At 39.5% G+C, this 137,686-nt stretch overlaps 9 protein-coding genes across 17 annotated transcripts in view; 4 read left to right on the top strand and 5 right to left on the bottom strand.

Annotated features, from left to right (window-relative positions):
* Positions 1-285: 285 nt before the first annotated feature.
* LOC103132556 (vasoactive intestinal polypeptide receptor-like) lies at positions 286-4,311 on the top strand. The gene is made up of 3 exons (XM_007544369.2): positions 286-695; positions 974-1,015; positions 1,957-4,311. Exons 1-3 carry the CDS (start codon positions 465-467, stop codon positions 2,143-2,145), a joined length of 462 nt encoding a protein of 153 aa, XP_007544431.2. The 5' UTR covers positions 286-464; the 3' UTR covers positions 2,146-4,311.
* Positions 4,312-13,160: 8,849 nt separating this feature from the next.
* LOC103132548 (vesicle-trafficking protein SEC22c-like) lies at positions 13,161-17,717 on the bottom strand. Its single transcript, XM_007544357.2, has 7 exons — positions 17,625-17,717; positions 17,034-17,245; positions 16,595-16,758; positions 16,289-16,456; positions 16,036-16,157; positions 15,498-15,563; positions 13,161-15,397 (listed from the first exon to the last, which is right to left on the bottom strand). Exons 2-7 carry the CDS (start codon positions 17,213-17,215, stop codon positions 15,197-15,199), a joined length of 903 nt encoding a protein of 300 aa, XP_007544419.1. The 5' UTR covers positions 17,216-17,245; positions 17,625-17,717; the 3' UTR covers positions 13,161-15,196.
* A 196-nt stretch (positions 17,718-17,913) lies between these two features.
* nktr (natural killer cell triggering receptor) lies at positions 17,914-30,120 on the top strand. 5 transcript variants are annotated; one of them, XM_007544354.1, is made up of 17 exons: positions 17,914-17,999; positions 18,945-19,023; positions 19,460-19,534; positions 20,444-20,551; positions 20,904-20,948; positions 22,617-22,704; positions 23,471-23,500; positions 23,678-23,823; positions 23,965-24,151; positions 24,253-24,420; positions 25,288-25,375; positions 25,467-25,615; positions 25,698-28,379; positions 28,463-28,543; positions 28,703-28,762; positions 29,261-29,362; positions 29,588-30,120. In XM_007544354.1, the coding sequence occupies exons 2-17, from the start codon at positions 18,966-18,968 to the stop codon at positions 29,655-29,657; spliced, it is 4,137 nt and encodes a 1,378-aa protein (XP_007544416.1). In that variant the 5' UTR covers positions 17,914-17,999; positions 18,945-18,965; the 3' UTR covers positions 29,658-30,120. The 5 variants fall into 5 exon arrangements, with proteins under 5 accessions (XP_007544416.1, XP_007544415.1, XP_007544417.1 ...); XM_007544353.2 differs by having other exon boundaries at positions 17,920-18,007; XM_007544355.1 differs by lacking the exons at positions 17,914-17,999; positions 18,945-19,023; positions 19,460-19,534; positions 20,444-20,551 and adding an exon at positions 21,183-21,206.
* Positions 30,121-31,167: 1,047 nt separating this feature from the next.
* LOC103132549 (zinc finger and BTB domain-containing protein 47) lies at positions 31,168-58,951 on the top strand. The gene is made up of 6 exons (XM_007544358.2): positions 31,168-31,974; positions 51,526-52,890; positions 53,230-53,377; positions 53,937-54,052; positions 54,336-54,480; positions 54,766-58,951. Exons 1-6 carry the CDS (start codon positions 31,972-31,974, stop codon positions 55,203-55,205), a joined length of 2,217 nt encoding a protein of 738 aa, XP_007544420.1. The 5' UTR covers positions 31,168-31,971; the 3' UTR covers positions 55,206-58,951.
* A 4,357-nt stretch (positions 58,952-63,308) lies between these two features.
* On the bottom strand, positions 63,309-71,573 carry klhl40b (kelch-like family member 40b). The gene is made up of 6 exons (XM_007544360.2): positions 68,346-71,573; positions 67,464-67,624; positions 67,273-67,380; positions 67,001-67,186; positions 66,016-66,165; positions 63,309-65,837 (listed from the first exon to the last, which is right to left on the bottom strand). The coding sequence occupies exons 1-6, from the start codon at positions 69,465-69,467 to the stop codon at positions 65,726-65,728; spliced, it is 1,839 nt and encodes a 612-aa protein (XP_007544422.1). The 5' UTR covers positions 69,468-71,573; the 3' UTR covers positions 63,309-65,725.
* An 88-nt stretch (positions 71,574-71,661) lies between these two features.
* hhatlb (hedgehog acyltransferase like, b) lies at positions 71,662-80,260 on the bottom strand. 4 transcript variants are annotated; one of them, XM_016667453.1, is made up of 13 exons: positions 80,081-80,260; positions 78,832-78,912; positions 77,482-77,608; positions 76,321-76,382; positions 76,142-76,255; positions 75,704-75,898; positions 75,420-75,629; positions 74,185-74,356; positions 73,923-74,067; positions 73,810-73,845; positions 73,535-73,736; positions 73,313-73,454; positions 71,662-72,230 (listed from the first exon to the last, which is right to left on the bottom strand). In XM_016667453.1, the coding sequence occupies exons 3-13, from the start codon at positions 77,585-77,587 to the stop codon at positions 72,028-72,030; spliced, it is 1,587 nt and encodes a 528-aa protein (XP_016522939.1). In that variant the 5' UTR covers positions 77,588-77,608; positions 78,832-78,912; positions 80,081-80,260; the 3' UTR covers positions 71,662-72,027. The 4 variants fall into 4 exon arrangements, with proteins under 4 accessions (XP_016522939.1, XP_007544423.1, XP_007544424.1 ...); XM_007544361.2 differs by having other exon boundaries at positions 78,832-79,050; XM_007544362.2 differs by lacking the exon at positions 80,081-80,260 and adding an exon at positions 79,169-79,345 and having other exon boundaries at positions 78,832-79,050.
* Positions 80,261-81,147: 887 nt separating this feature from the next.
* On the bottom strand, positions 81,148-87,239 carry gars1 (glycyl-tRNA synthetase 1). The gene is made up of 17 exons (XM_007544364.2): positions 86,930-87,239; positions 86,474-86,575; positions 85,941-86,043; positions 85,390-85,531; positions 84,847-84,935; positions 84,581-84,657; positions 84,349-84,494; positions 84,111-84,260; positions 83,645-83,807; positions 83,384-83,548; positions 83,193-83,300; positions 82,956-83,101; positions 82,798-82,883; positions 82,607-82,716; positions 82,155-82,248; positions 81,871-82,061; positions 81,148-81,613 (listed from the first exon to the last, which is right to left on the bottom strand). Exons 1-17 carry the CDS (start codon positions 87,185-87,187, stop codon positions 81,488-81,490), a joined length of 2,256 nt encoding a protein of 751 aa, XP_007544426.1. The 5' UTR covers positions 87,188-87,239; the 3' UTR covers positions 81,148-81,487.
* Positions 87,240-102,601: 15,362 nt separating this feature from the next.
* Positions 102,602-108,685, bottom strand: LOC103132553 (glycine--tRNA ligase). Its single transcript, XM_007544365.2, has 17 exons — positions 108,378-108,685; positions 107,922-108,023; positions 107,389-107,491; positions 106,838-106,979; positions 106,295-106,383; positions 106,029-106,105; positions 105,797-105,942; positions 105,559-105,708; positions 105,093-105,255; positions 104,832-104,996; positions 104,641-104,748; positions 104,404-104,549; positions 104,246-104,331; positions 104,055-104,164; positions 103,603-103,696; positions 103,319-103,509; positions 102,602-103,061 (listed from the first exon to the last, which is right to left on the bottom strand). Exons 1-17 carry the CDS (start codon positions 108,633-108,635, stop codon positions 102,936-102,938), a joined length of 2,256 nt encoding a protein of 751 aa, XP_007544427.1. The 5' UTR covers positions 108,636-108,685; the 3' UTR covers positions 102,602-102,935.
* A 4,051-nt stretch (positions 108,686-112,736) lies between these two features.
* The window catches only part of ctdspla (CTD (carboxy-terminal domain, RNA polymerase II, polypeptide A) small phosphatase-like a), a 32,396-nt gene continuing 7,446 nt past the window's right edge, over positions 112,737-137,686 (top strand). The window contains exons 1-3 of one of the 2 annotated variants that reach the window (XM_007544366.2): positions 112,737-113,355; positions 132,105-132,271; positions 137,487-137,588. In XM_007544366.2, coding sequence (XP_007544428.1) covers positions 113,280-113,355; positions 132,105-132,271; positions 137,487-137,588 — 345 coding nt within the window. In that variant the 5' untranslated portion in view covers positions 112,737-113,279. Of the gene's footprint in view, positions 113,356-132,104; positions 132,272-133,040; positions 133,551-137,486; positions 137,589-137,686 lie in introns of those variants that run through there. The other variant, XM_016667452.1, reaches the window with a different exon arrangement.

Consider the following 137,686-nt stretch of genomic DNA (forward strand, 5'->3'; position numbering starts at 1 on the left):
TGTTTTATTCAGTTTATCTATGTCAATGTGTGTCTGTCCCTATCAGATAAACTTGAAAAAAAAAATAATTAAAGGTTAAAATATGGATGCATTTAAATACTTATTTTTAAGAGCTTGTTGGAAAATACACAGATTTGTCCCCCCAACTGTTGCTGCATATTTTCAGCGCTCACTGAAAGCCGATAATTCGTTTGGGTTTCAGTAAAAAATAAATAAATAAATAAATAAATAAATAAATAAATAAATAAATAAATAAAAACTCCTTGAAATTCCATAAAATTGCCCTTTTTATGTGCTGCCAAGCAAACTGTAGGCTTCCACTGATAGCTGCACATACGCAGCGCTCACAGTGTTCAAGTGAATTTTCTGTGATGGAGAGCATCTCGTATACCAGCGATAATGCATGAGCTATTTCCCACTGACAATTTTAATGGTGTTTTTCCCTCCGTCTCTGGTCTACTGAGATGAAATATTGTCATTGCTGTATATATAAAGACAGATTAATCATTGGTTTCGATGGAAAAAGTCGGTGGGGGGATTTCAATCTTTTGCTTTGTCATTTCAGGCGACTTGCAAAATCAACACTGCTTCTGATTCCTCTGTTTGGAATCAATTTTATAGTGTTTGCATTCATCCCAGAGCAAGTGAAGACTGAATTACGTCTCATCTTTGACCTGATTTTGGGCTCGTTTCAGGTACGGAATGTCTTTAAGGTTGAAATTATAGGAAAGAAAATGTTACATGCAGATTATATTTTTGCCATTTAGTTTTTTTCCTCATTGTAAAGATCTAAACAAACCATTTCAAATGCTATAACTGTTAGACAACTTATATAAACATGCATGAGGACCATATATATATATATAAAGCTCTTTGAAGAACCAAAATTAGGTCCTTGAAACTGGACAACCAAATTCAAGGTTCCAGTACCGTCGCTGTTATGACTCTTACACCTCTGTTTTTCTTTCCTTAGGGCTTTGTGGTCGCAGTCCTTTACTGCTTCCTCAATGCTGAGGTAGGTCCATGAAACATTTACATAAACTCTCATTTTAAAGCCTACAATTCCCAGGCGGACAGGACCTTCAGTTGTTTCCCCATTTACATTCACACACAGTCCTGTAAGGTGGATGGAGATTTCAGACTGCTCATTCCAGGCATCTTCTCCTCACCGAGTCTTCCTCCACTGCCGGGAGAAAGAGAGAGAGAGAAAAAAAAAAAAACGGGCACTCTAGGTAGTGACGTGTGCAGAGGCTCTCAGTGGAGAGATGAATTATGTCCTCAGTGCTGAGCCAGATTAAATCACTTGATTCTACACTGAATGATAATAACTGGAGGACATTTTCACAAGTCCTTTATAAAGTTTCACTCCTTAAGGTGGTTTGTAGTTATTAGGTCTTTAAATGACAAAACGCAGGAACAAAATTTAAGTATTTATGTGTTGTTTTGAGCAAAAAAAAAAAAACTGTTAAAAATTGAATTCAAGTAGCGTAACATTAGGCACACCCACTGTAAAGCTTAAAAGAAATGCAGTTTAGTTGAGCAATGAATCACGAATGGTAAAAAAAAAACGACAACAAAAATATTGTCCAAATTGGAAACAAGTACTGTTTCCTTGGTAAAGCAAGAATAATTGAAATAACTAAGTGTCTTTTTTTTACACTTCAACTGGTGGTGGTGGTGCATAATTCTTTTATTTTCAATTATCTGAAAAAAAAATCCAAGTCCTCTTGTAATATTATAAAACAAAGTATAATAGTATAAGAAAGCTTGTATTTAATGCATGTTTGTTTAGATATATATTAAAAACCTTTGCTGTATTTAATATTCTATAATTCTTTGAAAAATGTTACATTTTCCTCTTTTAATTATTCTGTGTCTTTGTGCTCCCACCTTCAAGTACAAAGTTGAGATCGGTAGCTGTGAAAATTTGACTACGGTTCCTTGTCCCGGCTGCAGGTCCAAGGGGAGATTAAGAGGAAGTGGCGGAGGTGGCACCTGCAGAGATACATGGGCTCAGACACCAAATACCAGCACCCGTCCAACAGCAGCAACAACTTCAGCACCCAGATCACCATGTTGACGCGTTGCAGTCCCAAAACGCGGCGCGGTTCGTCCTCCTGTCACGACGACTTGTCCTCCATATGAGTCACAAAACCGGAGCTGCAGACAAGCCAGCCGTATTCTTTCATGACAAGAACCTGTCATGGAAACTCGCGCACAAAAACTACACACTCACTCAACGGCACTTGTAATAAATTGTGCAAATCTATTGCTGATCATGTTTCGTTGAAAAAAAAAGAAAAAAAGAAGCAAAGTTTCTCATTTTAGCAATTTTGAATGTGTTTTTACTTATTTAACTTTTAGGAAAACGCTGATAGGTAAATGTTTGAGTTGAACATTTTTGATCATTTATTTAACTCTTGTTGTTTTATGTGCTGAGACACAAGACATAGTTACAAAACATATAATAATGTGATTAAAAGTATCTCTAGATGTGAACTGCACTGTAAGATACATTTTAGGTGTTATTTTAAACTGATTAAAAAATACTTATTGGAATTTAGGAACTCCTCGGAACGTTGATAAGCCATCAATGACGATCTGAGGTTCCTGTATTTTTGCTGGAAACATTTTAATGGGTGGATTCTCGCAAATGCCAAAAGTTTAAGCAGGAAGACCAGTGTGTGACTACATGAGGGGTTTGGATCGCAAATGCTTTTTGTTTTTATACACTATCTCTCTTACACACTGACTGATAGCCTTACTGATAGCTTTCTTTTTTCCATCTATGTTGCGTTCTCTCTTTGTTTCCTGATCCCTTGACTGAGAGAATATATATATATATTTTTTTATCATTTCAGACACTGACAAGCGCCTGGTTTCAGTGCTATCAAGCAACACTTTTCACCCCAATCTCTGTTTTCTGCAGGCTGCACAATAACCTCGGAGAGAAAATACCTTGACACGACTCAGTGATTGAGTGTTTACATTTACTCGGGAAGATAATTTAATGCTGTACAGACAAGTGAATAGTGTACATAAAGCGTGTGGCTACACTCCTTGTGTAGTATGGATTAATTTATGGCTGCAAATGCTTCAATTAGCTACTAGTATTGCATTATAGATGATCAAAAGCCTCCAGATTTACACTGCTGTACAGGCTTGTTAATGTAACAGTTTCCGGTTCATTGTCTGGCAGAGTAAATGCTCGGATTTATAACGCGGAAGAGTAACGCTTACACAAAGATGCCTCCTTGATCACACTCCAGTGGACTGACAAAAGCTTGAACTCCTAAACCTCCATTTTGTATAATATTTATGGGAAGGTCCACTGACTTGTTATATTCGAAACTTACTGTCACCGGAGTCTGAAACTGACGAGGCAGCAGAGAACGCTGTAAAGCAAAGCAAAGTGACAGGGATGACTAGTCCTGTCACATTAAGGCTTTTGTCATGCTTCTCGGCTCACGCCGGGTGGACTTCAAGTCGTTCCCACGTTCATGATGCAACATGGAGCATCCAGGAGAGTTTACCCAGAAAGAAGAAGAAAAAAAATCTGTCCTAAAGGTTTAACTGTTTTTTTTTATCTTCCATTGTAAACACTTTTTTCTGAATATCACAGTTCTACTTTCATTGTTGACAAAGGCAACATGACATTTTCATAGCTGGATAATTCCAAATCTCTTGAAATACACAAACTCATACAAGAATCCTATCACTCAGACAGTTTAGATTCAAAGATACACAGTTCAATCTGATACTAAACGTAAAACAGGAGAGTCTAATCCACTTTATAATGCCAATTGTTCAAAGTTTTTTTTTTTTGTCCTGAGGGTTCTGAGGCGAGGCGGCGGAGCAGGTGCACCATGTGCAGGGACTGGAGCTCCACAGCGCAGCTGTCCAAGGTTCAGTTCCCAACCATGAGACCTTTGTCACATGCTTCCCCCTTTTATCTGTCTCTGTCCGTTTCCTTTAGAGTTGTTCATTTTTGCAGCAATCCCTCCTACTGAACAAGCAGGCGGCAACAATGGGCAGATTATCTCTGGGAGATAAAGCATAAATACACCAGAGAGAAGCAAGGCAGTATAAAAATTAATTTTAAAAAAAAGCTTCACTTAAATTGGATAAAGTCATCTTGTGTTTTGCAACGTTTTACTTCTGCATCAGGCAAGTGGTTTGACAGCAAATGTTTTATGTCTTCCATTCTCAGAACGTTTAGCACAAGAAGCTAAATTTCATCACTTGCATCTAAATCCTGCAAAACTTTTGTGGACATACCAATGCAAACTTATCGTTGATTTGAAGGTTCACAAAAAAAAAAAAATAAAAAAAAAATTGCCTAAACCACTGTGATGTTTTTCAAACTGAAGTTATTTTATGACATTTGAACTTGGACTCTTTCTACTGGATGTGGCCTTCTACTTCCAAAATCAATCTGCAAAATATCTGGTAAGGTAATAATGGCTTACAACTTTTAGAAGAATCTAACTTTAAAAATCCTTAGTTTGTTATCTTTTTTAACAAAGTAGAACCCAGAAATAGAAACAGTTATTAACGTGACACAACAGTGTAATACTAACCTAGACTGTACTTTTCTGCCAAGCCGTGTTTATACAACAGCAGCAACCAAAAGTCATGAATTGACAAAACTGAGTAATCTGCACCATTTGCAACCCAATGCTGTTTTTAAAAACACCACCCTTCTCAGTTCCTACAGTGCACCTTTGAAGTCCAAAGAAAACATCTGCAAGATATCGTGAAACAGAAAACTGAAAGGGTAATGGAAAAACTGCGGTCAAAAAGTCACAGACCCGAACCCTTTAGCATGGGAATCTGTGGGAAACTCTAGATTTGCTCTTGTAGTCACATCTACAGTTTAGGGGCATATTTTTTTTAGCATATTTTTCTTTGGATTTCTGAACACAGTCTGCTCTTCCTTGATGTAATCAAGGATCAGCATCACTTGATGTAAGCAGTAAAGGACTGAAAGTGGCTCAGTTAGCAAGTTGCCCTTGTGTCACATTTTACACACGGATATAAAATCTGTCTCATTAAAACCAGTAGAAGAAACAAAAAAAAAGAACAACAGCACTGAACTCTTCCCGTAAACACATCGTGCGTCTCAAGATGCCTTCAATGTAATTGTGTGAATTTGCTTATATTTACCCTTTATTAATGATAATTACTGTAAATAGATTTGTACATGCAGCTGTACATGTTGATCCGCTCTGTTTTTGCTACGGTGAAAAATAATGAGTAAACATTAAAAGGTGTTATTGAACCAACACATATTCTAATGTGGGCTTAATGTGAACATTCTGTATTGAATTTGGTGTGTGTGATTTTTTTGGGGGGGCAAACTTGTAAATACGAGATAAGTGCATATCCAGTGCATATTGTTGTGAAACTTCAAATGTACTGTGTGTGTGCGCGTGTGCATGTGTGTGTGTGTGTGTGTGTAAGTGTTTATATGGCTGACAGTTCTGTAAATACAAAACTGTACATGTTTTGAAATCTGCTTTTGTATCATCTTAATCAGTCTGTTGTCATTTTATCATGTCATTTTCACTGCAAACAGAAATATATTGACAGGGATGATTATTGATAAAAATGTTGGCTTTGTTCCACTTGAAATGAAGGAAATAAATTTAGAGCAAAAAGCATGGAGTTCATCCTGGTTGTGGGATTATTTTTTGATTTAAGAGACATTTTCAAGGTCACGACCCTAACCCTGACCCTGAAATAACTTGTTCACACTGTGTTTGAATATTCCTATTTTGGATCCAGCACTTTTTTTTTTTTTTTTTCATTTGACATTTTTTCCAGATTTAAATAACAGATATACTGGTAAAATACCCAGTCAAACACCCAGTTGAATGCACTTACTGCTGCTATCTATGTACTTAAGTGTTTCACCTGATAAGAATGTGCAATGCCACCAGAAAACAGGAGCAGCTGTGTTTGTAACAGGCAGATAAGAGGTCTGGAAGTACTCTGTGAGGCTCACAAAAGGAATTATCTCAGTAATGACTGCATTTTGTCACTTGAATTGTGCAAAGGGTCGCAGTGCCCTTCGGAGACAAAAATGACCAGAAAATACCTTTAAAATACGGTTCAGACTTTCAGTTAAAAAAAATGTAAGCGTAAGCACCTTCCGTATATGAAACACTGTGCTAAAATATTATTTTACCACACGATTAGAGGAAGAAAAGAAACATTACAGATTGCAAAGGTCAGTCAAGTCATGACAGGTTAGCGTGGATATGCTAAGCCTGCTTAAATAACCATGAATACTTTGTTTAGTAAGAGGAATCCTTCAGATTCTTTAATGCGTAGTTCTCTATTACTTTCATCAGTTTAGCAAAACAGATAGAAGCTGTCTTCACAGGCTTCAGCTAAAGAGATCAAATGGGAGAAATGTGATTTTGTTGTCAAGGAAGCCAGTTTGTATCCTTCACAGCTGCTTCACCCTTTTCGAGGTGAAGAAACTAGACAACAGCTGCCTCTTTGATCATAAAAATGCTCTTAAGCAGAATCGCATAATTTCACTTCCACAAGTCTTGAGAAGCAAGTCCAGAGTTCCTCATTCACCTTTTCAGCCACGGCTTCCACTATAGATGCCAATGACATTATTTGCTAAAAAAAAAAAAAATAGAAAAAAATAATAACCTCAACAAACAGTGGAATGTGCATTATGTTTTCATATTGTTTTTTTTTTAGCGTGAGGGTTAAGGGGTTAATACTTTCACTTGCAAAGGATCTGGGATCCAGTGGTAGAGGGCTGTCAGTGAGACAGTGAGGGATTCTATCCATCCTGCTGACCCCCTGCTGTTGGGGTCAGCAGGGGGTCTGGTGCCTATCTCCAGCAAGAGGCAGGGTCACCCTGGACAGGTCGCCAGTCCGTCGCAGGGCAACACAGAGACAGACCGGACAAACAACCATGCACACACACACTCACACCTAGGGAGAATTTAGATTAACCTGACACTCATGTTTTTGGGCTGTGGGAGGAAGCTGGAGTACCTGGAGAGAACTCACGCGTGCACACGGAGAACATGGACTCCAGGCAGAAAGACCTCAGGCTGGGAATCAAACCCAGGACCTTCTTGCTGCAAGGCAACAGCTCCACCAACTGTGCCACTGTGCAGCCTCGTGCAGGGATTTGATTCTCTAAATATCTGATCCTGTACATGAACAATAGCCAGTGTTGCAGCTCCTTTGGCAGACAAATGAACTCAAGATGACGTAATTCAAGAGTCTTTTGTGCTCTAGAACTCTTCATGGTTCATTTGCAGGTCTGGTTTATTCATGACCTCCATAACAAAGTGATACAAGTGACCTTGGTCTAATATGCCAAGGTTAGAGTTGCTGTGTTGCTATCTGTGAAATCTTGCTCTTCTTTCCTTTACCTACACTTCACTAAGATTGTTAGATAAGTTCAATCAACACACTTTAATGGTTTAAAACTACTCCTAAGGGTTTGTCTGTCAGCTGTTCCTCTAAGCATTAAGGATTTTTGCTGTGGTTCATCGTAGACTTCCTGCAATCTGCGACACCAAAAGGAAAGACAAACTCAGCTATAAGAAATGTTGTTAATCCAGATTCGTTGGTTTATTTGCCTTTAGGTCCACCATTTCTTTGGTGCAATAAAATGCAAATGAGGATATGTACAACATGATTTAGTGTTCATGGAAATTGTAGAAAATACAAACAAATGCACAGATGGGCAGACTGTTATATCAAACTGTTTGTAATGATTACAAACATTAACCCTAAGGCTAAACAAACAAACAAGAAAAAAAAATCCATAATTCTAAAATAAAATAAAATACAAAGAAAATCTGCAGTGAGCATTCCCCAGAGTAGAAAGGTGAGTTTTTATCTAAACTCAGGTTTTATGCAGAACCTGTCAGAAACATGTGAGACAGAATCTGGATGAAACTATTCTAAAGTGTGTTGTTGTTGTTTTTTTTTTTTTGTTTTTTTTGCAACTCTTAAATTGTGAGACAGTTGTCTTGCCCTTGAGCATTTTTCAAAATGTATGAAACTGGTGAAATAATCATGGGGGACTGAGGGGGAAGTCTGGAGAGTTCAGTGATTGAGTAAGTTATAGTCAAACAAGCTAAGAGAGTGTTTTTGATCAACAACACACCTGTTCTGAGATCAACTCAGGTTATTTCCCTCCTGCTTAAAAAGGACATTTTCTCTTGCAAAGCTTTGATTGCTTATTATGTTTATGTCTTCTTGTAATTACCTTCAAAGCAAAACACAGAGAATGCATATCCTTGATGATCTCTGCCTGCTGTTACTATTGATTAATCATATTCCTTTTGTTCGCACCATGGAGAAAAACAGGCATTAATCATTGGACAGAGCGTCACACACGTGTGAAGGTTTTCTGCATAACTCCCAGATCCTAAAGATATTCTGCTGTTGTCCTTTCATCCAGATTTTTCAGGCATTTTTCCTTGGTTTACTGGAGAGTGATTTATCAAACATCCCCAATGCTCATTACACAGCAAAGGGGAAGTGATTTTAAAAGCTGTAGAATTTGATTTATGGATAAGTGGCGTGTAAGCAAGCTTGTGAAATTGCTGCTTGCACTTATACAATACCAGGATGTTAGATCGCTCTTGATTTCACTGCATCGTTCATTTGCAGAATGTATGACTCATGGAGGATTTAGAATATTGGCTCAGTTGCTTTCCAATCCAGTCTGAGCTGATTTACCGAGAATATTCTTTATTAGACTGAAAAACTCTGAAGAAGTTCTATTTTTCAGCCAGACCACTGATTAGTTGACAAGATAATTCTAGAATTGAATTTATTTGAATCACATATCAAACTTATTAATTTTTTTTTTTTTGTAGTTTGGACATGTGTTCTGCCTTGCAGAATTATAGTATAAAGACCACTGATACTGTTTCACATTTTGTAAAGTTACAACCATAAATCGATTCAGCAGTTTCTTGTTTTATGATTCTTACTTGTCCACAAGTCAGAGAAGAAACGTCGTGGCTCAACAGCTTCCTTCTTACAACCTGTTTATCCAAAAAGCCCTCGCCTTATGAACTGTTGAGCATCCTAATGCCAAACTCAGGACCCACACAGCTGGAACGCATTGAGTTTAAAGGTTTCTGAGCTTTAAGAGAACACAGTAGGAATCTGAAATGAGCTGAATAAATGTTTGACTAAATCCTTTAGACAACACTAGGAGGCTGCAAACAAACCCTCCAAACACCAGAAATGTATGGGCATCTTTTTTTTCTTTTCTTTTTTTTATTAACAGTTCAGCAAATCTTGGTTTTTGTTTAGCCATAAAAACAGTCACGCTTGGCAGGTCCAAAAACCTCAACGTCCGACCATATTTAGAGATCAAAATATTTCTTTTTAGCTTAAATTTTATTTTCAGTCACATTTCATGTTTATTTTCAGTCCAGTTCTCACAACTATCTGACAACACCAATCAACAAGAACAAAGAAATCTAGCACAGTTTTGAGAAGGTCTCCAGAGGCACGTTGAGAATAACGTTACCCAGAACATCTTAAGATTGCACAAAGCTTCAATGGTAAGGCCGTTGTGGTTTATAATTGCAGTGTAAATGTACAGTAACCGTGACATGTGGCTTGCGTCATCTTTGAGAATTTGCAGAGTGAATGACTGCAAAGCGAATAGGATCATGTTATTCTCTACTCACATGGCTACAACATCCAATTGTCCCACTCTACAACAAATACCACACTGTGATCCACCAGCCCTCATTTGCCTTTTGGAACAAAAGACTGCTAATTTTAAGATTAAATCTTCAGGTGAATTGACAGAGGTCAATCCTGTAACCTCTTCAGTATAAAATGAACTGAGAGAAGCCCATATATAACTTAAAATACCGTAAGGTTTTTGGCACTTTGGTTGCTACACAAAACTGGTTGCAATCAAAATGATCTCACCAAGCTACAATGCCATGATCAGACACGTTGCAGAAAGGAGACCAGGCTTTCCCCTGGAAAGCCTGGTCTCCTTCCAGTTAGGAGGAAGCACACACAGCTCCAAATTGCGCAAATAGCCTGGATACAAGGAAACTTAGTGAAGTTGTGGGAAAGAGAAACCTTTGCACTGTATGTAGCAACGGGAAGCGAGCAGATGCAGGAGGAAAAACATGAGCAGCAGCTCAGGGTTTCAAATAAAAATAAATAAATCAAATTTGGAAGTTGTATTAATATTCATAGTAAAACAATTTCAAGCTGCAGAGACTCACTGGAAAACAAAAGGATTCTGGATCTTTTACACACAATTCCTTCTGACAGATAAACAATGACATTTGTACACAGACTGCATGTATCAACTATGACAATCCATCATCTATGACAATCCTAACTCTATTTCCCTCAAATTGGTTTAGTCTCTCTGCACTCCTCTACTCTATTACTGGATCTAACTTCAGTTGTTTCCTACAGAACATATGGGAAATAAAAAGGTCAAAGTCATAATATTACCTTGCACACATAACTTTGTCGGGGGCTCATTCACCAGAATGTCTTAAGGCGTGCAATTCATCACTTTTGATAGTCTGTGCATTTGCTTATCTGCAGCATAATAGGAGTCTTGCCATATCCATCATTGTCTGATCGTTGTCAGCCTCTGTCAGTAGGGGAATATTCAATATGAGGTGCCATCCTGAATAAAAACATAAATAGTTTTGGGATTCCAGCCTCATCCTATTTGCTTTCCCAGGAGGATGGTGTATTTGCCACAACACCAACCACACCCTTGAGCAGCAATATACTTAAAAACTCATACTTTTACAGATTCAAATTAGTTTTTTGTTTTGTTTAGTTTTTTGGGGGGGGTTTTCCACTGCTTTCAAAATGTAAACCTGTTTTAATTAATTCATGACATTTTGTAAGGCATGGATGGACGACTGGAAATGCAAATATTTTCTATCATTTTTGTTCAGAATTACCCAGATATGAACTTACAAGAAGTTCTCTGATGCAACAATCTGATTCATTCATAGTATTTCTGTGTAAAAATGTGAGCGTCACAGGATTCATTTATTTGTTCAGAAAAATAAAATAACATTTCTCATTTCCTGATGTTAGATGCTTCCTCACAGAGATAGCAAGACTCAAGGACCCGGGTATGACAGGGGAGTGATTCATTTGAAAACTTAATGGAAAACCCTGAAGCGGGGGCCATCAAATGGGCAAAAGACCTGTAACAAAGATTAAAAAGATAGGAGTGAGTGCCAAAATGACTCACTCTGATTAAATCCTTCAAGCCTCAGACTCATTTGACACAGTCCCACTCCAAGACAACAACTTTAGCGTCAGCATCACGCCTGACCTTCCAAACAAAATTATTTTAGGGAGTTTTGCTTCCTATCAGGATGAATGGAGAGCAATTTTTCTGAAGTAAAAAGGCCAAATATTCATTTTTACTTAATATCCTTGCGAGCTTATAATTTGAAAACATACTTTAAAGCAATCATATTTGGTTTGGTTCAAGACTTCAAAAATAAAAGCACTCAAGTGTAAGGCTGGAAATGTTACTGCATTAAAAGTTTAATTTATATTCATGTTTTGAAACATCTTTACTACGGGTGCTTTGCAGTCTGCACTGTTACGGCTTTACGTCCTGTCAGGAGTCTGAGAAATGATGTTCTTACTCTGCAACTCTTTGAACCCGGCACATAAAAAAAAAATTAATAAATAAAAAAAACAACAACACTTGAACGCGTGAGTGACATGAATGTAGAGTCAACATTTGTGCATATTCATCAGTGGGTGACATTACACAGCACCGAGGAAAGCAAAGTAGTGCGTCTGCCAAGAGGTCAGACCATTTTGACACATGGAAGTAATGGAAGTCTTCCTTTCTGCTGAATTATTCAGATGATCATAAGACAAACATTTATTTTAAAAGGGAAAATAAATGCCGCTGTTCTGTGAAGATGCTCGGGGAGAAGGGACAGGAGGAAAAATGTGAGCCATAAACATTTCACCAGGACCACCCATGCTTTTAAATACATTGGTGACTTGCTTTAAAATTGATGCTATCAGCCCTGTTAGAGAACTTCCAGTTGTTTCTAAGCTTTGAACTAAATGAAATAATAATAATAATAATAATAAAACGATTTTGTTTGGAGGTAAAGACTAATTGCTCTAGAGAAAAGGACACAAACATTTCAACTATTGCAAAGTAATGAAACAAAACAGATGACATTAACTGTCACTCAGATATGGAAGTGTTTTACTTCATTATGACTTCATCTCTTCATCAAATTTCTGTGCTGGCAGACCACAGAAGCATGTTGGTAATTGGTGTTTATGCTGGTTGATCTATTACTCCACTGTTTTACCGTTAGAACAGTATTTGGGTTTACAAGGTTGTAGACTGTTTCAGTAACAAATTCATAGCAAAACAAACTGTGCAGTGAGCAAAATCTGTTTATCATTAGTTACATTCTTATGGGAATAAATACCTGAGAGTATCACGAGGAAAAAGCCCATATTGGGGTTTCCACAACACCACTGCAGGACAATATTCAGATGCACAATGTTGTTATTCTCTGCAGTTTCTTTTCACGTTTGCAATGCTAATCTTTGGGCTTTGTCCTAACTTAAAGCCAAATGATCATGCATAGCTTAGAAGGGAATTATCTGTTCCAGTCAGACTGTGCTGTGAGCAAAATCTGTATCTGATATAAATCTGAGCTGCCAACTCTGCAACAACCTGTTGGGTTGACGGCCAAACTTCAGCATTGTAAACAGCGCCATCTGGTGTTAAACTAGAGAAACTACAGCGGTGCGTTTCTACAGCAGACGCAGGCATGATTTTGCCTCGAGTTTATGTGAAATTCTAGCTGGCGGTTACATCTCTAACTAAAATATAAACAAATAAATATGTAAATGTTGACATTACAAACATGATAGAAAAAATAAGTACTAAAAAATACTAAGTTTCAACTTAACCTATTTATATTTATCATATTTGATTACTTGAGGATCTGCAATGGGGAAATCAGTTTAATTGCTGACGAAAACATAATTTTAACTCCGTTTAGAATCATTATGAAAAAAAAAATCTAGTCAATAGAACACATATCCTGCAGTAAAACATAAATTATAGAGGAATAAGAATAATTTTCACTATTAGATCTTTTCAAATATTTGTAATTTTATTTTAAAAACCCCCAACTTTTTACATTTATCAATGACTTAATTAACAGGGAAAAGACAGATTCCATACATCTCTATTGAACCCATGATGCTAATAGCTACTAACATTAACTTTCACTGCTTGGTACGACTCAAACTTGCAACTAAAAGTTGTTGTAAAAACAAAACAATCATTATATGAGTTATTACATGACACTTCAACTTTTCATCTTCCTTTCATAAATTTGTACTCAAACATAAATGTGAGAACTTCAACCTAAAGGACAATGTGTTGATCCCCAGAAACATATAGAAAAATTAAAATATAAATTCACTCAAAATTTTAAACATTCAATAATAAAACCTTGACAATCTTTACATAATAGTGCAGCTTTTTAAAACTAACTATATTTAAGAAATCAGTGCTTTCATATCATTATCTGTTGAAAAAGACAGAACTAAAATGTCAAATGCCCTGATCAAAAATTTTTAAGAAGATTTTGTAAACCTACGAGCTGCCCACATCAATTTTAGTCGATTAAAATTTCTGTTTAAGAACCAAAACGCAAGAAGATTCAAGAAGGAAAGCATTCAAAATGTGATTTTGCATCCTTCTTACTTACTTAAATTAGGCACAAAGGCTACGTCACACCAAGTAAAAACGGGCTCACGGAAAAAACTCATTGATTTTGGAGTGATTAGTACTGTTAGCATAAATCAGACAGCTGTCTTTGTGTTTAATCCCTGGGGACTGTAGATCCTTACCTTAACTACAAGATATCCATAAGAATACAATTTAAAATTAAACATGTTGCATGATAAGACAGAGATGCTAACAAAAGCAGCTTTGCTTTACTCTATTGTATGCTTGAAATCCTCTTTTGCAGCCTGAATTAAACAATTTCTTAAAGGGTCGTAGAAACGCTTCACTCTAAATAGCCTCTGACTTTATTTTAGACACATTGTTGATATGTAAAATAGCTCATTTGAGTTTCCTTCACACAGGAATGGCTTCCATGCAGAAAAATGTTGTTACTGTGACTCAGTAGGACTCAGTACATCGTTTCTTACCGACCAGTCAGTCAGTGCAGATGAAGCCAAAACTGAAAGATTTCAATCACTGGCCCATTTCTCAGTTCGTCTCTACTTAGGATACATCTCTAGCTGATTTAATACAATAAATACTTAGAAGTGTAAGAAAATGTGTGCAGGTAGCAGAGGTTATTGAAAGCATATAAATAGCTTTAACGTCAAACAGAGCCTTCAGTGTTATAGCAGCTAAGCACATGCCTGAGAAAATGTAAAAAAAGGTAACTGAACCCAACCACTTTGCCCCATTTTAAAACAGGAACCGGACCATGTTTCTGTAAAAAAAAAAAACTTTGATTTAGGCTTTTGTATTGGATGCCTGCGTATTGAATCATAGAGAGCCAACAAGCAGCACTAAGAGCTATCCTTCAGTTCACCTAATGCTAATCCAAACTATAAAATAAGAAATTATGTTCCTACAAAAGCAACATGTTTTCACTTGTAAAAACATGTCCTTCCTATCTTAAAAGTACAATAATTACAAACCGTCAGAGAACGTTTTAAAGCGATTATGCAGCATTAACGAAAAGGCCTGGAAAAGCTGAAAAGAAAAAAAAAATGGAAGCAGAACACGAGTAAAAATGAGTCATACGATTAAAAAGTAGCCACCACTGTTGAGACTGGCTAATGGTCCCCATGTAGAAAATAGTGAGAAACCATGTATGAAAAAAAACATCTCCGGCTTTCTTGAAAATGTCTTTTTTGTTCTTATTTTGATTTGAAAGCTTCCAGACCGACTGCTAGTCTTTGTTTCCTTGCCTTAAAAAACAAAGCTAAGACATCAGCTATGTACAAGAGAACGCTAGTTTGAACTTCCGCAACACAACTTCATTCATTGTCGTCTTCAAGTTATTGTTAAAACAAGTCCACCCACGGTGAAGCAGGTGGTTTACATATTCCTCCATCTGAATACTGGGTCGGCGTGGCACATTGAACAGTTCCGAACTCCTCACACTCCACAGTCGTCGGTTCTGTGATGGATTCTGCGAGTGAGGGTGAGCGAGGTGGAGAGGGAGGCGACGGAGATGTGGAAGAGGAGCTGCCATATGTTCCTCAAGCCGAGCAGGTACAAGTTGCATAGGACGATCACGCCTAAAAGAAGGAAGGACTTCAGCTTCTTCAGGGACGAGTGGAACAGGTAGAGGTGGCACTACGGACACGGTAACAAGAAGACGTGTTAGCCGGAGCTTGGCAAGAGGCTGTTACTGTTTGCAATGAGCAGCTGTGTCAACCTGCCAACCGTTATTTACCTGAAGAGCACAGCAGACGAACGCAAAGAGAAATGCCGCAACGTTCCAAATGCCTTCGTAGTCATCCTTTTGGAAAGGCACATTAAAAACAGTTGGGTTAGCTTCAGTCTTTGCTGACAATCTGCTTCTCCATATTTTAGATTAAATGAACCATCTAAAAATAAAGAAAATGACAAAACAGCTCAAATGCAATTGCTTTTTGTAACCGCTTGCTGTGTACAGTTCCAGTCAGAAGTCTGCAGATACAAATTGGCAGAATAAATTTGGGGCTTTTAGTAATTTATCTCTAAACATTGTTTGTTCAGGGTGGACTGATCTCATACAAAAAGAAGAATTAGGTGCAGAAGGTTTGCATATATAGAGAGCTGTATGCAGTTGTATTAAACTGCAGTTTTGAACCTGTCAGCTGTATTATGATTTCCAAATAACAATAAAGAAAAAGCATTCCACTACAAATAGCCAAGAATAGTCTGAACAAAAAAAAAAAAAAAAATCTTCAGCTGGTAAACCTTTGATCAGACCCTTGAACTGGTCACACCTGGAATGTGTTCTCTGCGAGGTGCACCCCACGGATCACGTTCAAGGACGCACACATGATATTTAGGACAAGAGAAAGGATGCCTGGGGCGCTCACTGGTTCAAGCCTCTGATTTACACCAGCTGGAATGAAAGAAAACAACAACATACCTTTATCACATTAAGATAGCGTAATATAAACCCTCCTAATACCTGTATTACTTTAGCATGAAGTATGAGAGACTGATTGTGAACTGCGTTAGTGGATGCAACACCTTGTTCTATGTGCCCATTTGCTGTCCCGTTGGTCAGCTCCACTTCATCCGAGTTGATCAGTTGAGGTGGACGGATCCTCAGGTCCTCTTGGACCTCTGCCAGAGTCACCTCCAGAGCAGGACCTCCACTCTGGTTGTACTGCTGCTTCAGTTTTTGAATAGTGCTGTCTATTAGGTAGAAATCATAACAATATTTACATTTGGATGGATAGATTCAACTTATTTTGAACACACTCTTCACTAGACAAAAGCATAAGAGCATTTGGTAGAAAATGTTTTGCAAAATATTTTTTTTTCTCCCCTCACCAAATTCCAAAAATGGATATGGCCTGGCTGCCAGGGAAATGACAGTGCTGTTGAAGCATGCGGTGAACTCCCAACGCAGGTCTTCTAGGAAGCAGAAGGCTTTAGCAACAGGGAGGCTGCTGTGGCACACGCTCATGTAGGATACACCCTCTGAGGAGACGAAGCTGAACAGGTGAGAGGAGACAAGGTGTTTGGTAAACAAGCAGCCCGGCACAGCGAGGCGTGGATGACCTCGTGTCGGCACCAGAGGGTCCAGGCATGGGCTGATTCCCGGCAGATATAGCAGGAATCAAATAAAAATAAAGAACTAGGACATTATCGTAATTAGAGATGAACCCGCAACTTTCCAGGGTTTTTTTATTTTATTTTTTTGGGCTATGCCTAATATGTTCACTTTCTTAAATAAAAAAAAGAATTGTTCAGGTTTCAGAATCCTTACTATATATTGAGCTTCTGGCCTTTAACGGTGCCCCTCTCAGGGAGACGGGGGAGAGACTTGCTGATGGTCCTGAGCTGCTGCTTCCTCTCCTGGAGCTCTTTATTGTGCTCAAAGTCGGTGGAAGCTGACAGAGGGAGTCCATCCCTGACCCGCACCACGAACGCAAACAGGATCAGAGACATGATAGCCTGAGTCTGTGGAGGATATGCAGCCTGCATGGGGCAGACGGAAAAAAGAGATGAAGATAATTACCATTTAAAACACTTTGCTTAGTTTGGCACAACAGTTATCTTGGGTGGTCATTATAACGCATATCAGACATGTTATTACAATCATATGTCTAATCATAGTTTTAGAAATGTAATTGGAAACTATGAGATTATTATGTAATGAACCTAGTGCAATAAAGATTGGATTAACCTGCAATCAACATACAAACGTCCAATTAAATGTTTGTATTAACGTAATAATATTCAGAGATTATTAATATGTCCTTACATATACTGCGTAAGAAGGAAAATAATTATTAATTTAGAAATTAACCTTAATTTATCATGTTCATTTAGATTACACGTTTAAGTTACACCTTACCTCATTGTTATGGAGTTCATGCTGCACCTTGTTACAATGCTACTGTAAGTTAGCTCACAACAGCATCATACAAGCCAATCACACTGCTCACTGAAAAGCCAACCTCCGATAAACAACCTACGAGGGTAATTAGTAATTCATATAAACAAGAGTGAAGAGCCTATAAACAAATGCGAGTAGGACGGCTGATTTAAACTGTCCAGGGAGCTAACTTGATTTCTGTTTCTGGATAACAACCACCAAAACAAATCTTCTACGGTACAGCAGGAGGGACAAACTTCCCAAAGGAAACCCCTACTCTTAAAAAGAAGAAGGAAGTAGCACAAGCTAACGGTTTACCGTCAGTGACTAGCTCGTTTTACCCGGCTAGCTACTGTACGTGGGTAAGTTATTTAATATTAATTAGCTCTAAATATATAATGCGAGTTGGAAGCTTTGAATAAATTTGTGTAGTACCCGGATAAATGTTTTTAATGAAAGAAACGGTAGATAATGCAATGGAAGTTGCTACGCAAACAGCACCTAGCGCAGCTAGCACTAGATAGCTGCGAGGTAGCTAGTGCAACCATTTTGATAGCGCCTATGTTGTTTGTTTTACCAAGTGAACAATGTATTGTCATTTTATTGTATTTTTAGCTCTCCTAGTGAACTGTAACACAGCTTTGTTGTCGTGTTATATTGTGACGGAATTGCAATAGATGGCATAAATGTGTTCTTTTCTAAAAAGGTTAATTGTTTTTCTAAAGTGGGATGTATCCTTAAATTTGACAACATTGTTATTTTTGGGCAGTTTCTCTTGAATTTATTTTTGGGGTCCATAATAGCTGTTTTAACACATTTTAAATATTTTTTCAGCTTTACTATGACAACTTATGTAAAGTGTGGCCACCTTCCTTATCTTTAACTAGTTGAACACAAATCCAGCTGTGGAGCTCTAAGGAGAATGTAGGATGAGATCGCATGAAATAAGATAGATGTGCAGTTATGAATACTCTGCACTACTGTAGCATATCGTTTGATGTTGAAATAAATTGTTCTCTATTTTTAGCAGTGTACAGTTGCAGTCTGAATGTGACACTCCCAGCTAAACCTCCAAAGTAAACACTGTAACATAATACACATAATGCAACCAACACAATGCAGTTCTGTGATGGTGGTGGGGCCATCAAGTCAAGAACACAATCACTTTAAGCTTTTCATCTTAACTGTGTACATAGTTTATTTAATCACAGGCACAGCAAGATCAGGACTAATAGAAAAGTTAATTTAACTCTTTGGCTTTTTCTCCTCATTTTCTTTGTACTTGCCCTGTGTTTTTAGGTCACATGCACTTTGATCACAATGGGAGTAAAAGACCGCCCTCAGTGTTACTTTGATGTGGAACTCAACCGGGAGCCAGGTAAGGAAATCATTATTTGTCAAATTAGGAGAAAACAAGTAAACAGCACAGGTTTCATTTTTAAACCATGAACTTTTAACAGAAACCTTCACTGTGATATTTTTTCTTTAATTCTAACAAATGAAAGTGAAACACACAGTGGTTCACTAACCTGATAGACTGGTTTGGTCTCCACTGTTCCAAATCAGTGTATCAGCTTTGAAGGGTTGTTTGGAAGTGTTGTCCTGGAGTTGTTGTTTTGTTTTTGTTATATTTGTGGTAACTATGTACTGTAAATAAAAGCGAGAATGTCAAGTTGCTGATTATGCCTCCTGGTTACATATCCAATATTTCTTTTGTTATTTTCTGTCAATTTTTCTTTAAATATGCTTTTTTTGTTGTTGTAAAAAAAAAAAAACTTTAATAAATGTAATAAATTCTCTCTTGCTTTCTGTAGTTGGGCGCATTGTCTTTCAGCTGTTCTCGGATGTGTGTCCCAAGACAAGCAAAAACTTTCTTTGTTTGTGCACGGGTAAGTTATTTTCACTCAGCGGTGTTTTTCATTGTATTATTCATTCCAGGCATTCAGCAACATTTTGTGTTTAGGTCATTTAATGAACTGGATCTTGACTGGATTAGATGTGAAACCGAACAAGCTGTTACTCCTAATGCTTATTTAGCCAATATATATCTTTAGTAATAGTAATCTGGTAGATTTATATATTTTATAGTATACAACAAAAAAATTAAATAAACAATGAACATACCATAGATTACTATGGTATGCGATTATATTGGTCACCCAGTAAATTTGCTCCCATTGATTGGAGCCCTGGAGGTGGTCTTACATCCAACAAAAATCATAAATTTGCATACAGACAGCAGAATTATCCCTCTTCTTATTTCCTCTACATCTCATTGATGGAGATTGGATTGTTTCGGACTGAATAGTTGGCTCGTGCATTTGTACGAAACTGCTTTAATGAACACAATTTGCTTGTTTCACTTTTATTTTGATGGTTCTTTTAGAACAGGGTAACCCTACACCATAATTAACCAAACCTTGGGACATTTGTGTTGGCAGTGAAATCAGATACTATGTCTTATGTCAATAGAAGCTTCTAAATTAAACAGGTTCATCTTGTAAATGTAGCACAGATAATCCAGAGGGTGATACCTTTATGCATTTTTTTTTCCCAGTCAGAGTTTTTAAAAATTAAATAAGACAAAATATTTTTACTGTCCAGCATTGACTTTTAGTACATCTGGCTATTGGTATCAAGTGCTTTAAAATGCAGTAGCTTCATCCCAAGACTTCCATTTCAGAACTACTTTTACGTTTTTTTGTTTTTTGTTTTTGTTTTTACATAGAAGCACTTTCTAGAATTGTCATTCAGTTTGTATTTCTATGAGAGTTTGCTTAATAATTGTGTTGTTTCAGGTGAAAAGGGAACCGGGAAAGTCACAAGGAAAAAACTGTGTTACAAAGGCTCCACATTTCACAGAGTTGTGAAAAACTTCATGATTCAAGGAGGCGACTTCACAGAAGGTAGCAACATAAATATCCTTGCTGCTTTGAAAGTTTAAGTAACTGGATGATGTTGGATTAGCGTCTATGTTTTAGAATGAGTTTGATATCTAAGGATAGACCTGTGCAAATAAAAACATACCAAAAGTGGAAAATATGTTTGTTGATTGGATGCAAAGAGTTTTTCATTGAGGTGCCTGAACCTAACAGGTTCACTGAAGCTTTGCTAACTTGGAAACCTACTGCTTCCTAAAAATGGCAACAACGTCAAAAGGTGTTTGATAAGCAAGCTTTGATCATTAGGTGTTTTGTTTGCTGTACTATGTTAATTTGACATAAAAAAAATCTAAGTTTATTTTCTTTATGGCTGCAGGAACTGGAAGAGGAGGGGAATCAATATATGGTGGCTACTTTGAAGGTATTTCTATATCGATTCATATAATAAAAAAAACTGATAATAAATGTGTGTTTCAGTATTGCAATCCTGTGCTATTTGAGCAAAGCTCTGCATGTTATTTCTAGCTGAATCATTAATTTCTTGTGGCTTTCCCAATGTGTGAATTTAATCAAATCAGCATGGGAAGTAGCCATTCTCGTTACTAAATGCTACCATCCTCCTGCTAAAATTATCAACATATTTTTTTATTTATAGAGTGGTCTTTTGCAAAATGAGAAGGTAAGAAATGTGCACAGTTCAGTAACACCATGCCAACATAGTCATCACAACAAGGTCTGACCCAAAAGTTTACATGCCCTGACACACTTTCCATTCAGTCAGATATCCCTTTTGTCCTCAATGTTTGCCTGCAACCTGCATTTCTAGTGTCTTTAGATCGGATGTGACAGATATAATGCAATTATTGACTTGATGACATGAAATATACGATGGAGACTGTGGAAAGTAGGACCTACTTCACTTTTGAGATTTTAGTTGTTCTAGAATAATAAATAATTACAGAGCATTTTTACAATGTAATGCAATCATTTCTCAGTTTGAAGCATATTTCTCCAAGGTTTTCAGTTAAGTTTCTATCATACCACCTTGGATAATTACACAGTTCCAACGCTCCAGTTCTCTAATAATGAAAGATCATCGAGACATTGGTTATATGAGAAAATATAGTCTTACAGGCAAATAAGAGAAAAGAGTAAGTTACCATAAGACAAACTGTCTCAGAGGAAAACACTACAAGTTCAAGAAAAAAAAGTTTTTATAGCAGAGGCTATGATGTACAGGTTTGGACTGTATATGCAGAGATTATTCAGAACAATGATGGAGATGTGCTTCATTAATCCAGATGTATATTTGTTTTTTTTTTTTTTTAAGATTCAACCATTTTTAAATACACTTTTTGTCTTACTTTGTCCTGATTTTAAATTCAAACTCAAGAAGTGTGAAAGAAAACCCACATTACTGTCATTTTTGGACAAATTTTTGACCTTGCATCACTTGAGTCATGCTCAGAATCTTCTTTTAAAAATTTTATTTTTTTATTGTTGAAGTTATCACTGCATGGCTGAGCAGCATCTGAACAGCTAGCTCTGTTTGTTCATGTGTTATATATAAAACCAGCTATGACAAAGCAAATTATTTAAAAAAAATAAAAGTTCTTCATTTTAAATTCAAAAAACTTAACATGAATATTTTATTTTACATTAACAGGAATACTAAATCGCATTTCCAGGCTTACAAACATTACTGACATTGATTTATATAAAGTTAAGAGATTACAAGTCTTCTAAAGGAATTTGATGTTTTTTATCTTTTAGAGTGTAAGTAGGAGAATTTTACTCTATATAATGTATTTTTTTTCTAACCTAAACATTTAGACTTTTAGCAAGTATCAGGTTTATTAATGAAATCGACAGAAACTGACAAACTCCCTGTAAATATCTTTAAGCTCAACAAACCACCAGTTTGAAGCTTTAGAAAATTATTTAAACATTTGGGTCCATAGAAACTGAGGAGAAACGAGGGTTATGATTTGTGGTTAATTATTATTTTTTTTTATCTCCAAAAGTATTTCTATTAACACTAACTGGGGAACACCCTCTGAAACTCTGATTCCCCTCTGTCTGTTCCCAGATGAGAATTTCATTCTCAAACACGACAAAGCCTTCCTGCTGTCCATGGCCAATCGTGGGAAGAACACCAACGGCTCCCAGTTTTTTATGTGAGTAAGACTCAATTCATATAAAGCACAACTTTCATTCCAACTGAAGCTCTGTCTTAGTTTTTACTTCCTGACCCTTGCCCTGTTACGACCCTGCAGAGTAGTATTTGCCACCTAAAATCCCCTCTCTCTGTATGTGTGTTAGATTTCAAAGTGCAGAGCAACATTGGATTCGTTCTTTTTTTACCTACAAATGTGTTACATTTTTTCTCTTGCCGTTTTTGTGTAAAATTTACAGAAACTCTAGCATCCTGCTCTTCCAAGGTAATGTGTCTCAAAGGCTGTGCTTCTCTCTCTCCTGACTTTTCTTTTTCATGTTGTAGTTTTGTATTTTCAAACATTGTTTATTTTTGAAATGCTTAAGTTTTACTAATACGTTCAGGCAGATCACGTTATTTGGACTGAAGGATCTCCTGAATCACAAAAAGACATAATCTTTATCAGTGTGAACTTTTCCTTCACAAGTAGATACTTGTGAGACATTAAAGAGGATTTGTCTTTTTTTCCTCCATTGATTTGATCAAATTAAAACATGATTTTACAGCTTTCTACATTTTTTTTTATTGATAATTGAAAATTTAAAGTGCAAGATAAACCAAGAGTGGTTCTGTATGCTACATATTTTTTTGAGACTTTTTTTTTTGTGTTATTCAGTTGCAGCCTCATGTTTTGTGAGTGATTTGTTTTCTCAGTTATCAATGTTTTCATTTTTTTCCATGAACCCTTCACTGTCATTGATCGACTCAACTGGATTAACTACAAACAGCACCACTAAAATGGCTCCTCACCTTGATGGGTAAGACGCTCTTCAGTCATTTCCAAATATATAGAAGAAAAGAATCTCACCTTTTGTACTATGAAAGGATTCATAGAATGCGTCTGAATGACTTTCTTCATAAATCCAAACGGAAAGCAATATTAAATTTGGACTTCAATTGTTCCAGGAGTACATTTTCTGTTTATCTCCGTCCAGCGTCCATGTTGTCTTCGGCCTCGTCATCTCTGGGTTTGAAGTGATAAAGAAGATTGAGGGACTGAAGACTGATTCGGCCAGCAGGCCATACGCTGACGTGAGAGTGGTCGACTGCGGACAGCTGATCACAAAGTCTGCGAATGATGGTTGGTGCAATGTTTTTCTTGAAAACCCATGTTATGCTCGCTTACGGGAATACGTTTTTATTTGACAAATATCACTTAATTTGATATCACTAAATATAAAATGCATAAACCTTTATAATATTTTAAAAAATTTTATTTCAGTGCTTGAGGGCAAGCGGAAAAGGACTTCATCCATCAACTCCAATGACTCCAATTTTTCATCGTCTGATAGTGAATCAGAAGAAAAGCTCAAACATCGAAAGCGACTGGCAAAAAGTAAACCATCTAAAAAGAAAAGGAAAGAAGGAAAAACGGCCAAGAAAGCTGAAAATGTACCTTCTAACCAAAAGTATGTTTAAACATTTAAAATATTTCCAAGATCAAGATTAATTCTTATGATGTAAATACAACCATGCAAGTATATGTTTGGTTGCGTTCCTGCTCTTTAAGGTCTGCAGAAAAAGAGACGGCAGAAGGTGAAGGTAAACCTGAGGAGGAGAGGGAAACGGGTGGGAAGAGGGAGAAGCCTGTTGTTCGGCCTGAGGAAATCCCACCTGTGCCAGAGAATCGCTTCCTGCTGCGACGGGACATGCCAGCGCAGGAGGACAAAACAGAACCGTTAGTGATCAAGATTATTACAGAATATTAAACACGTAAGACACACCTCAAAAGTATTCAGTCCCCTGGAACTTAATAATGCTTTGTTTCATTTCAACCACAAACATTTATGTAATCTATTGGGATTTTATATGACAGGACAAACAAAAGTGAAAAGGAATGAAATTGTGTATTTTGCTGAATAAATTCAGAGAAACGCGCCATGTACTTGTATTTACCCCGTTTAATCAGAACTCTTTTGGAGTATATTTCTGCCAACCTGTAGCTGAAGGAAAACGTCTTTAAACATATATTTTTTACAAACACTCAATTAGGTGTACGTTTGGACTTTGACTGGGCCATTCTCAGAACGAGAATATGCTTTGATCTAAATTATTCCTTTGTGGCTCATGTTGTATATTTAGTGTTTAAGTTTGTGCTGTAGCTCCATTTATTGTCACATCAACTTAAACCTGCTTCGCTTTTGAAGCGTGTGAATTGCAGTTTTAGTATTTGTTGTTGGATTTTGGATTTTGCAAAGTTTCTACTTTGAGTTTGTTCGACCAGACAACCTTCTTCCACAGGGGTGGTGTGTACCCTACATGGGTTGTAATTAACTCCAATCAAGTCTTCACATAGTTTTCATTCTAGAGTTTTTGCTTTTCTGATAAATGCTTCATTATCTGGCCAGCCAGCCATGTTCTGGAGTAGTTGTGCCACACAAAATTAACATTTTTGGATTATGCGTTTAACAACTCTCTTTTAGATATTCAAACTTTACATTTTTGCCTTCCACATAAACAAGGGGCATGAATACTTTTGCAAGGTAGTGTATGCAGTACTTAGTGTAGTTATTTAATTAATTTAAAATGCAATTGTATCTTTCAGTCTTGAGAAAGAAGAAGCTGGTCCTTTAGCTGAACAGAAACCAGCTGTAACAAAGTCTGGACGGAAGATCAGGGGCAGAGGAACAATTGTATGCTCTTCTCTTGATATTAAGGACTCCATATTTGTCAGAGTAGATTTTCAAACTTTACCGTTCTCCTTTCTTTTGCTTTTCATTTTAGAGATATCACACCCCAACCAGATCTAAGTCACGCTCTACATCTGTTGAAGAGCGTGGGGGCAGTGAAACTCCACCACACTGGAAAGTGGAAACAAAGAGAGCCAAAGTTTTTCCTCCCCAGAGCCCGGAAAGGTGGAGCAAAGGAGACAAGTAGGAATTATGCTCTACGTCCCACCTCTTTGGATGTTTTTTCCTGTATTTATTTGTCTTCATGCTTTTTTTACTTTAACAGACTTAAAGAGCGTTCTTCAAGCAAGTGGGATAATAGAAGCAAATCTCCTCAGTCCCACTCTGGAGAACTTTCCTCAGACCAAAGCTCTGAGAGGTCAAGCCAGCACCGGCTTCCAAAAAAAGAGAAGAAAAAAGCCAAACACAAGAAGAAAGCCAAAAAGCGCAAACATGGCAAGAAGAAAAGCTCCAAGAACAAATCTCGAGAACACTACGAGTCAGAGGGTGGAAAATCAGCAACTTCTGCTAGGAGGTCCAGATCCCGATCGGCAACCCGGTCTCCCTCAAGTGAACATCGTTCTTCTGGCAGGACAAGGCGGAGATCCTCCCTGTCTTTTTCCAAATCCTACTCCAGGTCCTACACATCCAGTCGATCCAGATCACGAGGAAAATCCAGGTCTTATTCGCAGTCCAGAAGCTTCTCTAGATCACGAAGTCGATCTTTGTCTGGATCCAGGTCTCGGTCTTATTCTCAGTCCCGGTCAAGATCACGGTCAAGGTACAGATCAAGATCCCGGTCATCTTCTCAGTCCAGGTCGAGATCAGGGTCTAGGTACACGTCCAGATCCCGATCTTTGTCCTCTAGAAAAAGGAGTTTTTCCAGATCTCCAAGGAAGAGGAAGACAACCAAACCCAAAATGGATGCCATGATGCCTGTGCCCGGGAAGGTCCAAGATAAAAAGATTACACCTGTTCCCATACTGCCAGCTCTCCCAGTAGCTGAAACGGTTCCTGTGATCCCGCTGAGTGACAGTCCTCCTCCTTCTCGCTGGAAACCAGACCAGAAGCCCTGGAAGCCCTCCTACATTCATATTCAAGAAATCAAAGCTAAAGTTATGCACAGTAAGCCCTCTACCGCTGGCCCAGCAGGGGACGGCTTCTCCAAAAAAACTCGCACACCGAAGTCTATACCAGAAGATGTTGAAGAAAAGTCGGCTCACAAAACATCCCACGGTGGATCCTCTAGAAGCAAGTCCTTCAGTCGCTCCAGGAGCCGAAGTTCTAGCAGGTCGAGGTCAAGATCGGCTGAGCTGTACCGGAGCAAGTCTACGTCCTGCGACAGATCAGACTCTGAAAAGGACCAAAAAGGAGGAAGCAGCCAGAAAAATTCATTAGACAAAGAATGGAAGGAGTACTACAGTTCTCTCAACAGAATAAAAAATTTAGATAAGTATATTTTGGCCAACAAGAGTCAAGACAGACTCTCGGGTTCAGGAAAAGAAGTGAACAGTGAGCGTAGCCCAGATTTTAGTGCCTCTTTGGAGAACAAAAGAGAGAGGGGAAACTCAGAAGAGCCAGAAGCAAAACGTTACTCTTCACTGGCAGACGAAAGCTTCAAAAGCCGCTCTGAGTGGGATAGTGACAGCGACAAAGCTACCCAAAGCAACGTGGCAACCGAGGCACAAGCAGTCCAGTCCAGCACGATGTTGGCAACCGGATGGGATTCAGACAGAGATTCTGAGAATCCAGCAGACCGAAAAACGTTTGGTTCTGAAAAAGAGGAAGGAGAAGCGAGTTCTGAATCAGACTATGAGGCCTTGAAGAAGACGTCAAAAGCAGTGACCGAGCTAGGATATAAAGTTGCTGCTGCGGTAGCAGCCGCTTCCTCTTCTTGTCCCTCAGATGATAGTGCTCATAAAGTTGTACAACCGGAGCGCAAGAAGAGCAAGAAAAAAGCCAAACGGAAGCATAAACACAAAAGGAAAGGAGAGAGTAAGAGCAGTTCTCATCATGGGAAGGACAAAGCTAAAAAGTCCAAGAGAAAACACCAGAAGCTGAAAGAGACTTTCCATTGGCAGCCGCCATTGGAGTTTGACGAGGAGGAAGAGGATGACGAGTCTAAAAGGGAGAGACATAGTCCTGTTAGAGAGGTTGAAGAAAACATGGGTGAAGACTTTAACAAAAATAACCAAGATTCAACTGATTTGAATAAGAAGCCTGTGAAAGAAGAAGAAGAAAAGATTCAACTGAGATCCAAAGAAAACATTGAAAGCACAAATCACTCTGACCGAGCATCCAGCCAGAACAGCGTCAAAGACCAAGATTCTTTAGATGATATGGAAATCTGCACCCCGGAGCACAATGTTGACATCATTGAACATCCTGTTACGCCTGATTTGTCCAACACTGCCACTAAATTAACCCTAAATTCTACCTCAAAATCATCAGAAGTGGCGAGCACTGACGGTGCGTTGCCTCAGAGCAAAGACCAGCCTGATGTCACTTCCTCATCAACAACTGCTGGACCACAGGAAGAAGCACCTCCTGGCAGAGCTGTCATAAACTTCAAATGGAAGCCGTTAAAACGAATGGCGGTCACGCCAGAGGTGAACGTCCAGGCCGTCACGGTGAAAAGCAAACAAAACAACGAGAGCATCCAGCCTCTGGGCATGCAGGGAGTGAAAATGGAGATCAAGAGTAAAAACCGAGTCCGACCGGGTTCGCTGTTCGATGAGGTTCGTAAAACGGTACGGCTCAACCAGAGGCCACGAAACCAGGAGAGTTCAAGTGAGGAAAGATCCCCGTCTGTGGGGAAGGCCAGAGGTGCATCGCGCTCGCCAAAGAAGTCCAGCTCTGCATCGAGAAAGTCCCGCTCTGCTTCCAGCCACCGATCCCGTTCTGGGGGCTGGTCACGCTCCTACAGCAGATCCAGAAGTAGATCCCGTAGCTACAGCTACTCCTCCAGGTAAGAGACAAACATCACAATAACCTGTTTAAACTGCCAAATTGTGACTTTTGTTCAAGTCACTTTTATTGTTGTTCCTGAAGGAGCCGCAGCCGGAGTCGGAGAACCCACAGACGAAGATCTCGCTCTCGCAGCAGCACATATCGAAGTTACAGCAGGCATAGGTACACCATCTCTGTTACTTAATAGTCTATTTTAATTAACAGGAATGTAGCTTCTTGGTATGGAGCTACAAAAGTGCCAAAATAAAAATGTTTCTTTTTATTTATTTTTTTTCTCTTCATTGGATTATAATTTTTGTTTTCCCTTTGCATTCCCAACAGTCGGTCGTACAGTAGAAGTCCCTCCAGAAGCCACTCGCATCATCGCCGTCGGCGGTCCAGGTGTGTTATACTCCTCAGACTCAAACCTGTGGCACTGTTGTCATCTTTCAGATTTACAGCGATTTATAGATCGATTTTAAAATAAACATCTCAATATGTTTCTTCAATATATGACATATTTAATTTATTGCATACAAGTAAAAATTTATAAAAATACAAATACCTTGATATTTTTAATTGGGGGTGTGGAGGAATGCTGTGGTGATTATTTGCACTTCTGACAGTTTGTAGCTTTCATGTGCATTTCTACAGAAAAATCTCAAATCTCACATCCCACCGTTTTCCAGCCAGCATCTGGAACATGGTTAAATTGCTACTGGCTCGTTTTTGGCTTCAGTTTAGTTTGGTTGTTTGTTCTAACTCTAAATCCCAGTAGTTAGCGTTGCATTTACTGTACTGAAACAATTGTTAACACAAGAATGTTCTGATGCTCATTCTGAACGCCACTAAAACCAAACCTAAATAATCTTTTACATCTTGTTTTTTATTTTGCCCCAGGTCCGATTCCTACGACAGCTATTCCAGTAGAAGTCGGAGCGTGAGCAGGAGACGAGGGCGCAGGCGAAGTGAGAGCTACAGGAGCTCTGAGCGCCGCTCACGGTAAGACAGCAGGGAAGCAGATCTCTATTCAACCTTTTTCAGATTAATTATATCTTCTTAGACATTCTCTCTTCATGTTTTGGATAAAATATTCACAATTGATTTATTGATTAGGCTATTTTCTATGCCAATGCTTCCCGATGAAATAAAGGCGTCTGCATCCTTGTGATCGTCTCTCTTGACAACTAAAAGCTGAACTGTTTCGTTGTGATCCGTCCGCTTCAGGTCGTCCCGCTCTTCAAGTCGCAGTTCTTCCAGACACAGGAGTCACAGCCGCAGCAGTCGCTACAGCTGAGAGGGGACACACCGACGGCCTGCTCTCATGGAGGGTTCTTCATGTTTTTATACTGTGCTAAGTTTCATTATGTGAGATGAAGGGATGATCATTATGGTAATGAATGTGAATATATCTAGACAGCAGTCGGTAGAGCATCTAGTCACTCTGCTGAAACTTTACATGCTTGCTATGAGAGAGGAGTCGAAAATAATTAACATTGTCGTATATTTATGTGTTCTTTAACATTTTCTTCTCATAAGCTAAATGGTGCAATTGTTAATCTCTTTAGAAAAAACCTTTTAATGTGTTTGAGCAGGACAAAGGTTACTTTTTTGAGGTGAGGTAAAATCTGTCTGACTTAAAGTCCTTGTTATAATTAGTTGTCTCTGAATGAACAGGTGAATGTAGAAGCTGTACCTAAAGTATATTATCTCTGACTTTTGTTTTTAATGACTTTTATTAAATATCACCACTCTTTGAACTTCTGTTTCTTTATTTTGGCACCTAACAATGTTTTGACTTGACATTTAGTGTGCTTCCAATAGTATTGAGTGAGCTCATAGGCTTCTGTCAGTTGCAGTGCCTCAGTTTGATCTGCAGGGGGCAGGTTTCCATGCCTGAGTGAAGACGGGATCAAATCAGCTTTAGATCTGTTTATTATTCATTATCAGAAATGGCGGGGAAAAAGTAAACAACCTTTATATTTTTATACTTAACTATATATAATATGTCTGATATGTGGAGGTGATTTTATTTTTACATAAATTTTACTATATTATTTCAAGTACACAAGAATATTTAAGGTTTACAAAGTTATAAAAAAATGGTTTAAGTAGAAAATGTATTGCAGTTCTTCAACAAGATGATTAAATACATTTTTTTAATCTTAGGTCTAATGCCCAATATGCTTTTGAAACAAACATAACATTCTGTAATATTGTGAGGTTAAACTGAATAACTTAATATATTAAATAGTAGAAATACATGAGCAATTCAAATATATATAAAAATATTAAAATCCTGTTAACCGTTTTTATATAAAATTAAAACTTTGAGGCTGGATTATGAAAGCAGATAAAAATCTCTCTTTTTACATGCTCACTATTAACTAATAATATTTTAATAAAACAAATCATGTAGTCTGACTTTTCAAAATAGAAAAATGGAATACGTGTCGGTCTTTGAAAACAAATACAACAGAGCTCAGTGGTGACGTGGATGATCAGTTTTTGAAAGCATTTGCTGTGCTTAGCCAATCTGTTTTTATTTAGGTTTATTTAGTGCTACTGGCCTTTACTAAACGGTAAGTAGGGTGGAGAGAGAGTTGGAAGACATGCACCAAATGGCCCAGAACATCAAGGAATGTAGCCTCTGCACATGGTGCGCCTGCTCCAACTGAGCCACAAAGTCTGTTTGTTCTTACTATGAAACTTGCATAACATATATATATATATATATATATATATATATATATATATATACATACTTTATGTTCTAGTCTACCTAACGTTTTTATCTTTTTAAGAAGATATTAATTCGTCAAAAAAAAGGTTTCCCTTCACATCAACTGCTTGTACCATTTTTGAATTAGATTAGGTGCCACCATAAAGTCACACCAAGGGGTGCAAATGGCCCTCGGACTGCATTCGCACACTCCTGCTGCAAGTCATCAAGTTAAAATAAATAAACACCTGGAATATATCTGTACCTGCATGATTCTACCTGATAATTTTACCTTCTTGAATAAATCTTTTCTATGGATATGCGCATATGCAGGGCGGAAAAACTTGCAGTAAAAGGGCGCTTGTGCTGCAGTTGGACTCCCTGTGACTGCTGCCATGTGGGAAATGAGTGAACTCTTTGACCCCCGCACGTGTCTGCCCGCCACCTGACGTCACACTGTTCCAAGCAGGAGCGCAAAAACACTGGGAAGCGCTCGCACCAGGCTTTGCGCCATACGGCCGCTGCGCGACCTTCGCAGCCCGTCTTTTAAACATCAACCCGGACGGTGGAAGGAAAATGCGCCTGAACGTGAACTTCCTCTTGTCCCTCCGTTTAAAAACAGTACCGTGTCCCTTTAAAAGCGTCTGACAAAAAGCCCATATGATCCCGGAGCTCCAATCACCAATTCCTTCTGCAAAAGCAGTCTCTGCATTTTTGTCTGTCTGAACGCCACAGCTATACTCTTGAGTGGGCGAAAGAAAAAAAAAAAAAAAAGAAAAAAAAAACTGCAGAAATGTGACAATCTAACGATCGTTTTCATGGCGAGGGGGAAACCGCAGCGAAAGGAGTTATTCTGGGACTCCTTGGAGCCTCGAAGCGCTGGATCAAAATGGTAGGCTGCAGGCTGCATTTTTGTTTATTTTCTGTCCCTTTTCTTCACCTCTGCAAGTTGAGCCACTCAGCGGGCCGATTGAACTTCATCATCGTGACGCCCCGTCAGGTTGTTGTTGTCCGGGTGTTGTGGTGTTTGCAGAGAAGTTTGCAACTTGTGCACACGGCTGGAGTTGGAAATCGAGGCTGCCCCTAAAGAATGCAGCTGCTGCTACGAGAGCTACAGAGATGCGCGGAAGGAGTTAAATTCCTTCATCTCAGGGCGCTTCTGCAACAAACCTCGGGGTCGTGATGGGTGCACATGTTCAGAGGTCGAGGGAAAGTAAAGGAGACACTTGTTTTTTTTTTTTTTTGGACTGAGAAGCACTTGTGCTTGAATGTTGTCAGGAAGAGATGTGTGCACTGAGAATCAGCTGAGCAGAGGAAGAGATGTCACTCCCCATGTTTTCAGAACTTAACCTGGTCGCAGCTTATACGCACAGGTGCATCTCTGTAAATTAGCATGAAAAAGTAAATTTATGAATTGAGAAGCATTTATTTAATTGCTGGTATATTCCTTTTGATTAACCACATCTGAACCAGATGTCAGAAGTATTTTTGCAGGGCTGAGGAGGAAAAGGACTGAACCATTTATTTTTACCAAATGTAAAATTGCTGGTGTTTCTCTTGGCTCTATGGCATGTAGGTTGCTTTGTACAGAGAGATGTCTACATAATACAAATTTCACTTTTTGAATGTAATTACTGAAAAAGAATGTGCTTTTCATTGATATTTAGATTTATTGATTGGCACCTGTATACAAGTGGTTAAACAGAAATTTCTTTACGTCTTTACAAAAGAAGAGGCCTTTCATCTGCTGCTTGACATGATTAATTTTTACTACTTTACATCTGCTGTTTCTGTGAAGAAGTATTGTTTTTAAGATTTACAGAGTTAGCAACTCAGATTCTTAGCATATTCATCATTTTTATAGATTTAAAAACCTAATGAGATGGTAAAGAAAGTGTTGGAATAAACAACTTTTTCTTTAGGTGTTTTAGTTATAGATTAAAACGGCAAGTTGCTGCACACTGCCAGACAGCTTTCCGAAAGGTCTGGAGTAAGAACTGGAGCTAATGCCATTGACTTACTTTATTAGCCTAAAATTTAACCAGAGATGTAATTTAAAACATACTGAAATTAATAAATTAAAGTAGTGTTAAGTGAATTTTTTAAAAAAATCTATTTTTCTATATTCTGTATTTTAAAATATACACAATCTTTGACAGATATTTTAAACATCTTTTAAATATGCACTTGAGTAAGTTGTTTTTTAAATAAGATTTAAACCATTCAAATACTGGGCCTCTCAGGCCAACACAATGTTTTAATCTATATAAGAGAATCAGATGATCTACAGTGTCAAATGTGGCGCTCAGATCTAGAAGTAATAAAACAGCAACATTGCCTGAATCAACTGTTAAAAGAAGATTATACACTCGAAGCAAAGCTGTTTCAGTGCTATGAGCAGCTTTAAACCCTGAAACTTCCCAGTTATATTATCTTTTAAAAACATTTCAAGCTGAATAAAAACTATTTTTTCAAGGACCTTAGATAAAAAAAAAGGGAGTTTGGAAATGGGCCTAAAATTTGCTAGTATACTTGAGTCTAGATTAGATATTTTTAAGAAGGGGTTTAACCACAGCATGTTTAAGAATAGCTGGGACACAACCTGACTGCAATGAGGCATTTAGCACCGTTAAGATATATAGGCCAGAAGTGAGAAAAATGTCTTTTATCAAAGGAGTAGGAAGACAATCCAAAGGATAATTTGAAGGCCGCAGATGATTAATAACTGAGGTCAGTTCATCTAAAGAAACTGGCTGAAAATGCTCCAGAATAGCTATGTTTTGTGGCATTTCATGGGAATCTGAATCTATCGGGGTATTCAAGTCTCTAAGAGCTACAATTTTTTCTGTGAAAAACTTAGAGAAACCCTCACAAAGTTCAACAGGATAAATGTATTAACAATCCTATCCAGGACATTAAAACGGACTTCTGGGCCTCCCTGCCTCAAAGTCTGGCAGTGGTAGTAATGGCATGCTGCCATATCTGAATTCATTATACGACGTTTGTGTTGCAGATGACTCAACTTCAGTTGGTAGATGTAATGATTTCACAAGTTCTGCGGTTCTCCTGTGCAGAATCTGCCGGTTTTCTTCACCAGATCCAGTTTGGGCCAGAAGGAGGACAGTATTCCAGTTTTTTTTAGAGAGCTCTGTTATCTGTGAAGGTATCTAGATTTGTTGATCAAGATCATGGAGTCCCAATCCAGCTCCAATCCAGTTTGTAACTCTACGAAAGAAACTCATCCCGTTAATTGGTTTAATTTTTCCTCAAAAAATTTCTTAAATGTACTTAAATTTCTTAATGCACCAACTCTCAGTTGAAGGAAGCTGAATACAAATCAGTGATTCTTGAGAATAGGGACAAAATAGGTTTACATTTTTCCTTTTCTTATTATTTCTCAACCTTATGCATGCAAATATGACAAATAATGTTTTGGAAATGTAAAGATGCTAAGGTGCAGGCTCCCGGTTGCAACATTTTATTTTAAAAATTACATTTTTAATCGACCTGACCCAGAACTTTAGTGATATTTTACTCAGTTTTACAGACAAATGCTTCTCAAGAAACAAAAGAAATAATATTATTTAAAACAAAAAACAACAAAAAGTCCACCTGACAGAGTTGACAGTGCATGACGGAGTTGACACAGAACTGAAGGTGGTGACAAACTAGTGAGTAAAAAGAAATACTTGATACATATGAAGTAATTGCAATTTATGTAAAATACATTAAAATGAATTGACTGCACATTTAAATTAGATTTGTCAACAATTTCATTGAAAGAGTCACACAAACTCTGATGGAGTTGACATCTGACGGAGTTTACAAAAAGCCAAACTACTTCAATTTATATGATGTTATTCTGAAGGAGGCCATATTGTAGCTCATCAGGTCCATGAAATCTTTACAGTATACTGAAACTAAGCTTTTATTTCACAAAATTTCATCAAAGTTTTGTAAATCGTCAGTTATGGAGTTGACACATCATGGTTGTGACGAGCAACTTAGGAATAAAACAGAAGAAAAAACTAAAGAATAACATAAGCTAACCAGAGCTAANTTAAAAAAATCTATTTTTCTATATTCTGTATTTTAAAATATACACAATCTTTGACAGATATTTTAAACATCTTTTAAATATGCACTTGAGTAAGTGTATATTTACACGTGGGCAAATACATATTTTGTTCACTTAAAGTATACTTTTATTTAATATATATTTTTAAGAGTGTATTTTGGTACAATTATGTTTAAAGTTATAATTTCAAAATTGGTCCAAGTATACTTTTAGTATACTTCATATATATTTATAGGTAGTACACTTAATAGCCTACTTGGTATACTTAAAATGTACTTTCACAACTGTAAGTATGTTTGAAATATAATAATATTTTTTCACTTGGGAATCTTAAAATCTATTCGATAAAAGACAGTGTAAAGAGGCCAACGTAGGCCTTATATGGTCATGCTTCCTGGTTCCTGTAATAAGCCGTGCTGCTGCGTTCTGGATCATTTGAAGTCGCTGCATCTGTGATTTATCCATGCCTTTATATATTGAATTGCAATAATCCAAACGAGTTGTAATGAAGGCATGGATAAGTCCTTCAAAGTCCTTGAAACAAAACTAAGATTTAACTTTTGCTAAAATCCGCAGGTGATAAAAACCTGAATTAATGACAGAGCTAACTTGTTTATATAGCTTTAAAGAGCTATCAAAAGTGAAACCAAGATTCCTAGCAGAGGTCTGACAAAACCAAGCTAAAGAACCAAGAATCAGATCTGGATTTGTAGTCTGAAGTCTGTGACCAAATAATATAACTTGAGTTTTACTCTGATTAAGGTAAAGAGAGTTTTGTTCCATCCAAAATTTGACTTCAGCTAAACAATCTATCAATAGCTGAAGAGATTCATTTTTACCATCTTGTAGTTTAAGGGGCAAAGCTTTTCTTCGTCTCTCTAACATCTTTATCCTTCCCCCTCTTCCGTGTTTTGTTTTATGCCCCGGAGTGTTTTTTTCTGCCGCCCCATCTTTAGCTCCCTGTTGTCGAGTGCACTACAATTCAAATTTAAAAGAAAGAAAACGCGCCTCGGCTCGTTCTCGAAGGGAGAACCAAGCTACCTGTATGGCTGGCAGAAGGGGAGGGGCGCCTAATCATTGCTATTCCTCTGTTATTGATCATCTCTTCTTCTTCTCTTCTACTATGATTGATCATTTCATACACAGAACAGCTGTTAAGTACATAAAATGCTGACGAGAAAAAAAAAAAAACTTCCTCTCATCGTTTTTTTGCGCCCCCTCTAGTGCAGCGCCCCTATGCGTTGCATGCAGTGCATACCCACTTTTTGCGCCACTGAACAAGTGCTATAAATACTATCAATATAAACAAGCGCACAGGAAAGAGCGTGGCTGCTCCGGAGTCTGATAGTAAAGCCAACAGTCCGCTCTGGCTCCGGGGTCATTTCAGGATGCCTCAGTAGGAAAGCATGTGGAGCTGGATGCAGCGGTGGAGTAATCCCAGCGCGCGTTCACATCTGGAGGCTTGGGTTAATATCTGGGTCAGGTCAGCCAGGTCAGCCCTGGTGCTCACTGGGTGGCTTCTGCCNACAAGGGATCTTACAGACACCATTCAACTTCTACAATGTTTAAAATAAAAAAATATTCAGCAAACACCAAGAAAATATACATTATTGTGCTCTCATGACCCAGGTTAATTTAGTCAGATATTTGAAAAAATATTTTGTGTATATTTTATTCAAATTGTGTGCTTCATCCATAGGACCTGTTTTGTCCCTATTCTCAAGAATGACTGGTTTGTTAATAAAATATAATGCCCCTTTTCCACCGGCTCTACTTCAGCAGCCCGGTTCTGGCTCGGCTCTATTTCGGAGTTACCGCTTTTCCAGACTCTGATCTGTAGCAGGGTGCCGCCTCCTGGCGGTGGGGGTGGGGGAGTGGTGCTATGGCGCCCCGCCTCCAGGCGCCATGTGCTGTGCTTCATCCATAGGACTATACGACCTAACTCGAGTTGTTTTTTATGATGCAAAAGAAGAAGAAGCTTCTTTTGAGTTTTTTTTTATTGGCCTGATTGTGATTTTTCTGAGACTTCAAGAAAATGCGCGGTGGGAGGAAAGCTGCGATTGTGGTGAGGAGGACAGCTGATCTCCACCTTGCAGCGGGAGGAAAGCAGGTGGCTCTGATGAGCTAACGAGGATTTTTGTATTAAACTACTGTAAAACTTGTAATAGTGCCGAATATACCTTTCAACCGCGTTGAAAAGCTTTTCTTCGTCTCTCCAACATCTTTATCCTTCCCCCTCTTCCGTTTTTTGTTTTATGCCCCGGAGTTTTTTTTCTGCCGCCCCATCTTTAGCTCCCTGTTGTCGAGTGCATTACAATTAAAATTTAAAAGAAAGAAAACGCGCGTCGGCTCGTTCTCGAAGGGAGAACCAAGCTACCTGTATGGGAGGAGAGAGCGGCTGGCAGAAGCCAAATCATTGCTATTCCTCTGTTATTGATCATTTCTTCTTCTTCTTCTTCTTCTCTTCTATTATGATTGATCGTTTCATACACAGAACAGCTGTTAAGTACATAAAATGCTGACGAGAAAAAAAAACTTCCCCTCATCGTTTTTTTTTTGCGCCCCCTCTAGTGCAGCGCCGCTATGCGTTGCATGCAGTGCATACCCACTTTTTGCGCCACTGAATAAGTGCTATAAATACTATCAATATACCCAAGCGCACAGGAAAGAGCGTGGCTGCTCCGGAGTCTGATAGTAAAGCCAACAGTCCGCTCTGGCTCCGGGGTCATTTCAGGATGCCTCAGTAGGAAAGCATGTGGAGCTGGATGCAGCGGTGGAGTAATCCCAGCGCGCGTTCACATCTGGAGGCTTGGGTTAATATCTGGGTCAGGTCAGCCAGGTCAGCCCTGGTGCTCACTGGGTGGCTTCTGCCGGGAGCTAAAAGGAACGGGGAGTTTGGTTATTGCTCTGTTATTTTTTTTCTTCTTCTCTTTTTCTGTTGGAAAGACATGAGAGAGAAACCGCAGCGTGGTTGGTGTGAGTACGGTGAATGTTATCCCTCGCTGATTTAACGATAGTTTATCTCTGATTGTTTTTGGTCCTAGATAAATGCTCCAAGTACTTTATGTACTTCAAACAGGGGGTCGGTTTCATGTAAAGTCCCTGTTTCTCATTAGCCATATGTTACATAACTAATGGTTGAATTACATGAGACCACGGAGGCTCTCAAACCAAACCAGATGGAGATGAGGACTCAAGGAGAGGCAAATAGAAACAGTAAGTGATGACAGAAAGAGGTACATCATACAATATTGTAGAAATATGCAAAGTTCAAATTGAAAAAACGAGCTGCCACGGAGCCTTCGCAGAAAACAAAACAGGCATAAAATAACAGAAAACAGAATTTCAGAGGAATATTGAATGTGTGCAAATTGTTCTAAAACACAAACTTGCAACTTCACGACCCCTAAGTCTGACAAACCTGTCAGATTTTTTTCTCATTTGTTTTATTTTACACTAATATCATGAATTTTGACATAATTTCTCCACGAAAGGAAAAAAATCGGAGCTCTTAAAGCCGTTTTTTTTTTCTTTTTTTCTCCCCCTCATGACTGTACTTGCCCGTGTGTGTTAATCAGTCCGTGTTCTCGTAGATTGTGATTGCCAAGTGTTAAACATCAGCACACGGAGCATGTGCAGGCATGGTAAATACACACGCCGTCTCTTTGGCTTTCATTTAACGGCCCCTAATGTTACTTTAATAAGCACAACATGTGAAATTAAGTACACCTCAAATATTCGTGAAACAACAGGGTGTTCTTTCTTTTTAGTATGATTGTGTTTAGAGCATCAGCCATGTAGGTCGTCTCTTTTAAACAGGCCTGAGCGGCTTTTAACTCCCTGTTCACGGCGCTCCTGCCAAGCCCATGGACTTCTCTGTCTCTGAGTGCAGAGGGATGAAACCAACATCAGTCTTTGTTAAGCCGTTACAGTGCAGCCATTCCTGAGACCTGGCAACAAACGGCAGCAGGCATGCTCTGGTCCGGGTGGGAGATCGGGTTTTCTGAGAAACTCTTACCTCCCTGTAGGTGCTGCAGATTTATGCCCCAGAGATTGTGAGCTGTGGACATCGCTACGCAGACGGCAAGGTCAAACACATAGAGACACACTGAGCTTATGTAAGGGTTCTTTTGTTCATGTTCCATCAAATGACATAAGCTTGTTTTAAGGAGGTTATTTTGTTTTTGGGTTGTTGTTTTTTTACGCTAAGAAAAACACACATTGTTTTTACATGTGACCTTTTTTTTTTTTTCTTAAACTCTTGCCGTCCTGTGAGAGAGGCACGTGTTGGAAGGAGAAAAAAAGAAAGTTACTGATTTTGACTAGAAACGCTGAGCAATTTTTAAATTGTTTCTTATACTGGGATTTCTTTCTTTTGATATATTCAGAAGAGGAGCATATAAAAATGTCAAAACTGAAGTTCATTTTTTTTGGTGACACGAGAAAGCCATAGTGATCACTGGAAGGGACATCGAAGGATAAAAAAAAAATAAAAAATTGTGGGATTTGGCATATATTTTACAAGATAATTGACAAAATGATCTAACAGAAAATGCAATGACATGTTAACAGCACGGTTTCCAGGCACCAGAGACCGTGCTCCACATGAAAATGTGGATGATGCCATCAGTTGCTATTCCACCCCATTTGCTTTTGCTGCTCCCCTTTAGATCTTTGTCTTGCCGTACGACTGGAATGCGGGATGTGATTCTTGCCCATTACAATCATAGGAAGAGATGGTTTGAACTCTTCTCTCTTCATGGATGAAATATTTGGGGTCAAAGTTCAGGAATTTATTGAGCTTTTGAGACGCCAATGAGCTGCTTGCAGTTATGAAAACAGTTTTCATTACATTTATTCTCTTGTTTTTCTAATATTCCTGATTTTTTTTTTTTGGTTCTCATTTGCCCTCTAAGAAACTCTCCCATAGCTCAGAAAAGTTAATCCAATTCTTTTTAGCTTAGTGTGTTTGAGATTTAAACTTTAGACCGATGCCAAACATAAACCAGTTGAGAATCCACCTGACGTCTGCTTGCGTGAAACAAATACCCTACCATAAAGCAAATGGATTCAGAGAGCTCTTGTTTTCTGATTACAAGAAAACAAGAGAGCTGTGCAGTGAAGGAATGGAAAGCATAATCCATTCGCAAAGCGAAGCTAACAGTTCTTGTGAAACAAAAACGCAGATTGTTCCCCGGCAGCTAAATTTGAAATAAAAAAACTGGTCGAAACAAATTGAGAAGCCTGCGCAAGATAAACATAACAAAAAAGAAAACACTGTAGAGAAAGCAATGATTGGATTGAAGTGTTATTCACCAATGAATTACAAACCTAGACTGAAGCCACAACACGATGCTGGAGATTTGGTCTAATACCGTTACTAGTCATGGTTCTGATGTTGACCTCTGCTGTCTTAACTGATGATTCAAATTATTTATTGATCTGGATTTGACTGACACAACTTTATGGCAAATATTGCACTTGGCTTTTCTGTTGGCGTCATCAAAAATAATCAACCCATCAATCACTTGGATTGATTATTTGTAAAAAAAAATATATCTTTCTTCTTCTGCCTTTCCATGTGAACAACAGAACTTGTGTGTTATGTAACGTATCTATTTTAAATAACAGCTTAGAATGTAAATCTGAGTAACTGAGAAAACAGAGCATTTTTTAATCTGGCACCATGAATTTGCTTTTTGCTCACTGGCTGTTGCTTTAGAAAGCCGATGCTCTTATTTTTTTTCTTCTCTGTCCTTTCTGACCTTCTCATGAAGTATGTCAGCGGAATCCAGACTTGCACACAGATATTGCTCTGATGAGATGCTTTTCATTTCAAGATATGAAACAGATGATAAATATATTACAAAATGTCATAGCTGATGTCCGTTAGGACCGCCTGCGCTCTTTGTCTTCCGCAGTTTTCTGTGATAACCATCTTTATTGGTAGATATTCACATTTTGTGTGGTTTGAGTTTTTAAAAAAAAAATTACAGTTTTTGAGTCAGGCTTGATTTTTGTTCACAGCGACTATTCATATAGTGCCTAGCAAAAACATTCAAGTTACAACAAACTTCTGTATTTTACTTGGATTTTATGATATAGACCAACTCAGTCCCAGTTAGACGGAAGAAAAACCATTTGTTGGAATGGTGCAGTCAAAGTCTAGACCTAACTCCAATCGAGAATCTGAGGCAAGACTTGAAAATTAATATTTAACCCTTGTGTGTGCAAGGACTGAGGCAATTGATACAAGTGATATGGGTGTGGGGTCGGTTGGACCCCATTTGTAAACACAAGGGTTAAGGACACTCTTCATCCACTCTGACTGAGCATGACTTGCCTTTACCCGAATTTGGTAAAAATTGGCAAAACTTATAAAGTCATTTCAAAGACTTGCAGCACTGAAATGTGCAAGAAATAATATATTTTTCCTGTTTTTCCTTTTCATTTATTGTACTTCACAATCTTGCACCAGTTTGCAAAAAAATCCAATAAAAGACTTTGAGGTTTGTACTGTAACGTGTCAAACTGTGATGGGATAATGAATGCCTCTGCAAAGCACTTTTACGTGTTTGGAAACACACATTAATCCCGGCAGGTTTTTGCCGTCCTTGTTTGCTGTTGCAAGTGTGTGCTTTGCAAGTGGGTGTGTCGAGCAGGCTGCAGTGTGCTGGTTTTGGGAACAGTGTGTTATAACTCCAGCAGGGCAGTGTTGTGTGAGGCATTGTGGCGTGTGGAAGAGATGCCAGGCTGCACCACGGGCCCCTCTCTCTTGGCCAGGTTTCCTGACTCAGCGCTTCCTATACCAGATCACTGGCCCAGACACAAGCTTCCTAGCAGAGCACCAGTGTGGACGCTCCTGTCCCGGTGCGCCATTCTCTAGCCCTTCCCGGCCTGCGTGCGGCTCCTTTTGCTCGTCCAGCTCGCTCATCATCTCAGCCGCCTGTTGATGCCTCCTTGCAACACTTGCTCGCACACGCCGTCCTCGGCTTCACCCGACAGCCTTCGGTTTGTTCAAAAGACACGCGTCCCCTGCGGCCAAACCTGTCCCACACATGCTGTCAAATGTTTCCATCGTGGATGTCCAACATGCTGCTCCTGCTGGGTTCTTGTCCCCATTTTTGCTTGTGTTCCCCCAATTTCATGCTCTGCTAAACTCGTATCACAGCTAGATTGGCTTGTCACCTGTGGTTGTATTAACATATAGATGGAAACGGGTTTTGAATCCAACAGTGTGAGGTGGTGGTGGAGCTCTAACAAGGCAAGACTTGGCCGAGTCCAAATCTCCAGAACAGGATAGAGCAAAAACCCGCAGTGGGGAGTGATGGGAGATTGGATGTCAGGGATTGGCGCAGCAGGAATGCTGATAATATTGTCTTTATTAATTGCAGCCAGCGGTGAGTAATGTGGTTAGACAAGTAAAATATTTGAATAGACTGAAGGGTGTAAAATAATTAGCTCAAGTGGAGGAGAAGGGAAAAACCAGCAGCAAGTGGTGAAGTTTTTTTTTGTGTGTGTGTGTGTGTGTGTGTGTGTCCTTTATCTGATATGATTCTTCATTTCACCAGAAATGCTCTAATTTCATGTGCTTTAGCGTCTTAGCTAATGAGTTTGGTGATTAAAACTATTGTTTAGGTGTTTAAAGAAAAGGATAAAATTCTGAATTTCCTGGTCAGTTTTATTGCATTCATAAAAAGAAAAGGGTCTGGCTCTCCGTGAGGTCCTAACAGTATGATTATCTTCACTAAAGCACTTTGTTGTCATGGTATCAACACAAGTATTTAAGATTATCTAGTGGCTTCCATTTGAAAACACTTTCCAGTGCCCATTGTAAAACTAAAACGGCTGTTAGAGATTTTTTGGTATTATCATTTTGTTATTACTTTAGTTAATATTCAGTCTAATGTGAATCAACATTCAGTCTATAGATCATTGTGATTTTCAGTTTTAAGTGTTCTCTTCCTTCTGTGTGTATAAACTGACCTGGAGGCCACATCTGCCTGTTCGTCTTCATGTGAAACAGTTAACTGTGTGTTTCCCAGACCTTAAATTGTGTTTCTACAGGTGCCTTCTTATCAACCGGAATACTCCCTACCTTAGAAACTGCCTGTGTGCAGTAATATTTTGTCTCTGCTGTCTTCCTTACCTATCCTCCCTCTTTTTGCTTGATAATAAAAGACAAGCTGTAACCAAAGGTCTTTAGAACGCTCAGTGAACAGCTTGGAGGAGCAGTTTGCCGAGTCGTCTCCTTTTGCAAAAGCTTGGTCAGAAAACTCATATATGTTGTCTGTGGTTCTTTTATGTAGGTTCGAGAAAAATACCTACATAATAAAGTCCTGAGAAAAAGAAACTTTTTCGGAATCGTTTTCCGAAGTACATGCAAATGCTGAAAACATTAAGAGTCCTTCGCAAACTAACTAAGTTTCCATCCTCACCACTCTTGTTTAGCCTTGGTCCAAACCAGACAGCAGCTGAGGAGCGAGGCATGAATCAGAGTTCACATCTTTAAGCATTCAGGTCTACAACAGTCAGCAAGCAAGGAGCTGCTCCGATGAGCACACAGAGGACGCCGCATCAGTCATTACTCTGATGGCTTTTTAATGACTGTCTGATTGGACTCCATCATGAATGACGTGCCCTTGCCCCCTTTTGTTTGCTTTGTGATCTACTTCCTTCCAAGTTGAAGCACTCTGATGCAACGGCGAGCGCCCAAACTCGCTGCTGTAAATTACTATCGGAGAGTTTGCAGCCAGAGCCGTCATGGTTCCGTTCTGAAATCCCCTCATGATGACTAAGGGATATTCGTCTGTGTGCGTAGAGGCGGGCACTGCTCCCCTGCCATCTCTGTGTACCACCGAGCGAGATGAGGCCTGACACGATGCCCGCTCTCCTTCCTCTGGGTGTCAGTCATGTCAGGCCGTGCAGCGCGTTCCCTCCGCCGGAGAGCGCGCTGCGAGTAGGGCTGCTGAGTGCGCTCTTTGAAGGGCTCTCTGGGTCAAAGCGGTGCGTAACGTCAGCCTTCCGTATTCATGGAATACATGTCTGCATTTTGCTGGTTGGAGGTATTTGTGAATGTGCAAGATGGTTTATCGAGCTTCCTGAGGATTTGAGGAGGTCAGTGTGAGTTGAGTTGCGCTGCAAATTGTTTGCAGTTTGAAAGACTTTGTCTGTGGGCTCTGTAAAGATGTGAAAGCACAACACTTATTTTTAACCCATGACGTTCCTGTTAAAATGTCATTATAACCCCCAACAACCTGACAACAATCTCATAAAACTACAGCTGCAACAATTTTGAAGTCGACACTTTGAGCCCTCTTTTCCCTGCACTTTATTTAGCATTTTGCATTACCAACTGGAAATCCATAAAAGAGATTAGCTATTTGTATGGTTTACACAGTACTAACTCCAATCAGGAGTCTCTGTATTTATTCCCTAGAAGTTGCATCTTTACTTCAGTTTAGATTTCTAAAACATAGTCATCTTTTTCACATTAAAAACTCAAAAGATCAAACAAGGCCACCATGCTGAGACTTCCTGTTTTCTGCTCAAGTCTCACTCTCCAAATAGCAGCCTGAATGAACCGCATGTATGCGTATGCAGAAAATAGAGTTTAAACAACTTCTTGGAACCTTTCATGTTTCGGCTGACTTCATCTTTACAACTAACTTTGGAACGTGTGAAACTTGTGCCTGTCTCGCACGCATGCACTCTAACGTGTGTGTTTGTAAAATGCATTACAGTGTGGTCAGCTCTTCAGCGTTTTGCATATTCTAGCCCATTTGATATTAGTAAATTTAAGGTCTATAAAATGGTCTGTGAAACTGTATGAAAGTTGCCAAAAAGCTGGGAACTATTTGCAGCTTTTTCAATTATTTTCTAAAAACACGTACTGTGCGAACATAGAAATAAACAGATTTAACACTTAGCTCATTCGGGCGCTGCATTCACTTACACTTGGACAATTGATATGTACCCATTTAATCACAATAGTGCCATATGTGTTTGGATTCCACAGTGCATTAATGTCCCAGCCCTAATTTACAAACATTTTTAACCTTCTGAACATTGATAATGTGTGTTTTTATTTTTCTTTAAATTGTGATCATATCAAATTATGAATCCTAAAGGTACTGTGCTTAAGGCAGCTTTATGCAAAATTATATTTGATTGACCATCTAGTATTTCACATGTAATTTGAAACCGCATATAGAGCTTTTGAGTAAAGATCACACTGAGGTGGGTTCTGTTTGAAGAGGCAGAGTTCAGTTGGTATAGTGTGTGTGTAAGTGTGTGCAGGCAGAGAAAGCTTTAACCCCCTGCAATGCCTTACCTCAGAGATTTCCTCCTGCCTGAGTACAACCTGCCCTCCCTCGCACTATTGATGCGTTCATGATTCTGACATTGGAACTTTGCTAATGGCTCAGTCTGTTTAACGGTCAGCAAGCAAATGAGATGGACTGGCTGGATGTTGCTTGTTTGTTATATAGTTTGTGTGGGAATAAGATGTTAAAACAAATAATTCATAAAGATTAAGGTTCTATCTGTTAAACGGCAACAGCAGAGACCTCACACAGTCTGTTGTTTGGATTTGGACCCCAGAGTTGGAGTCGTAAATCCACCTGGGCCCAGAGCTGGACTGGGCCCAACAAATGGCCCTGGCCCTTTTGGCCACGGTGGCCCACCATGATTATTTATACAACACGTGAAGGCACACCACATATCAGACTATATATGTGCAGATTGTGTTGTTTGAAAGGTTAAAATAAAGCATAGCAGCTTGCAAGGAAAATAGTAGTCATGTAAAAAAAATAAAAATAAAAAAAAGAGGATACTAACACAACTCAGTATTATTTGTGTGCTGTTCCAGACACAGAAATAATTGAACCTCGAGATTTAAGATTGTTAGACACTTTTGGTATGATTATGCTCCTATGCGTTGGAGGCTGTTTGGTTGTAAAATCTGAAGATAAAAGAACTATAGCAAATCGCCATTGGTGGCGCTCTTGTTGTGTACAAGAGAGGTGAGCCAAACCATGAAAAGAAGAAGATGTGTTCCCTGTTGGAAAATAAACGTTGCCATGTGCTACTTCCAGTTATCTGCTTGAATATTATTTTTATTTGACCTGGTGTATCATACACAACAATTAGAAAACAAAAGCTATGAAGGTAATTCTCTCTCACACACAAATGGCAGACAACTCCTCAGACTAATATTATTGTGACTGAACAAAATAACATATTTTCTATGTTAAGTATTTCAACTCTTGCGCTACAATTTCCCCAGATAATAGTGAAAATGTGTGTCGAATCTGTTTTTAGAATTTTTAAAATTGAATTAATTCTAACTTTTTAGCTTCCATCTTTTTCTTAGTTTTTCACATTTTCTCTTTTAATTTACTATTATTACTGCTATTAGGTTAGCTCAAATGACAAAATCTGACAAGTTTGGTCAAAGGAGAGGGGAGTGGCTGAGAGATTTCATTAGATTAGCTCAATGTCCTTCAAGAAAATAAACCAATCCGCTGTAATGACTGACAAAAATTGCTTATGATATGCTTTTATGGTTAAAATATGGACGCCCCCTGCCAGTCCATTCCCACTGCGCCAGGTGACCAGTCCACCCCTGCCTGAGCCCCCTGGTGTAAGGTGTGGGAGAAAAGTGGCCTTCCCAGTAGTGAAATTAGCAAGAGGAGCTTCATCCTCACACTCTGGATCGGGTCCAGTCGAGCCGAGACCGTGCCAGAGTCAAACCATCAATCCTGGCTTGGCTGATCCAGGAGAGGTTTTCACATGGTTCTTTTAATCACTTTGACTGACACGCTCACTGTGGGTTCTTCTTGCACTTTGGTGTCAAAGTAACATCTGAAGGTAATGAGTGCAGCAGTAAATTAACTACAACATGATAAGTTCTCTCTCTTTTTTTCTTTTTTTGCCCTCTCTTTAAGTAATGCAGGCTCCACTCAGGCAGAGCTGTAATTTTGTGCATCATCCATCACAGCTGCAACCCAACTGGATTAAACATGAAGTGCCAGAAGAGTCAGAAACTTAGGCTTTCAATCAAAGGAGTCTTGTCATATCTTATGCACTTCATTAGCTTTCTGAAATCGTTTTTTTTCCTCTATAATCTGGCTAGATTTGACAAGTGGCACGTGCCTGCATGAAGTGCTTTGACCTTGAATGTTGCAGCTGCTAAACAAAAGGCTTGAAATGAATTTAAAGGACTTCTGCCTGTCGGTGGTTAAATTTATTAGACTGCAGAGCTTCTGTTTTTCTAATTAGTAAGTTATTTCAATTTGAAAATATGCACGACAGCACATGCGTGCAAACATCTATGTCAGTGCATTGACTTCATAATCTTAGTTAACTTCATCTGCAGTTTTTTTTTCATACAGATTTATGACTAATGTCTGAAAATATCTTAAATTCAGGCCTTTGTCATTTAAAAAATCCTGTTTTTCTCGCCAATTTGCACATTTTTGACTTCAGAGAATAATATCCAAGTTTTTTCTTATGGAAATCCTTTCAAAATTTCCGAAAATTTGGCAGACATTCCATGGCCAAATATTTTTTTTTGGCTTCCTTTTTCTTTTCTCTACAAAGTATTTGATTGTTGGCAGAGGATCGAGATACACAACGTTTTTGATCACAAAGCAGATTACCAGCCCTAGTTTCTCAAACATTTGAATGCATAAAGTGCAGGAAAATGCTAAGCTTCTAGCTTGTGTTGCTCCTAGTTGTTGGCAACAATTCGAATCCTTATTTTCCAATTTGCGACTAGAAAAAGAAAGCTGAATGCAGTGACGTTTACTGATCAGAGCTCAGATTTCCAAGGAAATGAACTAAAAATCTGTTCCTAAAATATCTGGGAAGATATTTTAGGAACAGACGTCCACTCTGCTAGTCCATAAGGGACTTCCAGGTTCATCCTGTCCAACCTTCACAGACCAAGATTAAACAAAAACACCTGGTGAGATGCGATTGCATCTGAAATGAAGTTGGTGTGAATGTGTCCTCATGTCAGCATGCTCTCAACAGCTCGAGCATCATGATGCAGAGACGAGCGTGTCGAGCCCTTAGCAAGTCAGAGATTAAGCATTTGTAACCTTTTCATTGCTTTTAAAGATGATTTCATATTCAGGATTTCTTTGCCATACAACAAACTCTCCCTTTTACCAAATCACATCCAGAGGATTAAAATGTTCTGCATCAAAGTGAAGAATGATTTTATGGGATTTAACTGCATCAGCTTTGAAAGCTGCTTTGTGAAACGGGCCCTTTGAGGCCCCTATGCAGTGCAGGGGGATCCTGTCACATTGCTGTCTTGGACCAGTGATGAAATAATCTGCGATTAAACTATGAGTGCGATGCTTTGATTGAAGCCAGTTTAATTGCCGCCCTGTGTCGTCAAAATGGGTAATCTTCGTTACTGTGAGTTTGTCTCAGGTCGGGCCACATATGAATAATGCAGAGCGAGGCATCTGACTGAGAGGCTGGTTAAAGGAGGCGCTCCTCTGATGTTGGCAAACAAGCTTTCTCTCTCTCTCTGACATTTCCGAGGGAAGCGGGAGGAGAGAGAAGAAGGAGATCATGGGAGTTGGATTAGAGTTCATGCTCAGTTTGTTTGGTTACAGTACGATGAGATGTGATTATTGTTTCCTGCTGAATTAGGCTCTTATAAAGCGTCCGTCTGTTTGAAACTAAGTTCATTATAAATTTACCAAAATCCCTCTGTCATTCAGGAACCTCCTGATTATCACTCGGACCATCTGTGTTTGAATGTTTTTGTTGCAAACAAGAAGCACTGCAGCGATTTTTTTGTTGTTGTTGTTTGTTTATGGATGAATCTGTGATGGAATCCTTTAGTTTTATTTTTTTGTAGATCTGTGAGCTGGTATGTATGTTTGTATGTCTGTGCTGATTATTTGTTTTCATTGCTGACCTTCTGACACTAAAACTGATCCTAAGTCTGACTTGAGTTACACGTTGGATAACGCTAGCCTGAACTTGACACATTTAAATACACTTGGTTCACACGTTATTTTTTCTAAAACTAATAATTCCTTTTTGTAATTTTGACATTACGGTGCATGGCTATTGTATTTTATTTTTTTTTTTTTAGATTTTTTTCTATCATGACTTGCTCTTCTACATAGTGACAGATTAAAGTTCAAGTCTTTGTTCTGAGGTTACTTTGCTTCTTCTCCCTCTTTACTTTTGGATGAAATATGAGGAGACCTTTCTAAAGGTTTCTTTTTAATTTTTGATAACTTTTTGGCGCTTTGGTTCCACTTCTCATTGTGGTGTTTGTTTCCTATGACATGAGAGGTTACCTTCTCTGATTGGAGTGAAATAACCCCTTTTCCACACAATAGGTTGTGAACAGTTTTGTGTTGAATTTTAAATTCATTTTGTATAAATCAAGTTGACTGACTTATGAAAAGACTTGTAAGGTGATGTGAATAAAAAGCACTCAAAATCTGAATCTGTTGGACCAGAGTCGGATTATTATATTAAACAAACAAAAATAGAAATATTTTGGATTAAAATTTTCTCGTTTTTTGGACTGACAAAAAATGGGTGGCACCTTCCTTTCCCAATTTTGTTATTCCAATCCAGGCCTTCAGCTTGGCTGCTTTGGTTTAAATCCCTGAAGATGGACCAGGTCATTATTGACCTCGGCGGGAAACTTCCACTTTAAAATTTACAACTGTGGCATTTTGCCCTCAGGCAATGTCTGAAGCTTTGTGCTGAGAGAGATATCCCAATCTTTGTTCCTCTCATTCTGAGTTCAATTTAGCAGCTCAGAACTATGAATAAATCTAAAACTACATAATTGAATTCCTCGAACGGAGCGGATTCTCAAGGTTGGGAGAGAATGCAAATCTGTTTCTCAGCCTGAACAATGACAACGAAGCATCATAAATCCTAAAGAGGAAAATATGTGATGAGAAATGGTGCAGAGAACAGAAAACGGTGCATTTCATCCCCATCCAGAATTGAATCTGCCACATAGAAGTGTGTTATTGTTTTAAGTTAATTATCACTATGTCGTGGTAATTTAGCTGGATCATTTACAGCATTTAGTATAAGCAACGTTCGAATCGTCACTTTTAAATTACTCCTGAATTCTAATATCTATTATTTGTTTAGAGGATTAGCAAGTATTTATTCAACAGTGTTTCCCTAATTATTTCTCCTGACATGTTTGGTTGTGTGCATGATTCGTCTTCCCTCGGGGAGAGTGTACCGATTGGGTGTGCTGCTGGAGCCGACTAACAGGAGGAGGAATGGCATTGAATACCAATGCACAGGCCGGTCAGTCCTTGCAGAGAGACCAGACACTGTGTTTTTGTCTGGTGTGTGTGTGTGTGTGGGTTTGGTGGAAGATTGGACATCCCATGTGTGTGCTGCGTTCGTGTGTGAGTGCGCGCGCGGCCGCCTGCGCTCTGTTTGCTTGCTGCTGTGTCCTCAGTCACATCCCGTCTGGATCGAAACCCTGCCCTTCCTGTGCTAAAATAAACCCACCTTGGGACGTCGAGGACCTTGCACAGAGTGCTGATTGTTACACCTTTGATTTCTCTCCGACTTGGGTCACACTCTGCTTGCAGCCCAACACTTTAAAGCACGGACAGAATATTGCAGAATATGCACAGTTTATTTTAACATCATTTATGTAACTACTTGATTTGACTCTTTTGAATCACAGGAATTGACAGAATTTTACTGTTCTTGTTTATTTCCTTTTGTGTCCATGCTTTCCTATCAATATTAGTTTGCACATGATTTATTGCCTGTTGTTTGTAGCTCTTCTTATTTTGTGGTAAACAGGAAAATACCTTAAAAAAAACACACTAAAGGAAAAACTCTAGACAATATAACTTTATTACATACAGCTTTAAAAATCTCCTTTACCTATAAACGGCCCTAATCAGAAAAACTCAATAGCAGAAATATTACACATATGAGGTGGTGAAGTTTTAAAAATTAATGAATTAATTGTGTGTGGTTCAGTTTGCTCAATTATTCTGAGCAATTCGTCTATGGGAAATTTAAGCTAAATTATGAGACACCAGCTCACTAACAGGCTTGTTTTTGGCAGCACGAGGTGTACCGAGAGACTCTAAGCCATGCAGAAACATCCTAGGACCTTCTTACTTCAAGGCAACAATTGTAACCACTCCCACTTCTTAAACAACCTTTAATTTAATTGAGTAAGTTGAAATGGGCAAAAGCCTAAATCACGCAAGACACTGATCCTTAAAGAACAGAGCTGGGGATTTATAGTTTTGTCTTTTATTTTCTGCCACATAAATTCCTTTTATGTGAATTTTGAAGAACTCTTTGTCTCTGTTCTGGTTTCAGCTCATAGTGGAGAAGACCACAGACTTCCCCACTGCTGAGTTCTCTCTGGTGGAGGATGTGGCTCTGCACTTCACCTGTTTGATGGACAGGCTGAATGAGCAGCGCCTCTTCCAGCCTGACCTCTGTGACGTGGACATCGTGTTGGTGCGCCAGCGCAGCACCTTTCCTGCACACAAGGGAGTGCTGGCGGCCTACAGCCCCTTCTTCCACTCTCTTTTCGCCCAAAGCAAACAGTTGCGGCGTGTGGATCTGTCCCTGGACGCCCTGACCTCTCAGGGCCTCCAGCAGATTCTCAACTTCATTTACACCTCCAAGCTGCTGGTGAGCAGCAGCACCGTCCGTGACGTGCTGAACGCTGCCACAGTGCTTCAGATGAGCGACATCGCGGCGTCCTGTCGAGATCTCCTCAGCAGCCACTCGCTGAGAGCCACCTGCAGAGAGATGGCCAATCAGGAAGGGTTCGACCCAGCTGAGATGCCTCCCTGCCAGCTGTACCGGGAGATTAAACAGGAGTCCGAGCTCGGCAGGGTCTACACGAGAGAAGGCAGCAGCCCGTTCTCCGTCAGAGTGGAGGAGGTGGGAAAGATGGTTGCCCAGACAAAGCAGTACTATCAGAAAGAGGAGGGGCCGGGAGGCGGGGCCAGCACGGGTGTGGCCTCTCTGTGTAAAGTGGAGGGCGACGGAGAGGAGTCGAAACCAGCGGACAGTCACACCTCCTTCAACAGAGATCAGATCATCGTCGAAGTCAACCTCAACAACCAGACCCTGAACGTCTCGAAGGGATCCGATGGGAAATCTTCCACAATCACAGAACCCATGTTTGGCCGTTGTCATGAAAACGAGAGAGACTCTGAGGGTGACGAGGACAATGAGATGGAGAATGGTGACGGACGTGAAGAGGAGGGCGACGAAGATCTAAAGAGGACAGACATACTGGGGCATACCAGTGGAGAGGAAGATGAGGAGGACGAGGAGGAGGAGGAAGAGGAGGAAAACACCTTAAACATTCCTGGACTGGAGCAGCCCGTCGTAATGGATCGACCTCGCCGGGGAACCAGAGCCTTAGCCGTGGTGGGCGCCACTGCCATGCGTCAGACGCTCGCAGAGGCCACCCTGACCAACCAGCGACAGGGCGGGAAGAAGGCACTGGATGCAGAGGGCCTAGGTCAGAAGGTCAGGCTGGAGGAGAAGCAACACTTCCCATGTAAAAAATGCCCTCGCATCTTCAACAACCGCTGGTACCTGGAGAAGCACATGAACGTCACGCACAACCGCATGCAGATCTGCAACAACTGTGGGAAGCGCTTCCTGTTGGAGAGTGAGCTGCTGTTGCACCAACAGACGGACTGTGAGCGGAGCATCCAGGTAGGAACCATTCACGCTCTCACCTTTCAGATTATGGGAAAGTGGAAGGAAAAGCAGAACTGGCTTTCCAAGTTACTTGCAAAATTCTGAAAATGTGGCATTTACTGGTGTTCAGCCATTTGTTCCAGTACTTTGTGCAGCCACCTCTGCTGCCATTACAGTTGCAAGGCTTTCTGTGTTTGATTGAGACAGAGCAATGTTTATTTTTGCAAAAACAGAGAGTGTCTGCGAATGTAAATTTTCAAGAACTTCCGACAAATTCTTGGTTAGACTTTTAACCCCTCAAACATGAACCCAGTAATCACGACATCTCCCCTTCTTTGCTGTGTGCTTTGAAAGTGTGTGACCTGTGGAAAGGCTTTCAAGAAGCTGTGGTCGCTGCACGAGCACAACAAGATTGTCCACGGCTACGCGGAGAAGAAGTTCTCATGCGAGATCTGCGAGAAGAAATTTTACACCATGGCTCACGTCAGGAAGCACATGGTCGGTGAGTGACACTGCCATCTACTATCTCTGTGGGTCACCTCGCTCCCTTGTGTACTTTGGGCTTCCTCCTCTACAGCTTTTTAATTGTTGAGCAGGATTTGTTTTGGGTGTTGCTTTCCTTTTCCACTTTTTCTAAAGGATAAGCATCTTACTTTCCCAGACTGCTTTTGCACATCCATCCAAGAATATCTTGCATATATTTATCCGTTGTTCATACTTACAGTGCCTGTAAAAAGTATTCACTCCTTGGATGTTTTAACAAATCAGTTATGGTTGATGTTTTTGAAAAAAAAAAAGAATTAAAAAACATCCTTCAATGTCAAAGCATAAAACATAACATTCATGCTTGCATAAAAGTCACCCCGTTGAAGTCAGAATTTTATAGATGCACCTTTAGTGCAGAGTCTGTGCATTGGTCTGAGTCAGACTTGCACTTCTGGACGCTGAAGTTTTACTCACTTTTTCCATCCCAAACTGTCTGAGCTCTGTCAAGTGTAGCCACAAATCCTCTATCGGATTGGATGTGTTTTTAATGTTTGTGCATCTCGTTGTTTGTGTAGCCCATACGAAGGACATGCCGTTTACCTGTGAGACATGCGGAAAGTCGTTCAAGCGCAGCATGTCCCTGAAGGTCCACTCTCTGCAGCACTCGGGAGAGAAACCCTTCAAGTGTGAGGTTTGAGATCCCTTTTTCAGTGCTGTGGGAGTTTTTAAGAGTTGTAAGAAATGACTATGGTGATGAAATCCAACTTTTCTAGCCTTCCTTAATACAAGAAGGATCCCAGTCATTGCAGCTTTTGCCTTTGTTGCATGTCTGTTGTATTAAAAATCCTATTTTACAGTAGTCCATCAAAAACAGATGTTGGTTTGATTGAGCACTGCCTCCTCCAGAAGTGATTTTTTTTAATTTTTTTTATTTTTTAGAAGATTGATCAAGTGTCCACCGTGTGCCATTTCAGAGCTGCAGCGAGCGCTTCCAGTACAAATACCAGCTGCGTTCACACATGAGCATCCACATCGGACACAAGCAGTTCATGTGTCAGTGGTGCGGAAAGGACTTCAACATGAAGCAATACTTTGACGAGCATATGAAGACGCACACTGGTAAGTCACCTTTTCCACACTTTTAAAGTTTTTATTGTATGTGGAGCTATTTCATAGTTTGGGGAAGAATTACATGTATACTCTTGTCAACAATTGTCAGTTTTTCACACATTTTATGTATGAAATGACACAATACATCGAAACACGCTTGACAGTAAATACTAATCTTGAATCAAAGGCTTTCTAATTAGACTCATTGGGCATTTCTTCAAGTCATCTAAGGGTTTAAACCTTAATGCAATGTTTAAGATCCATGACACAGCTGTGGTGTCCTTTATCCTTCAGGAGAGAAGCCGTACATCTGTGAGATCTGTGGGAAGAGCTTCACGAGTCGGCCCAACATGAAGCGCCACCGCCGCACCCACACCGGAGAGAAGCCGTACCCCTGCGAGGTGTGCGGTCAGCGCTTCCGCTTCTCCAACATGCTCAAGGCCCACAGGGAGAAGTGCTTTCACGTCACCAACCCCATGGTGGTCCCAAACGGCGGCGACCCCCTCGGCCTCAACCTGCCCCTCGTCTCTCCTGCCGCGGACTCTTCCGGTCCGGCGCAGCTGGGAACGCCGGCCTCCGCCGCCACGCCCTCCGCCACCTCCAGCCCACAGCTCCTCCACAGCACCCAGCTGTCTCTCTCCCTGCTGCACCCCATGGGGGGGCTGGCTGCTGCCTCACATTTACCCCCACCGCCTCCCTTGTTCTCTGCTGGTAGGATGAACTCCAACAACTAACAAAATTTCTGTAGCATTTAAAGCACTTTGTTTGGCATCTCCTTGTTTAAGAGCAGACTCGCAGCGGGAGATTGACATTTACACGGAAGACAAAACTGAAAACATATAAAAAAAAGGCTAAACATAGACCTCATAAGAGACTCTTTCATCTGCATAAATAAGAAATAGTTATTTTTTACTCAGCTGAATACAGTATATAACCTCAAAGTCCTCTCCGACTTCTCCCATCATTTTTACACCACACTTATAAATCCAGAGTTTTGCACAACAAATAGATTGTAACATCCTTTACCAAATAACTGTTACACATGCTGATAAAGGATGAGAGTAAAATATTTTTTGTTCTCTGCCAGGATGTAGCGACCAGTTCCAGTCTGACCCAGCAATAACCAAACGCTCATTTTGACTTTGAACATGTACCTGTTGTGACGTCACCAATAACCAAACCCTGTAGCTCCCTTGCTATGGATAAGTAATGTAATATAGCATTAATAATCGATCCTGCACCTTACATTTGCCTTCTGTGACAGTTAATATGTATTCCTATTTTTTTTTTTTGTTTTTTTTTTCTGGTTGTGGTCATGGCTTCGGTTTCAAAGGACATTAGAGAGGCTACAATGTGTGTAGTGGAGTGAGTGTGTGTGTGTTTTTTTTTGTTTTGTTTTTTTTTGTCTGTGCTNGATCTGTGAAGCAGAGACTGGAACTGAGTCTTCAGAACAACAAATTCACACTTGAGCTTCCACAAAGTCAGCAGAAGAAGATATCCACGACTCTTATGTTTGGCTTCCATTAACCATCCCAACTCTCTTACAGGTCTGACTATTTATGTACACTGTCTTGCAAAACCATTCACTCCTCTTGAACCTTTTTTTTTTTCTTTTTTTTCACATTTTGTGTTGCAACCACAAATGTTAATATATGTTTTTCGCTTATTTGATACTTCCAACACCAAGTAGCGCGCAAGTGTGACGTAGAATGAAAATGATGCATGGATTTTCTCGGTTTTATTACTTTTACAAAAAGTGTGTTTCCTTACTGAAAGCCTTGTTCAACCACCTCTCAGTGTGGTTTCAGCTGAAAGTCTTCTTTAGTTTGTCTTCATCAGCTTTTCACCTCTAGAGACGGTAATTTTGTTCGTTTTTCTTTGCAAAAAAGCTCAAGCTCAGTCGGATTGGGAGGAGAGTGTCTGTTAACTTTACATGGCTTCCTCTTTTCACTCTTCAATGAGACCGTATTTTTTGAGTGCAAGACTATTAGTTCTGAGGTCAGCAGAATCCACCACCTGAGTTGTGGCTCTCTGCAGCTCCTCCAGAGCCTTCGCTCTTGGCTGCTTCTCTGATTAATGCTCTCATCGCCTGGTCTGTCAGATTAGTGTCTCAGTAGATTTGTAGATAGTGGTTGTGAAAGCAATCGGTTGCACTGGATTTTATTTAGAGGCGTCAGAGTGAAAGGACCTACATAGAAAAACATGCCACACTTTTCAGATTTTTGCTTGTAAAAAAAAAAAAAAAAAAAAAAAACTGTTTTTGGTCTATCACTATAAATCAGCAATAAAATATGATGCAGTTTGCTGCTATGTTGTGACGATTCATGATAAAGTTCAATACTTCTGCAAGCCACTGTGTATATATAGTCAGAGGTGTAAGACAATGGGCATTTTCTGTCACTGCTAATATACTAGGTCCAAAACCTCATGTACTCAAACAGTATAGCTGTGCTTGTATATCGAATTGTAATGTTATTGGTAAAGTTGATTCTTTCAGAATGGAAATTCAGAGAAGTTTGCTCGCAAAACTAAATGTGTGCATTTAATCTATAGAGGATTTAACACAGAAATGATCAAATCCCAGAAACAACAACCCAAAGCCTAAGTCTACTAAATGACAATAGCTGTATATATTTAGTTAAACAATCATTTGTAGCTGCAAATTAAAGTTATTGACTTGCAGACAATACATTATTAATAAAGTAAAGATTATTATTAAGATTGCTAAAGGGATAGTTTTAAAGTATATAGAGAAGTGTTTTTTTTTTGCTTCTTACTCAGTTTAAGTTAGAAAGTTGACATCACTCAAAGAAATATTGATCATTTTTCTTACTTGATGTTAACTGGTACATCATTTCTAATTAAGCTCTTGTATTAATTTCTTACTACTTATATATGTTTGGGAATGCCGAATAATCTCCAGTTCTATTCAGTGCCTACATCTGGAAGGTTTTCTGAAGCATGAGAGTAAATTTCTCCTACACTATGCTAGTTTGTTAGCTTCCCCGTGTTAAACATGCTAAAATTTCTCATCTATGTGATATATTGACGGAGTTCTCTAAAAATTGAAATGTGTCACGACCTTTTTCACAGTGTAGGAAAAACTCTAGCTCGGCCTCTTGGCTATCCAGATTTATTTTTTGCAAGCAGTAAAGTTTTGGAAAAGCTCTTCCGATTTCTGCGAAGGTTCGTTTCTGCAGTTTTTGAACCCAGATTTTCCATTCCGAAAACAAAATTGTTCGTAAACTGAATCATGCACGGAACAGCAATTACATTACTTTAGTTGTTGATGAACAGTTGTTTCCTATCTTGCAATATATTTTGGGATATCATAAAGTGTATTTATGTGGGTCTAAATATGAGGAAATGAAAGGCTTGGGGTGGAATATCAAGTTTTGTCATGTCTGTGAAGTTTGTGCGCTGTTGACGCGCTCTTGTTCTGAAAAATGAATGTGTATTGGGATCAAAGGTGTGGATTTCACTGTTCTGCTGCGTCAGGATGGAGTATGTTACTTTTGCTGTGATGTCACCCTGTCAGGGTTTTTTTATTATTTTTGTTTTAACCCCCAGAAGAATCGGTTGTCCAGCTTGGGATGAGCTGAAAACCCTAAACATAGCCAAGTTGTTAAATATATGTATAAATAGGATTAAGTAGTAAAATTTTATTCTGCAAACAGTTGAAGCCACTTTAATCATTCGGTACGCTAAAGTGATTGAATCTTCTGAGTTTGTATAGAATGTCAGAATAACGAAGCATGAGATCAAGAGATGTTAATGTCCGATAGTTGCTGCGTAATTGTGTATGTGCAGCAATTTTGCATATGTGCAATATTAATATGTGGACTTTCAGAGTTGTGACACTTAAGCCCAAAAAACATCCATCACAGCTTGGATCAGAGATCAAATCATGCATGCTACGGTATCAGATGCTTAGACAAACAAAACCAGAATTTTCTTTCTTTTTTTTTTTCCATCTATAATACCAGCTCCTCCTACGTCAATAAAATGCAAGCCTATCTGAAGCTACATAAAGGTGAAGCTATATGGAGCTTAGCCAATTTTCACCTGTGCGTTAACATTGATGAGAGCTTTCCATTTGCTTTAGTTAGCAGGTTTGAGTGGCATTGAGCAAATCGTAAGACTGAAAGCTTTAAGTGGAATAAGAATCGACCCCATAAAGTTTCAGTGTCATAATTGGCAAGCGTCTGAATTCAGTTATAATCCACTCTTACTCACTTTAACTATATGCTGTGGCGCTGTAGTCTTAGTGTTGCTTTCCTCTGTATATACTGTTCAGATGTGGATGTACATGGTTTTTCTTTTTCTTTTTTTTTTTTAATGTTTACACAGAGAGAGCTGAATGTTTTCAGGTTGGTACGACGGAAAGACGATTTTAAAAAAATGTTTTCTGCCTATGTTTTTTTTCTTTTTTTTTTAAATTCAGAAACAAAACTGAGTCTTTTTGGTAAAATATCACATCAGCCCAAGATTTGTGTCTTTCATAAGCCAACATTAGGAAATAATAATAATAAATAATGGTACTAATAGGTATTTTTCTCGAACCTACATAAAAGAACCACAGACAACGTATATGAATTTTATGACCAAGCTTTTGCAAAAGGAAGAGACTCCGCCAACTGCTCCTCCGAGCCGTTCACAGAGCGTTCTGGTCTGCTTCCGCGTGAGCCCCTGTTTTATTGTCAAAGCAAAACAGCCACAGGGAGCAGCCAGGAAAAACAACAGAGGTCGTAAAACTTTTAACCCAAACAACTAGCAACCCAGTTCCAGGTGTGATATTTGATCTACGGTCTGAGCCCGGTTCAAATCTCGGTCAAACTGTCAACAAAGAAGAGGGAGGATAAACATAAGACAAAATACGACTCCACAGGCAGTTCCTAAGTTAGGAGGTATTCCGGTTGATAAGAATTTAAGGTCTGGGAAACACAGAGTTAACTGTCTCACATGAAGATGAACAGACAGTCGTGACCTCCAGGTCAGTTCATACACACATAAGGAAGAGAACACTTTAAACTGAAAATCATAATGATCTATAGACTGAATGTTGATTATCTATTGATTAACATTAGACTGAATATGAACTAAAGTAATAACAAAATGATAATACCAACAAATCTCTAACAAATAATAACATATTTGGACATTATTTAAATAATGGTACTTTTTTTTTAATCTTCCTGCAAAATACTCATCCATTTTGTTTGTTTGTTTTTTCCATTTTGATTTGTTTATTTTGTACTGGGTTTAGTCTAAGACTGCCCCTTTAAAATTAGAGCTTCTATATTGTAATTTAACTCAATTATATTCTGGCTGTAATAAGATCCAGTTCAACCTTAGTGGACAATTAGCTTGAATTTTGCAAAAAGAAAAAGCAAAGCGTCTATCAGTTTAAAAGTTGAAATGAACTTTTCTGTCTTTGAATAAAATTAACTAAAACAATTGTTTTCTTTTTCTTCTTAAAACTAAATGTGTCACGTAAAATGTCTATATTCATGTCGACTACCAAGCATTCAGTAGGAAAATAAATTGTATAATCTTTAAAGTTATACATCTTAATATATGCAGTGTCTTGTAAAAGTATCCATAGTCCATTTTGTCATGTTACAACCACAAACTTTTTGTATTTAAATAGGATTTTACTTTGGTAATAGGTCGACATGCAAGCCAAAAAGTTCAAATTCAGTCACAACTGACTCGAGCAGCTTCCTTCATGCTCACTGCCTTCCTGGCATGTGACAAGTTGCAAACTGAACTGTTTATGGCTTTCTTTCAACAATGTTTCTTTTTTTTTTTTTCTTATCAAACTGACGAAGTGCATGACTAGTACTGTCAATAGATTCCTCAAGCTGAGCTGTCGATCTCTGCAGCTTCACCATGGTTACCATGGGTGTCTTCTCTGATTAATACTTTAGTCACAGAAAAGCTTTTCTTAAAAGGTAAAACTGGTTGAACTGGATTTTATCTAGAGGTTTCAGAACCAAGGGGTCAGATTGCAAATACACACAGCGCACTGTGACATAAAATCAAATTAAAGGTATTGAGGTTTTTGGTTGTAACATGACAAAATGTGAAAAAATATTTGGAGTTTATACAAATGTGGAGCAGCGTTTTGTGGCCACTGACTGTTAAGTACTGCTTCTCTGTTGTTGCTGTTTATTACATCACAATCTGTCTGCAGACTTTACTAAGATCTTCTGAAAGCTGAGAACATTCTTTCGTTTCTGCTATAGACGCGCCATCTATCGCAAGAGTCATCACTGACATACTGTTTGTCTGTTTGCCTTACAAATGGTGGGATTTCCACTTTTTTTGTGTTAAGCATAGTAACTACAGCTGACAGATAAATTGTGATGAACACTACTGATTTATGCACTTTGAATTCCTTTGCCACACTTTGCCAACGAAGGGGGCATGTATGCAGACACAGGGTGAAAACAAGTTGCAGAAATTTGTAAAGATGGAAATACATACATCCTTCGCAGTTCTTTTTTAAGTGTAGATAATTTTGATTTCTAAATGCACAAAGGATAAATTGACACGAATGGGTATTAAAGTCTCAAAAGTCACATAAAATTGTATGTTACATGTTGAAGTGTTTCAGACGAGGCTAAACACTCGTTTAGCCTCGTGATGTTGCCATCCAATAAGGTAAAAAGTAAGAAGAGTTCAGTTCAGTTAAGATGGTTGGTTAGTTTATTTTTATTATTAAGGAAAAATAACCTGATGCAATTTACCTTAAGATTAAAAAAAACAGCCTAAACATGAGTTTATTTTTATGTAAGTTGCCTAATTGAGTAATGGGAATTATATTAATTCTAACAGCACTTTATTATTTTCTTCTTCAGCTCCATAGAGTTTTAAAGCTGACGTAGTAGCACTTATTCCACATAAAAACCTGATACAGTGTGTGTGCGCACATGTGTGTCTTTATACCAAAAGATTATAGGAAATAAGAAAAATTCTTCTTGAATTAAATGTGTCCTTGGCAGGTTCCTCAGACACAGAATTTTAACAAAACTGGTTTTGAAGTACATCCCACAATACTTACTTGGAATGGGATCAAGAAATGAGATTGGACTAATTAAAAACCTCTTGAAATAATATAAATCCATCAAACTGCATTCTATCTTTCATGTTGGAAGTGAATGATATAATGTGACAGCAGTTTTATGGCCTCATTGGAAAATGTGTTGGGGAAAACTGTGGAGAAAGGCTAAAATGTCTTAAAAAAAAAAAAATTCCCTTCTCACCCTCCGCGGGTGGTCTCTCTCTCTCTTTCATCCTCTGAGCTCGGGTCCTCTACCAGAGGCCTGGGAGCTTGAGGGTTCTGCGCAGTATCTTGGCTGTGCCTAGAACTGCACATTTCTGGACTGAGATGTCTGATGTTGTTCCTGGGATCTGTTTGAGCCACTGCTCCAGTTTGGGGGTGACTGCCCCTATGACCACAGGCACCACTGTGGTCTTCACCTTCCAGGCCTTCTCCAGTTCCTCTCTGAGGCCCTGGTATTTCTCCAGTTTCTCGTATCCGGTTGGTTCGCCATTACCATCTTGTCTGTCTGGATCTGGAAGTCCCACAGGATCTTAGCTCGGTCATTCTCCACCACCTTTGGGGGTGTCCCCCACTTTGACCTCGGGGCTTCCAGTCCATATTCTGCACAGATGTTCCTGTACACTATGCCCGCCACTTGGTTATGTCGTTCCATGTACGCTTTCCCTGCCAGCATCTTGCACCCTGCTGTTATGTGCTGGACTGTCTCATTCAAGCAATTCTATCTGTCCCTTATTCCCTACTTGTAACTTATGCTGAAGATATCCAAAGTATGAAGGAAAACGAAAAATGTTTCATATTCTAGATTTTTTTTTTTTAAAGTTATCACCTTTCGCTTTGATTACATTTATTCCACAGTGCAATTTCTCAATTCGTTAGGTTTTCTCCTGAACTGGTTTTAATCCGTTACATCAGAAATCACTCAACTAAGTAAAGGGAAAGTATTGTCCATTGTTACTTGAAGACGTCAACATCAGAAAATCCGAAAAATGTCGAGTATCGTTGCAAAGACCATCAAACGCTGATGAAACTTGTTCTCAAAAGGAATCCCTGTGAGGAATGGAAGACCAATAGGTTGCCTTTATCCAAGGGTTGACTTCTATATGCATGGTTCACACTGTAAACCAGTTTTTCCTTCATAATTTGGATGTTTTCTGTATTAATCCACAATGTAAAAAAAAAAAAAAAAAGTGAGGAAGAACTCTGAAATTTGAAGATTTTGCTGGCTCGTATATTACCCTAGAGATCTACTGTTCTGCTGGTTTTAGATTCAACCTTTGTCCAACACACTTGAATCAAATTAATGGCTCATTACCAGGTCATTGCCAAACGTGATGGCATGCTTAAGAGGTAATTTAAGAATTTGATGCAGGTGCTCGAGCAGGGTTGCATCTAAAAAATACAGGATGGTCGATCTCAAGTACTAGAGTTGGAGACCCGTTCCCCAGAGCCATCAAATATGGAAAAGAAATCAAAGAAATACTTCTGGCTCTTTTGCTGTTTGTTCTCTTTAGTGGTTCATCATTAGCTCAACACAACCTGTGACATAAATGCATCATCGAACTTGGTGCTGTTGCAGTTTACTTTTGACATTTCTCTCACAAGAGCATTAAAAGTAAACACAAATGCCAAAAATGTTTAGGGAATTATGCAACTGTTGCATCCTTCTTCAGAATTGAGGGCTTTTGCTTCCATTTATTTTGGGGTGAATGCTGGGATGAAGAGGAAAGGAGGCACATTATAAATGTGTTTTTGGAGGGAATGTGTCTTGTTTTGTGTTAAAGCTACCCATGAAATGGGATTTTTTTTATTTTTGTGTGTTTTGGATTTTGCAGCTGTGGGTCATTTCCCCCTTCCACTGATTTATTCCTCCATTTTGTATGATTTCCTGTTTTCTGCCTGTAAACATTACCTTGACCAACCCACAGTTGGTCAATGTAATGCCAATAAAATATGGAAAATAAAGACCAAAAATAATTGTAATTGACCTATTAATTATGGATATTTTTCCGAGTAAAGTCATAAAATGGCTTCTTCTTACATAAGACCGTAGGAAGAATTTAGAAAATGTTACCAAATTTAATACAGGAACAAAATATCACCCCATATGACATAAATGCACATGGTTGGTATGAAACATCTCATGGCAGGGATAACATGTTACCCAGAAAAATGTGAATGAACGATCAAAACTACTAAACCGAGAAAGGGGAAAATGACCAGTGCCTGGGTCAGCTGCTAAAAAAAAAATGTGTCCAAAAACTATTTGATTTTGTGGCCTTGCTTAGAAAAGGGCCGCGTCTAAAGTCATTACGAAAACTCTTGTTGGATGTTGAAGAAAAAGTATTGTACGAAAGAATCTAGTGGTTTATTGTGGTCTGTTTGCTCATCTTTTTTCTGTGTTTATGCACATTTTTTGTTAGTTTTTTAAATGACTGTTTTCTCTATATTTGTTCAAATATCTGGAGCCTCAAAAACTGACTAAACCGAGTTGGCTATTGAATTAAGAAAGAGATTACACAAACGTAATAATTTCTACGTTTGCTGTTGGTATTTGTCTTTCAGCCTTTTTGTCTGCCTTAACCTATCATATTTACAGTTCTTATATACTATGTATAATATAGAAATTAGTCTTGTATTACAATTAAAATTATACTATTCAATTATAGTAGAAGAATGACTTCTATTATAATAAAATATATTTAGAATTAAATCAGTGAAGAGGCAAAATTATACATATTAAAATGACTTTAATACTACATGATATGTAGATTAAAAGGGAAAAAAATATGCTAATAAATTCGATTTGACATCATTTAGAATCACAATCAAAATTTGCTAATAATAATACATGTAATTTCTGTTGTAATTTCCCAATGATTGGTAGAAAAAAAAGCTAAAATTAGGTAAAAAGCGATATAACGAAAACAAAGCCTTAGTTTTAATGTGACTGTGCACTTAAATCTAGCCAAACACTCCTGAATGTCAGCAGTGGTAAATGCTAATTTTGTTCATTGGCTTCTTAGCTGAAATGTTGCCAGCAGTGCTAATGTTAGCGCTGCAGCAGTTCAGAAGGATACAGCTGGACAGTACTTGTAATATTTTAATAGCTTTTTATACTTTCATGTTTTGTCATTAATCAGTGAGGACAAGATGAGACACTTTCATACTTTCTAACAGGCCTGATCAAAATCAAAATGCATAGCGGCATGATTTTGGGGATCATGTACAAAAAGAGAAGAGATTTAGTTTTGTCAGCTTTGGAGCTCCTTTGGCAACTACAATTTTTTAGTTTTTCTTTTTTTTATTTTTTTATATGAGAACCTTTGATTAGCTGCTTTAAGATTGTATATCTCATCCAAACCCCTCATTGCCCCTCAGCCAATACCACCATATTTAAATCTATATATATACCTTCAAGTGTATTTCCACTACTTATTGCTACCACAGCATTGAGAAATCATGAAATGTATTATTAATTGGTGATTCTCTGCTCTATAATGTTAACAGTACAATATGCATTGGGTGATTCTGGTATTCACAACCCATGTGTAGACAGTAGTTGTCCCATTCAGCTATTATAACACAAAAACAGTACAAGGACATTAGAGTCTAGAGGTGCTAAAGACAGTAGGCTGTATTTTTTTGTTGTTGTTCCTTTATTGTAATATTGACAAGTGTTAACTGTCTGTAACACAGTAGAGCATTATGAAATCATTTCAATATTAAACAATATAGATATTATTGAATATCTGCATGTCTTGTGTTTGTTCTTATGCATACTCGACTGTGCATTGTGTTTTATTGCTTGTTGAAAGAAGCAGGGATTTTGACTTTGCTGCCCTCTGTTGGGCAGTAAACATATGTGTCAAGGAAGGCTTTAGCTTGGTTGTATCATTTTTATTCAGTTCAGTGAAACAATATAGATTCTTCTGATATAAATGTTCAAATCACTGTCCATTACTTGCAAAAACGCATACAAAAATTTAATTGCAGGGGGGAAAAAAATCATTATTATACCACAGTGCTGGTTAGAAACTCTGTGTGGAAAAATCAAGTGAACATGTTACTACTAATCTTTCATTAAATCCTAATGTCTTTGAAAATGAGTGTGCCCCGGAAAAGTGTAAAAACGGTGCAATTATTTCCAAGTCAATTTCCATTGCAATTCAGGAAATGTGGAGAGCTTCACATCTTGGTGAGACGCAGGGTGTTCAAGCGGACCCCCAGTACTGTGGCCCCAGAGGCATACTGAATTTCTTTGAGAATCCCGTTCCACTTCCCCTCCGTCTCATTATACCTGCGAAGGTTTAATAGAAGAGTCAAGTTGGCTTGAGTGACATCCTTAATTGCTAAACAGAGAACCATACTTCTGGTTCTGAGCTCGTCTCAGTTTCCAGATTTCATTTAAGGGCAATTCTCAATTATTTTTGCAGGACAGAAGAATTTAAAGAATTATATATTGAGAGAAGCTGCACCTCCAAATGTCATTCGTCTCTTTGGGAAGGATTTCATCACTGTCTTCTAAAGGCATCATGGCAAAACCTCCCACGGCGTAGAGCGAACCAGCCAAAGATACAAGACTTGGAGAGCTTCGCTCCTGAGGAAATGGCTCGAAATCTGACCACCTGCAATATGAAAATAGCAGACATACATAAATAAACTCACAGTTAAAATGGCTGTTTAAGAAATAAAAATAACAGCTGTGATGAAGTTGTTTTAGATTAAACTGACTTAGAAGCTTTATAAAAAACAAAAGTCCCCTTTGTTTTTGGTGAAAATAGTCAGTTTAAATCGAATCACATCTGCTGCATTTCATACAGAAATATGTACTTAAGGTGGTCCCCATTAAAACTGCTAAAAGTTTTTATACAAAATATTTTACAACTAATTTCAAGCCAATGATAAAAATGTTTTTTTTTGTCTATATATAAATGATTGAGTGAATGTGTGAATGGATAAATGATTGCGTTTAGAGTCCTCAGACTTGATAAGGCGCGAGCTGTACAAGTGTAGGCCATTTACCAATAAGGACCCCTGCTAAACCAACATGCATATATAAATATTAGTCATTTTGTCTTATCTTTAAGCAATATTTAATTCAACATATTTTATAAACAGATATTTTATATGTTTTAAAGAGAAATAGGGCTTTATTAGTCTGCTGAAAATGAACCAGTGAACCAGATAACAAGGCCTATTTTAAGCATCTGAATTGCAACCTGAAGAAATAAACAATAATAAAAAAAAAAAAACAGGTTTTAAATAATGACTGGAGGAAGGAGGAAGGAGTTCTCCAAACCAATCTGGCCATGATGTAGTTGATCCCTAAAGCTAATAATTGGTTCTGCCACCCGTGGCGGCAGCAGCTGTCAACAATGTTTTATATTTTAATCATAAATTGTCTGTTTAAGGTTCTCCAGCAGTTTCTTAGTTGGCTTTTGGACTCGGTGCAGAACTCACGTGTTGGTAGCGATGTCGTACACCTCCACTGTGTCAGTCAGGCCGTCGTCGGTCACTCCTCCCGCTACATATATTTTGTCTTGATGAAGAGTGGCTCCGAATAAGGAGCGTGCCGTCTTCATTGGGGCGAGCTCTTTCCATTCGAACCTCTTGACATCGTATGAACACATCCTCTTCAGACAGTTCCTTTTTTAACATATGACAGCACCGTAAGGTTTCCTGTGTTACTTTGATGTGGTGATTGTAACATGCCGACTGGAGCGTATACTCACTTGTTGTCTCCCTTCCCTCCTATCACATACACGACATCTTGGTGTGATACGGTTGAATGTCCATAAACCGGGTAAGGAATTGACTCGGACTCACCCCATTTGAACGATCTGTGAATAGTCAATCACAGAAGCAAGTGAAAACAGGTTGTTTTGAAAGATCAGAGCAAGAAATTCTTTTAATTGCAACTTACTGCCTGTCGTAGACCAAAACTGTATCCAGTGTGCCCTCCTTGTCTTTCAGTTCCTTCCCTCCCAGAACGAAGATGGAGTTCTCACCTTCGGCCATCCCAAACAAGAACCTCGGAGTCGGGAGGGGAGGCATCCCGAGCCAGTCGGTACTAACGGGATCATACTGTGGTCACAGAAATATTTACAAATTAGCTCTGCAGTTAAAGGTAGAGGCTGGTTGTTTTGCTTCTTGGCCACCTTATACATTTCCTTTCCTTTTGATCATTTTGTAATCAACTTTCTCTACTCTTATGCGACTCTAGTAAATAACATTCACTATCTGGACCTCCATATTTCATGAATCATATTCCCCAAACACACATCAGAAATAAAATAAAAATTGGATTTAATACAACATTCTTAGAAAATAAAAAAGTTAAATTATACATGGGATTTGGGGATTTTTATAGCTATTTCTTTTTCCATAACTCATGAAAATACTTAGCTGCAAAGAACAGTGAACTAATGGTTTAAATGGATAGGCATGAAAGAATTTGTTTACTGGTACAAAATAGAAATAGATAATTGGTAGATAAAAAGGAGTGATTTGACCAGGAGCTACTAAAGGTGTGAACTGTAAACAAGCTTGAAGAAAGTAATAAAGCTCTGATTGTTTTCCTAAAGAATAGAAATAACTTTAGTAATCCTAACTAATCTCAGACTGTCTTTTTATATTGTGTATGTTAATATCTGGTCTCAACTTTATGGTGAACCTTCATAATTTTATAATGACATCATTTAAAAGTAAGATTCAAAATGTTTTTTTGTAATAGTTTTTTTTCCCCCTCAAATTAATCAGATTCCAGATGTAACTTTATAATGTCTTTTTAGAACAGCATTCATACCTGCAGGAAGTAGGAGCACAGAGGGTCCTCCTTGTTCTCTTCATCAACAAATAATCCTCCAATCACAAAGATCTGGTTCTCCTTGGTGACCAGGCTGACGTGGTTCTTGGGAACCTGGGTGGAAACCGACGCCATGAAGCAGTCGTTGCCTGACGGGTCGTACCCCACGGCGCCGGTGTCGTTCACCATCAGTATTAGGTCCTTGACAAACATCCCAAATCGCAGGTTATCATTTAGAATAGCCGGTAGAAGATTTTCTTCGTCCTCTTTGTCTTCAGTTTCTCCATCTTTCGCTGCCCCTCCATCTTCCGTTTTGCTCTTTTTAATCTCTGGCATTTTCCCCCCTCGAGCATCCTTGACCAGCTTCAGCTTCTGCTGAAGCTCTGGATTAGCAGAGATGAGTTGGTGTTTCTCCACCTTTTCTGTCAGGTAATCATCCGTGACGAGACGCAGACGAACACAGTCCAGCAAATCGGGGAGTTCCTTCTCTCTGCTCTCAGTGTCCCGGCACACCCATCGCATCAGAGCCTCAAAAACAACCTCCTCCGTCTCCACGTTCAAATTGTCATTCGCCAAAATGGCTGCCACCTCGGTCGCGTTAAGCTGGAGGAAGTCTTCGTCTTTGGAGATGAGCTGGAAACGCTCACAGGCATAGTTCCGGGCGGAGACGGCCAGCCTGGGACAGTCCAGCATCAAACCGAGCCTGAAGATGGCCAGGCAATTGCTGAGGCTGAGGCGCTTTTGCAAGAAAGACACGCAAACAGTGAAAATGGAAGGAATCTGGTACATGTTGGCAACGGCAAAGATGTCTTGGACGTTCTGCTCTGTGATGTTGATCTTCGAGGTGTACAGGTACTTGAGGATCAGACCGATGACACCGGGCTCGACGTCCTCCAGCACAATTTCTCTCTTTTTGCTTTCATCCAGGTCAGACAAAAAGATGGACCGGAAGTATGAGCTGCAGGCACACAGCACCAGCCGGTGACAAGGGAACTCCTTGTCTTTGATCTTCAGGACGCAGTCCACCAGCTTGTCGTTCTCCAGCAAATCATACAGGCCATCCTGGAGGAGAGTCTGCTGGTACAACCTGGGCTCATCCATGGGATTTATAGGCACAGCCATCTGAGAAGTCTTTAAGATGATACGGATAAAGTAGAATCGGATCCTCTTTATTGCAGAGAATTTGGCTTTCTAGTCTGGAGTGGCTTTACATGAACGGCGACCCTGCTCACCGGCTGAATCCTGGGACGGCCCGCTTTCTCAGCTGTCATGACCCTTCAACTGAGCTCCAACTGGAGGGTTATTTTTAGAGTGCTTGCTTGCTTTAGAGCTATGGGGGCTTTATTCTGGAACATTGCTGGAAATGCTATAACCCTGCCTCTGTCCGGCTTTCTTGCCTCCCACTCACCCGCTCCCCTGGATAATCCGCCCACTCTCAAACAGCTGAGGCATATCTCACTGGAAGAATTTCCAATATAGCAAACTGTGATACTTTGCGAGGCCTCTGTGACCAATTCAACCTAGCCATGTCGTCATTGAAGTTGAATGTTATCCCAACTATCTCAACTGTGGTTGAAATTCAAGGCTGGGTTTAATTTGCCAAGAACAATTTAAGGGGAGGAAAGGTACCTTCTAAAGCGGCGTCCCAATTCAGAACTCTTGACGTCTTCGGTCCAAAGCTGATCTCTTGACAAATTAAATGTTGTATAACGAGTCCTGCAAACGAAATGTTCTGTATGTTCATCTTTAATGATGCTGAAACCGGAACCCGAACAAGTGAAACGACCCATACACCAACCATTAAGATAGTCCCTGTTGCCCAAGATGGTTCTTGATCTCGAGTGAGAGTGCACTACCTATGAGGTACCCAAATGGGGCTGGAACCAATCGTGGTGGGCCGGTGGCCTCAAAGAGTGAAATCACTCAAAACCCAGATTTTACACAGTCCCAACAGATTTGCACAAGCGGTACCAGTCATTCTGGGTGCTCCAATTCATCTCAATTCTCTCTTCCCTAAAATCCTGGAGAGATTTGTGATTTTTGTTGGTTTTAGTTATCCGGAAAGTCACAGGAAGAGTATACATCGTTTTAAAAAGCCGCTCATGGCATCTGTTATCACCTCAAAAAATAATTCACTGTGTGAATCCACTTAAGTGTTTATGGTAGAACCTTTTTAAAATCAAATGTTACTTTTTTTATACTGCTAGCCCATTTTTGGTTTATGTTCTAGAACCCCTGTCCCAGTCTCAATCTTTACCTATGTGTGTGTTTCATTTAGCCATTTCTATTGGCGTTGGTGGCGATGGCAGTGTAGGAGTTCGTCACATAATCACTCGGTGTTGCTGGTTTGAGGCCCCGCTTTGTCCGTCTTTGTGTCCAAGACACTTCACTCACTTTGCCTGCTGGTGGTGGTCACAGAACGTTTTACTTCTGCCAGACTGCTACAGGGCAGCTGTGGCTGCAATGCAGTAGCTTTCACTATGCTGGGTGCTTTGGGGTCCTCTAGACTTTAGAAAGCACTTTGCAAGTACATGCTACTTACCATTTAATTTATATGAAACGTATTATTCTGCTGGACGATGAACCTTTGCCCCAGTCTCAACTCTTAAAGCTTCCAGCAAGTTTGTGTTTTGCATAGGTCAAAACATTTGATTTTGCCCTCATCTCACCCGAGCACCTTCCTACACATTTTTGCTGGATCCTCTACACATCTTCTGGCTAAATGGTGACAACAGAAGGTTTTTTGTAGTCCCTCTGGTCCTTGGCGTCAACCGTCCTGCATGTATTTGATGTTTCTGCACTCCAGCATAGCTGATTCAATCTGATTGTATTCTCTTCTCCAATTGTTACAGAAGCGTGTTAACCAACCATTCAAATTAAGCCAGGTGTGCAGCAGCAGGGTCCTCTGCTTTTAATGTCAAGGTCCTTTTTGCTGCTTTACCTTATAACTCAGTTTCATGAGGTGCACAAATACATGTTGAAAATATTCTTCATGATCTGTAGATATCTGTTGCTCCCCCAGAAGCTCTCAGCCGTTTCTCTGATTATTGCTCTGGCTAGTTTCTTTACCGACAAGGTATTTCAAAGTCAATGTGATTTCCTGAGTAGAAGTGAGGGTCGTTTGTGCAAAAATCAGCTGAGGCTATAGCGTATTCTAGTAAAAGATGGTGGGAATGTCAGCAGCATATGTTGAAAAACACAACCTCTTTCAAAGAAATCCTTTTTTGTTATTAAAGAAACAACTTTTTAAAGGCCAGTAAAAGCATCGGATGTTTGTTGAAGTGTTTCCATCAAGGGTTTAAGTATAACACTCATGTGGGATTAAAAAGATTTTTATTAACTAGTACTCATTACAAGAAAAATCTTTTCATGTAGACATATAGTCACATACCACGTTTTTCCATAAAGTAGTAATTATGAGTGTCAGGGAAGTCGGTGCTTTCTCAGTCAGTAAATGTTTATAACTCCAGGACTGTACAATATGTTACAATAAATATGACTTAATGTTTTCCACTATTAATAACCCCTTCCATATAAATACTCAATCTTATTTACAGCCTGTGACTTCCTAGTATCATTAAAAATTCATTTTATAAAAGCTAATTAGGACATAATGAAGCTTTCAATATTCTCAACTAGATGGTCTGTTAGTCTCTGAACCTTTTAGCTGAATGCCAAATTTCTACTCTGCTTTTTCTTTGCTGGAATCAGCCGCTGCCTGTGGAGCAGCAGTGGGTGGACAGGTGGCGGCGGCAGCATTAAGAGGGGCCGCAGGAGGAAGTGGGTCAGGGTCGTCGATGAGGGCCTGTCTCCTCTCTCGCTCCTTGATCACTTGAATTAGACAGTAGGTCACAAACATGACAATGATGGTAGTTATAGGGAAACCTGGAGAAAGGAGAAGTTATAAATTCAAAACCGTATAAAAATCACAAAAATCTTTATGCTGCTAAAATAAGAGCTGCACCAAGAAATGAGCTGGTTACTGAATTTGGCCTGAATGTCCTTAAACCACCGCTGATCAGGTAGTGGCTCTCAGAAAGTCCATCAGGGAACACATAGCTAAGAAATGCCAGATTGCACTGATGATGGATGTTGTTACTGTTGAACTCAAAGTTTTGGAATCAGGTGTTTTTGAAAGTAAAGTCGGACGGAAACACAGATTTAGGAAGTTCTTTTTAAAAAGGAACATTTTCATTCTTTGGAGGCTTATTAGCCGTTTATTCAGACTGCTACCAAAGAGCAAGATGTCAGAAAGTGCCGGTCAATTTGATCCTTTGCCATTTTGTGGTTTTAGGTCTTCTTACCCATCTGTAAACAAGCACTGACAAATCAGCCTTTGACAAGAATGTCTGACTCAAAAATCAAACATTTTATCAAATTTGTGAATGTACCATACCAGGTACACAAGTATCGCTCTTCTGTGTTGAAGTTATAATTGCTGGAAGAAGACTCATAGAACGACATCTTTTAGGGTTAGTGGGATATTCAGAAATTAAGACAGAGGAAACGGCTCATCTTTTACCGAATGAATGCTGGAAATGGACGACTATGACTCTTGATGGACACATATTTATGCTAGCAGAAGAGAGCAAGACTTTAGAAAGTGTTGGTTGTTTTGCTCCTTTGATGCTTAATACTTTTGTTGTAATTTTGAAAATACACATTTCTGCTGTTATTAACAAAAGCCATATGCCTTAGGAAGTATTTTTACTCAGCTTGCAGATGCGCCATCAAAATTGCAAACCGACCTGGAGTTAACTTCCACAGGTAACAGGAAGGACCACAACACAATTACAGGCTCTGGTTGTCATGGATCGTCCCAGATTTGTAAAATGGGTAGCCATATTTTGTAGGAAAAAATATTTTTAGAATGCTGTCAATTATAGCTTTTATAGAGAAATTGGTATAAGCTAAAATCTCTATTGACAGTTTGAAGTCAGTGCATCTCCAAGTAAAACTGAAATCACCTTTCAGAAGCAGTCGCTTGGTGACCAACTTGACAAAATCCAAACTGTTCAGAGCCATAAGGTTGAACAGCACAATGCACCAAAAGTTGAACGTGTTGAAGATTGCCCTTATGCGGCGGGACATTGCTTCTGACATAGCAGCCTGTCAAAAAAAAGACAGGAACACCTTCAGATCTGAGAACAAACAAACAAAAGCAGAAGAATAAAACTGCAATAACAAACCTCAAAGGATGCAAATGGCTCCATGGAGAAGGCCTTAGCGGTCCACAGCTCCAAGTTGAGACCAAAACAGTTGAAGAAAGCCCAGACCAGGACGACCTCGCAGGGGCCCAACCAGAGGATGGTGACGCCATAGGTGCAAAGCGTAGCCACCAGCTCCTCCGCCACATTCTCATGCTTTCCACCAAGGTAATTATAAACATACCTGAGGACACAAAAACCGTCAGCACCTCCTGCATTCAGCTGGACTAATATAATGAATATTCAATAAATCTTACTTGCACAACCAGTCATTAATTCCTCTGTCAAAATGCCTACAAAAAAAGAAAAAAAAAGTCAACCGGTTTTCAATTTTAACCAAAAGAAGGCGAGCTTTGTATGCAGAGCTTACGTTTCAGAGAACACATAGAGCATAGTGATGCACTTTGGTGGTTTCGGTGGGTCCAGGTGATCCAGTCTGGACACTGTGTTGATGACTCCGAACATGACGGCTGCTTTTATCCAATCGTAGACGAGGTTGACGTAAGCCAGACCCACTGGAGACGTGCAGGTATGTTAGTTTTGTTGCATTTTTGGGCGTGCGGAAAAAAATGTCTTCGCCTCCATGATGGTAGATAAAACTTTAACAATCGCACAAATTCTGTGGCACATACCCAAAGCCCAGTCAGAGAGGTGTTTCAGGAGCTTTATGTCAGTGGGGATGGTGAGGATGTACATGAAGTGGAACAGGACATCCACTACGATGACGACTCCCAAATGGATCAAACCCTGCAGGCTGATGTTCCACATTTCCCTTTCTTTTCGGGTCAGGTCAGACTTATTGGCCTGCAGAGGACAGCAAAGACATGACACAACTGGTCTTGTACAATACTGTAGATCAGAGGTCCGACTGTCCTGCATGTTTTAAGCATTTTCCGGCTGCTGCACACCCAGCTTAAATGAATAGGTGACTGACAGATTTCTGCAGCAGTTGTAGGCATGCAAAGGAGGTAATGCAATCTTTTAAGTCAGCTTTGCTGGAGCAGGGAAACATCGAAAACATGTAGGACAGTGGGCTCTGAGGACCAGGGTGTGGGACCACTGATGTTAGAGATTTTTTTTGGTATTATCATTTTGTCATTACTTTAGTTCATATTCAGTCTAATGTTAATCAACATTCAGTCTAGAGATCATTGTGATTTTCAATTTTAAGTGTTCTCTTCCTTCTGTGTGTATAAACTGACCTGGAGGCCACATCTGCCTGTTCGTCTTCATGTGAAACAGTTAACTGTGTGTTTCCCAGACCTTAAATTATGTTTCTACAGGTGCCTCCTTATCAACCGGAATACTCCCTACCTTAGAAACTGCCTGTGTGCAGTAATATTTTGTCTCTGCTGTCTTCCTTACCTATCCTCCCTCTTTTTGCTTGATAATAAAAGACAAGCTGTAACCAAAGGTCTTTAGGACACTCAGTGAACGGCTTGGAGGAGCAGTTTGCCGAGTCATCTCCTTTTGCAAAAGCTTGGTCAGAAAACTCATATACGTTGTCTGTGGTTCTTTTATGTAGGTTCGAGAAAAATACCCATTAACTGAACTAGATTCTGACTCCTGAAGGTAGTTGGATGCAGTTGACATTAGTTGTGCAAGTGAAAAATGTCAAGCTTTCTGATTTTTATTAAAAAAAAACATAAGAAAGTCATGAGGCCATTTTTTACGCTTTGCAATTCTCTTTGCAGGACACTGTAAAAGTCTGAAAATATAATAGATAATATTCACCATGAACAAAATTTTTCTTATATGCAACATGGACACAAACAATAAAAGAAACCAGTGCCACCTAGTGCATGAAATAGGAAATCCTAAAACCTTTAAACAGTTGAATGACTGTGGTCAATTAAAAGAAACTCACTTGCACATAAAATTTGTCAAAGGTCATGATGGGTCCAAAGTAGAAGAAAGGGAGGTAAAAGTTGTACTTGAGCAGCTCCAGGACGCTGTAGTGCCCATCTTTCCGTTCACAGTTTTCCAAAGCAAAACTCACGCAGCGCATGATCGTGAACCCGCAGCCTCCGTAGAAGAGGACATGCCGCAGCTCAAAGTCTCCCTCCACAAAACCTGCCTGCGCGGAAAACGTACAGTGATTCTGCACACCGATAATCAAACGAGGGACTCAGAGTTTGCCAGCTGCTTCACCTGCCAGGACACGAAAGGTTCGCACTTGAACGTGGCGAGGGTGCAGAGACCAGCGACGAAGCAGAGCCAGCGTATTTTCACCAAGGAGATGCTGTAGAGCAGGATGCAGTGGGACAGCATGAGGGAGACGTAGGTCCAACCCATACTGGTCCATACCGCCAGCAGACCATACACCATGTAAACCAAGGACCTGAACTGTAAGAGACATATTACAAAGAAAGGCTAATTTGCATTAGCAGAAAAGGAGTAAATTTTATGTCTACTTTCTGCTTCTTTTTCTTATTTAAAACTCAACAAATGCAGGATAAAATTAACTAATTAAAATCACGTCAATACATCAGTTTTCTTATCCTCTTAGTGATCATGCAGTTGTGATCTGCAGATGCTAACGGATTAAGAATGATTAAAAAAAAATGATTTATGGTAAAGTTTAGCAACCTGAGGAGCCAGCATGGAGCAGATCTTGGCAAAGAGCACGTGACCAGAAAGGGCGAACAGGATGTGCTCTCTGAAGGTGGAAAACCACATCATCCACTCAAAATCTGCAGTGTCCTGTGGAGAGCAACGCAATTAATTAATAATATTCCAATGGCGTTAAATATCACGTCAACACTTACCATTTTTCTCCCAAAGTATCCTGGTTTCACACTGGCCTTAAATGTCTTTCTGTTTACATTGGCTGAAAAACATGACAGCAGGATGGGAGTGAGAGTAAAATATGTTAGTGGCCAAAATAATGAATAATTGCAAATTTATAATTCAATGTCACGGAACTTGGTTTATCATGAGAAAAATATGTTTCGGTTGTTTTGAAATTATACGTGTTCTTATTAGACTTAAACAAAGGGTTCAACACAGAACAGTTTTCTTTTTGTCCTCTGTGATATTAATAGTGACACCCAATCTACTGAGCATGCTCAGCATAGCTCTGACGTTTTAGCCTCACACTGAAAAACTAACATCGTGTATACTGCAGATTCTGTTTTGTTTATATGTAAAGTTACTCTCTCCATATTTAAAATTGACTTATTTTTGCATTGTTTTTGGGAAAAGAAATTGTTTATATGTTTAAAACTACTCAATTTCTTAAGTTCTTTATTATAGATTTCCTGCCATATTATCTTTAGTATGTTTTAAACAGTATTGGGCTTTTTGCCTAATTTTTTCCCCTTTTCTTTGAAAGGGAAAACAAAAACAAAGATGAAAAAAAAAAGTAAAGAGTCCAGCTAGTTTATATTGCATGCGTTTAAACTAAGCATAGCAGTAAGTCGTGCAAAAATACATCAGCAGCAGCAGTAGTTTATGTCATTTAAGCAAATATAAAGATTTGATTTCATAATATGTGAGAATTAAATACTAAAATAATGTGAAATTAGCACTGATTGGTGTATCTATGTGCCTCCAGTTATACAAGAGCAAGAATGGCAAATTGCATTCTGCTGTGTGGAAAATAATACCGATTGTTACCCCTCAGCACATTTTCAAAAAGCTACAAGTGTCACTTTCCATATTTTTGTAGTCTGATGTCTTTGCAAATAAAACCTAGCACCAGTTTCATTTAAAGGTTATAGTCATTAATAAGATGTGCCAATGAAATATTAAAGAAATATGTGCCAGCAAACACCAATAATATACTGGTGAGTTTTTAGATTTTTGTGAAACTAAATGACCACATGCACAATCTTGACACTTGTAACCACTGTGTGTGTCAGCGTAGGTTATCCTTCTCATTCCATCCCGTCTTCTGTTGGGTTACAAGAGCTCATCAGTGTACTTACAGCTCGACACTTCAAAGATCCAGCTGGCTGCCCAGAACATGGCCAGACACAGCACGGTGTTGTAGAAGTAGATCTCATACTTAGGAAGTGCAGCTTTGATCCCCATGATGACAATGAGTTTTGGAGGCTAATGAGAACAAATCACAATCAATGCAGCGTGTTACATATTTAGCTTAAACATGACCTCGTTTAATGATACACATAGAACCACAGGGTTTCCCCTCCGTTGCCAAAACTGAAAATCAAAAGGACCTGACAAGTCACTACAGGGCTTTTAACAATTTCTTCTGTTTTCAAGCTTGTACGCCTCACCTAAATGTTTCAGATCAGTCAACAAATTTCTGTAGTAGAGAAAGATTACCTGAGTAAATTTTAAAAAGCAGTTTTCAAATGCGAATTTTATGCATTAAAAGAAAAATGCTATCCAAATCGAAATGGCCCCGTGTGGATCTATAATCGCACCCCCATTTAATCATGACTTCAGTGTTTTTTTTTTGTTTGTTTTTTCTCCATACCAGTCGATTACAAAAACAGAAACAAAGGAACGTATTCTTAATGTCTAGAAGACATTAAGAATACATTTTAAGGTTTGGGGACTCCTTTCGAGGAACCATTATTCATAAATAGAGAATACATGCTAACACCAAACAAAACGCAAAGGGGCCATCTCACATTTGACTTCTGGAAGTATTTTGTGGCTTGGCAAAACAAAAGTTTAACTTTATGAAAGGTGTGCATTGCATTACATTTGGCAAAAAAAAAACTAAAAGAAAAAAGACAAATTCACAAAAAAGAAATATCTTACAGTCAAACATGTTAGTTTGATGGTCTGGGACTGCTTTGCCACTGCTGGACCTGACAAGCTGCCTTAATTGATGGAACCAAGAGGCTCTCTACCAGAAACTCTTCAAGGAGAACATGCAGCCTTTGGTTTGCACACATAAGCTCAACTCCACCTTGGTTATAGGGCAGCAATAGCAATACAAAGCAGTTCACTCTAAATAATTCAAATATGAAAAAAGGCAGCAAGTGGCCTTGTAAAAGTCTGCACTTAAAAACGATTGAAATGTTGGGACAGAAGTTTAGGTCCTCCAAAGTGGCTAACTGAAAACTATTTTTCACACGCACATCTGTTCTTTGTCCAAAATTAAAATATGTTTGAGCTGTACAAGTGTGGCGAGTTTATAAATGAAAACCTCTTGCTTTGACAGGTCTGATGTATGAATCACATTTCGGTGCCAGAACAGTTTAAACACATCCCGGCCACCCTTCAACTCTGAATGTGTTGTTCTGCCTTCACGTTTCTCAGTAGTGGATTAAACCGGATCAAAGCCTTGCTTTCGGTTTTACCTTTAACCTGGTGCGTTCCGGTTGCCTCGGAATGTTGGAAGGCAGATCCAACACACCCGACTTCGCAGTGCTTCAAGCCGTCTATTTCACAGAAGACATTTTCGGGTAAATCAACAGGGAAACGCAGGGTGTGATAACCAGGGTTGAATTCCAGTTGCATGATTTTCAGGTTTTTCCACGCGGTGACGACCGACCAGCACGCAAGAGTGGAAGGGCTTTCTGCAGGTTCAAATGGAAAAACCGGTTTTATTCTGCTTTTAATTTACTCTGTAAGCAAAACTGTTTGTCCCCATAGGCTGATATTTGTGGCTAATGTGGGAACGAAAGTCCAACGCACCTGAATCAAATGACTGAATCACCTTCTCAATATCTCCAGAGTCCTGACGACTTCATTATTTAACTCAGGTGTTTTGAAGCAGAGCCACGTCTAAAGGCGGCAGGAGACATCGAGGCCTCGGTTTGAAGATCCCAAACCAGACCCAACAATGCAGGCGAGCTGAAGGCCGAAGGCTTCTAATAAAGTAACTTGACCTTCCTGATCACCTCCAAGCTGCACTGATGCAGTAATTAATAGAAAGGAAGCTCTGACCTGGTACTGAGTGCATACTCTCTAGATGTGCCTGGAGACACTTTTTGTTTTAAACAAACACCTATACACGCTGACCTGACTCTGTATTTATTGGGTTCTCGTGATTTTAGTCTCCAGACATGTTGAGAAACCTCTTGAATTGTTTGCTGATTTTAAAGCTCATATTGTTATGTCATACGAGAAAAAAAAAAAAAAAAATTGGATTTCGTTAGCTGCAAGCCAACAGCATAAATCAACGATGTAAGCTTTGTTTGTCCTTTGAAATTACTCAAATAAATTAACTGCAGGGGTTTTATTGTGTGCCATAGAGATGCAAGAAATGTATTGAGTTTTTTTTTTCTAAAAGTAGCAAGAGGATAACATGGACTGAACACAATAGGGAGAGTGTAATGTGTCAACAAAGTGCAGCTGTCTGCTATTTTTAACAGACAGTTAATTCATGCACTCCAGCACCAATATATATATGCTGGACAAAATGACTCACTGAACTCGCAACGCTTTGCATTAACCTGGACTTTCAGTTTTGATTTTCAGTGTCGCACAACGTAAATGTAAAGTTAACCCTCTCCCCAGTTCAGTCCCCACATTGTCTTGTTAGACAGCCTGCTGTTCAAATGCCACACAGTTCAGTTTGTCCTCAGCACCTGTTGTGATACTGACCTTGAACGCAGCAGTCCCAAGAGGTTTCCCCACCAAAGTTCACGTTTGGACAGATGGATGAAAATTCGAGTTAAAACGTGAAGAGAAAGAAATGTGAACGTTGTGTGGTGGTCGTCCACAGAGCGCAGGGTGGACAGTGGGTCCCTCTGACCCCCTGAGAGGGAGCTGCCGCTGGTTAAAGGTGACATGATGTATTTATACTTTGACCATTGACAGCAGGGGCGGGACAGGACTTCTAAATCAGTGTAATAGACTATAGGCCATGTGATAATACAAGACGGTTTGTCAGCTGAGCAACAGATACTCAGCACTTCTCCATTTCTTGTATGTATACAAAATGAGAGACTTATGTAGAAGGTCACCAAAATCATCTGGAGCATAACTGAAGCAGAGCACACTGTCAAGACCGTCTATAGTTATTGCATTAAATGAAAATATATGTTTTTTTCCCCCCCTCATTTCCCTCACTGCCAAATCTGCTTTAGGAAGGTTTAATGCTGCTGCAACTTTGAGTTTCAGTCTCGATATGCATGTCTCAGATTCTGAAAGAAACTGTGAGCATGTTAACCAGCAGGCAGTGCCGACTAGTGACAGAACGTCAAAATGCAACCCAGCGGCGTTTGGGTTGCAAAAGTTTTCATTTTTTCCTCCATAAACTTTAACATATTTTATTAGGATTTTCTGTGACCGATCAGCACACAGACATGTACACTAAAGCATTGTGTAGATTTGTATTCGGTGTATTTTTGTTCTGTACCCTACTGACCCAGACTTGAAGACAGTTTAGGCTCAGGAGTTAAACTGAATAGAGTGTGACACCATGACTTTCCTATATTTTATTTTTAGATGTATCAGTATTTTTTTAAAAAATCTTACCAAAGTCAAATCTTATTTCCAATGTTAAGCCTTGTAGATATCTCATATGATTACTGATTTTATAAAAGGCTCTTATTAATTTGGGACCTTCTTGGTTTCAATTCACTGTATATTTACAGTTCTATTGGGGAAACAAACATTAAAACTTATGACTCCTAACTTTTAAAAAACTTTACAGAAAACCCTTAAGCCACAGGTGTCCAGGAAGTGCTGGCTGCTTTTATTTCAACTTGTTAAATATCGATCCATTCTGGCTGAAAACTTGAACAGTGGAAGTCTTCCACTGATACCCTGATTACATTTTTCTCCCTTTTGAAAGAACAAACTGTCAAACATGGATGCAAAGTTGTTCACTGAAGACGTCCTGTGCAGGAGTTGCCTCGACTCTTAGACAAACAACATTTCAGTGATTGAAGTGGGATTGGTCCACCCGTGTGGCTCATTGCGACATAACTGCAGGATTCTTCTTGGTGGTGCGTTTGCATTGAGTCTGAAATATTTACGGAGCTGCTTGCAAAGGAAATGCGAGCTCTACTCCTCAATCGTGTCCTTTTTACTCGTCTCCTGCCCTTCAAAGATGGGATACTGGCTTTCCACTTCTGCCCAGGTCAGGGTGCCGTTGGCCAAATCGCGAACAATAACCGGCAACTTGTCAACCTGAAGAGGAATGGGGGGGGAAATGTATCAATAGATAAAGCTATGATGATTTTGTTGGATATGTATATATGACAAAGATAATTTGAGCAATTGCAAAAAAGTTTTCAAATGAACTAATTTAAAATGGGGAGGTGGAACTATATAAATCCACATGACCTAACTAACCACCCCTAACTGTTTATCCATTGGTGCTTTAGCTTTAAGAACCAATTGAAGCTGAAGTTGACAGAAAAGAAAAACGGGAACGGTTGCTGTACCTCAGCCCTGATCTGCCTCATTGAATCACGGTCCCTCAGTGTGGCCGTGTGAGGCGTCTTGTTCACCGTGTCAAAGTCAATGGTGATGCCGAATGCCACGCCGATCTCGTCTGTCCTAGCATAGCGCCTCCCAATGGATCCGGAGGAGTCATCCACCTTGTGCGACACGCCGTTTTTGGTCATGGCCTCGGCTAATGTGGGGGAACATGGGAATGGTGGGTAAATGTGCTGAAATACATCAGTTCTTTAAGGGTGAAAATGAAAAATATTAGGAAGGCACTTACATAGCTCCTTCACGAAAGGCATGAACTCTTGGTTTTGGCTCAGAGGTAAGACAGAACATTTGTACGGAGCTACAGTCGCAGGGAAGCTAAAGTACTGTAAAAAGAAACGTGATAGACACAAAGAACAGAAAAGGCTCTGACTTTAAAGAGCACATGGCAAAATACTTTTTAAATGTAAATATAGGTTTAAAAAAATAAACACAATATTAGCCATGGAAAAATCCATGGTTGAAGAAAGTATTTAACTGCTTCGAGTCCAAAAACTCACTTAAATGCTGTTTTAGCAAACCATTCCATAAACTCCACTGCAAACCATAGTGAAATGCATGAAACAAGAATAATAAAAGCTAACCAACTAGATTGTTGCAGTAGTTTGACAGCAGTATTTAAAACTACTGCAGAAATTAAAGTGTTATACAATTCACCCAATCTGGTAACTTGACTAAACCTACCGTTCTCTGCTCATCGCCTTCTCTGATGTGGAATGTGTGTTCAAAGATGGTGTACATGATTCTACCGATGCCAAAGGAGGGCTCAATGACACTGGGAACAACTTCCTCCACTGCAGTTAAAGGGAAACGCAAGCTATAACGTTTTGATGGCGGGTAAATAATCCTGTTTATTCCTCAAAAGTCAATCTCACCATGCAAGGTCTTCTGGAATCTCTTCACTCCGACCATGTCCTTTGTGAGTGTAAAGGTCTTCCCTTCAGTCTCGATTGTGAACTCTCTGTAGAGCAGAAATAAATCATTGAAACTATGTGAAAACTATCAGTCCTGTAAACCTAAGAAATTCACTAACCCGTTATCATTCAGCAGCTGTTCCTGCTCTGCAATGAAGCATTCGTCACACACCGCCAGGTATTCCATTGCCAACTTGGCATCCTTTTTATAAGCCTTCCCAATAGCTCCTTTGTTGGGCTCAAACTGGACGACATTAACGGTTTTGTGCAGAGAGGTTAAAGGGAAATAGATCGTTGTGGCAAGGAAAAACACCAACACTTCTCCAGACTTTGATGCCAAGTAGTTTAAAGGATATAGGCTCTTTCAGAGGTTTCTCGGCAACCAGAGGGACCTTTGTGGCTCTTGCATGACACTTCAGATCGTAACAAGACCGGTCAGCGCAGCCCACGATCTCAATCCAACCCTACAAAAACCCCCCTGAAATTTTAAGCAGCAGAACTAGACAAAAATGCATTAGTCTGAAGTTTGCACTGTATTGGAACTTACATAGGAGGTCTTGGTTTCAGCATCCCAGCAGTCACAGGCGTAGTGAGCCATCTCGTTGTCCATGTGCTGTCGGAAACGCAGCTTATCTTTGGCAACACCGACTTTCGTAAGGTAGAGGTAGATCCTCCCAATGAAATATCCCAGGACAGAGTTATTAATCACTCCCTGAAGAAAACGATAAAAATAAATAAATCAGTTTCCCATTTTAGATTCCAAGCAATACCACGGTTCTACAACTGGGTGAGAATCACAGATACTTACTTGTTCCACAGCGTCTCCCAGCCTCATGATATGGGCTGACTGGCCACTTGTCTGGGCTTTGGATGAGTACAACATGATGTCCAGGTCTGCCACGCTGGAGAATTTAGGATGGACCTTCTCATTTGGGTCCACGAAGTGCTCGATCTCAGCCATGGTGAACTCCCTGCACAGACAGGGCGGCAGGCACAATCCAGTTTATTCTCGCCATCCAAATGCACAACCAACAGGGTTACAGGACATTTCCATGTTAAAATGTCATAGAGATCCAGACTTAGGCCTAAGATGGATAGATAAATGCAACTTTTAAATAAGAGTGCATTAAAAATTGCCTGGAAATTAAGATGTTTACTTTTGTTGTCTTCTTTCATCATTATCCAGACCTGCAAAGATGCTTAAATCCAATTCCAGACTTGATGTTTTTCCCCCCATCCTACAACCCCAAAGAGGAATTCTGAGGATTGCTCACCTAACCCGAATGAGTCCAGAGCGAGGAGAGATTTCGTTCCTGAAGGAGTTTCCGATCTGAGCAGCGGCAAAGGGAAGTTTCCCCTGGTTGAACTCTAGGAGGCGCTTGAAGTTGAGGAAGATTCCCTGAGCAGTTTCAGGCCTCAGATAGCTGGAAATGTACGTCATATTCAGAGATTTTACAAAAAAACCCAAAAAACATTACAAACTGTCCCCACAGTTTAAATGCTTTAACACACCCCGGCATATTCCCTCCTGGTCCGATGGATGTCTGAAACATCAGGTTGAAGGAGATTGGAGCGGTGAGCTCATTTCCTGTGGTGGGAGACTTGACGTTGTATTTCACAAAAAGGTCCGTCAGCTCTTGTTGGGAGTAGTTGTCCAACTAAAAATGGTTTTAAAAACATTAATGATCTGGTCAGAAATCATTTGCTCACCGAGAAAATTATATATTTTGTGGATGGAGCTGACCTGAGTGATGACACTGTCCATCTCTGCCTTTTTCTCAGCTGCACATTTCTTATCAGACATGAGCTTCTGGAGATGAGCTGCAGGTGAACAAATATAAAGCAGTAAAGTTATGATTAAAGACAACTGTTAGTGACCGGTTTAAAAAAAATATGTTAAGCGCAGTCAGTAAACCATTAAAAGAAGAATCTATTAGTTTTAATTCCTAATGACTCAAGAGCTCAGTGTTAAAAAACTCATCTCTTAACTTTATGTATTGTTTTTTTTACCTTTCAGAAGGTGGTCAGCCCTGAAGCATTCACCATTTTTGACATCTTTCACCATGTAGTCTGCAAACTTTTCCACATGTCCAGAAGTCCTGGAACAAAAACACAGTAAGAATGAGCCTCACGGAGCAAATTCAAACCAAAGTCGAGTGTATCTGCAACCGGGCTATGGAGCGCTGCTGTAGCTGCAGGTTCCATGCATAAAATCGCAGAAGTCCGTATGCGCCCGTCAATAAAAACCTACAGCTCGGCACTTTGGAGCCGACTCCAGGAACCACAAGGCGCCTTCAGCAGAGGCAATGATTGGATACAAATCAATAAAATTTTTTGACTTTAGTCAAAGAAAAAAAATATATATATGTTGATGTTATCTATTTTTCAGTAGATAACATCAAGGAATACGAGACGAAACGTTCGAATTTAAGATGATACGTCTGCACTTCAATTGAGCTTAGTAAGAGACATAAATCAGACAGATGTGCAGAAGTAATCGAAAACATTTCTGTTGCATGAACAAGGCCTCCAGCGCTGCAACAGTGCACCTACTTGAGCACAGGCTCAGGAGTCAGCATGGTGCAATCGATCTCCAGGATCTGCTCCTCCTGGATGAAGTGCTGCCTCCACACCTGCAGGATGTTGTTCTTCAGGGCACAGCCAACAGGGCCAAAGTCATACAGGCCGCTCACACCTGACGAACAACGGTTACCAATCAGAAACACGCATACAATCTTTTTCTGACCAGCCATTTCACCGAATTCTTTAACATTTTCTAATTAGAAAATTTAACAGATTTCCAGACAAATTTTCCCCGCTATTTTTAGTTTCTTTACCTTCACTTAAAAATACAAACATCACTAAGAATTTCTGCAGACTAGCTTAGATTGAAAAACCAGCAAAAGCCAGACACTAACTGAAGGAGAAAAGGTATCGAAAGGAAGGACAGCATCAGTTAAAAGAAAGATCTCAAGAAAAAGAACGAAATGCATGCAAATATCATTTAAGCGTTTTCATCCCAATAAATTACAATTCTTATAATAATGATTAAAAAAAAAAATCTCACAATTGCCCACTCTACTAGTAGCTATGTAACACGTTACCTCCATAGATGGCAAAGGCCTGATCATAGAAGAACCGCCTCTTCAGGGTGTCCTCCATCTTGGTTCTGTCAACAATATCATCTTTGGGTTGCAGCGACAGCTCCTGTGAACGTTACACCACCTTTTAATGCCAGAGTGTTACACACGTACAAATGCTAGGATGCAAGCCAGACTGCTTAACAAAACAAAATGGATCAAAACAGTTTGTATGTGAACCTAAAGTAGAATCAGTGTAAGATCAGATCAAGCAGCATGTTGCAGAAATCAGACGGTTGTTTAATAACTACTGTTTGGATCGTAGGTGTTTCTATAAGAAATGTCTCTGGACTGTCATTTGTGGTGAACTGGCGATAATTTCACATTTGAGCAAAGTGGAGATGATCATCCTGGTTTACTGAACGCACACTCAAAAGCCCAAAACTATTCATACTGTGCAACAGATTGCACGAGATTTGAAGGTGAGTCTGTGAACATGGAGTAATTCTGTTGAGTGCATTCGCATCAAAATCAGATGACGATCACAAGTGATTTACCTTGGCCTCTAAAGTCCTCTTCCTTGCTTTCAATTCTGCCACGGCTTTGGTCACATCCACATCAGGAGCTCCTTCCTGTTTCATTTTGCGCACCAGGTCCCCCTGAGGAAAAGAATCAGAGCAAACCCCTGAGACAGCTACAGACGCCACTGGGCTCCAGTTTGGGCCTGTTTTACAAAGCTAAAGGCCGATTATAGATGTGGAGTTGTGGCACCAACAGATCAGCCTCCTTTCTGCACCCCACCCTTCAGCTGGCTACTGTCTGCAGCTGCAGAAGCGGCTCAACGTGGCAGACAACACATGATTGTCAGCTAGCAGCAGCTAGCTTCGGTAGCTGCTTATGCACTGACAGCTTGTATCAGGCGGTATATACACAAGTGTTTTATTATTAAAACTGAACCGTATGGGGCCGTTCTGTTAACTAATAATGAATAAAAGCAAATAGATCAGCTGTACCTGTTCTTTGACTGCCTGCCTCAAAGGGGCGAGAATCTCCTCAAAGTTGCCGTCCCCCATGGTTTGTCCTTCCTTGAGCTGCAGCCAGAGGCTTCTCTGCTTCTTATTACACAGGGAGACAGACGCTGAAAACGGCCTTCTTCCGGGCGGATGGCGGAGCGACAGCCGGACGAAGCGGGCCGTGAATAGCGGACGGAGGGAGGGAATCTCAGTGGTGGTCCTCAGCAGAGCTGATGCAGCGCTGCGGAGAAGAAGCATGGACCGGTGAACTGCAACCACAAGAGAATGATGAAATCTCTGGAAACAAGTAAACACCGCCTACAGCACGGGCTCGGCACTTTCGCTACAAATCACACCCAATAATAAGGAATCTATGCGCAGATTCGTTAAAAACTTCAATACTTTTTATTTTATTTAATTTATTTCTACTAAAATTACGGGGGGGGAAAACCAAGTAAAAATTATTCGGGGTTCAAGTCCAAAACAGGTTGAGGAGAATATATTCGTTCAAGATTGCTTAAAAGTAACATTACACAACAATATCAAAAAATATTTTGTAACAGGTGGCACCACCAGGTGTCGCACCCTCCACAGCCTGAGCTTCTATAAAAGGGAAGCTGGAAGGCCAAGTGTCAATTTCCTGTGTGTGTGACCAGGTGTGTGTTGGGCCCACGGGTTCCACTGTTTGCTGGCTGTTGTAGGTTTGGAGGAAAACTGTAATAGATCTGTTTGAATATCCCGAGCCAGAGCCGCACAGCATTTTGGGAGATGAAGGCAGAGGAAATGCTTTAGCAGCTCAACCTCTCACAGCAAGCTAAGCAAGGTGAGCGGCATCAACTTAACTCACTCCCTCTTCAACCAACAACCTGATGAAACTTCTGCAGGTTCAGGTTTGGCTACCGTGCCTCATAACTGTTTAAAAATAAACAATGGCATGGAGTGAAAACTGGATTAAACAAGAAAGCTAATTTAATCTATTTAAAACAAAATAACAGCTAATTATCAATATTGCCAATTATCGATATTGACTGATATCAACTGATCGATAATGCCCAGATTAAACATTCTGTCCATCTTTGGGAGACGTTAACAAAGGTCCTTCAGAAGATCTGATAAAGTATACCAGATGACTTTAAAAGGCTTCAGGGACCTGTGGCTGTTTAGATGCCAAATTTTAATGATCAAGAGACAGCTGAACACTCTTCTATTGTACAATCGGTGCCAACGTACTGCCTTTTTTTATAAGATTTTTTTTGGCACTGCACTGTCACCAGACAGGAAATGGACATAGAAAGATGGGGGGGAAGACATGCAAGCATGAATCAAACCCAGGACTACTCCCCAATTATACTTTTTATCATATGTTTGTCTTTTACTAAGCTTTATGGATAGTTTTTTTTTTCTACGAAAATTATGTTTGCGATATAGTCAGATGTTTGTTTTGATTTCCAGGTTATTTAGAAAACATGTTCTTGTGTAGAATATGCAGTATTTGCTTTCAGTCACTAGAGGGCACTGAAAACAAGCTCTACTCAGGCTCATAGAAGTCTTTCCTTTCAGCGCTGCTGCAGACTTTTGAGGTGAAAGTTGAACTCCTACATTGTAGTTTCTGGTGAAGTTTGGAGTTAAGTGATGTAGAAATACTGAAAATAACTGGATCAAAATTACATATTTAATTGGTTTGAATCCCACACTCAAACTTGAAATGTACAATGCCTTCAAAGTACTGTGTTCTCAAGCCACCTAATAAGTTGACTCCATCTGTTTGTAATTTGATCTTTTCTGATTTTTATACTTTTAAAAACCACTGTTATGTTCTGCTTGTGTCAGTCTGTCACATCAAATCACTGTAAAACACACATTTACAGCTTATTGTTGTAACAAACAACATGAAGAAAAGTTCTAAATACATGAAATCTTATTCAAGGAGTTGTCATTTATCATTTCCAGTACAAGTAATATGACTGAAAATTATTTTTAAATGTAAACAGAACCTCTACGTTATTGTTCTTTTCTTACTACTTACAATAAAATATATGAATACCATCAGCGGTGAAACTGCGGTGCGTCATGGGTGTTTCGCTGATTATAAAATCTCAAACATTTCATTCCTTGTTTTTAATGTATCCACAACCTGCATCATGCAGTGCGGTTTTGTATGTCATCAGATTTCAATTATCTGTCCAGTCTGGGCAGACTCAGTAACCTGAGATGGACTGAACGTGATTGTGCAAAGTAGCTGTGAGAGCTGCGCCGTGGTGTCAGTTGTACACATACGCCGTTGTGGGCCACCAGGACACAGCCACTGACCCACATTGAGAGCAACATGTCTGCAATTAGATTACACACTAATTATGAGCAGCATCAGCAGATGACAGCCCGCACCTACCACTGCTTCCCTTCTGTCCGTACGCCATCATCAGACACTCATTTCCCAGGTGGGGTCCTTTGGGGCGACGTGTTCCTAGGCTCCATTAAAGGGAACAGCTGATGTGACTAGGGAAGGCCAGTGAATGCGTCACCACTGGCAGTGGACCAGAAAACCACTTTATCTCCCCTGCTGTTATTCTACAGTCCATTGAGACTGAAGCTGAACGAGTTCTGCTTGTTTCATAGGGGATTAACAGGGTGAAGGTCTTAACATTGATTAACACTGATGTTGTACACTAATTTAGAAATGATTTCTGTTTGAAGACGTGCTAAGAGGGTCTCTAATTTGAAACGGTATCGAAGCAAAAGACCAACGTCTAAAGAAATGCCAGCGATCAAAATATATGACTGCACACACAAATCAAAAATCAAGTCTATCATTCAGAATAAAACCGTATTTAAAATCTTATTTGAGGTCCAAGATAATGTGAGAAAAATATTAGCCTTTTAACAGATTTCTTATATTCCTGCTATTTTCTTACGCTTGACTGTTTCAGATCGTAACGTAAAATCGAGGATGAGCACAGTATTTATGAAATGCAGTTTTCAAATATAGAATTTCGTTTACTGTTAAAGCAAGCTTTCCAACCTAATCTGACTCTGATGTGAAAAAGTAATTGCTCCCTCATCGTGATAACTGGATGGGCCGCGCTTGGGGGTGAGAACTTGCTTCCTCTAACCGTAAATAAACTTTTCATGCTGTGGGGACATTTTTGCCTCTCTCTTCTTTGCAGAAACGTTTTAATTCAGCCACATAAGAGCAATTCATTGTTCCACTAACACAAGCAATTTACCATGTTTGACTGAGGTATAGTGTTTTGCAAAACTTCTGTTTTTTTTAAGCCATACGTAACAAGACACACCTTTCTTTAGATGACGTTTTATTTCTTAAGACCGTGGGTGATTACTTTTTTCACAAGGCTTGGTCGGTCCGGATAGCTCAGTTAAACAAATTTACACCGTCCGCATCTGATTTAGCTTTGGTTAGTGTTCTTTTTGTTTGTTTTTCTGGGGTTGAAATAATTTTTAATTACATTGGTTCAGTAGTTATTTACCATCTTAAACAACTTCACGGTTTTATCAATATTTTTTTTTTTTTTTGCCCGTCAGATGCTTCAGATGGTTGTATAAGTGCATTTTTCAAATATTTTGCTTAAAATTCATTTGTGCTCATTTACAGAGCAGTTGAAGGAGAAAAAATATTTGGAGATTGTCCTGTTTGGTTATGCACTGTAATGTGAAATCCTTCAGGCACTATGGCTAAACATCTGCAGTTTCAAGACTTTTTCAGACTCCAACAGGTTTCCTTCCTGCATGCGCTTCTCCACTAATTGTGCCCATCAAATCTGACCACCCTGTAACTGCTGAAGAAACTTATTTGCTGATTTTATTTAAACTGCAAACAGAACTTATACCTTACTTCCACTGTTCCAGAAAGACTAGTTTTGTTGGGTAATTATAATTCCTGTATCAGTAATTAGGTGAACTCTGAAGGCAGCTGATTATAATAGATTCTGCTTATGCAGAGTAAAAGGCGGTAAATGCAAATGCACGCCACACTTCAGCTTTACATTTGTAAAAAATAAATAAATAAATAAAAATTCATGAAAACCAAGTAAAAATTTCCCGTCTTCAGAATAATACACTACTTTGTGTTAGTCTTTCACTTGCAGAAAAACTCCAGTAAACATTGAAGCTTCATGTTGTGGCTTGAAATGTTTGAAAAACTTCAGTGGTTATGGATACTTTTGAAGGGCACCGGAAGTATCTAAACATAATCTTTAAATATAAATGAATTAAAGTATTTATCATCTCTTTTTTTTTTTTAGCAAAAAAAATCACATTAAAAAAAGAGGGAGTCGGACAAACAGGCTGATATTCAGCAGCATGCACTTTAGTGTATCATAGCCACGCTGGAGGCGCGTTGTTGTGGAGCGCAAGCTTGTGGCAGGCAGGAGGACGGTCGCCATCTCTGGGTAAACACTGTAACCATATTACGCAGTTGATATTGTAGTGTGTGGACTGAAGCCGGAGCGCACAGTAGCAGCAGCAGCTACAGCCGCGGCAGAAGGCGGGGGCTATGCTGCCCGCAGCAGCAGCGACCACAGAGGACACATACGGCGGCTTCAGAGCAGGACTGACGCTTTTGTTTGTCTCTTGCACGTCGGAGCTGTCACTTCACGTCTGAAAGGGATCCTCGGTGCGCTTTCATCTCCCTGAGCTGTTTTTTTTTCTTTCTTTCTTTCTTTCTTTCTTTCTTTCTTTCTTTCTTTCTTTCTTTCTTTCTTTCTTTCTCCCCCTCCAATGTTTTTGAGCGGATGGGACTTGCACGGTTCCAGTGAAATGGGATTTTAATGGTGCACGTAGCAGCAGCCTGTGCACAGCCGGGGGACCGTAGCTGTAGCAGCGCGCCGGGTGATGATCGCCGAAGAATAAAGCGGTGCAGCCAAAGGTGCGCAACATCTCGTTTCCATGGACAACACGTCCATAATAACACAGGTTGCAAATCCGAAAGAGGAGGAGAGCATCTCATCGAGTCAAGATAAAGGTAAGCCCGCGCAAAAATGTCCATTGACACAATCTGTTCGCTGTTTTTTTTGTTTTTTTTCGTTTTTGTTTTTTTGTTTGTTTGTTTTTATGGCGTTTGGTTATTTATTTCTGGATTCGGCTGTTAGCGCGGCGACAATCTGTCCAGATCAGTAGCCCTCTGTAGCAAAGAGGAATCTCTGGACCGCAATAGCAAAACAGTATCGACGTAAAAATCCTCCATTGTTTGGGTGAAGCAGGGAAACGTTACCCACAAAAACCTGCCTGCTTTACTCCCCCCCCCAATTCGGCTGGGAGTATGCTGTAACTTTGTTAGGGGCTTTATTTCGTTGCCACCACGCACACGTTTAATTTAGCTCAATTAAATCATGTGTATGTTTTTCCCTCAAGTGTGAGGGTTTACTACAGGGGGGCGGGTACAACATTACCTTCTCCTTTACACTGCTCACAAATACATGCCAGCATCAACAGGAGTACAGATCTGCCACTACTACTGGGGAAACTAACGCAATGAATTGATCGAAATTCACGGGAACATATTGTGCTAAGCTACCCCTGTAACCAGGGGCGCCCCCAGAAACTTTTCTAAGGGGTGGCCAGATGGTGACCGCTGATAATCTTGAGGCAGCGTTGCAAAAGCCACAGCAGATGTTACTTATTTATTTTATTTTATTTTTTTTTTAAATAAACCGTAGCTAAATGTGTGCAAACAGGCAAGAGTGGCAAACCTTTAAAAACCTAAACAGATATTACAGTAAATTCATTAAACATAAATAAGATAAATTGTGCAGCAAGCTGAAATACATGAGGGACACCAATATAGAAATAAACGAATAAGGCAGTGCATGTTCAAATATTTACCACCTGCTGCTGCTGCTGCAAAAAAGAGAACATAAGCATCATCAGTTCTCTTATAAAATATTCCATGAGGAAAAGTCTCTGTATAAACGTCAACCTCCACCTGCATAATAAACAACAGCTGAGCAGCTTCTGTGCAGATCACAGAAGCCGAGAGACAGCACAGTCTTTTCTTCTTTTTCTTCTTCTTCTTCTTCTGTGTGCAACAATTGTAAAGAGACTGATGGCGGATCCTCATCATTAGTCAGGGGGTTTCATCAACATTTGAAGTGCATTTATTAGCCAACGGTCATAGCAAAACAGTTTTAGAGTAACACAGGTTTACTTAGTGGCTGACACTAACTAGCACCCATCCCAGCGAGCCACTGAGTGCTGGGAGGCCAGAGGGACCACAGTGTCCTCACTGCTACACTCACTGCTCTCCTTGGAGAAAAAGGTCACCTTTTGGTATCATCCACACTCTGAGCAGCTCTGACATGCAGCATTCTGAATCACTGTAAGCCCCCCTAATTAAGACAGCATCTCCTTCATGGCTCGTAAAGATAAACCAATCAGAATTTTGTGGCCAATTTGAGATAACGGTTTACGCAGCATTTGTCCTGCGGAGGACAATCTTTGGAGTATTCTGTTTTAGACAAAAAAATAAAAATAAAGTAAAAATATAATACGAGAAGATTTAAGAGCACACACAGACACACCACATGCATTTATGTATCTACGTACACACACCACTTACTTCACTGAATGAAACACCGATCTCACAGAGAAGGATGTCGTAACACTTTTATGTCTGCTAATTATATTAGCATATTATATTTAAGATAATTTAAGATTAGAATATGACATCACACCAATAAAAAAAAAACTTTTTTTTAAATGGAGAAATGCATGCTTAGTGAAAAAGTTATTTTCAAAAGCACTTTTGATTTGATAAATTGGGCTCTTCGGATCACGTATCCCAATTTGCTGAGATGTGCTTGTATGTAACAGATGGAAGATATAAAAAAACAAAAAACAAAGCCTTGCTCTCTCTCACTGTCTTCCAGCATGAATGACATGTAACGGTATGCTGTAGAAAATACAGTTTCTCTTTAAAATATATGTATATTTGTGCTTATAATGGTTTCATTATGAAAAAAACGTTGCTGGTTTTAAAAACAGCTAATTTGATGTGTTTTTTTGTTGTTGTTTTTACTAACAATGTTCTCACTAAAAAGTGTTGCTCTTTACCTGGTAATGCTGAGATAAAATGTGTTCGCTGACTGGAAAAATGAGGATTTTGGCTCTATTGACCAGTTGGTCAAATGAAAAACACTTTTTATTCCAATCAAAAGCCATGTTCATGGATTTTGTTTTTTACTTCAGTAAATACATTTTAAACTAAATCTAATTAGGCAAAGTGTTTTTGTGTGTGTAATCTTTATTCTATTCACAAAATGTTTGTTTATTTAGAACTCCAAAAGTCTTTTATTTGCTTGCTACCCCATTGTTTTCAATTTTCTTCTCCAAGGAGCTCAGTGTAATGTAATCCCACCTAAAAACAATCGCCAACAGAGAATGGAGAAGTTTGTGCTATTAAAATGTGTTTTTTTTCCTCCCCTTTTTTAGCTTATTTTAATCTCTAATTCAGAATTCCCCACACTGTGTTCAGAGCGTTTGCTCGCCTTGAACAGTGAGTCCCAGATGACGTGTGAAATCTGATAATTAATCTGGAGGGATCAAATCCGGGTTCGGCCGCTGACCAGAGATGACTTAAAACACTGACACACACTGTGCCTACTCGATCATTTTTGACTGCTATTTCAGATACGCAGTAATGACTTAATTCATGATCACTTTCAGTCACGTCGCTGTGCAGAACAAAATGAAAGCCAGTTACAAAGATGTGTTTAAAGTTGAGTAATACTCACACCATTAGCAAAAAAAAAAATACAGTAAAGCAAAGAGAAAGCTAAAAAAGAAGAAAACAATACCCTCCAATTTAAAATAAAAAATAACAAAAATGCATTAAAATCATGACAGATCTGAGTCATTTTGACAAAAAATTAAGTAAACACTGGTTACTTAATTACTTACTTAGAGGTTAATATTTGAAAGGAAACTGTTGGCGTATGGCATTAAAGCACACCCCAACCTTAAGCTAAGTTCAACTCGAAACACGCATCTTTGTTTTTATATCAACTTTAAGACACTGTTGACTCATATAATTCCTAAGGCCTTTAGTCAGTACAGTCATACCTCATTTTAACACACACTACCTAATACTTAAGCCTATAATTAAGGTGTCCAGTGAGCAGTGGTGTTATGTAATAACTGGTTGCGTTATGGTACCAAGTAATTATACCAAAACATTCAGGTACGGGCCTTTTAATTTGGCTTGTGCATCCCGAATGAACATGACTTTTTTTATTTAAAAAAGAAAAAAACATAATACATACCTTGTGGCCTAGCAATGATGTCATTGCCCAATGTGCATCCTTAGCGTGCGTGCTCTCCACTTTAATACTTTGTTTATTTGCGTATTGGTTCGGTAGCATTACAGTGCCAAGTACATTTGGTGAAAACAAATGTTTTCATTCACCAAATGAATGTTTTCATGTGTTTTGGTGAATGAAAACGCTTCACAAACTAATGCCGTATTTATGAAGAAATAAAAACAAACTTAAACTTTGATTTGGAAAATTTCAATCATTCTGCAATTGTTTTGGAAGTTGGTCCCCTTCAAGGTTTGCCCACTTGTAAGTATGAAATGCATAGTAGTCCAACACTGGATATGTAGTACAAGGAGTCATTCTGTAAACTCATTTGAAACATCTGTACTCACTATGATAACCGCTTATTTAAAGTAATTTTACTATATTCAGCACATCATTCTATCTAAATAAATGTGGTTTCATGACTTGGATAATCAGTATCTGTCAAAAGGAGTTTGTTCAGCTATTTTAGGATGAGCAGATGTGTTAATCTCTCATCTATTACCAGAGCAAACTGACTCAAATAGGGATCAAATATGAATAAATGCAAAAGGTTCGCCATGCTAGGTTTTCAGTGAAATCTAGCAATGTACATTTACGTTATAAGCGACGCTTGAGCGTTTTTATGTCTATTTGTTTCTCACGAGTCATGAAAGTACCAAACTGCAATAGTTTTAACTGACTAAATGAAGGTAGGAAATTGGGGTACAAATTGGCAAAGGGGGCAAACTGACCCATATCCAAAATATTTACAATGTCCCTCTGGCATCCTGTCAGCCTCTGGTCCCCACAACTAGCTGAAAACAAACACACCCTCAGTCAATCGGTAAAACCAAGGGGGGGTTTGACCGGGGGGCTTCAGGGATGGAGTGCCTGCCCTTCACTTCCCAGCTCTGCCAAAGCTGACGGCAAACAGCACTCGTTCTGCAGGTTTTCTCTTTGACCTGCCTGCAGCGAGGCCGCAAATGAATACACGCTTTCACACGTTGAATATTTCAGAGCACTGTCCGGCTGTTTTTGCTCGGCTAATTTTGTGCTGCTCGTTGGAAGAAGTCATGCCATATAAGACCTATGTTTGAGTTTCTTCTAAACGTTTTACTAGGTGCAGATTCAACTTGTCTGCTAAACAGATTTAATCACAAGTGCTTGTATGGCGCTTGTGGCGGGGCAGTACTTTCCATTTATGCATCTCTTCATATTGTTCGAATCTACAATGGGACACATTAGATTTTTACTTGAGTCTAAAATAGCTTACTTAGTCATAATTTAGCAAACACTCTCCTCAGAGTGCTCACATTTCAAACATAGATTTCCGTGAATCTATGTTCACTGAATTAGGTAGCCACAGTTTTCATAGTATGATGCAATGAGATGTAATTGCTGGACTAACAAAAAGGGGAGGGGGAGTCATGAGGCGCCTGGCCTCACTCTCACTTAGTAATTCACTCAGGCTTTTCTTAATCTAACAGTCAAAGCAGGTGTCAATGGACAAGCTATTTACCTTAATCAGATTAGACTAAATCTGACTTTAGCTCTTTACGTTTTAAGGTGTGATATATGTCAGGCAGGCCACACAGCAATTTTGAAAGCAGACTAATGGAGCCATTGCACATTGATCTATTTATTGATCGTCTTTTTGAATTTTCCTTAATATTTGTTGCTTATCTGAGAAGAAGAGAAGATTAAGTCTAATGCGGAGTCTCATGAACAGAAAGCTTCTGTCACGCTGTTGTGGCTATTTATTTGTGAGTTTACTGAGGAGTCCCTAAAAAAATACTACTTCAAGAAACAGCATCCTGGAAATAAAAGCAAAAGTAAATGACTTTCTGAATGGGAATAGTGTAACTTCTCCTAAATTGAGGTTACCTGGAGCTGCACCAACTACAGATACAGGGTAATATTTTAAATACCAAACATAATTAAAAGGTTAAAAGACATATATTGTTTCTTCTCACTGTTTGACATAAAACTGAAGTAAACGTTTTCTTTTTTACTATGCTTTGAAACAATTTGGGAAAACCCGGATCATTCCATGGCTTTCCATGTCTTCGTTACCTTAATTCACAAAATTGTAATTCAATGGAAGCATGCCGGTGGATAGATTTTAAGGCAAAACATCAAACATAAGCCTTCCTTGTGTGAAAATGGAATACTGAAAGACATCATCAATTAGGAAAAAAACAAATCAATCATTAAATGAAGAAGAAATATTTGTGGTAGCCCTGACTAAACTACAACAGGAAGTGTTTAGCCCGATTTAATTACATACAGTGATATTTAAAGCACTGCATCTTTCTGTGCAGTGCATGTAAACATCTAGTTTCAACCGAATGCTCAAGAAAGCTCCTTCTTATTTGCTTCACGTGAGCGAGAAACATGTATGTAACCGGAGAAGACGCGCACACACACGCACGCACGCACACACACGGAGGAGCAGCAGATGCTGGGATTTCTGCACGCCAATAGCATGTTAAACAATATCACTCCCTCTGACTGTTGGTTAGAAATTATTTGCATTCCCTGGAGAAACGAGGAAAGAAAAACACTGAAGCTGTAATTATATATTAATCTTGAAAAAGCCTCTGATTTCATGCGCAATTGGTTTTTGAGGTTATTCCTGGAACCCGATGCTGCACATTACTAAAGTGTTTATGATGAGGGGACCACACCTGCAGAAGAGTGAGCAGCTCTGGTAAGTGGGGGAGAGCTACTGTGAGTTTTGGCTGTCTCTGAGTCTCTGGCACAACTTGGCAGTCTCCTGTGCACAGCACTCCGCTGCCACGGCCAGCCTCAAAGTGTTGGGGAGCTTGTGCTCGGTTAGAGGCTTCTCCGTCCTCTGGGAATCGCGTTGGACTGCGGTGTGCATACAGTAAAGTCAATATTCAGTGCAGCGTTTTGACTGAGAGGATGAGGAGGAGGAGGAGGAGGAAAAAAAAAAAGTTGAACTCGGAGCCCTGAGGTTCAGGTCCTTATTACCAATTTATAAACACCTTTCATCCAGAGCAGCTCAGAAAAACTGATTATATTTACCTCTGGGGAAAAGTTTTAGAGAAGACATTTCCTGAGACATCTTTATTTCTCTAGTCCAGTTCCAATTTGGGCAGCTCATTGGGAAGGTTAAATGTGAAGTGGGAGATAAAGGATTGATGGTTTTCAAAATTCGTGGAAATCTGTAAAAAGAAAAGAAAAAACAGTAAACTGTGTTGTGTGTGGGATGCTTGTAAATAACATCTAGTGTAACCAGTTGCACTCAGTGATAACTTCTTGCAGAGCACCACTCAATTAATCTGAAAATGGAAATCAAGCCATGGCTATCCAAATAACCTGACTTTACAGGCAAACAGAGTATTAGTCGGTGAAGTAGCTGAGAAGCCAACAGTAACTCTAGAGGAGCTGGAAAGATACATAACTCGGGTGTGAGAATCTCTTGACATTTGTCATCCACTCAACAAGTCTGATCGCTATGGACACAGAAGGAAGTTACTTTCAAAAGAGAGTTGTGTTGTACAACGTTGCATACTTAGTTAAAGGAAATATATTGTTATTACTATTATTACGATTATTATTATTATACCCCAGGCATAAGGACTTTCTACTTTACCTTCTTTATCTTGTTTTTGTACGGGCTCTCCATGACGGCAACCAGTAGCCCACTTACTGTGTGTACTTACTTTTTTTTTTTTTTGGCTCATGCACTTTAACGCTGCTTGTGTGGAATCTTTGTAGTTAAAGCCCATTGTGTGGAAACACATTTGGGAGTGGAGGATTTCCTGTCAGGCCGTGGGGTCCCAGAAACCACACATAAAAATACTCGTAAAAAGCGCGCGCGGGGTCTGTGTGACCCCACCAGTGTGACCCCATCTCTTACGACTGTGGGAGAGTTAAAGACTAAAGCAAATATGGTTTGACCAATTTTCCTGCACAATTTTTTTTTTTTTTTTTGTGGTCTATCCCATAAAATCCCAATAAAATGCATTGAAATATTTGTAGGACACTTGAACATGTCAGTTTTCTCTTTTGGGTCTATTTAGTGTAACTTTTTGAGTGTGCCTAATATTTAGATTTTTTTTTAAAGCACAATTACAAGTTAAGCTGTAGTTTATCTAATGTGTTTTCATTCTTCCTGGAAACTGATAAGTATATAAAAAGACAAGGAAGTTATAATTACTTGTGTTAGGACAGAATGCAATCGAAATACTTAAGATAAATGATTACATCTGCTCACAATAAATACTCAGGATAGAAGTTAATATGAGGCATCCTTTATAACTATCACTTGTCAGACTTAGCAAAGAAGCAGCTACTCTCCGACTCATCCTGTGAAAATCCACTGGGGAAAACAGTGTGGGCCGTATCTTTCCTCACTCCTACACTTGGTGACTATTAAGACTTAAACCATATGTGGACAGGAAGTCCACATGGTCTTGCTCACAAGTTCCAGGCTAGCTTCCAGTTTAGAGCACAATTTCATAAATATTGTCTTGTTGATATCTTGTATCCACGTCAACCAGAGCCCGATAATCCAGAAGCTCAACGTGCAACAGAAAGTGTAAATAGACCTGGACACGGCCTGTGAAATATAGAAATGGAAATTGAAACACTGATTTAGAAAAGCGGTGTGTGGATTTGCATTTATTGATGCTCTGAAGCAGCTAATTGAAACTCAAGTGAAATTAGCTTCAGAAGGTAACTTATTGTTGAAAGAAAGCCTAAAAAGTCCTTCTTTTTTTTTACAGTTTGCCACAAGCTTTTTATTTTAGATTTTCTGTGAAAAATGTAAAATATTTATCCTTTGTTTTCCATTTCAAAGCCATTTGTGTCGGTACATCCCATAAAGTCTTAAGAAGATACATTGAATTTTGTGGTTTTAACCTTACAAAATACTCTTAAAATGTGTTCAACTCAATATTTATTTGTACCGTCTGTTCTTGGAAGTTTTTCTGCAGAGCAGGCGTTTGGGGTTTTTCTGGGTCTATTTTTATGTCCGTTTGCATTGGACGGCACTATTTGACGGCGTCGATGGCCAGTTTCATGATTGAATATGGGCTCCAAGTGCAGCGAAAATGCTGATATTGTTTGTTTTGAGGAAAGATTCTCTCAAATGAGAATTACCGAAGATTTCAACTACATTGATGATATCATTTGGCTTCATATGAATTTTTTTTTTTGTGCTGACAGATATAGTTGCTTTGGCTCCATCAAAATTCAGACTTCTCATTAACTCTGACATTCTTGTTCTGCTGGAGCATGCTTGTGATGCCTTTATTTAAATGCCTGGTGTTGTTGTTGACTTGCGTCATGCTCCGTTTGGAGCCAAAGAGCCGCCTGCTGCCGGCTGCTTTTCTCCACTTCAAAGATTGTTTATCGCCGGAATTCACAAGCTCCTCTTAATTCAGCATCCGTTCGGCCAAACAAACGTAGTCATAACAGATCAATACAGTCAGAAAAGGAGGCAGAGGTCAAGAGCGAGGATGCGCGCGGATGTCGAGAAGAAAGAGCAGGAGAAAGCGCTTGGGTTTCTGTGACAAGGGGTCGGTCTTTCTGCATATTTTGCCCTCTACTGCTTGGCATTTATCATCACTAATTGGCCATCCTAAACAGAGAACGTGTTTTCTCCTCAACGATTTTCCATCACACCTCCTGAATTATGCTGCACAGCAGTTTGTGTAATATTTGACAGAATGACGTTTTTTTTTTTTTAAACAATACAACAACTAGACATTCGCACGCAGAACAGGGGGTCGTAACATGTACAAGGAAGACCTCGTCTCATCCTCCAGAGGTAAAGGTGAACTCTGTTTAACTGTGAATCTCAGGGCCTCTAAGTAGGACATNGTTAGCTGCAAGCCAACAGCATAAATCAACGATGTAAGCTTTGTTTGTCCTTTGAAATTACTCAAATAAATTAACTGCAGGGGTTTTATTGTGTGCCATAGAGATGCAAGAAATGTATTGAGTTTTTTTTTTTTCTAAAAGTAGCAAGAGGATAACATGGACTGAACACAATAGGGAGAGTGTAATGTGTCAACAAAGTGCAGCTGTCTGCTATTTTTAACAGACAGTTAATTCATGCACTCCAGCACCAATATATATATGCTGGACAAAATGACTCACTGAACTCGCAACGCTTTGTATTAACCTGGACTTTCCGTTTTGATTTTCAGTGTCACAAAACGTAAATGTAAAGTTAACCCTCTCCCCAGTTCAGTCCCCACATTGTGTTGTTAGACAGCCTGCTGTTCAAATGCCACACAGTTCAGTTTGTCCTCAGCACCTGTTGTGATACTGACCTTGAACGCAGCAGTCCCAAGAGGTTTCCCCACCAAAGTTCACGTTTGGACAGATGGATGAAAACTCGAGTTAAAACGTGAAGAGAAAGAAATGTGAACGTTGTGTGGTGGTCGTCCACAGAGCGCAGGGTGGACAGTGGGTCCCTCTGACCCCCTGAGAGGGAGCTGCCGCTGGTTAAAGGTGACATGATGTATTTATACTTTGACCATTGACAGCAGGGGCGGGACAGGACTTCTAAATCAGTGTAATAGACTATAGGCCATGTGATAATACAAGACGGTTTGTCAGCTGAGCAACAGATACTCAGCACTTCTCCATTTCTTGTATGTATACAAAATGAGAGACTTATGTAGAAGGTCACCAAAATCATCTGGAGCATAACTGAAGCAGAGCACACTGTCAAGACCGTCTATAGTTATTGCATTAAATGAAAATATATGTTTTTTTCCCCCCCTCATTTCCCTCACTGCCAAATCTGCTTTAGGAAGGTTTAATGCTGCTGCAACTTTGAGTTTCAGTCTCGATATGCATGTCTCAGATTCTGAAAGAAACTGTGAGCATGTTAACCAGCAGGCAGTGCCGACTAGTGACAGAACGTCAAAATGCAACCCAGCGGCGTTTGGGTTGCAAAAGTTTTCATTTTTTCCTCCATAAACTTTAACATATTTTATTAGGATTTTCTGTGACCGATCAGCAGGCAGACATGTACACTAAAGCATTGTGTAGATTTGTATTCGGTGTATTTTTGTTCTGTACCCTACTGACCCAGACTTGAAGACAGTTTAGGCTCAGGAGTTAAACTGAATAGAGTGTGACACCATGACTTTCCTATATTTTATTTTTAGATGTATCAGTATTTTTTTAAAAAATCTTACCAAAGTCAAATCTTATTTCCAATGTTAAGCCTTGTAGATATCTCATATGATTACTGATTTTATAAAAGGCTCTTATTAATTTGGGACCTTCTTGGTTTCAATTCACTGTATATTTACAGTTCTATTGGGGGAACTAACATTAAAACTTATGACTCCTAACTTTTAAAAAACTTTACAGAAAACCCTTAAGCCACAGGTGTCCAGGAAGTGCTGGCTGCTTTTATTTCAACTTGTTAAATATCGATCCATTTTGGCTGAAAACTTGAACAGTGGAAGTCTTCCACTGATACCCTGATTACATTTTTCTCCCTTTTGAAAGAACAAACTGTCAAACATGGATGCAAAGTTGTTCACTGACGACGTCCTGTGCAGGAGTTGCCTCGACTCTTAGACAAACAACATTTCAGTGATTGAAGTGGGATTGGTCCACCCGTGTGGCTCATTGCGACATAACTGCAGGATTCTTCTTGGTGGTGCGTTTGCATTGAGTCTGAAATATTTACGGAGCTGCTTGCAAAGGAAATGCGAGCTCTACTCCTCAATCGTGTCCTTTTTACTCGTCTCCTGCCCTTCAAAGATGGGATACTGGCTTTCCACTTCTGCCCAGGTCAGGGTGCCGTTGGCCAAATCGCGAACAATAACCGGCAACTTGTCAACCTGAAGAGGAATGGGGGGGGAAATGTATCAATAGATAAAGCTATGATGATTTTGTTGGATATGTATATATGACAAAGATAATTTGAGCAATTGCAAAAAAGTTTTCAAATGAACTAATTTAAAATGGGGAGGTGGAACTATATAAATCCACATGACCTAACTAACCACCCCTAACTGTTTATCCATTGGTGCTTTAGCTTTAAGAACCAATTGAAGCTGAAGTTGACAGAAAAGAAAAACGGGAACGGTTGCTGTACCTCAGCCCTGATCTGCCTCATTGAATCACGGTCCCTCAGTGTGGCCGTGTGAGGCGTCTTGTTCACCGTGTCAAAGTCAATGGTGATGCCGAATGCCACGCCGATCTCGTCTGTCCTAGCATAGCGCCTCCCAATGGATCCGGAGGAGTCATCCACCTTGTGCGACACGCCGTTTTTGGTCATGGCCTCGGCTAATGTGGGGGAACATGGGAATGGTGGGTAAATGTGCTGAAATACATCAGTTCTTTAAGGGTGAAAATGAAAAATATTAGGAAGGCACTTACATAGCTCCTTCACGAAAGGCATGAACTCTTGGTTTTGGCTCAGAGGTAAGACAGAACATTTGTACGGAGCTACAGTCGCAGGGAAGCTAAAGTACTGTAAAAAGAAACGTGATAGACACAAAGAACAGAAAAGGCTCTGACTTTAAAGAGCACATGGCAAAATACTTTTTAAATGTAAATATAGGTTTAAAAAAATAAACACAATATTAGCCATGGAAAAATCCATGGTTGAAGAAAGTATTTAACTGCTTCGAGTCCAAAAACTCACTTAAATGCTGTTTTAGCAAACCATTCCATAAACTCCACTGCAAACCATAGTGAAATGCATGAAACAAGAATAATAAAAGCTAACCAACTAGATTGTTGCAGTAGTTTGACAGCAGTATTTAAAACTACTGCAGAAATTAAAGTGTTATACAATTCACCCAATCTGGTAACTTGACTAAACCTACCGTTCTCTGCTCATCGCCTTCTCTGATGTGGAATGTGTGTTCAAAGATGGTGTACATGATTCTACCGATGCCAAAGGAGGGCTCAATGACACTGGGAACAACTTCCTCCACTGCAGTTAAAGGGAAACGCAAGCTATAACGTTTTGATGGCGGGTAAATAATCCTGTTTATTCCTCAAAAGTCAATCTCACCATGCAAGGTCTTCTGGAATCTCTTCACTCCGACCATGTCCTTTGTGAGTGTAAAGGTCTTCCCTTCAGTCTCGATTGTGAACTCTCTGTAGAGCAGAAATAAATCATTGAAACTATGTGAAAACTATCAGTCCTGTAAACCTAAGAAATTCACTAACCCGTTATCATTCAGCAGCTGTTCCTGCTCTGCAATGAAGCATTCGTCACACACCGCCAGGTATTCCATTGCCAACTTGGCATCCTTTTTATAAGCCTTCCCAATAGCTCCTTTGTTGGGCTCAAACTGGACGACATTAACGGTTTTGTGCAGAGAGGTTAAAGGGAAATAGATCGTTGTGGCAAGGAAAAACACCAACACTTCTCCAGACTTTGATGCCAAGTAGTTTAAAGGATATAGGCTCTTTCAGAGGTTTCTCGGCAACCAGAGGGACCTTTGTGGCTCTTGCATGACACTTCAGATCGTAACAAGACCGGTCAGCGCAGCCCACGATCTCAATCCAACCCTACAAAAACCCCCCTGAAATTTTAAGCAGCAGAACTAGACAAAAATGCATTAGTCTGAAGTTTGCACTGTATTGGAACTTACATAGGAGGTCTTGGTTTCAGCATCCCAGCAGTCACAGGCGTAGTGAGCCATCTCGTTGTCCATGTGCTGTCGGAAACGCAGCTTATCTTTGGCAACACCGACTTTCGTAAGGTAGAGGTAGATCCTCCCAATGAAATATCCCAGGACAGAGTTATTAATCACTCCCTGAAGAAAACGATAAAAATAAATAAATCAGTTTCCCATTTTAGATTCCAAGCAATACCACGGTTCTACAACTGGGTGAGAATCACAGATACTTACTTGTTCCACAGCGTCTCCCAGCCTCATGATATGGGCTGACTGGCCACTTGTCTGGGCTTTGGATGAGTACAACATGATGTCCAGGTCTGCCACGCTGGAGAATTTAGGATGGACCTTCTCATTTGGGTCCACGAAGTGCTCGATCTCAGCCATGGTGAACTCCCTGCACAGACAGGGCGGCAGGCACAATCCAGTTTATTCTCGCCATCCAAATGCACAACCAACAGGGTTACAGGACATTTCCATGTTAAAATGTCATAGAGATCCAGACTTAGGCCTAAGATGGATAGATAAATGCAACTTTTAAATAAGAGTGCATTAAAAATTGCCTGGAAATTAAGATGTTTACTTTTGTTGTCTTCTTTCATCATTATCCAGACCTGCAAAGATGCTTAAATCCAATTCCAGACTTGATGTTTTTCCCCCCATCCTACAACCCCAAAGAGGAATTCTGAGGATTGCTCACCTAACCCGAATGAGTCCAGAGCGAGGAGAGATTTCGTTCCTGAAGGAGTTTCCGATCTGAGCAGCGGCAAAGGGAAGTTTCCCCTGGTTGAACTCTAGGAGGCGCTTGAAGTTGAGGAAGATTCCCTGAGCAGTTTCAGGCCTCAGATAGCTGGAAATGTACGTCATATTCAGAGATTTTACAAAAAAACCCAAAAAACATTACAAACTGTCCCCACAGTTTAAATGCTTTAACACACCCCGGCATATTCCCTCCTGGTCCGATGGATGTCTGAAACATCAGGTTGAAGGAGATTGGAGCGGTGAGCTCATTTCCTGTGGTGGGAGACTTGACGTTGTATTTCACAAAAAGGTCCGTCAGCTCTTGTTGGGAGTAGTTGTCCAACTAAAAATGGTTTTAAAAACATTAATGATCTGGTCAGAAATCATTTGCTCACCGAGAAAATTATATATTTTGTGGATGGAGCTGACCTGAGTGATGACACTGTCCATCTCTGCCTTTTTCTCAGCTGCACATTTCTTATCAGACATGAGCTTCTGGAGATGAGCTGCAGGTGAACAAATATAAAGCAGTAAAGTTATGATTAAAGACAACTGTTAGTGACCGGTTTAAAAAAAATATGTTAAGCGCAGTCAGTAAACCATTAAAAGAAGAATCTATTAGTTTTAATTCCTAATGACTCAAGAGCTCAGTGTTAAAAAACTCATCTCTTAACTTTATGTATTGTTTTTTTTACCTTTCAGAAGGTGGTCAGCCCTGAAGCATTCACCATTTTTGACATCTTTCACCATGTAGTCTGCAAACTTTTCCACATGTCCAGAAGTCCTGGAACAAAAACACAGTAAGAATGAGCCTCACGGAGCAAATTCAAACCAAAGTCGAGTGTATCTGCAACCGGGCTATGGAGCGCTGCTGTAGCTGCAGGTTCCATGCATAAAATCGCAGAAGTCCGTATGCGCCCGTCAATAAAAACCTACAGCTCGGCACTTTGGAGCCGACTCCAGGAACCACAAGGCGCCTTCAGCAGAGGCAATGATTGGATACAAATCAATAAAATTTTTTGACTTTAGTCAAAGAAAAAAAATATATATATGTTGATGTTATCTATTTTTCAGTAGATAACATCAAGGAATACGAGACGAAACGTTCGAATTTAAGATGATACGTCTGCACTTCAATTGAGCTTAGTAAGAGACATAAATCAGACAGATGTGCAGAAGTAATCGAAAACATTTCTGTTGCATGAACAAGGCCTCCAGCGCTGCAACAGTGCACCTACTTGAGCACAGGCTCAGGAGTCAGCATGGTGCAATCGATCTCCAGGATCTGCTCCTCCTGGATGAAGTGCTGCCTCCACACCTGCAGGATGTTGTTCTTCAGGGCACAGCCAACAGGGCCAAAGTCATACAGGCCGCTCACACCTGACGAACAACGGTTACCAATCAGAAACACGCATACAATCTTTTTCTGACCAGCCATTTCACCGAATTCTTTAACATTTTCTAATTAGAAAATTTAACAGATTTCCAGACAAATTTTCCCCGCTATTTTTAGTTTCTTTACCTTCACTTAAAAATACAAACATCACTAAGAATTTCTGCAGACTAGCTTAGATTGAAAAACCAGCAAAAGCCAGACACTAACTGAAGGAGAAAAGGTATCGAAAGGAAGGACAGCATCAGTTAAAAGAAAGATCTCAAGAAAAAGAACGAAATGCATGCAAATATCATTTAAGCGTTTTCATCCCAATAAATTACAATTCTTATAATAATGATTAAAAAAAAAAATCTCACAATTGCCCACTCTACTAGTAGCTATGTAACACGTTACCTCCATAGATGGCAAAGGCCTGATCATAGAAGAACCGCCTCTTCAGGGTGTCCTCCATCTTGGTTCTGTCAACAATATCATCTTTGGGTTGCAGCGACAGCTCCTGTGAACGTTACACCACCTTTTAATGCCAGAGTGTTACACACGTACAAATGCTAGGATGCAAGCCAGACTGCTTAACAAAACAAAATGGATCAAAACAGTTTGTATGTGAACCTAAAGTAGAATCAGTGTAAGATCAGATCAAGCAGCATGTTGCAGAAATCAGACGGTTGTTTAATAACTACTGTTTGGATCGTAGGTGTTTCTATAAGAAATGTCTCTGGACTGTCATTTGTGGTGAACTGGCGATAATTTCACATTTGAGCAAAGTGGAGATGATCATCCTGGTTTACTGAACGCACACTCAAAAGCCCAAAACTATTCATACTGTGCAACAGATTGCACGAGATTTGAAGGTGAGTCTGTGAACATGGAGTAATTCTGTTGAGTGCATTCGCATCAAAATCAGATGACGATCACAAGTGATTTACCTTGGCCTCTAAAGTCCTCTTCCTTGCTTTCAATTCTGCCACGGCTTTGGTCACATCCACATCAGGAGCTCCTTCCTGTTTCATTTTGCGCACCAGGTCCCCCTGAGGAAAAGAATCAGAGCAAACCCCTGAGACAGCTACAGACGCCACTGGGCTCCAGTTTGGGCCTGTTTTACAAAGCTAAAGGCCGATTATAGATGTGGAGTTGTGGCACCAACAGATCAGCCTCCTTTCTGCACCCCACCCTTCAGCTGGCTACTGTCTGCAGCTGCAGAAGCGGCTCAACGTGGCAGACAACACATGATTGTCAGCTAGCAGCAGCTAGCTTCGGTAGCTGCTTATGCACTGACAGCTTGTATCAGGCGGTATATACACAAGTGTTTTATTATTAAAACTGAACCGTATGGGGCCGTTCTGTTAACTAATAATGAATAAAAGCAAATAGATCAGCTGTACCTGTTCTTTGACTGCCTGCCTCAAAGGGGCGAGAATCTCCTCAAAGTTGCCGTCCCCCATGGTTTGTCCTTCCTTGAGCTGCAGCCAGAGGCTTCTCTGCTTCTTATTACACAGGGAGACAGACGCTGAAAACGGCCTTCTTCCGGGCGGATGGCGGAGCGACAGCCGGACGAAGCGGGCCGTGAATAGCGGACGGAGGGAGGGAATCTCAGTGGTGGTCCTCAGCAGAGCTGATGCAGCGCTGCGGAGAAGAAGCATGGACCGGTGAACTGCAACCACAAGAGAATGATGAAATCTCTGGAAACAAGTAAACACCGCCTACAGCACGGGCTCGGCACTTTCGCTACAAATCACACCCAATAATAAGGAATCTATGCGCAGATTCGTTAAAAACTTCAATACTTTTTATTTTATTTAATTTATTTCTACTAAAATTACGGGGGGGGAAAACCAAGTAAAAATTATTCGGGGTTCAAGTCCAAAACAGGTTGAGGAGAATATATTCGTTCAAGATTGCTTAAAAGTAACATTACACAACAATATCAAAAAATATTTTGTAACAGGTGGCACCACCAGGTGTCGCACCCTCCACAGCCTGAGCTTCTATAAAAGGGAAGCTGGAAGGCCAAGTGTCAATTTCCTGTGTGTGTGACCAGGTGTGTGTTGGGCCCACGGGTTCCACTGTTTGCTGGCTGTTGTAGGTTTGGAGGAAAACTGTAATAGATCTGTTTGAATATCCCGAGCCAGAGCCGCACAGCATTTTGGGAGATGAAGGCAGAGGAAATGCTTTAGCAGCTCAACCTCTCACAGCAAGCTAAGCAAGGTGAGCGGCATCAACTTAACTCACTCCCTCTTCAACCAACAACCTGATGAAACTTCTGCAGGTTCAGGTTTGGCTACCGTGCCTCATAACTGTTTAAAAATAAACAATGGCATGGAGTGAAAACTGGATTAAACAAGAAAGCTAATTTAATCTATTTAAAACAAAATAACAGCTAATTATCAATATTGCCAATTATCGATATTGACTGATATCAACTGATCGATAATGCCCAGATTAAACATTCTGTCCATCTTTGGGAGACGTTAACAAAGGTCCTTCAGAAGATCTGATAAAGTATACCAGATGACTTTAAAAGGCTTCAGGGACCTGTGGCTGTTTAGATGCCAAATTTTAATGATCAAGAGACAGCTGAACACTCTTCTATTGTACAATCGGTGCCAACGTACTGCCTTTTTTTATAAGATTTTTTTTGGCACTGCACTGTCACCAGACAGGAAATGGACATAGAAAGATGGGGGGGAAGACATGCAAGCATGAATCAAACCCAGGACTACTCCCCAATTATACTTTTTATCATATGTTTGTCTTTTACTAAGCTTTATGGATAGTTTTTTTTTTCTACGAAAATTATGTTTGCGATATAGTCAGATGTTTGTTTTGATTTCCAGGTTATTTAGAAAACATGTTCTTGTGTAGAATATGCAGTATTTGCTTTCAGTCACTAGAGGGCACTGAAAACAAGCTCTACTCAGGCTCATAGAAGTCTTTCCTTTCAGCGCTGCTGCAGACTTTTGAGGTGAAAGTTGAACTCCTACATTGTAGTTTCTGGTGAAGTTTGGAGTTAAGTGATGTAGAAATACTGAAAATAACTGGATCAAAATTACATATTTAATTGGTTTGAATCCCACACTCAAACTTGAAATGTACAATGCCTTCAAAGTACTGTGTTCTCAAGCCACCTAATAAGTTGACTCCATCTGTTTGTAATTTGATCTTTTCTGATTTTTATACTTTTAAAAACCACTGTTATGTTCTGCTTGTGTCAGTCTGTCACATCAAATCACTGTAAAACACACATTTACAGCTTATTGTTGTAACAAACAACATGAAGAAAAGTTCTAAATACATGAAATCTTATTCAAGGAGTTGTCATTTATCATTTCCAGTACAAGTAATATGACTGAAAATTATTTTTAAATGTAAACAGAACCTCTACGTTATTGTTCTTTTCTTACTACTTACAATAAAATATATGAATACCATCAGCGGTGAAACTGCGGTGCGTCATGGGTGTTTCGCTGATTATAAAATCTCAAACATTTCATTCCTTGTTTTTAATGTATCCACAACCTGCATCATGCAGTGCGGTTTTGTATGTCATCAGATTTCAATTATCTGTCCAGTCTGGGCAGACTCAGTAACCTGAGATGGACTGAACGTGATTGTGCAAAGTAGCTGTGAGAGCTGCGCCGTGGTGTCAGTTGTACACATACGCCGTTGTGGGCCACCAGGACACAGCCACTGACCCACATTGAGAGCAACATGTCTGCAATTAGATTACACACTAATTATGAGCAGCATCAGCAGATGACAGCCCGCACCTACCACTGCTTCCCTTCTGTCCGTACGCCATCATCAGACACTCATTTCCCAGGTGGGGTCCTTTGGGGCGACGTGTTCCTAGGCTCCATTAAAGGGAACAGCTGATGTGACTAGGGAAGGCCAGTGAATGCGTCACCACTGGCAGTGGACCAGAAAACCACTTTATCTCCCCTGCTGTTATTCTACAGTCCATTGAGACTGAAGCTGAACGAGTTCTGCTTGTTTCATAGGGGATTAACAGGGTGAAGGTCTTAACATTGATTAACACTGATGTTGTACACTAATTTAGAAATGATTTCTGTTTGAAGACGTGCTAAGAGGGTCTCTAATTTGAAACGGTATCGAAGCAAAAGACCAACGTCTAAAGAAATGCCAGCGATCAAAATATATGACTGCACACACAAATCAAAAATCAAGTCTATCATTCAGAATAAAACCGTATTTAAAATCTTATTTGAGGTCCAAGATAATGTGAGAAAAATATTAGCCTTTTAACAGATTTCTTATATTCCTGCTATTTTCTTACGCTTGACTGTTTCAGATCGTAACGTAAAATCGAGGATGAGCACAGTATTTATGAAATGCAGTTTTCAAATATAGAATTTCGTTTACTGTTAAAGCAAGCTTTCCAACCTAATCTGACTCTGATGTGAAAAAGTAATTGCTCCCTCATCGTGATAACTGGATGGGCCGCGCTTGGGGGTGAGAACTTGCTTCCTCTAACCGTAAATAAACTTTTCATGCTGTGGGGACATTTTTGCCTCTCTCTTCTTTGCAGAAACGTTTTAATTCAGCCACATAAGAGCAATTCATTGTTCCACTAACACAAGCAATTTACCATGTTTGACTGAGGTATAGTGTTTTGCAAAACTTCTGTTTTTTTTAAGCCATACGTAACAAGACACACCTTTCTTTAGATGACGTTTTATTTCTTAAGACCGTGGGTGATTACTTTTTTCACAAGGCTTGGTCGGTCCGGATAGCTCAGTTAAACAAATTTACACCGTCCGCATCTGATTTAGCTTTGGTTAGTGTTCTTTTTGTTTGTTTTTCTGGGGTTGAAATAATTTTTAATTACATTGGTTCAGTAGTTATTTACCATCTTAAACAACTTCACGGTTTTATCAATATTTTTTTTTTTTTTTGCCCGTCAGATGCTTCAGATGGTTGTATAAGTGCATTTTTCAAATATTTTGCTTAAAATTCATTTGTGCTCATTTACAGAGCAGTTGAAGGAGAAAAAATATTTGGAGATTGTCCTGTTTGGTTATGCACTGTAATGTGAAATCCTTCAGGCACTATGGCTAAACATCTGCAGTTTCAAGACTTTTTCAGACTCCAACAGGTTTCCTTCCTGCATGCGCTTCTCCACTAATTGTGCCCATCAAATCTGACCACCCTGTAACTGCTGAAGAAACTTATTTGCTGATTTTATTTAAACTGCAAACAGAACTTATACCTTACTTCCACTGTTCCAGAAAGACTAGTTTTGTTGGGTAATTATAATTCCTGTATCAGTAATTAGGTGAACTCTGAAGGCAGCTGATTATAATAGATTCTGCTTATGCAGAGTAAAAGGCGGTAAATGCAAATGCACGCCACACTTCAGCTTTACATTTGTAAAAAATAAATAAATAAATAAAAATTCATGAAAACCAAGTAAAAATTTCCCGTCTTCAGAATAATACACTACTTTGTGTTAGTCTTTCACTTGCAGAAAAACTCCAGTAAACATTGAAGCTTCATGTTGTGGCTTGAAATGTTTGAAAAACTTCAGTGGTTATGGATACTTTTGAAGGGCACCGGAAGTATCTAAACATAATCTTTAAATATAAATGAATTAAAGTATTTATCATCTCTTTTTTTTTTTTAGCAAAAAAAATCACATTAAAAAAAGAGGGAGTCGGACAAACAGGCTGATATTCAGCAGCATGCACTTTAGTGTATCATAGCCACGCTGGAGGCGCGTTGTTGTGGAGCGCAAGCTTGTGGCAGGCAGGAGGACGGTCGCCATCTCTGGGTAAACACTGTAACCATATTACGCAGTTGATATTGTAGTGTGTGGACTGAAGCCGGAGCGCACAGTAGCAGCAGCAGCTACAGCCGCGGCAGAAGGCGGGGGCTATGCTGCCCGCAGCAGCAGCGACCACAGAGGACACATACGGCGGCTTCAGAGCAGGACTGACGCTTTTGTTTGTCTCTTGCACGTCGGAGCTGTCACTTCACGTCTGAAAGGGATCCTCGGTGCGCTTTCATCTCCCTGAGCTGTTTTTTTTTCTTTCTTTCTTTCTTTCTTTCTTTCTTTCTTTCTTTCTTTCTTTCTTTCTTTCTTTCTTTCTCCCCCTCCAATGTTTTTGAGCGGATGGGACTTGCACGGTTCCAGTGAAATGGGATTTTAATGGTGCACGTAGCAGCAGCCTGTGCACAGCCGGGGGACCGTAGCTGTAGCAGCGCGCCGGGTGATGATCGCCGAAGAATAAAGCGGTGCAGCCAAAGGTGCGCAACATCTCGTTTCCATGGACAACACGTCCATAATAACACAGGTTGCAAATCCGAAAGAGGAGGAGAGCATCTCATCGAGTCAAGATAAAGGTAAGCCCGCGCAAAAATGTCCATTGACACAATCTGTTCGCTGTTTTTTTTGTTTTTTTTCGTTTTTGTTTTTTTGTTTGTTTGTTTTTATGGCGTTTGGTTATTTATTTCTGGATTCGGCTGTTAGCGCGGCGACAATCTGTCCAGATCAGTAGCCCTCTGTAGCAAAGAGGAATCTCTGGACCGCAATAGCAAAACAGTATCGACGTAAAAATCCTCCATTGTTTGGGTGAAGCAGGGAAACGTTACCCACAAAAACCTGCCTGCTTTACTCCCCCCCCCAATTCGGCTGGGAGTATGCTGTAACTTTGTTAGGGGCTTTATTTCGTTGCCACCACGCACACGTTTAATTTAGCTCAATTAAATCATGTGTATGTTTTTCCCTCAAGTGTGAGGGTTTACTACAGGGGGGCGGGTACAACATTACCTTCTCCTTTACACTGCTCACAAATACATGCCAGCATCAACAGGAGTACAGATCTGCCACTACTACTGGGGAAACTAACGCAATGAATTGATCGAAATTCACGGGAACATATTGTGCTAAGCTACCCCTGTAACCAGGGGCGCCCCCAGAAACTTTTCTAAGGGGTGGCCAGATGGTGACCGCTGATAATCTTGAGGCAGCGTTGCAAAAGCCACAGCAGATGTTACTTATTTATTTTATTTTATTTTTTTTTTAAATAAACCGTAGCTAAATGTGTGCAAACAGGCAAGAGTGGCAAACCTTTAAAAACCTAAACAGATATTACAGTAAATTCATTAAACATAAATAAGATAAATTGTGCAGCAAGCTGAAATACATGAGGGACACCAATATAGAAATAAACGAATAAGGCAGTGCATGTTCAAATATTTACCACCTGCTGCTGCTGCTGCAAAAAAGAGAACATAAGCATCATCAGTTCTCTTATAAAATATTCCATGAGGAAAAGTCTCTGTATAAACGTCAACCTCCACCTGCATAATAAACAACAGCTGAGCAGCTTCTGTGCAGATCACAGAAGCCGAGAGACAGCACAGTCTTTTCTTCTTTTTCTTCTTCTTCTTCTTCTGTGTGCAACAATTGTAAAGAGACTGATGGCGGATCCTCATCATTAGTCAGGGGGTTTCATCAACATTTGAAGTGCATTTATTAGCCAACGGTCATAGCAAAACAGTTTTAGAGTAACACAGGTTTACTTAGTGGCTGACACTAACTAGCACCCATCCCAGCGAGCCACTGAGTGCTGGGAGGCCAGAGGGACCACAGTGTCCTCACTGCTACACTCACTGCTCTCCTTGGAGAAAAAGGTCACCTTTTGGTATCATCCACACTCTGAGCAGCTCTGACATGCAGCATTCTGAATCACTGTAAGCCCCCCTAATTAAGACAGCATCTCCTTCATGGCTCGTAAAGATAAACCAATCAGAATTTTGTGGCCAATTTGAGATAACGGTTTACGCAGCATTTGTCCTGCGGAGGACAATCTTTGGAGTATTCTGTTTTAGACAAAAAAATAAAAATAAAGTAAAAATATAATACGAGAAGATTTAAGAGCACACACAGACACACCACATGCATTTATGTATCTACGTACACACACCACTTACTTCACTGAATGAAACACCGATCTCACAGAGAAGGATGTCGTAACACTTTTATGTCTGCTAATTATATTAGCATATTATATTTAAGATAATTTAAGATTAGAATATGACATCACACCAATAAAAAAAAAACTTTTTTTTAAATGGAGAAATGCATGCTTAGTGAAAAAGTTATTTTCAAAAGCACTTTTGATTTGATAAATTGGGCTCTTCGGATCACGTATCCCAATTTGCTGAGATGTGCTTGTATGTAACAGATGGAAGATATAAAAAAACAAAAAACAAAGCCTTGCTCTCTCTCACTGTCTTCCAGCATGAATGACATGTAACGGTATGCTGTAGAAAATACAGTTTCTCTTTAAAATATATGTATATTTGTGCTTATAATGGTTTCATTATGAAAAAAACGTTGCTGGTTTTAAAAACAGCTAATTTGATGTGTTTTTTTGTTGTTGTTTTTACTAACAATGTTCTCACTAAAAAGTGTTGCTCTTTACCTGGTAATGCTGAGATAAAATGTGTTCGCTGACTGGAAAAATGAGGATTTTGGCTCTATTGACCAGTTGGTCAAATGAAAAACACTTTTTATTCCAATCAAAAGCCATGTTCATGGATTTTGTTTTTTACTTCAGTAAATACATTTTAAACTAAATCTAATTAGGCAAAGTGTTTTTGTGTGTGTAATCTTTATTCTATTCACAAAATGTTTGTTTATTTAGAACTCCAAAAGTCTTTTATTTGCTTGCTACCCCATTGTTTTCAATTTTCTTCTCCAAGGAGCTCAGTGTAATGTAATCCCACCTAAAAACAATCGCCAACAGAGAATGGAGAAGTTTGTGCTATTAAAATGTGTTTTTTTTCCTCCCCTTTTTTAGCTTATTTTAATCTCTAATTCAGAATTCCCCACACTGTGTTCAGAGCGTTTGCTCGCCTTGAACAGTGAGTCCCAGATGACGTGTGAAATCTGATAATTAATCTGGAGGGATCAAATCCGGGTTCGGCCGCTGACCAGAGATGACTTAAAACACTGACACACACTGTGCCTACTCGATCATTTTTGACTGCTATTTCAGATACGCAGTAATGACTTAATTCATGATCACTTTCAGTCACGTCGCTGTGCAGAACAAAATGAAAGCCAGTTACAAAGATGTGTTTAAAGTTGAGTAATACTCACACCATTAGCAAAAAAAAAAATACAGTAAAGCAAAGAGAAAGCTAAAAAAGAAGAAAACAATACCCTCCAATTTAAAATAAAAAATAACAAAAATGCATTAAAATCATGACAGATCTGAGTCATTTTGACAAAAAATTAAGTAAACACTGGTTACTTAATTACTTACTTAGAGGTTAATATTTGAAAGGAAACTGTTGGCGTATGGCATTAAAGCACACCCCAACCTTAAGCTAAGTTCAACTCGAAACACGCATCTTTGTTTTTATATCAACTTTAAGACACTGTTGACTCATATAATTCCTAAGGCCTTTAGTCAGTACAGTCATACCTCATTTTAACACACACTACCTAATACTTAAGCCTATAATTAAGGTGTCCAGTGAGCAGTGGTGTTATGTAATAACTGGTTGCGTTATGGTACCAAGTAATTATACCAAAACATTCAGGTACGGGCCTTTTAATTTGGCTTGTGCATCCCGAATGAACATGACTTTTTTTATTTAAAAAAGAAAAAAACATAATACATACCTTGTGGCCTAGCAATGATGTCATTGCCCAATGTGCATCCTTAGCGTGCGTGCTCTCCACTTTAATACTTTGTTTATTTGCGTATTGGTTCGGTAGCATTACAGTGCCAAGTACATTTGGTGAAAACAAATGTTTTCATTCACCAAATGAATGTTTTCATGTGTTTTGGTGAATGAAAACGCTTCACAAACTAATGCCGTATTTATGAAGAAATAAAAACAAACTTAAACTTTGATTTGGAAAATTTCAATCATTCTGCAATTGTTTTGGAAGTTGGTCCCCTTCAAGGTTTGCCCACTTGTAAGTATGAAATGCATAGTAGTCCAACACTGGATATGTAGTACAAGGAGTCATTCTGTAAACTCATTTGAAACATCTGTACTCACTATGATAACCGCTTATTTAAAGTAATTTTACTATATTCAGCACATCATTCTATCTAAATAAATGTGGTTTCATGACTTGGATAATCAGTATCTGTCAAAAGGAGTTTGTTCAGCTATTTTAGGATGAGCAGATGTGTTAATCTCTCATCTATTACCAGAGCAAACTGACTCAAATAGGGATCAAATATGAATAAATGCAAAAGGTTCGCCATGCTAGGTTTTCAGTGAAATCTAGCAATGTACATTTACGTTATAAGCGACGCTTGAGCGTTTTTATGTCTATTTGTTTCTCACGAGTCATGAAAGTACCAAACTGCAATAGTTTTAACTGACTAAATGAAGGTAGGAAATTGGGGTACAAATTGGCAAAGGGGGCAAACTGACCCATATCCAAAATATTTACAATGTCCCTCTGGCATCCTGTCAGCCTCTGGTCCCCACAACTAGCTGAAAACAAACACACCCTCAGTCAATCGGTAAAACCAAGGGGGGGTTTGACCGGGGGGCTTCAGGGATGGAGTGCCTGCCCTTCACTTCCCAGCTCTGCCAAAGCTGACGGCAAACAGCACTCGTTCTGCAGGTTTTCTCTTTGACCTGCCTGCAGCGAGGCCGCAAATGAATACACGCTTTCACACGTTGAATATTTCAGAGCACTGTCCGGCTGTTTTTGCTCGGCTAATTTTGTGCTGCTCGTTGGAAGAAGTCATGCCATATAAGACCTATGTTTGAGTTTCTTCTAAACGTTTTACTAGGTGCAGATTCAACTTGTCTGCTAAACAGATTTAATCACAAGTGCTTGTATGGCGCTTGTGGCGGGGCAGTACTTTCCATTTATGCATCTCTTCATATTGTTCGAATCTACAATGGGACACATTAGATTTTTACTTGAGTCTAAAATAGCTTACTTAGTCATAATTTAGCAAACACTCTCCTCAGAGTGCTCACATTTCAAACATAGATTTCCGTGAATCTATGTTCACTGAATTAGGTAGCCACAGTTTTCATAGTATGATGCAATGAGATGTAATTGCTGGACTAACAAAAAGGGGAGGGGGAGTCATGAGGCGCCTGGCCTCACTCTCACTTAGTAATTCACTCAGGCTTTTCTTAATCTAACAGTCAAAGCAGGTGTCAATGGACAAGCTATTTACCTTAATCAGATTAGACTAAATCTGACTTTAGCTCTTTACGTTTTAAGGTGTGATATATGTCAGGCAGGCCACACAGCAATTTTGAAAGCAGACTAATGGAGCCATTGCACATTGATCTATTTATTGATCGTCTTTTTGAATTTTCCTTAATATTTGTTGCTTATCTGAGAAGAAGAGAAGATTAAGTCTAATGCGGAGTCTCATGAACAGAAAGCTTCTGTCACGCTGTTGTGGCTATTTATTTGTGAGTTTACTGAGGAGTCCCTAAAAAAATACTACTTCAAGAAACAGCATCCTGGAAATAAAAGCAAAAGTAAATGACTTTCTGAATGGGAATAGTGTAACTTCTCCTAAATTGAGGTTACCTGGAGCTGCACCAACTACAGATACAGGGTAATATTTTAAATACCAAACATAATTAAAAGGTTAAAAGACATATATTGTTTCTTCTCACTGTTTGACATAAAACTGAAGTAAACGTTTTCTTTTTTACTATGCTTTGAAACAATTTGGGAAAACCCGGATCATTCCATGGCTTTCCATGTCTTCGTTACCTTAATTCACAAAATTGTAATTCAATGGAAGCATGCCGGTGGATAGATTTTAAGGCAAAACATCAAACATAAGCCTTCCTTGTGTGAAAATGGAATACTGAAAGACATCATCAATTAGGAAAAAAACAAATCAATCATTAAATGAAGAAGAAATATTTGTGGTAGCCCTGACTAAACTACAACAGGAAGTGTTTAGCCCGATTTAATTACATACAGTGATATTTAAAGCACTGCATCTTTCTGTGCAGTGCATGTAAACATCTAGTTTCAACCGAATGCTCAAGAAAGCTCCTTCTTATTTGCTTCACGTGAGCGAGAAACATGTATGTAACCGGAGAAGACGCGCACACACACGCACGCACGCACACACACGGAGGAGCAGCAGATGCTGGGATTTCTGCACGCCAATAGCATGTTAAACAATATCACTCCCTCTGACTGTTGGTTAGAAATTATTTGCATTCCCTGGAGAAACGAGGAAAGAAAAACACTGAAGCTGTAATTATATATTAATCTTGAAAAAGCCTCTGATTTCATGCGCAATTGGTTTTTGAGGTTATTCCTGGAACCCGATGCTGCACATTACTAAAGTGTTTATGATGAGGGGACCACACCTGCAGAAGAGTGAGCAGCTCTGGTAAGTGGGGGAGAGCTACTGTGAGTTTTGGCTGTCTCTGAGTCTCTGGCACAACTTGGCAGTCTCCTGTGCACAGCACTCCGCTGCCACGGCCAGCCTCAAAGTGTTGGGGAGCTTGTGCTCGGTTAGAGGCTTCTCCGTCCTCTGGGAATCGCGTTGGACTGCGGTGTGCATACAGTAAAGTCAATATTCAGTGCAGCGTTTTGACTGAGAGGATGAGGAGGAGGAGGAGGAGGAAAAAAAAAAAGTTGAACTCGGAGCCCTGAGGTTCAGGTCCTTATTACCAATTTATAAACACCTTTCATCCAGAGCAGCTCAGAAAAACTGATTATATTTACCTCTGGGGAAAAGTTTTAGAGAAGACATTTCCTGAGACATCTTTATTTCTCTAGTCCAGTTCCAATTTGGGCAGCTCATTGGGAAGGTTAAATGTGAAGTGGGAGATAAAGGATTGATGGTTTTCAAAATTCGTGGAAATCTGTAAAAAGAAAAGAAAAAACAGTAAACTGTGTTGTGTGTGGGATGCTTGTAAATAACATCTAGTGTAACCAGTTGCACTCAGTGATAACTTCTTGCAGAGCACCACTCAATTAATCTGAAAATGGAAATCAAGCCATGGCTATCCAAATAACCTGACTTTACAGGCAAACAGAGTATTAGTCGGTGAAGTAGCTGAGAAGCCAACAGTAACTCTAGAGGAGCTGGAAAGATACATAACTCGGGTGTGAGAATCTCTTGACATTTGTCATCCACTCAACAAGTCTGATCGCTATGGACACAGAAGGAAGTTACTTTCAAAAGAGAGTTGTGTTGTACAACGTTGCATACTTAGTTAAAGGAAATATATTGTTATTACTATTATTACGATTATTATTATTATACCCCAGGCATAAGGACTTTCTGCTTTACCTTCTTTATCTTGTTTTTGTACGGGCTCTCCATGACGGCAACCAGTAGCACACTTACTGTGTGTACTTACTTTTTTTTTTTTTGGCTCATGCACTTTAACGCTGCTTCTGTGGAATCTTTGTAGTTAAAGCCCATTGTGTGGAAACACATTTGGGAGTGGAGGATTTCCTGTCAGGCCGTGGGGTCCCAGAAACCACACATAAAAATACTCGTAAAAAGCGCGCGCGGGGTCTGTGTGACCCCACCAGTGTGACCCCATCTCTTACGACTGTGGGAGAGTTAAAGACTAAAGCAAATATGGTTTGACCAATTTTCCTGCACAATTTTTTTTTTTTTTTTTGTGGTCTATCCCATAAAATCCCAATAAAATGCATTGAAATATTTGTAGGACACTTGAACATGTCAGTTTTCTCTTTTGGGTCTATTTAGTGTAACTTTTTGAGTGTGCCTAATATTTAGATTTTTTTTAAAGCACAATTACAAGTTAAGCTGTAGTTTATCTAATGTGTTTTCATTCTTCCTGGAAACTGATAAGTATATAAAAAGACAAGGAAGTTATAATTACTTGTGTTAGGACAGAATGCAATCGAAATACTTAAGATAAATGATTACATCTGCTCACAATAAATACTCAGGATAGCAGTTAATATGAGGCATCCTTTATAACTATCACTTGTCAGACTTAGCAAAGAAGCAGCTACTCTCCGACTCATCCTGTGAAAATCCACTGGGGAAAACAGTGTGGGCCGTATCTTTCCTCACTCCTACACTTGGTGACTATTAAGACTTAAACCATATGTGGACAGGAAGTCCACATGGTCTTGCTCACAAGTTCCAGGCTAGCTTCCAGTTTAGAGCACAATTTCATAAATATTGTCTTGTTGATATCTTGTATCCACGTCAACCAGAGCCCGATAATCCAGAAGCTCAACGTGCAACAGAAAGTGTAAATAGACCTGGACACGGCCTGTGAAATATAGAAATGGAAATTGAAACACTGATTTAGAAAAGCGGTGTGTGCATTTGCATTTATTGATGCTCTGAAGCAGCTAATTGAAACTCAGTGAAATTAGCTTCAGAAGGTAACTTATTGTTGAAAGAAAGCCTAAAAAGTCCTTCTTTTTTTTTACAGTTTGCCACAAGCTTTTTATTTTAGATTTTCTGTGAAAAATGTAAAATATTTATCCTTTGTTTTCCATTTCAAAGCCATTTGTGTCGGTACATCCCATAAAGTCTTAAGAAGATACATTGAATTTTGTGGTTTTAACCTTACAAAATACTCTTAAAATGTGTTCAACTCAATATTTATTTGTACCGTCTGTTCTTGGAAGTTTTTCTGCAGAGCAGGCGTTTGGGGTTTTTCTGGGTCTATTTTTATGTCCGTTTGCATTGGACGGCACTATTTGACGGCGTCGATGGCCAGTTTCATGATTGAATATGGGCTCCAAGTGCAGCGAAAATGCTGATATTGTTTGTTTTGAGGAAAGATTCTCTCAAATGAGAATTACCGAAGATTTCAACTACATTGATGATATCATTTGGCTTCATATGAATTTTTTTTTTTGTGCTGACAGATATAGTTGCTTTGGCTCCATCAAAATTCAGACTTCTCATTAACTCTGACATTCTTGTTCTGCTGGAGCATGCTTGTGATGCCTTTATTTAAATGCCTGGTGTTGTTGTTGACTTGCGTCATGCTCCGTTTGGAGCCAAAGAGCCGCCTGCTGCCGGCTGCTTTTCTCCACTTCAAAGATTGTTTATCGCCGGAATTCACAAGCTCCTCTTAATTCAGCATCCGTTCGGCCAAACAAACGTAGTCATAACAGATCAATACAGTCAGAAAAGGAGGCAGAGGTCAAGAGCGAGGATGCGCGCGGATGTCGAGAAGAAAGAGCAGGAGAAAGCGCTTGGGTTTCTGTGACAAGGGGTCGGTCTTTCTGCATATTTTGCCCTCTACTGCTTGGCATTTATCATCACTAATTGGCCATCCTAAACAGAGAACGTGTTTTCTCCTCAACGATTTTCCATCACACCTCCTGAATTATGCTGCACAGCAGTTTGTGTAATATTTGACAGAATGACGTTTTTTTTTTTTTAAACAATACAACAACTAGACATTCGCACGCAGAACAGGGGATCATAACATGTACAAGGAAGACCTCGTCTCATCCTCCAGAGGTAAAGGTGAACTCTGTTTAACTGTGAATCTCAGGGCCTCTAAGTAGGACATGGCTGTGTGTGAAAATGAAGAGATGAATGCCTTTCAGAAAGAAGAGGCATGGGAAACATGCTCACGCCAACACACACACACACACACAGACACAAATAGATGACCTACTTGTTTACTTCCCTTCCATCCATAACAAGCAGGCATTTAATGTGCAAAAAAAAAAAAGAAAGAAAGAAAGGGATTTACAGCAAGAAATGCAATTTGACGTTTCAGTGCCTACTCAATCATGAGTGGGCTTTACCGAGAACAAAACTGAAAGCTGTTCGGGTTTCAGAAGAGCAAGGCTTAGCAACATTTAATCAGTTCGTAATGACTTGTGCCTGTAGAGGAGCTTCCTAAAGTCGGGGGGGAAAAAGAACGCTGATGACGTCTCGGTGTTATCGGATCGAGCTCGGTCTGGAGATTCAGCATTTTCTCCTCAATTAGATCCTTCTTGTCTTCTAGATCCTTCTTCTCCACAAAGACAGCCATGAATGAAAAGTCAGTCTTCCTCTGAGCAGCAGACGCAGTTGAAACATCAGGACTACCCAGAGCCCTCGTTTAGACCTTCATATGTCCAGCAAGTTTTATCCTTTTACCCAATTTTACTAAGTAATACAAACACCTGAAAACATGTAAAATACTCGCTGTGCAAAAAGATGCAACCTTTTTTTTGGTTTTTGGAGCCTGTCTAATAATTAGTGTGAATTAAATTTCTGTTAAAATAAAATAAAAAAAGTCCTGCCTTCTAAATGAGACATTAGCTTAGAATGAGTACAAGCTCCTGTCTGTCCATTACCAGCTTTCATTACTGATGTTAAAGTTGCACATCACAAAACTCGCTCGAACATGCATGAGGCCCGAGGATGTGGTTTTATTCACCTCTGAGATATTTTTTTTTTTACTTCTGCTTGTTGTTTATCAACATATAGGCAAGGGGGGATTTCCCATCAGTCACTAAGCGTTTGGCTGCTAGAGAACAGCTGTGGAGGTGAATATTAAAAATAGATAAATAACAAGCTTCAGACAGTCTTCTCATGGAGCGCGAGCCGTGATGGGGACGACTGAGACTATTCTGTTGTGTAGCGCTTACAGAATAGTCAGATCTTCCTCATTATTTTTCCCCCCCTCAGCTCTCTCTGAGTTTGTCCCCGCCATTTTTTTTTTTTTTTTGTCGTCATCTTCATCAGCAGACGGAGAGAGAGAGAGAGAGGCAGCAGAACTCATCCTCCAGGAGCTGCAGGCAGGCTGGCTCTGTCACCGTGCTGCTCCTACGCTTCTGTACAGCTGCAGAGGGGCAGACCCACCTACATCTGCTCCGAAGCCCAACCAAATCATTTATACATGGAAGTCACAGCAAACCACCATATTCAAAATGTTTATGGCGTAATGTGACTTGCAAAAGGGAGTGTGGGATGAATATATATATATATATATATATATATACACACACTATATATACATGCATGACTCTTCCTGGGTAAGTTTGGAAGTAAATCCAGAAGGGCAGTCGAGGGTCAGTGAGTTTGACAGAAAAAGGCATGTGGACAGAGTGTACCTCCACACACTGTAATTTCCAGCCTCAGCTGTCTGTGTGGGAAAGTACGGAGGCTTATTGGGAGTTAATTTTATCATACTGAGCTATTATTGCTTTGATGGCCTCATACATAGCCCACTGTGGACTCTGGTGAGAACACAAAGTGTGACACAAACAACTGTCACTCAGTTTTTATTTATTTATTTTTTTTTGCGTTTTTGCGTGTGTCCGCTGCGTTTGTGTGTGTGTGTGTTTAAGTGCATTGTGAAGCAGCTGCTGTTTGGAGTAAATATTGTTTCATAAGCAGAGCAATTATAACTGTCGTCACCCCTCTTGGCGGGAATTTCTCTCTGGTAAAATAAACAAGATTTTTTTTTTTTTTTTAACGAGCAACAGCAGAGCTTGCTTTAATGAGGTTCTTAAGAAGAGCTGTAACAGTTTGTTGAGTATTCAGGCAGAAATGCACATTCTCTTTTTAATTTACATGTAGATTCCTGCCAAGTGTGTGTGTGTGTGTGTGGTGTTTTTTTATTATTATTATTTGACAGGCAAAAGAAGATCCTAGAAACAATTCTGTGACCTTTGCAGATTAATTTTACTTCTTGGATCGATTGTAGAAAAATCTACCGAACTAATTTCAAGAACATTTGGCAAAGAGTTGGAAGATGGCTGGAGCCCAGTCAACACTTATTACCATGTCCAGATGAATGGACACTTGTGAAAGAAATTCCAGTTGAATATAAATTGTAGCAAATCTTAGATAACATCATTTTTGTTCCCATTCAGACCAGCAGATGCGATGGCACTTCCATTCCAACCACACTGTCGCCAATATATTGTGTCAAAATAACAGCAGTGAATGGCAGTAGTTAAAAGTCACACTTTTCTATTCACAATCAGCAAGGTGTTTTCCTGTCTTGTGATCAGTTTAGTTTGGCCAGTGTTTATGTTTAAAGGGGAAAAAAAGAACATGACGTTGGAGTCATTTTTGACTTTCCAATAAGATGGTGTTGTGGTGCAGTGATTTTGTATTTAGACAGACCAGTAATTATCCCAACATTAAGAGACTGACAGTTTCTTTTATCCATTTCACTTTGTGTGATAAATTGACTGAAATGGATGGATTCAGTTTGGATGCTTTGGAACAATACATTTGCTTGGCATATCCAATTTAAGTTGTTTTAGGATTTTTTTTATTGCTTATTGGGCCAAGAACACAAGAAGATAAAGCATATCTTAAAAACAAACTGCAAAGACATCATATTTTAAACTTTTTTTTTTCAAATATATTCAGGCTTGTAGCGTTGCATAAATATATTGATTATTTTGTTCAAAATGGAAAAATACATAAAATGAAAAAGAAAATAAGCACAAGATAACTGAGAATATAGTAAAAGTGCAGTAACATTTTATATTAGTGAGTCACACCGTGCTTGTACAGAGCAGTGGCAGTGATTGGAAACAGCTAAGCGTAAAGGCCAAGACCCACCATGTCCGCTTTGGCGTCCAATCCAACAGGAAATTTGGTTGGATGATGTACACAGCAATTGCAACACATTAAAGTTAATGGGGTTTTGTAGACCGCAAGCGACTCCCTGTGACTGCGTCTCCGATTGTCCGACCAAGACAGACTTTGGGTCTGTTTTGGTCAGAACTCCGCAGCAATTTGACCCTGCATGATCGGAGCATAAAGAATCGAACGCAAACAGTGTACCTTAAGTCTCACTCTGCTCCCCACAGTCACTCAGTGTTTTTATTGTGAAGGTTCAACTGTGCTGAAGTAGTGTGAAAAAACATTATGCTCACAAACAACACTTGTACTGCTGACTCCTCTAGAGCTACCTGTCCTGACTTCATTGTGTGCTTGTCACTCAGCTTGGGATTTTTCTGTTGAAGTCAAGATTGAAGGTAATTATTTAGCAATTTGAGGAATATAAAAGACTGTTTGTGGTGGGTGCAGAGAAATCCTTCCAATTCATCCATTTACTTCACAAACCTCACCCAGATTTCCTTTATAGCAAGCGCTTGGCGGAAAATCGAGGCGCTCACTCTGTCCTTTTCTGTGTTTGCAGTTGTTACACAGCCTTTTAGCGTATTTTCCAGCAAAAAAACGTTGTCAGTTTAAAACCATAGGCATGCACAACACATCTTGTTTCATACATGGTAATACACGTTTATATATATATATTTGCCTTTAAAAAATCAAAACCTTGCTGGATTTTTTGTAAAACAATCGCACTTCATGAAATGTTTAGTGAAGCTGAGAAATTTTTAAGGCAGCATTTTTTCGGGCAGCATTTTTTTTTTTTTGTTAAATCACCACAATATGTATGTTGCAATACAGTGTAACTTCTGCAAATTCTGAAGTATGTACTACTTGTTATCCCTATCCAGTAGATACTGTATCCCTGTCAAGGCTCCATCTGTGGTATTACTCTGCTGACAACTTGCACAGAGGAGTTTCCTCTTTTGGGTAATGGCAGCCAGAGAGGGAAACAACTTCATCTCCTCACACTGTCTGCATTGTCAGCCCAGTACATTAGATAAGGTAAAAGCAAACGGTGAACAACCTGTATATCCGTGTGTGTTTGTAGTGTGTTGGGGTCTGTTGTTGCTGTCGAATAAGTATTTTATCTCGCGCGTCCTTACGTAAGATGTAGACAGCTGGTTCCACTTTCAAAGCAAAGGAGGGAGGCGCCAGATATCCTGTGAAATCGCGCCCACCGCCTTTGGTGATGGCAGAGTTTCATCATGTCGTTTTAAGTTTTGTGGTTGTTGCATTCATAATCTGAAGGTGTTTTTGTGAGTTAAGCGGAGAGACGGCACAGAAATCCCTCTGGCTTGTTTTGTCTCACTGTAAGCAGGACTTTGCTGTGCCATTTAAAACCAGTCTGTTTTCCACTTGAATTATTAAACATGCATGTTCACATAGACAGTTCTCATGTTAACCTTCATACCCCCTCAGGACTTGTAGTCTTTACCCACCTGGATGATCATCTAAAGGCTATTAGAGGATTGCTTAAGGTCTGACATATACGCCAATACATCTAAGTGACGATAAATCTGCCTGCAATAAACACTTTTTGTCATTTTTGTTTGTCAGGGTTTTCTATTTTACAATATCAAAAATTAGACTTTGATTTGTAGTTAGATTTGAACGGTTTGTACCCAAAGTTTAATGATTACATTTTAAATCCAAAGAGCTGAGCTGAATGTTTTCGGGTGAAACACGACGACAGATTAAGAAGAATAGATATTTAATTTAATTTATTTAAAACCTGAAATAAGTTGTTTTAAAAATTGTTGTCAGGTCTCAGATAAGTGCTAGAAAATGATTTTAAAGTAACTAGATTAAAAAAAAAGTAGTTATGATCACTTTTAAGTTTGAAAAAGCTGAAAAGTTTTCAAAAACATTTGTACTGATAACCAGAAGTAAAAGTAAAAGTAAAGTAAAAGCTCCGAACTGCAAAGACTTTGCAAGATTATCGTTTCGCTAAAATACTTTTCAATGAGTTCCTCATTTTGCCTCCGAAAAAAGATTGTGTCCACACTAAATGTAATGCTGCTTTTGCTTTGTGTTACGCAATGACAAAAAGTCTGTTCAGTAACTTGCTTGCGTTATCTTTGAAATTCGTCTTTTTCAGCTTTTTCAATTTTTCAGCTTTTAAGATTCACAACATCCAACTTCCCACTAAGATGTGTTTGTTTGTCCTTCCTTGCATTTATTAATGGAGGATCCAGTTATTTTATGGTGAATTTGTCATGTATAACGCCTATGATTAGCTGATTAATGATATATGCCATATTGGATGTTTTCAAATGCAAAGCGCTGTTAGGTTGAAGAGCCAAACACTACGCGGAAAAGGCAGATAAAATCAGTAGCTATAGATCAAGTTCAGATTTGAGAAAAGCTTCTAAAGCTGTCAGGCGCTGAGTGAGTTACCGTCTGTATTTCCGTGCATTTAAAGCAGGACGAGTGGATTCCACCTTTTAAAAGTCTTGAGCGAAGCTTGGGATCTTATTCTTGGAGTCTGGCAATATTCCACGCTGTGGGTCATGGGGTGATTATCTCTTCCTGTCAGGAATGCAGGGAATTTCCTGCGTTTTCTCCCTCTTCCGGCCTCGTTAGTGAATGCGCCTGAACATGTGACAGAAAGCCCGGGCCCTGCACACTTTGATTGACTAGTGGGCTTTCTGTTGTTGTTACCTGATCTTCAGCGGTAGCATTGATACACACGGCGGCCCTTAAAGCACTTTGCACAGCTCTTACATCAAGAGAGGAGGTATTGAGGGTGATGACGTTCACTCAGCGGGCAAATAATATGCACCTGCGCTAAAGATCTCTCCTTCTGCGGATATAAAAAACTTTTTCACGCACTGGCCTTTCAGTGTTACCAGCCATACCTGTTGTCAACAGAACTGTGAACTGCTTTTTCAGTTCTTTTCTTTGAACTGGTTTCAAAGTCGTTTTTGTTGCTGCAGTCTGCTCAGTGCCTCTGCACTTTACGGCAAATGGAAAACCTTTAACTCTTTGCAGTTATTTTCAGACCTCATGAAAGCGGACCTGGCCTCAGACACGTTTTTGACCATTAAAAGAAAAACATTTCTGCCATAAATCAATCTTTGTAGTATGCGGTTTGTTGACCGTCCATACGGTTTTCCCGATGCATGCATCTTGTGTGCCTTCACTCGGTCGCCAGAAGCAGTCGACTCCCAGCTATGTTGTTTGTGTCCCTAGGAGAAAGGAGAGCTGTGTTTGCGTAGGATGGTGGTTTGGGAGGGGGGTGGAGTAAGAATCGGACCCAAGTATAGGCTACTTCACCACAGTTATTCTCCCCTCCCATCTTGCACCCTTCGGTCCCCCCTCTCTGCCTCCCTCTTTGCTCTTTTCCCCTTTTTTCACTCCCACCTGTTTTGTTCAGGCGGTTGGTCTGGGCAACAGAACTGGGAGAGAAAACTGTCCCAAAATGGAGAACCAAACAATGACATCAAAACACTGAGACCATAGTTTCAGAATCAGGGCTGATGCTTAGTTCAATCTAAGGTTTTGTTAATGTTTGCAGTGTTAGCATTGGTGTTTTGCCAACCTTACAAAACTGGACATCACAGAGCTCTAATAGATCTGGTCCTGAATACTTGAAATGTAACATCCCTCCATGTTTAATGAAGCTTTACCAGTGATTGATCTTTTTTTTTTTTTAATTTACGTTAAATTTACGTTCTTGACTGTAAACATAAGAAGTCTCTGCATTTGTCCATGTCTATATTCCTATGACTTTATTTTATGCCTCGTCCATTAAAAGCTCTGTTCGTTATACGGAAGTCATCTTACCTTCGTTTTATCATCGCTAGGCTACCAAAGTGCCACTTGATTGGGACTTTAAATGAGGATTGAAGAAGAGCCGGAGTGAGTTTGGACTACAAAGACAGAGAGAACAAAGAAAATGAACTGCAGACAGCCTGTCAGATTCAGTATGAGTAGCCTTAGGACAGTTTTAGGCATCGTTCTGCAGCCACAGCATGCACAGCTAACTGTGCTGCGTGTGACACACAGATGCATTAATAAGACAGCAGCAAACATGGATGCAGCTTTAAGGCACAGAAATGACTCCTGCTTTATTCAGTCAGTCCTCACTTCACAGTCCTACCTCAGGATTTCCATTTCTAAAGATGACTTCTGCAGCCGCTGTCTTGCATAAGTTGTCCTTCAGAGACTCAGTACTAGAAAGAAATTATTGCCAAATGACGGGCAGATGCTTTCTGTTATAACACACAAGGACAGTGATCATTGGAGAATTTTTTTTTAAAGTACATATTTACAAGCTATTTTAAAATAGGTGTGCATTTCCATATAAGGACTGAAGCTGTGGATTTTTTTTTTTGTTTAGGACATGCTGTAAAAAAAAGAATAGTAAGTCAATGCAATAAAGTAATACTATTTGAAAGAGATTTGCTATGTAGTTGTTAGTTTTGCAAATCCGTTTGATTTGGTACGGCCAGCTGTATTTACTCAGTTTATTGTAATGTGAGAGGGGTCGGTTACATAATAATTGTTTTTCTTCTCTCTGCTCCCTTTTTACTCATGGAAATGTAGTTTTTTGCTTCAATTCAAAAAAATCTTTTTGGGGTTGTTGGGGTGAATATCAGTAGATGTGTACTAAAATTAAATGAGTGATGCAAACTGAAATGTATTTCTTAACCTGCCCAGATACACATTTATTCTTATAGCAAATTTGAACAGGTTCACAGATCTTTCAGGGTTGAAATGTGCTGTGGGCTTTGGAGACAGAGGTGGAGGAGATGAACCCACAACTATGTATCATATTCAGTAAATTAAAATATGTACAGTATTTCCGATGAGGCTTGTTTCATCAACTATAAGTAAAAAAAACAAAACAAACAACAAAAAAAAATCATCATTAAAAAGATCAGAATCAATGAATTACTCAAAAAAAAAACTTTTCAATAATATTCTAATTTATTGAATGTGACTATATTAATACATAATATTATTAAATCTCTCACTCTGATTTTTTTCCCCATGTTTAATAACTGGACTCCCAGAGGGCCCGGTGATAACAGCTATTTCTGTCTGCGTGATTCTTGTTGCATGAGCCGAAGCCACACTGAGTGACTCAGTCTATTGTTGTGATAATACGGCACGTGAAACAGCCTGTGTGTCATACCGTCAGTGAGTAACGCATGTGACGATGTTGGAGACTTTGAAGAGGACAGTTGTGGGTCTATTCATAATTTGATTATTGCATCTCCATTGCTGTTTTCACCATGTATTTTACTTAAACGTTGAAGGGTTTGGGCACCCAAGGTGAGATGAAATAATCCTTAAATTTTCAGAAAAAGAAAAATTGACAAGCTTAGGGATAGTAAGAGCAGCTGCTTAAATATTGTGTGATTAGATTTATTAAAACAACTTCCATGCTTTGTCTAAAATCATTGAGCAACTGATGTTCACAAATGGCCACAGGGTGTTTGTTTGCGTCACATAGAAATATCACTGACCATTTTCTTGTGTTAACCCTTATTTATGGCATTTTATTGTCACACTTGAATGTTTTACATAATCAATTTTTAATATGTCAAACAAAACACAAAGAGATATAAAACATTGTTAAATTAGGCTTTATTTATAAGGCTAGGTGGCTGTCCAAAGCATCGTGGCCCACTTTTAAAAATATAGATCCACCTATGAATTAAATTATAAATTAACTGTTGACCACATTTTTCATTGCAATTACTCTAGCCACTTTCAGACCTGATGACTGTCAAACCCGCAGAATCAAGAAATCACAAAAAAGGAGAACCTATCTACATGGAGTAAAATATTTAAAAAAACAAAAGATTGTGCCATAAGCTAAAGAAATGTACAATTACTGGCCTTTATCAGTCTGGAAATGATAAAGACATTTCTTAGGCTTTGGGAGTCCAGCAAACTAAACTAAGAACCTTTATCGGAAAAATTGAGAAAACATGGGTCAGAAACTCTCCTAAGAGAGATTAGTCAACCAAAATTACTACTACCGTAAATCAACTACTCATCCAAGAAGTTATAAAAAAAAAGTTATAAAGTGTTAGACCTCACTTTCCTCAGTTTAGATCAGAGTTCATGGTTCAAAAGTTGGAAAGAGACCAGGCAGAAATGGTAAATTCCAGGTGAAAAATAATTTCTGACCAAAAATAATTCAAAGCCCTTTTCACATTCACCAAATGAAGCTTTGGGATAATCCCCAGATCTTTTGGGCAAATATTCTGCTGACTCACACAAGTACATTTTTGTGGAAAGTGTTCAGTAGGTGTTGCAGAAAACGAACATTATCCTTACAGACAAACATGAAAAAATACTTTTTCCACATTACATTAGATTGGACAGAAAGGTTTAAAAAATATTTACACCACATTGTTTCCAGACTAAACTGATCAAACTATGTTCTGACTCTGTTTTTCTAGTGTTCTTACATACTTCATTCTTTCGCAGTTGTCTCAGATAAACTGTATGTAGAGTGATAGCGGTCTGATTAACGGTGTTGTTTCTCTCTGTGGTCGTCTCTTCCAGTCTCCCAGTCCAACAGCAGCCTAAAGAAGCACCGAAGTAGGAGCATTTTTAGCCCTTTCTTTTGCTGCTTCCGCAACTACAATGACTACCATGTGGAGCCACCACCCGCCAACAACAAGACACTTTCTCTGCCCCCTCCTCCAGAGGAGAATGGCAGTCCTCCTAAGGTAAAACTCATGTTTTTCTTTTATTGTTGGCCAGGGTCCAAATTACATACCATTAACATTCAGAAGACCAAACAGACCTTCGGCGAATTAGTTAATGTTTTATGACAGGAGTCCGAGTTTAACTGTGGAGCCGAATGACTTTTGTTTGGTTTTGTTACAAAAAGTTTGTTGGAGTTTGCCTTCTCTCGCTGGGGCCTCGGGCAGAGGCGCTCTGCTGCCTCTCTGAGCTGTCTCTCCGCAAATTTTTCCAGCTGCTTCAAACCCGTTGAACCCAGAGGTTGTTTACCATCCGCTGCTTAAAAAATACGGGCTGGCTTCCCATCATGCATTCTTCGATATCTGCCTGAGCACCTAATCGCGCACAAAGTAACACACACAGCGCACCGAGCACACGCAGAAGCCCCTAAAAACACACACACACACGCACACACACACACACTTGCTCGCACATCAGGGAGCAACACGTCCTGCCATTGGCAACACACGTGTGCACACAGACATGCAATCACACCAGAGCCTCTCTAATCCCCATAAAGTTGGCCTTGTGCATGTCCGGTATGATGGATTGCTTGGCACCAGCGCCTCCCCCCTCTCTCCTCTGGTACACTCCGACCAGTGTAGTGACAAAGTGTGAAGAGAAACTCTCTGGCTGTGGAAAAAGGCGCCAAACCCCGAAGCTCCTCCACAAACATTCTTCTGCTGCCAAACGCAGGTACATCGGGCTAAAAATGGAATCGGAATCGTCACACGTTCATTCTTGTTTATCTGTAAATGTCTCACACTGAGGGGAGAAATCTGTTGTCCTTTACAGGTCACTATTCATGTTGTCAAAGCTAACCTGCTCCACATCGCTGTGCAATAAATCTGTTCCCGTCGATTTAGCGTGATGTTAGAGATCTTTCCCCAAAAACACTGTTTCAGAGAGACTGATTTTCAGACTGGGTCTGCGCCCACAGTTCCCTCCCAGTAGTGTGGTGTTGCTGGATTTCTAACCAGATGAATTTTGTTACTATGGCAGCTCTGTTTGTTTTCTTTTTCTGTAAGTTGTTTTCACTTTCCCGTAATGTTTGTGCTACACGTCCACCTCTTCTGTCTTTCCCAACTTTTCCATTTGCTGGCTAATGTATTGCTGTAGACTTGTACTTTCGGCTGTTTTTCATTTCCTTCCATATTCTTCTTTTTTATGTTTTTTCCACGCCATCTCTCTCGGTGTCTGTTTTTTTCTTTCTCCGCTTATATCCTCCAGTATGACGAGGTCCAGGTCATCCCAATACTCAGTGTATGTATGATTGTATTTCATTTCTTCTCCATCACGCTTCATCACACTAACCTTCTCCCTATGCTTGAGGTGCTTCATCATTCATGCAGCTGCTGACATCAAGGTGATTTTTCATTCCCGGTCGATGAAATATTCTCGATTTTCCACAGTTCATGAGGTTATGTGCCTTCCAATTCTTTAGTGCTTTTAACTCTCCAATCATTAAAATTTAAAAATATTTTTTCAGATTCACCAATTATCCCTTCAGGCAACACTACATAATACACACTCTACTTCCCCAGAATCTCGTGGTTATTGTTCAGAACCTGCCATATACTTTCCTGGAACTTTCATAGAAGAGTTCACTAGTTTTCCAGAACTTAGAGCTTGCTTTGCAAAACATTTCTTGAAACTTTCTGTAACTTACAAGGTACTTTCCTCGAACTTTCATATCTCTTACTGTTTACCTTTCTGGAAATTACCGAGTGCTTTACTCAAACTTAGATGTTACTTTTAGGGATTTATCAAGTACTTCCAGTTAACTTTTATGGAACTTACTGGTTACTTTCCTGAAACTTACAAGTGTTCCCTAAACCTAGAAATTACTTCGCAGAAATTGTGGAACTTTCTCACACTTATCAGATACTTTCCTGGGACTTACAGATTACTTTCTTGGAACTTATCAGGGGCTTCACCAGAATGTAGAAGCAACTTCAAAACACATCTTATCTGGTACTTACCAGAACCTACCAGTTGCTTTCTTGGAACTTTCATGGAACTTACTGGTTACTTTACTGGAGCTTGAAATGCATTTTCCTGGATCTAATTGATAGATTTATTTTTAATTTTTATTTTAAGTTACTAAGTTTCTTCTGGAACATTTTTTGGTACTTACTAGTTACTTTCCTGAAACATAATAGGTTTTCTGCAACATACAGGAACAGTGTGGAAGTTCAGGACAAAAGAACTCAAATTTTCAGTAAGTAAATGGTAAGTTCTGGGAATGTGTTGGCTAAGTTCTTTAAATTTTCATGAAAGTACCTTCAGGAAAGTGAGTAACCCTTTCCTGGAAGAGTGACTAGTAAATAGTTCAGGATACTACGAGATACATTCCAGAAAGTAACCTTTGAGTACTGGACAAGTAACCAGTGACCAGTCTTTTAAATTTAGGCAAAGTAACTGCTAAAATCCAGAAAAATGCAATTCATGTATGGTGTTACCTTACGTGCCATTGTCAACTTTTCAATTCCTGTGTTTTTAACCTGTGTTTTAAAGAGAGCAAGTCAACAAATGGATGCCTCCACCTTGTTTAGATTGGGTATTGGAAGTCGGTACTGATGCTGCATTTCACTTAGCTATTTTGGAATGTGTTAAGATTCCTGTGGTTTACTGTAATTTCGAATATTCACACTCACAACATCCCGACGTCTGCAGCCAAGCTTTAAATTGAACCACCCAGCAGACGGCTCCCTTCAATAGCAGGAAATGCATACGGCGTTGAGGGCTGCTCTTTGTGTTGCCAGGAGGACGTGAGCAGAGTCAACTATTCTGAGCGGTGACTTGTATAACTCAGGTCAGGTCTGTATCAAAAGTCGCAAAAACTTTATGTGCAGCGTGAGACCACACTCCCAAGGCTTCAAACAGACTTGTTATACAAAAAGTTACTCTGGCATTTCAAAGCATTTATTTCTTTAATTATTTTAAAATTCAACCCTATATGGCACTTCTTAAGTAAATGATAACTGATGATTAAAGTTCATTTTGCTGATTTATTTTTGCGTACATAAAAAAAATTTAAACTAACTAGGCAGTGATAATTTTAACATATTCATTAGTCTTAGTTTATGTGACAATCATTTTGATGAGTGTCACATGATAATTGTCAGATCTCACAGGATGAGATCTGATACCGTCATATTCTGACATCATGTTTTAACACTTATTCTGTGTTAAAATGAAAAAAAATAAATAAATTAAAGGTGCACATTTGAACTGCTGTTATTTATGAAATACTACAAACTGCTGGTAAAATGATATGGCTTGTTTATCGTTAATTTCCTGTGTAGCTGATAAGTTTATTTATAATATTAATGGTTTTAAATCCTATATCGGTTCTATGGTTGCAATATTGGTGTCAGCTTCAGATGTTTTAAGTTTGAAGGTTCAAATTTTTGTAGAGTTCCCAATAAATTTAGTATAGATTTTGAATGCAATGGTAGTTCTTAGGTATTTTTTACTGAGCACACAGATTTTTATCTCCTTGTTTTGCCTTTCCACTCTTTTTAAAGTAAAATTATGAGGCTGGAGGCAAGATGATGATAGCCAATAAATCAGATGTGTTAAATAGCCAGGTCCCAAGCCTGCAGCAGTGTCTAAAAGGCTGCATTACCTCCAAAAATGATAGGTAGGGGAATATTTCTTATTTTGCCATCATACACAACTGACTGACAACATACAGCTCCTTTAATCTTGATAAAGTAATAGAAACTAAGCACAATTTTAAAACTGGCAACCAGAGCAAACAATATTTAAATGCTGTTTGAAAGCATTATGAGACACATTTTTATTTCACTTATACATTTACATGCTTATAAAAAAAAGGGTCTGTTTTGCTCTTATTTATTATCAGGTGTTTCCGTCCGGTCAGCATGTTATGCTTTGGTCATCATTGTGTATCTTCTGGCTTGATCTTGTGGAAAAGATTATCGCATCCGCCTGGTGAAAATGTGAAGTCGGTCTTTCTTAACTTAAGCAGCTCAGCTGGCAAGAGTAAATGCAATAAATCACTGGCACACTGGGTGTCATTCAGTGTCCTTGCTCAGAGGGAATTCTTCCTGCAATACATCCTGTGATAAGACATGATAAACACAGTCTGCCATGGAAAAGCAGGCTTAAACACAGGGACACGCAGGAAATGCCTGGCACAATGAGTGGCAGCTCACTTGTGGGAATGTGTTTGTGGATTGAAAGAGTCCTTGATCTTCACCTCTGTACAGTCTGGGTGTGTGTGTGTGGATAGTTTGTGTGAATAAGAGCACCGATGTGAGTGTGTGCCCCCTGTGGCTGGACCATCTGCCTCGTGCCTATGTGTAACCCCAGGCTTTGGCAAAGGACACAATCATTCCTCCCTTCCCGTGACCCTGAACGCAGCACCAGGAGTCGTTCTTGAGAAGAGCGATATGAATCCCCACTCCAGTCGCTGTGCCGCCATGGGGCCACGGAGGTTTGCATGTCCAGTCAGAGAGAAGTGGGCACCATCCCGTCGTTTTGCACAGTTAGAAAATAGGGGTTGGATTAGTGGGCCGACGTCGCTTCTGGCTAAAAACACTGAAGTCGGCCTCCTGCTCTAAATTAAAGGGCTAATTATCTGTATTAATAATTCCAACTGAGTATTTAGACAGACAAAACCTGACCTGGATAACACGACAATAAAAATCATCTTAAAATACATTTTTAAATAAATGATACTTTTTTGTGTGTGACAACACTGAAGATTGAATTTGAATTTCTTATTTTGACAGTATGTCCTCCTAACAATAAGACAATTCAAACAGCACTGAAATAATTTACAGCATCGATGAAACCTTTGACTGACCTCAGTCAGTGTAAAGTAATCCACACTCAAGTCATGGAGGCAGACCCCACAGTCCATAGAATCATTTCTGATCGATTTGTTGCCAAAACGGCGGCAAGTAATCACGTATCATATCAAGGTTGTTGCTGTATTTTTTAATCTGAAGCTCCTACAGATAAATAAGTAAAAAATAAAGCTGTCCTTGTGTTTATTAAAACCTGTTCATGTTTTAGGCATTTTATTTACCGAAAGAATCACAATCTTTTCCAACTTTAATTGTGAAAATGTTTGAGTTGGTATCACATGCCGTGACAGTTTGTCCTACCCTTGACCACTAAATATAGTATGCATGCCGGTGTAACCTGTCTGTGTTTTCTCTGCAGCCTCCAGCCAAGTTCCTCCTGCCTGAGGTCAGCATAGCCGACTATGGCAAGAACTGTGTGGTGATCGACCTGGATGAAACCCTTGTGCATAGCTCCTTTAAGGTACCCCATCCATCCATCCATCCATCCATCCATCCATCCATCCATCCATCCATCCATCCATCCATCCATCCATCCATCCATCCATCCATCCATCCATC

The sequence above is a fragment of the Poecilia formosa genome, unplaced genomic scaffold (assembly GCF_000485575.1).
Source record: "Poecilia formosa unplaced genomic scaffold, Poecilia_formosa-5.1.2 Scaffold1122, whole genome shotgun sequence".
NCBI classification, from domain to species: domain Eukaryota; kingdom Metazoa; phylum Chordata; class Actinopteri; order Cyprinodontiformes; family Poeciliidae; genus Poecilia; species Poecilia formosa.

What these genes read in the sequence shown, in the direction of transcription:
- LOC103132556 (XM_007544369.2), top strand. Translation starts at nt 465, where the DNA reads ATGAAATATTGTCATTGCTGTATATATAAAGACAGATTAATCATTGGT. An exon ending in TGATTTTGGGCTCGTTTCAG is followed by an intron (nt 696 to 973) that starts GTACGGAATGTC and finishes TTCTTTCCTTAG; the next exon opens with GGCTTTGTGGTCGCAGTCCT. An exon ending in ACTGCTTCCTCAATGCTGAG is followed by an intron (nt 1,016 to 1,956) that starts GTAGGTCCATGA and finishes TCCCGGCTGCAG; the next exon opens with GTCCAAGGGGAGATTAAGAG.
- LOC103132548 (XM_007544357.2), bottom strand. Translation starts at nt 17,215, where the DNA reads ATGTCTCTGATCCTGTTTGCGTTCGTGGTGCGGGTCAGGGATGGACTC. An exon ending in AAATGGGCACATAGAACAAG is followed by an intron (nt 16,158 to 16,288) that starts GTGTTGCATCCA and finishes CTTTCATTCCAG; the next exon opens with CTGGTGTAAATCAGAGGCTT. An exon ending in TCGTCTGCTGTGCTCTTCAG is followed by an intron (nt 15,398 to 15,497) that starts GTAAATAACGGT and finishes CCGTGTCCGTAG; the next exon opens with TGCCACCTCTACCTGTTCCA.
- nktr (XM_007544354.1), top strand. Translation starts at nt 18,966, where the DNA reads ATGGGAGTAAAAGACCGCCCTCAGTGTTACTTTGATGTGGAACTCAAC. An exon ending in GGAACTCAACCGGGAGCCAG is followed by an intron (nt 19,024 to 19,459) that starts GTAAGGAAATCA and finishes TGCTTTCTGTAG; the next exon opens with TTGGGCGCATTGTCTTTCAG. An exon ending in AGGTGGAGCAAAGGAGACAA is followed by an intron (nt 25,616 to 25,697) that starts GTAGGAATTATG and finishes TTACTTTAACAG; the next exon opens with ACTTAAAGAGCGTTCTTCAA.
- LOC103132549 (XM_007544358.2), top strand. An exon ending in ACTGTGAGCGGAGCATCCAG is followed by an intron (nt 52,891 to 53,229) that starts GTAGGAACCATT and finishes GTGCTTTGAAAG; the next exon opens with TGTGTGACCTGTGGAAAGGC. An exon ending in GCATATGAAGACGCACACTG is followed by an intron (nt 54,481 to 54,765) that starts GTAAGTCACCTT and finishes TTTATCCTTCAG; the next exon opens with GAGAGAAGCCGTACATCTGT.
- klhl40b (XM_007544360.2), bottom strand. Translation starts at nt 69,467, where the DNA reads ATGGCTGTGCCTATAAATCCCATGGATGAGCCCAGGTTGTACCAGCAG. An exon ending in GTTTTGGTCTACGACAGGCA is followed by an intron (nt 67,381 to 67,463) that starts GTAAGTTGCAAT and finishes GACTATTCACAG; the next exon opens with ATCGTTCAAATGGGGTGAGT. An exon ending in GGAGGGAAGGGAGACAACAA is followed by an intron (nt 67,187 to 67,272) that starts GTGAGTATACGC and finishes ATGTTAAAAAAG; the next exon opens with GAACTGTCTGAAGAGGATGT.
- hhatlb (XM_016667453.1), bottom strand. Translation starts at nt 77,587, where the DNA reads ATGGGGATCAAAGCTGCACTTCCTAAGTATGAGATCTACTTCTACAAC. An exon ending in AACCTTTCGTGTCCTGGCAG is followed by an intron (nt 75,630 to 75,703) that starts GTGAAGCAGCTG and finishes TTTTCCGCGCAG; the next exon opens with GCAGGTTTTGTGGAGGGAGA. An exon ending in CTCTATGTGTTCTCTGAAAC is followed by an intron (nt 73,846 to 73,922) that starts GTAAGCTCTGCA and finishes CTTTTTTTGTAG; the next exon opens with GCATTTTGACAGAGGAATTA.
- gars1 (XM_007544364.2), bottom strand. Translation starts at nt 87,187, where the DNA reads ATGCTTCTTCTCCGCAGCGCTGCATCAGCTCTGCTGAGGACCACCACT. An exon ending in GGCTGACCACCTTCTGAAAG is followed by an intron (nt 84,658 to 84,846) that starts GTAAAAAAAACA and finishes GTTCACCTGCAG; the next exon opens with CTCATCTCCAGAAGCTCATG. An exon ending in CTGAAACCAAGACCTCCTAT is followed by an intron (nt 83,301 to 83,383) that starts GTAAGTTCCAAT and finishes GGGTTTTTGTAG; the next exon opens with GGTTGGATTGAGATCGTGGG.
- LOC103132553 (XM_007544365.2), bottom strand. Translation starts at nt 108,635, where the DNA reads ATGCTTCTTCTCCGCAGCGCTGCATCAGCTCTGCTGAGGACCACCACT. An exon ending in TGGACAGTGTCATCACTCAG is followed by an intron (nt 105,943 to 106,028) that starts GTCAGCTCCATC and finishes AACCATTTTTAG; the next exon opens with TTGGACAACTACTCCCAACA. An exon ending in TGGGAGACGCTGTGGAACAA is followed by an intron (nt 104,997 to 105,092) that starts GTAAGTATCTGT and finishes CGTTTTCTTCAG; the next exon opens with GGAGTGATTAATAACTCTGT.